The following is a 144,179-nucleotide window of genomic DNA, read 5'->3' as shown; positions in this document are numbered from 1 at the left end:
AGAATTTTGACGGTAAATTCTTTCCTTTTTCTTTAGACGTATAGCTTATTGCAACCTGAATTATTTTTAGAACGATAACAAATGTAAATTTATTTAAATTTTTTTTTGTCTTGGATAATATTACTTTTATTTCGTATAATAAAAATAATCTCATTTTTTAAAAATTCTTTTTGGTTAACTTAGGTGTTTTTTTATAAAAAAAAATATACTGGTTGGAGATAATTTTCTAAAACTCCTGTTTGGTATTTAACATTACTGACATCTATCTAACTGTCATATTATAATTGCATGTACAATAATCTGTAACATACAGTACAAATAAATACAGTTTTTATATGTTCAAAGTTTAAGAACACCTTAACCTCACCCCGTACACTCAAACCATTCAACAAAAAAGGCCAAAACAACCATACGATTTCCTTTAACAGCGTCCGCAAGTGGAAAATCGATACACAACCCGAACTCTCCCGAGCAAATCTTTTCCTGACGTGGTTCAAGAATCCTTGCACTTTTCCCGCGACATTATATAAGAGCTCCATATTAAAAGCTGTAAGAAAACTCTTTCAAGTTTCGAGTTTAGGCGGCAGACAGCGCTGTTTGTGAGTTGTACTAAAAATAAAAAGTGAGTGTCGGGGTCACTGGTGTATGACGTGATTATTTATTAAAGGTTTGAAGAAAATATTAATTCGATTTTATTACACACAAATAGGTATATATATATATATATATATATATATATATATATATATATATATATATATATATATATATATATATATATATATATATATATATATATATATATATATATATATATAATATAATAATTGTAGTGGAATATTCGCAATACGGTCTTTTAGTTGAAAATAAAACTCTTTGTATTTATTGCTCAATATTTCGTTAATTACTTATTAGTATTCTCAGGAGACAAAACTACAATGTAATTATAATTTTGAAGAAAACTTAAAAACTCTATTAAAAATTCATATGGCTTCATATAATAATGGTAATATATAATATGATTCTCTGATTCTATGACTCGCCTTCGAAAGCTCGGCGCAGTGATGATCGAAGTGGTTCAACTCGGAAGACTGTTGGGTTTAATATTAATTCTGGAAACTTTAAGTACACTGGAATTGCAGCTAATAAACATATTTTGTTATATACGCGTAAAAATAATATTTAAAGATTTCTAATAATGTAATTTTAAAGAAATACATCACAATTTGTTTTATTTAATTTGTATAAGTGATTATATATATATATATATATATATATATATATATATATATATATATATATATATATATATATATATATATATATATATATATATATATATATATATATATAGCCCCGTGTGGGGTATATTCTCCCATTGGGCGCGTCCCCGCGTGGCGGATAAGGGAATGGCTTTCAAATATGTGTGGTACCGGGGAAATGAAATACCCGGCGTGGACCAAAAACTAGCAAAACAGTAGCGTCTGATCCAGAGTGGACGGCTGATACAGAACTCACCAACCTGTCTGGCAAGCGATGTGTTTTAATGCTAAAAAACCCTCTTCAAGAAACATGTCGAATTATGAAACAAACGGAATAGGACCCCAGGTGGGTAGAGTTACTAACTCGGAATCCCACACCGGGCAACCGGTTTGCCTGAAGGATTCTGGGGAAGGCAAATATTCGATAAAAATAAATGTAGGAACGTATAACATCAAATCCATGACAGAAGACACTAAAATCCACGAACTAGAGGAAGAACAGACTAAAATACAGTGGGATATTATCGGCATATTCAAAGTAAGAAGAAAAGGAGAACAAAAAATACAGCTAAAATTAGGAAATTTGCTATACTATAAAGGTAATGAAGAAAACACCAACAATGGAGTAGGATTTATAATAAATAAAAAAGTGAACACATACAATCTACCAAGGGCATATCAGACAGAGTAGCATACACGACGCTTAAATTAAAAAGAACGTCCTTAAAAACCATACACGTATATGCTCCAACTAGTACCTACAGCGATGAAGATATTGAACATTTCTACGAAGACATAACAACAGCTATGGAAGAAAAGAAATCAAAATTAACGCTAATAATCGGGGACTTCAATGCCAAAATAGAAGAACAATTATATAAAAAAGAAGATAAAGTAGGACACCATGGATACGGCAAAAAAAGTGATAGAGGACACACATTGATAAATTACTTAAAGGAGAAGCAACTATATGCAATGAATACATTCTTTAAGAAAAAACTCCATAGAAAATGAATATGGATTAGTCCCATTGTAAAACTGAAAACGAAATTGATTATATTCTTTCAACGCAAAAATCCATGGTTAAAAACGTAACAGCACTAAATCGCTTCTCAACTGGTAGCGACCATAGACTAGTTCGAGCCAAGCTGATCATTGATAGTAGATTTGAAACAAGAAAGAAAATGAAAAATAATCACAAATTAGAGATGGAAAAATTAAAACAAGACAAATAGACGTACGAAGAGAGAATAAAGGAAATATTGTCGACCAAGGAAGATATAGAACACAAACAAATCGATGAAATAAACATGATATTGCCTAACTCTAGTGAAAGTGGGTAAAGAAATAGCACAGACAACAACAAAAAAAGAAAGTTTCATATCCCATTAAACAAAGATTCTTATGAACACAAGAAGAACATTACTAGAACAAGTGGACAGAAATAAAATGGAATAAAAAGAAATAAACAAAACTATTAGAAAAATATCAAGGAGTGTAAACGGAGAGTACAAGAAGAAAAGATACATAGAAACATACAAATTAATAGCATAACGAACAAAGAAATAGTGGAGACCAACAATATAAAAGAAAGTTTACAGATAACGCACGAATATTATACAAATCTTTATAAAACAGAACAGAAACCAACCCAAGAAATCCGTAATCAGTTACAACTGAAAACAAAAAACTCTGACCTACAGCCAGAAATTAGTAAAAATGAAATAAAAAAGGCACTCAAAGAAATAAAGAATAACAAATCTCCTGGGAAAGATGGAATAACTGTGGAAATGCTAAAAATGGGGGGAAAACTACAGTGGAAGTCCTTTATGTACTAATGAATAAAATGTTGAACACAAAACAAATACCCACCACATGGAACGAGGCAATAACACTATTACTATTTAAGAAAGGCGATAGAAAAGATCTGAAGAACTGTAGGTCCATAACCCTACTGAATGTAATGTACAAACTGTGAACTAAACTACTAACAAACAGATTAACAACTTAGTTAGATAATTACCAGTCAAGAGAGCAAGCCGGTTGTAGAAAAGGATTCAGTACAAGCGACCATCTGCTTACGATAAAAATATTAATTGAAAAGCCCAACGAATATCAAATCCCAATGTATATGGCATTTGTAGACTTTGAAAAAGCATTCGATAAGGTGGAACATTAGGCAGTAAAGAAGTCTTTACAAAATTGGAGAATAGACTGTAGATATATTGACTTAATTTCCAATATATATGATCAAGCAACAACATCCATCAAAATAGTTGACGGAGCCCATTAAGATACGGCGAGGAGTCAGACATGGTGACACTATATCACCCAAACTATTCAATCAAGCTTTGGAAGACGTTATGAGGAAATTACAATGGAAAAAACAGGGTATTAAGATAAATGGCCAATACTTTAATCACTTGAGATATGCAGACGACATTGTATTAATAACAGATAAAAGGGAAGAATTACAAAATATAATGAATGAATTAAATAGCGAATCAACAAAAATAGGTTGCTTTTAATTACAAATGAATTATAATAAAACGAAAATTATGACCAACCAACCAGAAGAATTAATAATTACAATTGCACAAACAACTATAGAACAAGTAAAAGAATATGTATATTTGGGACAACTAGTTAAATTAAATAAAGAAAATCAGACCGGAGAAATAAAAAGAAGGATACGGTTGGCTTGGGTATCCTTCGGAAAACTTTCCTATATACTAAAAAATAGAAAATACCCCCAATATTTAAAAACAAGAGTCTTCAACCAATGTATACTTCCTGTTTTTACTTACGGTTCTCAAACTTGGACGTTTACAAAGGAAAACATGGAAAACATAGCGAAGACCCAAAGAGCCATGGAAAGGCAAATGCTGAACATCAGGTTATCATACAAGAAAAGAAATACTTGGATCTGCAACAAAACCAAAGTAACCGATGTATTAGCGCAGATAGCAAAACTTGAGTGGAAGTTTGCTAGACATACCATAAGACAGAAAGACGACGGATGGAATAAGATGATTATACACTGTAGACCATATAGTTACAAACAAAAAAGAGGAAGGCCACAAATGAGATGGTCAGATGACTTGAAGAAACAAGGCCCGAAGTGGATACAAATTGCCTACAATAGAGAGACGTGGAAGAAGTTAGAGAAGGCCTATGTCCAAAATTGGACAGCAAGGGCTGTTAAGATAGATAGATAGATAGAATTATATAGCGTTTTTATAAAGCACACTTGTCCAGATCATACTTAAAGTACGACTGAAAAAAGGTAACATTTTGGCATAGATTGGTAATACTTATTTGACAGTTGCGTTGTTGACACTTTAGATTTGTTTATGTTATTTACTATTAAGTTATTTTGTTCTTTTTAGAATAAAATTAGTGTGATTTAATTTCTAAATGTCAAATAAGAAGTTAAATACTCGTTGTAAAGAGATGGTAGCTTCTTTGATTCAATATTTTGAATAGGAAGGTGTTAATAACGGCCCCATTCTACCATTGAATGCTGGTAGGGAAGAATGGGGCCGTAATGAATGTAATTGAAGAATGTAATGTATTTTTTCCATATTTATGTAGATGCTTAAAATAAACATTCTTCTTTTAGCGTGTAGCTGCAGATTTAAATTTACATATTTCAACTGTGATTTCTATCTCGCAGGCCGTAAAAACTAATACACCTCTAACATCGCCACCCAAAAAACGTACTAGGATTAAAAAGAATTAAATACAATTTACAGTATGTATGAACGAAGAAAGTATACTTTTCGTTAGATATCATAAAGTTTATTTATTTGTTTAACATGAAATCAAATATAATTCTTTTCAGAAGACTATGCAACTTTCACCTCTTTATGGATTTAATTGAAGTAAAAAGAACTGTTTAGTGGTTGTCGTATGTCACTCAGTATTGTACTGAAAGATATTGGTTTTATGGCAACTTAGATCTCTGACGTAGACAATGACGTGCATCGGAATTTATACTGTACCAACTGTATACATATATATTTTTCAGATATTATTACTTTCGTGATTATTTTTAAGAATTAAGTTTCTAGTCAGTTTGTTTACCGTAATTAATTAAATATGATTTGTTAATCAAATTTAAGCTTCTAGATTTCAAAATGTTATTTATTTAATTTAAGAAAATATCCTCTTGCAAATATCTATCGATACGTTCTTGTCTTCAGTAGCGATGACTGGGGAATTTTCTCTATTTTGCGGTTTCTTTGAAATTTTGAAAGTGTTTGAAGGCGTATTGGGTTCTCTCTATATCTTTGTGCATTTGATGTGCTTTTCAAAAGGGAGCATGGTAGAGAGACTAAAAGGTCGTAAGTATTAAAATTCTTGGAAGTGAAGAGAGTTTTCTAACGTTTCGTTTCCTCATTTGATAAAAAATGTAACAAGCATTTTTAATTTTGTTTTACTAAATTCGCTTATAAAATATATCACAGAAGAATATTTTTTTGAAAAAGCGGTGGCAAGTTATTGGCAGCTACTTACTTTCAATATTTAATCTAAATAATTTTTACTTAGTTTTTTAAGTTTTTTATTATCTAGATTGATCATATCATATGATCAGAACCAATATCGAATTAAAAGCACTCTACAATGACGCCGGTATTGTCCAAGAAATTAAATCACAGCGACTAAGATGGGCAGGCCACGTGCACAGACTGCATAACGAGAGACTTGTAAAACTGGTATGGGAGCAGATTCTCAGAGGCAAAAGACCACTCGGACGTCCCAGAATGCGATGGAGAGATAACATCCAAGCAGATCTTCGAAAAATGAACATTTCATTTGACCCTAGGTTGATAGAAGACCGAACAAATTGGAAAAAAGTTGTACAGTCAGTCAAGACCCACCCAGGGTTGTAGCTCTACGTGATGATCATGATGATAGATTTGTCATATACTTAAGAGCGAGTACCTACCAAATGCTTTTGTTGCTCGAATAAAAGTTCATCTCTTTTCCATGGTTTTTCAACTAAACAACAGGGAATTTATTTTTTTATTATAAAAAAAGTCGCATCCACCAAAAGCGACGAAACAAAATATAAATACATATCAAAAGTGAAAAAGTACAGATTATAGGAAATGTTTATAGATCTTAGATATTTAACTATATTATCATGAGAACAGCTTTGACAAAGAGCTTCTGCTAGAGAGTTCGAGATATTTTACCGATGTGTTTCTTGATCACATTTAATACAATCTATTAAAAAGTGTTGGATTGTTAATCGAACGTTACACTGACCTTCTTCTTCTTAAAGTGCCCTCTCCTCAATGGAGGTTGGCTACTACAATTTTAAACTCTTCTCTATCTTCAGCTGTTCTTATTAGCTGTTCAAAATTTAGCCCTGTCCATTGTCGGATGTTTCTGAGCCACGATAGTCTTTTCCTTCCTAGGCCTCTCTTTCCCTCGATTTTTCCTTTCACTATAAGTTGGGCATATTGGTACTTATTATTTCTCAGTATGTGGCCTAGGTATGATGTTTTTTTAACTTTTACTGTGTTAAAAAGTTCTCTTTCCTTGCCTATTCTATGCAGCACTTCTTCGTTTGAGGTATGCGAACATAGGTATACACGGACCACAATGAGTGAATAATTATTGTTTGTGAAAAGGTAAGAGTGCATTAACTTAGCATGTCCTAGACGTAAACGCTCAAATATAAATTGTTCATGACTAGACTTCGGCAAATATGCAAATAAAAATGTAGAAAATATGCGCATAAATATGCACGTGTTTACCCGAAAATATGCAAATATTTTACAACATATGCATACAAATAAATCAAAAAATCGTAAAATAGTAACAATTTTATTTAAAAAAAAGTGTACATAACTAAATATTTCCTACTATTCATTAAGATTTACATTTATTTTAAGTAACTACATCATTTTTAAGTATGAATAAACTTATTTAGAATTATGGTAACAATAAATGACCAAGTGGTGTTCAAAATTTTCTAACAAAAACTTGTGGCTTCTGTCTGAGTACATATATTTATATATGGAAAAACTTCGTTCAACATCAACTGATGTAACGGGAGCATTTTTCAAACTAACCAAAACATTTGGTTCTAAATTAATTGTTTCCGAAATATTTCCAGCTAGAACACTGACTACTTCAAAAAGAATATGGTAACCTTTATTTTTTTCCATAGTAGCTTCAAATTTTTTTAAAATATCTTTTCCAATATTACCTCTAACGTTCCGACAACATGACGCAAATTCTTTTATTAATGCTGTACTTTGGGACAATGACAGTTTTGGTGATTCTAACTGAGTAATTGTTTTTTGAACAAAACTAAAATTTAATTTTATAAATGAAAGTTCTTGTTGAAGTAAGTTACTCTGAAAAGTTTGTTTAGAATCCAAAAGAGATTGGGAACTTTCATCTGTTAACGTATCAATTATGTTCTTTATTTAACAAAATGATCTGCATAAAAATTAGCTGCTTCTAACCATGTTCCCCATCGCGTTAAAATAGGTTGTGGTGGAAGAGGAATGTTAGGTAGCATTTCTTTATAAAGTTAAATTCTTATAGGAGATTTAAGAAATACTTTTTTGACACTGGATATCATGGTATTTACAAGAGGAAACTTTTTTCGTATTTCCTCTGCAACTCTGTTTAATCCATTCGCTACACAAGTAACCTGTAATAAATCTGGGAAAAATATTTTTAAATTTTGTCCTGCTTTTACCATATAAGGAGCAGCATCCGATAAAATAAGCAGTAATTTATTAGATGGAATAGTTGTCGGAAGAAAAAAAGTTGCTAATGTTTCTTGTATAAAACGCGAAATTGTTAAAGCATTTGTTTTCTCAAGTTGCTGGCATGAAATAAGATGAGATTTTGGTAAGGTATCTTCTTTAAGAACACCAATCAATAAATGAGCAATATACTTTCCTGAGGAATCAGTGGTTTCGTCTACAGATATGTAAAAATAATTATCTGCAATTTCTTCCTTAATATTAATTAACACCGACGAGTATAGCCCGTTCACATTATTTCTTCTTAGAGACCGATCACTTGGAACATTAAGTTTGCAATATTTTTTTAGAAACGAACTAAAATTTACATTTGCTAATTTTGAAAGCGGTATGTTTGCAGACACTAATGCGCGACACAAGTCTTCATTAAAAGTTTCTTGCTCATCTAATTTTTTTGAAGTAGATTGGAAACATTTAGCCATTGAAGTTTGATGTTTTCCTCGTATTTTTCCTTTTTTTGCAATGTGTGAAGCAGTTCTCACATGTTGGTCTATCTGAAATTTCTTCTCACATGCTATCTATAAATAAAAATAAAAACCTTTATTTTAACCCAACCTTTAAAATATAAAAATATACAAGGTGTTTTTGGTTAATCAAATAACTGGTTTGGAAAAAAAACACTCGCTGAGTGTTTTAAATGCAGTATTAATCCACAAATTAGTTTTTGTTACTAACCATTAGTACATCATATAACTTATTTTAAAATTCAACAAAAGTTTTTTTTTTTGTTAATTCAATTACAATAAAAATAATTGTGTTTTAGAATAGCTGACTTCATAAAAAAAAGTAAAGGTGAAAAATTTTTCTAAATACACACCATTGTATTGTACCATGGACAATTTTTTCTCACTAAAGGAAGCTATTTTTCATTTAAAAACAACCTACGAGTACTAAATTTCAAGTATATACGTTTATTGTTTTTAAAGTTATTGTTGTTATTAACTAAAAGAATTTAATTTTTTTTAATTTTAACACCCTGTATCTCGAAAAGTAAATAAGTTTGACCCCTCATTAACTATATCGTTTTGTTCAATTTTTCGAGAAGTATCTACAGTCAAACGTTGTAAGTGTCATTTGGAAACACCCTGTATGTATGAAATATTAGATATTTAATAGAAAATATTAGATACTTACAATTTTGCCACAGACTGAACAGTAGATTTTTCCCATATCCATAGATAGCTCTTTATAAGGTTTAATCCAAGTTGAAGCACTGGTTGTTTTAGGCATTATAAAATCACAATCTTCCTTTTTGTTACGCACAACGAGTGTTTACGCTTTGAATATCAAAACAAAAATGATTTACAAATCTGAGCATCAAATTAGAAATGTTTAGGTACCTAATTCAATAAACTGGGAGATTTTGGAAAATCCCTAAATTAGGAACAAAACTATTAGCCGTTTACCTGCTGTTAAGATACAATAAATTGTATATAGATTTGGGGATTAGATCATAAAATGCAAATGAGCGAACCCTTAGCGATTATCCAATAACTGAATGCCTCAGTGACCGAGACTTTCTAAGAATGTTGGGGGCTATTTAAATTGATCTTCTTTGAAATTGTAAATGTTTTGTACCTGTAGAGATTACGTACTTAGATCATTTCTTGATTAAAATGACTACAAAATTTTATACAAGAATTGAAATAAATTGGTATGTTTAAAAATTTTCAAATACAGTATAAAAATCTGAACTTTTATGCACTTTATGCAAACTTTTATACAAATATGCCAAAATATGAAATATTTGCATAAAATATGCGCAATATGCAAAATATGCAATATGCATATTTGCCGAAGTCTATTCATGACTGTGAAGCAACGGAGGAGTCCACTGAGAAACATTATTTTTGATTTTATTCAGCTTAGCATTAGTTTGAGAGCACTTATTTCGTCACAAGCACAACACTTTATTTTTAAAATAAGCTTCCATCTCACCGGAAACACACTTGTCTATAGATTTATAGTAATTGCTTAAAATTGCCTATCGTACAGCCCTGTCACCTTCTTCGTTTCCCATTATTCCGACATGTGAGGGTACCCACAAAAATTAAACTCTTCTTCCATGTTGATAAGCCTCTGACAGCTGGTATTTTAGTAACTTTTCAAAAGAATGTTTTGGAAAAATATATGTTAATGAGTTAAGACAGCTAAGGGAATCTGTTATGATTAGGGCTTTTGTAAAGGTAAGGCCGTTAAAAAGTTTCACGGCACGGTATATAGCGTAGAGCTCAGCTGAATATGTGCTACATATTGGGGGTAGATCGAAAAGAAGATTGTTTTTCCAGGAAACGATTGATGCCCTCACTCCGTCTTCAGACCTAGATGCATCTGAGTAGATTTTATGGTGGTCGGGGTACCTTTCTGAGTAAAAATGTACCACAGAGATGTATCGCAGATTGGTAAATCGATTAGTCAAGGCTCGGGGTATTTAATATCCAAGGAGAAAACAGGCGGATAATTTGTGTTTAGATTTTGAAGTATGAATTTAATTCTTTCGTAATATTGTTTTTTGTATAACGAATATCATGGAATTTGTTAACATATTTGATTGTAAAAGTTTTTTGATATATTGGATTTAAAATATTACAAGAGACTGAGGTTGCTTCTAATATGTCCATGCCCTATGTGATAGGGCGGGGAACATGCGGCGGTGATGTAGTGGTGATTTTCCTAAAAGTGCATTAGTAGTGGAATAGGAATTTGCTTCATAATCTAGCTTAGAACGTATTAAAGATTTAAACAGAAGAAGTAAAGTGGATTGGTCTGAGCCGCAGTTTTTGTTACAGCAAGTTATTAATATGTTGAGCACATGTGAAAAAAATGGATAAGTGGTGATTTTCCTCGCACATTCACCAAAATTTAAACTGTCTAAATCTGGAAGTTCGTTCTCATCTAAATTTAGACTGATTTTAGGTATTTATCATTTGTCTTTTTTTCCTTACATGACGCATCAACCACGCAGGGTTAATAGCGTGTATGGATTGTGATACAGAGTTAGAACTTAGCAATAAAATATTAACCATAGCTACGTACACAGTAGCACAATATTGTTCAACTAATATACAATGTTACAATTATATAAATACAAAATTCCATATATCTTCAGATTAAGAATGATGGCAATCATTTTCTGGAATTCATCTTCTTTACCCATTATCTCAAAATTTTATTAGATGGACATACTACCATTTACCTCTACGGTATATATATATATATATATATATGTATATACTTTTTCAAATCTATAAAAAATACTTAGAATATTGGCCACAAATATTTAAACATTGTTTATATTGATTGTTATTAGACTAATATTGAATAATATCACATACTGTAAGATATTTTTCTTCAGAATGTTGTTAAATGCAATAAAGAATTCTTGTTAGTATCAGAACTCGTTTTAAAATACAACATCTTAACATACTTCAAATACTTCTGGTTTTCAACTTCAACATTAACTCAAAAACCGAAGAGCAGCAGTTTCCCAACGAAACAGCCATCATTAAAATTATATTCTCCGTCAAACGGCCAACGTATGCGTCAGCGAACATTATATCCACCCAACAAAATTTAATTATCATCTTCTGGAAATTAATTCCCGCTACAGAATATGTAAAATCAACGAAATAATATCTCAATAATTCTACAAGACGAAAACCAACGAATAAATAAAGCAGTGAGAGCAAACAAGGTCTAATTTTTAGTTTAAAATACAAAATTAAATCTAGGAAACATTAAGGATCCTTCACTAATATGAACTTTGATGACTCGTTAGACGCTGATATTATTGGGTTTTATATTTGTTGAAAAAAGTGGAACAGTAGACGGTTCTATTCTGTTCTCTGCCTAGCGAGAAGTTTCAACCATATTTGCTGTATTTTTAAATTTTAAATAATATTTTTAAAACTAAATAAAGTAATTATTAATTTTATATTTTATTAACAAGTGTTATTTTAATAAACAGATATTTCATATAAACAAAAAAAATAGTATTTAAGAATTACATAACACCGCGGTTAGTTATGAACCTTGGTATAGATTTTAATAAACACGTAATTTTATATATTATATATTATAGGCGACTACAATGCAAATATTGGGGAAGGTCGACGAGGTCAGACTGTAGGTCCTTATTGTCTAGGGCGACCTAACGATGGAGGACAGAGATTGTATGAATTTTGTAAAAAAAACGATATGATCATTGCAAACACCTGGTATAAACTACCCAAGCGACGACTATACACTTGGAAAGCCCTATTTGATTATGTCAATAACCCTGAGTCCTCAAGAAATCAAATAGACTATATACTTGTAAATGAGCGTTTCCGAAATGCCAATGTACTTGCATGCAATGTAGTGCAAAAACCAATGTACTTAACTTTGACGATATAAACATAAAACATAACATTAAAAAAGAATTTAACAATAGAATAAAAAACATCAGAGAACAACTATAAGATCCAGTATAACTATGGAGTTAATTTAAAAACCAAGTTAATAAAATCTCAACAAACAATGATTATAGAAATAACTTAATCAAGAAAAATAATTGGATGACATCTTGAAATTATTGGAACAACGTCGACTGATAAAATCTAATGAAATATAATATAGACACCTGCAGAGAAGAATAAAAAAGGAGATCAAATTAGCCTAATAAAAATGGATGAGAGAAAGGTGGGACGAAATGGAGGATGTAATATCTAAACACGACTTATTTAATGTGCACAAAAAAACTAAAAGAAATGAGTAACATATTTAAAAAACGAGTTCCCTCTGTACTCGTTGGCAATAATAACAAAAATATTGTAAATGAGCACGAAATAATTGTTTGAAGATGACAGGAATAATATTGCCGAATTCTACCAAAACTGTACTGACGGCCCAGAAATTATGAAATTTGAGGTAGAACACGCTTTAAATATTGCTAAAATTAGAAAAGCTTGTGGTCCATATAATACACCAACTGAGTTGCTGAAACTAATAGAGGATGATAACATAAAAGTAGTAGTAAGACTTTTTAATTCAATATAATAACACCGGAGTGATTCCCACAGATTGGCTCAAATCCATCTTTGTCAGAATACCTAAAAAACACAATGCGATTAGGCTCATTAATCTATACTTGCTCAGAGTATAGATTAATTAGCCTAATGAGCTACACTCTTAAAATTTTCCTAAGAATACTTCACAACAGAATTAGACACAAATGCGAAGAAGATCTCGAAGATACTTAATTTGGTTTTTAGAAATTCTATGAGAACCTGCGTCCTTTTTGCGCTTAACATCCTATTAAAAAAATGCCGTGACCAAAGAAAAGATGTATTTGTATGTTTCGTGGACTTCGAAAAGGCATTCGATAAAGTACAGCATTTAAAACTATTGCAAATACTGAAAAATATCGGAATAGATGGCAAGAATATTTGTGTCATTAAAAATTTATGCTGAAATCAAACTGCTATCGTAAAGCAGATAGACAGAGTCAGACAAGGTTGCATTTTGTCGCCAAAATTATTCAATGTTTACTCGGAGCAGTTATTTGAAAAGGCACTTGAGAAACAACCATATGGAATAAAAATCAACGGGAAACTACTTAATGTGATTAGATATGCAGATACAGTAATTATGTCAGATACTATTAAAGGTCTATAAATTCTGCTTGATCGTATTCACGAGGTAGGAGAGGAAATCGGCATTAAAATAAACTCAAACAAAACCAAATTTTTAGTGTTTAGTCGTGACCCACATCTACTACTTTTATGAAAATGAAGTCTTATTATTTATATTTCTTTGCAATAATAATCTCAGTTTAGACCTAAGACAAAGAATGGTTAAGTACTATGTTTGGTCCGTACTTTTGTATAGTGTAGAAGTGTGAACGCTATAGGTATCGGTCATAAACAAAATTGAAGCATTGGAAATGTGGGTTCATAGACGAATGCTGAAGATACCTTGGACAGCAAGGAAAAATAATAAAGAAGTAGTAATGAGCGTCAAGAAAGATAGAGAACTGCTAAAGACTGTTAAACATCGAAAAATGTCTTATCTGGGACATATAGTAAGGAGAAGTCGATATAAAATATTACAACTGATCCTTAAAGGCAAAATAGAGTACCGTAGAGGTGTAGGAAGACAACAAGTTTCTTGTTTCTCGTTGCGTTAATGGACTCTTCAAACTGTTTACAGCACCTCACTAAGACGCTTGTTTAGTAGAAATAGCCGGTATTTCGCGGCACTACTTCCGTGACGCTCGCCTCAGAACTTTTTACAAAACGAATTTTTAATTAAGTAAAAGAGATAGGGAGATCTTTAATCTAAATATGTGGGAGAGATGCAGTAAAGGAAAAATATTATTAATAAAACAATTATGTAGTCGTTGAATGAGCTTGTTTGTAAATAGCACTATTCCAGAAAAATCGCTTACTTCCTGAAAACGTGATTCTTTTTAGGGTCCATCCAAAACTTTTACGGAACATCTGCTCTACGATGATTTTTCCAAATCTAATAATCAGTTTCGTTTTTAGTTGTTAATTTCAGAAGGTGTTTATAAATTGATTTCATTTATAAATTGATCTTCTTCCGCTGATGAGTTTGCTACACCTGTTTTAAAAAGTTAAATTAGAGCTGCTTCATTGACTTTTTTTCATGTATATTTCTTTCATGAATATTGATACATCTTTCCATTGTACTCTGTGCTGGTTGTCCCAGGCATGTTTGCATATCTAGGATTTGTCGAAGTCTTTGCTCTTAGTAGATGTTTTATGTTTGTTTATCCTGACAATTAGTGGTCTTGCAGTTTCTCCCACTAGAAATTATTGTATTTGCATGGTATTTTACAGATGCAGTTTTTTGATTCGTTGGTTTTTTTTTGTTGGGTTTGGGTATGAAAAGGATAAATCTAAATGTGTTGTTTTGAATGTTCTTGTAATGTACTTATTTCCTATCCTTTTTAAATTTTTTTGATAAGACTGTTTCATATAGTATTGTCATCTTTAAGTCCCTTCTTGTTAGTGTTTCTGGATTGCTTATGGTGTTTTTTTAAACAATCGTGTGAAATTATTTAATTATCAATGATAATGTATAGTCATTTTTATTCAAAACTTTTGTTAGCAAGTTTTTTTTCTTCCTGAAATGCATTTTCGTTAGAGCAGGAGCTTTTTATGCATGTTTAGCTCTATCATATAATGATTTAATAATTTTATTTTTGATGTTTACGTTGTGGTTAAAGCGGTAATTTTAATTCTTCTTAATTGTCATTGTCCATTAGGAATTTATTCAATGCTTCTGGTCCGCCAGACCAAATGGAGAACAAACACATTATCTATATATCTTTCCACCATACTGTGGGTTGTTTGTACTGTTTGTGTGCAATATTTTGTTTGAAATCCTTCACGAAAATATCTGCCAATAATGGAGATAAGGATAAGCCCGTTGATCTAAACTTTTGTTGATAATAACAATTATCTAGTTAAAAATAAGTGTTATCTGAGTAACGTTAAGAAAATATGTGATAATTGTGATAGCATAAAAAACAAATCAAGAAGGAAATCTAAAAATTGCTTAATGTCGCAGTTTAGGACCAGCGACATATCCATTTGAAATTGTTTCGATCGATACCATTAGTGGTTTTGGAGGTTCTCACTCAACAAAAAAATATTTACACCTTTAAGTAGTCAATTCCTCAAGATACGCTTATATTTTGACATAGAAAACACAAAATTCTAACGACTTCATAGAAATAATTAAAAAGGTGACAAAAGATCACGAAATTAAAACTGTGTTGACTGATCAATATCGTAGCATAAATTCCAAAGAATTCAAAGATTTTCTACGGAACAATCAAATAAAAATGACATTCGCTGCTGTTGACGCAACATTTTAAAACGGTATCAATAAAAAGCTAAACCAAACATTGGTTAATAAAATAAGATGCAAAATAAATGAAAGTGATAAGAACTCTTTGGGTGATTGGTTATTTAACTTATTTATAGATGAACTGATGATGTGTGTAAATTAAAACAGGAAACGTCTTCAATAAAAGGATGAAATAGCTGTTATCCTCTCTGTTATTCTCTAACATTTGACGAAGAACCCTTCACTAGCATAGTAAACTATCCTATTATATAGCATAAAAATCTTATTTTGGATTCTACGAGTTGTTTGTTATCTATTCTTTCCTGGAGTCTAATGTCCAATATCAAAATGTACAATGACATTTCCGAATTCATATATAGAAGAAAATACTTGCTGTTTAAATTTAACTCTCAAGCAATGACCATAAAATGTTGTTTCGTTATAATTTTTTTTATAAATATTTTTTAAATTTAAGATAATACCACTACGCATATATTTAACTTATTTAAACGATCATTGAGCATTTAACTTATATAAATAGGTATATTTGGCAACTTTGTAATATTATATTTGAAATAAATAAAGTGATAAAGCGAATATGAAAGTTGCTGAAATTTTCTACCTGACTGCTAGCCCTAAAGTGAAAATGTCCGAGTGAGCGGCAGGCAACATTTTTTGAACTTTCCTTTTACAATTTTGGACCCGTTGTCTCCAGTTTTCAGCCGGGACCGCAGGCGGTCAATTTCAGCAAAAGTTTTCAAACATTATTTACTGAAAGGAATGAGAGAGGATGTACAGCAGTATCAGCCTCTTTCTATTTTTATCTCTGCGCGGAATAGCTGAAGCTCGTTTTGGCAGAACATTCTCCAAATTTAACGAAAATCATTCCAAGTATTTCTAAAACAATTTAGTTGTGAGTGTGCATATAATAAACAAAAGATGTAATTAGGGGTTTTAATTAAAATTATTTCTCATAAATAGTTTTACAAGAAACTTGAAAATGCTAAACTCACGGTTATGCTTATTAAAATGCTGTGGTCACTAATTTTTGACTGAAAATGCAATAAAATAAATCTATTTTTCTAAACACTTTAAATATGTATATAGCGTAACAATATGAAAATTAAAAAAAAAACAATCTAAAAGTATAAATTTTCTTTTTAGTGAATATTTTTAGCCTTAGATGTTTAAATTCCCTGTTTTTTAAAGTGGTCACTTTTCGTACAAAAAATGTTTGTTTTATTTAGTGTTAGTGAGTAACCTTCTCTGGCGTAAACATGACCAGACATGAACATTGTCGATAGAGTGTGGACGTGACTCACGACAATTCACGATTGCAGCGGTTTACGTTACCTTGCTAATCTCTGTTATTTTACTTATCGAACGCGGTTGCAATCTCACTAATATTTGAGGTTTGAACCTTGGCAGAGACTGTGATTTACCTCTACTCAACAAATTAGCTATCCAGGTTTTAAGTCTTTTTATCTTACTCTATATCAAAGAGCTTGTTTTCATTTGGCCGAAATGTATAAGAGCGACATCTATCTATCTATCTATACAGCCTTTGCTGTCCAATTTTGGACATAGGCCTCCTCTTCCTTCTTCCACGTCTCTCTATTAAAGGCAGTTTGTATCCACTTAGGGCCTGCGTGTTTCTTCAAGTCATCTGACCATCGCATTTGTGGCATTCCGCTTTTTCGTTTGTAACTATATGGTCTCCAGTGTATAATCATCTTATTCCACCTGTCGCCTTTCTGTCTTATGGTATGTCCAGCGAACTTCCACTTAAGTTTTGCCATCTGAGTTAATACGTCGGTCACTTTTGTTTTGCTGCGGATCCAAGTATTTCTTTTCTTGTCTGATAGCCTAATGTTCAGCATTTGCCTTTCCATGTTTTCCTTTATAAACGTCCAAGTTTGAGAACCGTAGGTGAGAACAGGTAGTATACATTGGTTAAAGACTCTAGTTTTTAAATATTGGGGGTATTTTCTATTTTTTAGTATATAGGAAAGTTTTCCGAAGGATACCCAAGCCAACCGTATCCTTCTCTTTATTTCTCCGGTCTGATTTTCTTTATTTAATTTAATTAGTTTTCCCAAATATACATATTCTTTTACTTGTTCTATAGTTGTGTGTGCAATTATAACTATTAATTCTTCTGGTTGGTTGGTCATAATTTTCGTTATATTATAATTCATTTGTAGACCTATTTTTGTTGATTCGCTATTTAATTCATCCATCATATTTTGAAATTCTTCCCTTTTATCTGTTATTAATACAATGTCGTCTGCATATCTTAAATGATTCAAGTATTGGCCATTTATGTTAATGCCCCGTTTTCACATTGTAATTTCCTCATAACGTCTTCCAAAGCTTGATTAAATAGTTTGGGTGATATAGTGTCACCCTGTCTGACTCTTTGCCGTATCTGAATGGGCTCCGTTTGTTCAACTATTTTGATGGATGTTGTTGCTTGATCATATATATTGGAAATTATGTCCGTATATCTATAGTCTATTCTCCCATTTTGTAAAGACTTCTTTACTGCTCAATGTTCCACCTTATCGAATGCTTTTTCAAAGTCTACAAATGCCATATACATCGGGATTTGATATTCATTGGCCTTTTCAATTAATATTTTTATCGTAAGCAGATGGTCGCTTGTACTAAATCCTTTTCTAAAACCGGCTTGCTCTCTTGACTAGTAATTAATTAACTTAGTTGTTAATCTGTTTGTTAGTAGTTTAGTTAACAGTTTGTACATTACATTCAGTAGCGTTATGGGCCTATAGTTTTTCAGATCTTTTCTATCGCCTTTCTTAAACAGTAATAGTGTTATTGCCTTGTTCCATGTGGTGGGTATTTGTTTTGTGTTCAATATTTTATTTATTGGTACATAAAGGACTTCCACTGTAGTTTTCTGGTTATAGGTCAGAGTTAACGTTCTTTATTTTCAGTTGTAACTGATTACGGATTTCTTGGGTTGGTTTTTGTTTTGTTTTATAGAGATTTGTATAATATTCGTGCGTTATCTTTAAAATTTCTTTTATATTGTTGGTCTCCACTCCTTCTTTGTTCTTTATGCTATTAATTTGTATGTTTCCTAGGTTCTGCTTTAAGCACTTCATGTTTCTATTGTTGTCAATTGTTTTCTCTATCTTTTCTTCCTGTACTCTCCGTTTACTCCTTGATATTTTTTCTAATAGTTTTGTTTATTTCTTTGTATTCCATTTTATTTCTGTCCCCTTGTTCTAGTAATGTTCTTCTTGTGTTCATAAGAATCTTTGTTTCCTGAGATATGAAACTTTCTTTTTTTGTTGTTGTCTGTGCTATTTCTTTACCCACTTTCATTAGAGTTTCAGTAAATATGATGTTTATTTCATCGATGTGGTTTTGTTCTATATCTTCCTTGGTCGGCAAGATTTCCTCTATTTTATTTCCTCTTCGTACGTCTGTTTTTCGTGTTTTATTTTTTCCATGTCTAATTTCTGATTATTTTCCATTTTATTCCTTGTTTCAAATCTACTATCAATGATCAGCTTGGCTCGGACTTGTCTATGGTCGCTACCAGTTGAGAAGCGATTTAGGGCTGTTACGTCTTTAACCATGGATTTTTGCGTTGAAAGAATATAATCAATTTCGTTTTTAGTTTTACCATTGGGACTAATCCATGTTCATTTTCTTTGGGGTTTTTTCTTAAAGAATGTATTTATTGCATATAGTTGCTTCTCCTCCAAGTAATTCATCAATGTGTGTCCTTTATCATTTCTTTTGCCGTATCCATGGTGTCCTACTTTGTCTTCTTCTTTATATAGTTGTTCTCCTATCTATAAGAGCGACATACTAGATTATAACTCAATAATTTTGAAAAATTATTATTTTTGAGTACTAACTACGATTTGGACTCAATACAGCTACGAATACCAAGATGGTAAAGCTGCTGAAACTGACAACGCACGTGCTGAACTCATAAAGCTATTTAACACCGACGCTACTCAACGACTCGCGAAGTTCCCCGCGCTGACAGCTAATAACGATCAATTTTCGACGACATTCTAACTAAACGTATATTGTCATTGGCGTCTGTACCATCAGTTGCATAGAATGCGATAAGGATATGAGTCTTGTGAATTCTAAATCTTGTGAATACCGGTCGGCTGGAGAGATGTATTAAAGAATATTCGCAGTAAACCATCACCATTCAAGGTAATAAACTGTGCGGATGAAGTTAACTTTTTGACATGGACCAAATATTTACCCCATCTTTAGGTGCCAAAATGTCCTACGGTAACTAGGCCTATCAGGATTCTAAAAATTGAAAATAACCACCCATGTTTTGTGTTACAAAAAGACCACTATTTTGACCTATATCTTACAGCCGTGGTAGTTCCCGCAAAAAATCAGGACAGGAAAATAAACAACAATCTTAGAAACATCGCTGCAAAAAATAGGAACACAGGCAATGTAGATAATAAATGGATGGAGATAGAAAAGGCCCTTATGACAGCTGGTGAAGGTTCCTTAGCTCCAAGCAAAATTAAGAAAAAGGAATGGATGACAAACGGAATTTTGCATCTCATGGAGGAAAAGCCAAGAAATAAAACCAACAAGACAAAATACAAAGAAGTGAACCGTGAAATTAAGAGAAAAATTAGAGAAGCCAAAGAGAACTGGGTTCTGGACAACTGCAAGGAAATAGAAGAATATGAAAGAAAGTACGATAGCTTTAACATGCATAAAAAGATCAAGGAAATGACAGGTAAAAAAGTGAAACAAGCATCCATAGTAAAGGACAAAAAAAGGTAAAATAATTACAGATTTAAATGAAAAACTGGCAAGATGGACAGAATACATTGAAGAACTTTTTGCAGACGAAAGACCAGAAATGGCAGTGGCAGAACTTACAGACGACACAACAGGGCCTGAAATCCTTAAAAGCGAGGTAGAATATGCTATAAGGAACACAAAAGGGGGTAAAGCTGGAGGACCAGATGAAATTCCTGTAGAATTGTTGAAACTAATAGACGACGACGCACTTGAAATAATGGTGAACCTCTTTAACACAATTTATAGAACAGGCATCATACCAAAGAAATGGCTCTCCTCTACTTTTGTCACAATCCCGAAGACGAATAACGCCAGAGAGTGTTTAGACCACAGAACTATAGCATTGATGAGTCACACACTAAAAGTATTTTTAAAAATAATTCACAAAAGAATATTTAATAAATTAGAAAAGGACATAAGCGCCACACAGTTTGGATTCAGAGGTGGACTGGGAACACGGGAAGCTTTGTTTGGTCTGAGTGTGTTAATGCAAAGATGTTTGGATGTAAACCAAGACCTCTACGTAGGTTTCATAGATTTTGAGAAGGCCTTTGATAAAGTCAAACACCAAAAGCTGTATGAAATCCTAAGAAGCAAAAACATCGACAGTCGCGACATTAACATCATATCCAGGTTGTACTGAGGACAAACAGCAAAAATCAAAGTTGATAATGAGTTAACCGAAGAAATTGAGATTCGTCGAGGTGTGCGTCAGGGTTGTGTGCTTTCTCCACTATTATTCAATATATATATATATATATATATATATATATATATATATATATATATATATATATATATATATATATATATAGCGAAACAATATGTCAGGAAGCGCTTCTAGAGCAAAACATTGGTATGAACATTAACGGAGAGTTAAGTAACAATATACGATACGCTGATGACACGCTAATAGTAACAGATAACCTAGCAAATTTACAGTTTTTGATGGAAAACATAAACACCCATACCAATAAGTATGGTCTAAAACTGAACATCAAAAAGACTAAATTCATGATTGTAACAAAGAAGCTATACACCAATGTGAATTTAACCATAAATAATCAGTAAGTTGAAAGGGTTACGTACTATAAATATTTAGGGGTTTGCTTCACTGATACTAATGACCAGAAAAGAGAAATCAAGAGGCGAATAGAGATAGAGAGACAATCGTTTGTCAAAATGAGAGTAGAAAGTACTCTCTGCTTAGACTCATAATTCAAGCAAAAATCTCGGGAAAGAGAAATGTGGGACGTAGGAGGATTTCCTGGTTGCGAAATCTAAGGAAGTGGTATGGGTGCAGTTCAATACAGTTGTTCAGAGCTGCAGCCAACAAAGTAAAGATTGCTGTGATGGTAGCCAACCTCCGGTAGAAGACGGTACTGCAAGAAGAAGAAGTTACGTGATTTATTGCACCTAACTCAATTCCTGACAATTCCTGAAGCGCATTTCTTTTAATAAAGACCAATTTCCCATGCTGGTACGACTGACAGTTAGTAGTGATGTGGAATTTGTCGACGATCCACCAATCGACATTTAACGCACAGAATAGATCAGAGTCCAGCTCCTTGATTACAAATTTGACAATCTTAAGCACATATATAATTAGCAAACTATTTTTCTTTTATTTGCGCATTAAAAAGTCTTATAGTAATGAATTAATAAATAAAAATGGTGTATTTAATTTTCCTGAACCAAAATAAACGACTTTGAACTTTAAAATTCGATTTGTACAAAATGAACAAAATGTGTCTCTGATCGTTCTTTCCCGTGGCCCTTCATTTTAGAATCATCTACTTTAAAATGTATAGTAGGTATATGTCTGAATTGTAAATAAGAATAAGCCAAATAAAATTAAATTACCAATTATTTTTTACCAAGTAACAAAAATAATCTTTGTTTAATTTATTGGTGTTTTCTATTTTGAGAACGATTTTTAAAGTGGAAATCGAAACGTCAAACAAACTTAATTTTAAAATAAAATTGTGGCTTATTCCCAACAAAAATAGTAAATTGCATTATGAAAATAGGTTGAGAAAGCTCCAAAATTTTATAGATTAGTAAGAAACAAACAAATACCGTCTATTATTATTATTTTTTACATCATATTTTTTATGCTTTCAAAGCGAAGACAACTTCCACAAGCAACTCTATGAAGTAAAAAATTCTCAGGCGCGAATGGGACCTTAAACTTCATCAGGTAAACTTGCGTAAAGGATATATATGTACACATAACCTTAAATTTCATTCTGTTAATCTTACTGTAGACTTATTAACTTCCTCTGGGGAATGCATGACTAACTTGTCATAAGTTCGGAGCTTGCTGCTCAAGGGGCCACTTTGCATAAGATATAACATTATGTTTACATACAACGTGAGCAAGAAATTGAGAATATATCTTATAGAGGAGGTTTACCCCTTTTAGGAGGGTCCTCGCGAAACTTTAATATGAAACAAGTATCCGGCGATTAGCAAACTCTAATAGAAACTAATTACCAAGTCACTTGTTTATTAATATTAGCTTGAATTGACGCCATTTGGTATAAATATCAGGTGTTATCAATTGTTTTCCAATTAGTGTTCTGATATTACCTAAATATAAGTCATCTTTTATTGATATTTATTTAATTATTACTGATACAGAACTTTGGTATTTACATTAACTTACTTTTCCTAAGTTTTTTAATTTAAACAACTTAATGTTTAAGTTCTTTTTAATGTTTAAGTTCTAAAAAGAACGATCAAAACTCTAAAGAACAAAAAAGCAGAAGGTCTCGGCGGAATACCAAATGAATTGATAAAAAACGGATCGGAAAAGTTATTCCGTATGATACATAAAATGTTTGAGAGAGCACTGAATGGAGAAGACTTACCGGCAGAATGGACCCAAGCATATATGACATCAATATACAAGAAAGGAAATAGAAAAAACTGCGAAAACTATCGGGGAATCAGCATTATATCGTCTATAGGCAGACTGTATGGAAAGACCATAAAGGAAAAATTAGAAATATATGTACAAGATAAAATCGGAGAAGACCAGGCAGGTTTCACAGCGGGGAAAGCATGCTTAGATCACATTTACACGGTCGAACAACTAATAGAAAAAAGAATGGCCAAAAATAGATCCGTCCATCTGGCTTTTGTTGATCTTAAGAAGGCATATGACTCAATACCTAGAACCAAGCTATGGGAAGTAATGGAAAACATCGAAGTTCCACGAAGATTAATAAACGCGGTAAAAGCACTCTACAAGAATAACGAAGTAGCTATCAAAACGGGCAATAGAATATGCAGTCCATTTAAGACGACAAAGGGACTACTACAGGGTTGCTCCACATCCCCCACCCTGTTCAAAATATTCCTGAAAAAAACCCTGAAACCATGGAAAAGAAAGTGCGAAGGAATGGGTATACCAGTAAGGAACGAATATCTATATACGCTAAGTTTTGCCGACGACCAAATAGTGATCGCACAAGACGAGGATGACCTCAGTTTTATGATGAGAAAACTGGAGCAGGAATTTACAATGAATGGGATGGAAATAAACCTAAAGAAAACTGAATACCTAACAACGGAGAATACAGAAATAAAACAGCTGGAAATAGACGAAGGTAAACAAATCAAAGGAACAGACAAGTATAAGTATTTAGGTTTCATAATATCAAACAAAGGAACAACGGAGGAAGATATAAAAAATAGACTAGGACAAACAAGAGACTGCATACGAAAATTGAACCCGGTACTATGGGATAAGAACATTAGCATGAAAACAAAGAAAAAAATATATAATACCATGACAAGAAGTATCCTCACTTATGGGTGTGAAAATTGGACAATAAATAAGAAAACCAAAAACAAAATGAGAGCAACAGAGATGGAATTTCTAAGGAGAAGCTGCAGAGTAACAAGAAGAGATAGGATAAATAACATGGAGATTAAGAGGAGAATGGGCATGAACTCCGACATAATAGACTACATCGAACAGAAGAGGTTAACCTGGTACGGACATGTCAGAAGAGCAGACCAAAATCGGTGGATAAATAGAATAACAGAGTGGAGCCCGATAGGAAGAAGAAAGAGAGGCAGACCCCGAAGATCTTTCAGAGATGAGGTGGACGAAGCAATGAGTAGAAGAAACATACAGGAAGGGGACTGGCTAAACAGGAAAAATTGGAGAAAACGGTTGAGTGAAGGAATACAGTGAAAACTGTGGAAATCCTTGTGTATATATATATATATATATATATATATATATATATATATATATATATATATATATATATATGTTTAAGTCTGCTTACGTCATTTCCTTTTTGAATTTCGTCTAAAACATGTAATTTTATTTAATTCAGTTTTATAAGTTTATCATAATTGTATATGTGTGAATATTCACGACTATCAGTGTTCAATCACAAATTAACCCCTTAATTTGTAATCTCACATTGTTCTTAACTTCTTAATCTATTATAGTTTTACCGTGTATAAGTGACATTCGAAGTATATATTATACTTCGTATAATATTTTAATAATTAGTTCATTTACCTACAACTAAATAAATTGCTGAATAATATATTTTCTAATCGAACTTCCTAAGTGTCGCAATTAAGGCGTAGATTAAATTGTAGTGTAAGCAAAGTTTGTTGGTATGGTATGATAGGAAGCATTAACCTCGATGCTTAGGTATGAAATATTTGTGAGATTATAAATTGCGGATTTGAGTTCATTTGAGTACAGTCAATCATAAGTAGTTACCTAACGAACATCATATTGTGTAATTACCAGTAGCTGTCAATAAATCAACACTTTTACTCCACAACTTCAATTTTATTAAACCTTTTATCGTCGACCGACAAGAAGCGGACAAAGGGGCATTTACAAACAGATTCGAACCTCAAATCCAAGTTCGAAACTTTCCAATCAGTTAATATAATAGTTCTTAAATCATTTTTAATTAGATGAAGTAAAAAATTCATTCTTGATAAATAGAACAAAAATTAAGTTTGTTATCTGTTTTGTATATATTTTCATTGTATTGCCATGTATATGACAACTGCCAGTGTCAGCTGTTAATACAGTGTAATAATTCTGCTAAAACAAATTTTAAATTCTACAAAAAATCGAGTAAGTCAGATGTGTCTCGAATATACTCCGAAATAGATTTTAAAAACCGCCCGAATTGTCCTAATAAAAAAATTAACGTCACCGGTTACCATCAACACAGACATCATTCCTCAATCATAATAAAACACCATCCGTTTTGTCTACCAATTTAGCTCCCAGCGTCAAGAATATTTGTGCTAACTCCCATCCAAAAGTCACGTCTTTGAGCTACATCACCATCGACTGTACTCCAGTAAAAAGAAAAAAGCACTACAAGATAAGAAAACAAAATTTTATACATATAAACCAACACAGGACAAAAGTTTTAGAGAACCCGTTCCATTCAAGAAACTTTAAATACATTAAAAACAACGTAAGAGATCTTGGCCATAAAGTTTGATATGGAATGACAAACAAAACAAGACAAAAAAAACCATTGTCAATGTTCTTTGTCGACGTAAAGGTCAAATAAAATAACACAAGACATATACACCAGCAAACTGTTCATGAATACAAGCGTAATCTTTAAACTGCAAAACCCTAGAAGAATAATACCACAATGTACGCAATGCCAAAGGAAAGAACATATAAAAAACTGGTGTCAAAGAAACTACAGATGTGTCAAATGTACAGAACGTCACCAAATATCGGAATGTCCAAAAAATCTAAAAGACTACGCATTCAAAGGCGTAAAATTTTTGGAAAATCGTCCTGCAAATTACAGAGGATGCAAAATACACAAAGACGTACAACAAAAGCTATGCATTAAACTGCAAGAGAAGAACACAGTAGGTACTTGAATTTGTATGTTTTATATAGTGGTTTAAATACTCAACAAAAATCGTAGAGTTAGACCATCCACTAGGATTGGCGCTCCCAACATTACCTATTGGAGACCCTTTCAGCATGTGTTCCTTAAAAAACACACGCGGAAATACGAATAAAGGAGGTACACAATTTTCCAATAGCATTGATACAACAAATTAGAGGCACATTTACACCTCTTTCAGCCAATGTGATGCTGATCTACTACATCAAACGCCTGTTTGAAATCGATATACAAGTTGTAAATAGGTATGTTATATTCAACACATTTTTCATGTATACCTCTTAACATATGTACTTGGTCTTTAGTTGACCTCTTTGGTCTGAAGCCACATTGGTATTCACCAATAATCTCCTCCGAAAACGATTCCAGGCGGCTGTATATAATTCCTGATAATTGTAGACGACATTTAAAACTGTTATGCCCCTATAATTTTTGCAGAGTCGTTTGTCTCCCCCTTTGTACATAGGAAGTATGATTCCTACTTTCCATCTTCTGGGATGACTTCTAGTGTCCATATGCGGTCGATTAGTTTATGGATACGCCTCCATAGCGCATGTCCACCATTCTTTATCAGTTCTGCAGTTATTCCATCTGTGCCAGGTGCTTTGTTATTTTTTAGATGTTTTATGACGTTTATCGTTTCTTCCAATGTTGGTTGCTCAACTACTTGTTCTGCTGTGTGGTGAATTATTTCTTCATCTTCGTTTTGTTCTTTTTCTGGGTTTAACAGCGCTTGAAAATGCTCCTTCCACCTTTTCATTATTTCCTCTTTCTGGTTGATAATTGCCCCATTTTTGTCCTTGCAAACTGTTGATCTTGTCATGTATCCTTGGGTGCATTGCTTGGTTTCCTTGTAAAATTTTCTAGTCTCTCTTCTGGTATTATAATTCTTTATATGCCCTTTTATCCTATATTTACATAATATAGGATAAAAATCGTTAGTTCAAAATAAAGGTTAACCTTTATAGAGCCATAGTTAAAAAAACATTGTAAGTAGAGTTACAATGTTATGCATATCACGTGTCGAAATAGTACCTATATCAATTAGCAGAAACTTCACAAAGTGGGCAGTGTTTCATTAATGGACACACTTCTGATTTTAAACATAAAATAAACTACGGAGAAAACATATTTTTGGATAGAATGATAAGAAATAGAAATACTTTTGACATTAACATCTTTATCTTTCTCGTATACAATTTATCTTTTTGGTCAAAAATTTAGGATAATGGTCTAATAATGACGTACTAGAACATCGTGTTTTTTTTCTTCTCGCATATCAAATAAAGTAATGAATATTATAGTGAACTAGTAAATTTTGTTTGACCTGGATAAGAGAACCGTTAATAAAAAACAAAGAAACAAAGGCAGTGAAAAATATAGTAATTAAACATTCCAAAAATATTGAAAATATACCCTGCAGAAACATTTTCAAAACAAAAATAGCAATGCCAAGGCTCCACACGACCCTTATCCAATAATAAAATATTCCAAAACTGTTTTATTCAGTGTTCATCGAACGCACGTGGTCCCATCCCCTCACAGGGAATATGTATATGCCCCTGCTACGTATATATTCAAACCCGACGAGGCAGTATATTAGGTTTAATCGACATTTGGATGGCCATTATAGCCTACTAATTAGCGGTGGCAGGTGTACCGTATGGCGACCATGAGGGGCTGTAAAACTTCACTGACCCATCCCCCAATTACATTATTGTTTGCCATATCTAACACTGAGGCGGATCGTTAAGCCTGCAATTTTGTTTTGTTATATATTTTATAATACACCTGTAAATTGCATATTCTCTCTATGTACAAGAACTGTTTTATGTTGTACAAAAATATCTCATATTCCTTTATATATTATTTGCTTTTGAATTAAATATCTTTAACCATTTTGCCCATGTTGTTCCTGGAAAGGTCTAACACCGTTGGTATATCTTGTTCTTCTGAAACAAAGAAAAATCACTTGGTGCTAATTCTGGACTAAAAAGGGCTGTATCCTTTAGTAACCCAAACTATACTTAAAATTAGTAAACCTTTGAGCAAAATTACAGCTACAGATCTAGTCTTCCAAAAGTAAATCAATTTTTGTTGTTTTTATCCTTCGTTTGCCCTAATTTTGCTTAACTTTATTTTTATATAATGTCCGGTTTATAGCGTTCTGTGCCTTTCAGTTTCCAGTCTCTATTGACGTTTATTGGCTCATTCTCCTGGCACTGGATGGTCTGGTATTCTCTGTACATGTCCGTACCAAATAAGCTGTTTTTGCTGTATTTATTCTATGATGGTGGTTGTTATGTCCTTATATATATAATAACGGATTTATTACGGCTGTCGCCGCTTCTCCGCCCCCAATTTCCATCTTTTTCTGTCATATGCAGTTGCCTCTTCTAAGTCTCTTGCCGCCATTGCTTCATCAATATCGTTGCGCCAACTTCTCCGTGGTCGTCCTCTCTTTCTTCTTTCAGGAGGGATCCATTCCAGTACTCTCCTAGGCCATCTGTACTCTGGCATTCTTTTAACATGTCCGAACCAGATTAATTGTTTTCTTTGTATGTCATTATTGATATTTCTCTCCATTTTCTGTTATGTCCATGCTTTATCTTATTGTTTCAGTTGTTACGTGCATTATTCTGGATATACCTGCTCATCTGCGCCAAAAATCTATTTCCACAACAAGTGGTTTTGTTTTCGTTATCTTAGTGAGTTTCCAGGTTTTGCATCTATAAAGTACAACGCTTTTAAAAATGCTGTTATCTTCTTCTTCTTCTTCTGGTTCTTATCCGTTTCGGATGTTGGAAATCATATTGGCAATCATGACCTTGCTCGCTGCGGCTCGAAACAGCTCCGTTTAGGTTTTCTTAAACCATGTTCTTAAATTCAGCAGCCATGATATTCTCCTTCTACCGGGTCCTCGCTTACCTTTGACTTTACCTTGTAATATAGACTGCAGCAGGGAGTAACAGTGCTGATTTCTCATAACGTGTCCCAGATATTGTAATTTTATGCATTTGATCGTAAACACAACGTCTGGTTCCTTCTTCATTTTTTCTAGAACTTCCTAGTTCGTGATCCTTGCTGTCCATGATATTCTCAGCATTCTTCTATAAAGCCACATCTCAAATGCTTCAAGTTTTTTAATAGTGGTGTCTGTAAGCGTCCATGCCTTCGCCCCGTACAACAACACAGAGAAAACATAGCATCTCAAATGTCTCATTTTTGTATCTAGGGATATGTTGTGACTTATATCGTATATAAGCGTATATAAGATTATTTCGTCGTTTAGTGGTATACAAATTCCAAAAAATGATCTCCTCCATTTCTTCAGTGACTCACTTAGGTAGATTTTGAAGAGTGTTGGAGATAGACTACAACCTTGCCTTAATCTCTTACGTACTTTAAAATTCTCGAAGAGTTGGTTGCTAATCTTTATTGTTGATCCAGGATCGTTGTAAAATCGTTGTATTGCATTCACAAAAAATGTAATACATAGTATTACATGAGAGTTGCAGTACTTGCCGTAGTCTAAATATGGGTATTATATTCTAAGCTTTAGTCAAGTCCTCAACTAATAGATGGGTTGGTATATTTCTAAGTATTTTATTCATTTAGTTGGGTTAAATTGTAGATGTGTAGATGCAAGATCGTCCAAATTAAAACCCTACTTGCTGTTTTAGCCCAAGTGATTTATATTCGTTTGAGATGCAGCGGTAGTTTATGGATCGGTGTAATCCATCCTTTTGTTCAGCTTTTAAGTATATTATCTCTATCTAGGTATCTCTTAAAAGTTTTGTCAGCATATTAAGAAGCGTTGGTATTGCATTTTTTAAAACTTTATCAAGAATTCCTTCTGGTCCATAGGTTTGTTTGTTTTTCATATTTTTAATGAGTTTGGTAGTTAGGTCGTCTCGGATAATTGTTTCTGGTTCATGGATTTGGTATTTTCTGGGTGCTTGTTGGATATATTCAGGTCTGGACTATCGTAGTTCTTGAATCTCCCTTCTTAGATTTCGTATGAATTTCCAAGCCTCCGACATAGAGATGACTACACTTTTTTTAATTTTCATTCTTATGTTTAGTTAACTGTATTGTTAAATACCCAAATATTCTTCTTCTTAGGGTGCCTGTCCGTTCCGAACGTTGGCGATTATCCTGGCTATGATGACTTTGTTGGTTGCTATACGAAATAGCTGTGTTGAGGTCTTTCTATACCATGCTCTTAGGTTAGCAAGCCAGGATATTCTTCTTCGTCCTGGGCCACTTTTTCCTTAAATTTTACCTTGCAAAATGCATTGAAGTAGCTCGTATCTGCCTTAATTTCTCATTATATGTACCAAGTACTGCAGCTTACGGCCCTTCACGATGTTGACCAAATCCGCGGTTGTGTTCATCCTCCGCAGTACTTCTTCATTGGCGACTTTGTCTGTCCATGGTATCTTCATGACCATAGCTTAAAAGCCTGAAGTTTTGATAGAAAATATTAATTGTTTTAATTTTAGTTAATGACAACTGCCAGTTTTTTATCCCCTCACCTATTAATTCAAGTTTTTTGTTCAGATGTTTATTTGAAATTTCTGATATTTTATCAAACTATTCATTTTGAAAATACTATTCTACCCCTGTTACTAAATTTCTGAATAATTTAATGTTGTTTTCTTTTTGGTTGCTGTACAAAAATGTTTAATCTATCATCTAAAATCTATTTGAAGATCTATGATTTTGTATTGACATTTTCTATAAATATGTAGCAGTCTACCAATTTTAAATATTTGAATTATTTATTAGAAAGAAATAAGATATGAAGAATAAACACAAGCAATAAGTAGACGATAAGAAGGAAAAGTCAGCGAAGCGAGTAAAATTTATTCCGAAATTACGAAGTTGATAGGAAAAAAAGGAAAAACTGATAGCTGTAACTCATGAGAGAAGAATTTATATTATTTTATAGTCCTTAAAGCTGCGTTTGACTCGGTGAGCTGAACAGTAATGTGAAATACTATACAGAAGCTAAGACTATCGAGAAAATAATAACATGTAGAAGTAAGTACAGAATATTGGTGGAAAAAGACATACTATGGAAGACAGTAGAGCACGAGAAATAAGAATGCACAAGGAGATATATCTTTACAGTACTATTATATGAAGTAGAAGCCTGGACTATACGAGGCAATGCTTAAACGTTTAAAAGCCTTTGAGATGTATGGATATAGATTGTAACGATACTTGTTTGGATGGGAAGTGGGGGATTAAAAAAAAATCCAGGTGCAAGACCTTGCAAACCAGCGCTCAGGTGTTTTAAAGGACAAAACGGCAAGCTGTGGGACGTTGGTTTATAGACCTGGGATGGGGAGAAAAAAATGGGGAATTGACACTGAAAGAAAGGGAAGAAAGAAAGGGCGCTACCTAGTCCTTTGTCGAGAGACAAGGAAAACTCTACACTTGACCTTTGAGAAGATTGGATTCAAAAATATTAAAAAATGACATCCTAAACCTTTCTAAAAAAAAAACAAAATCATATATAGTCAAAAAGAAGCAGAAACCAACATACTTACCTTTTATTGTCGCTCTACATTCCTGTCAGATTTACCTTCTTATCTTATATACTAAAACGCTAAGCCCTTTTCTTGTCCACCACTTTACTCAAAAACCATATTAGATAATTAAAATATTTTTTCGGAATATTATTAGTATTACGTATGAGATTGTCAAGATATACTTTTGGTACAAAAATTCACTTCTGGTTTTGAGATGACCGGTAGTTAAAATTTACTTTAAGTTTTAGACCTCACAATGTATATATGGATCGAAAGGTCTCGTCGAGACGGATCTAAATATGTACTTTCGGTTGCGATCCGACACCGGAAGTGACCCGAAACGCGCATAAAACGTCAAGATAGAGCAAATCTGACACCGGATTTGTGTTCATGTCGACATTTGATGAACTAAAAATTGCATTCCGGTTTTGAGGTCGACTTCCATAATCACTTTTTTTTTTACTTGCATTATTATTAATGAATGTTATGTATATTCTTGCTTATATTGTTTGTATTGATCTCTTAATTTTTCTCGCAAAATAAAAATTTCATTTAAAAAACTCGATGTCGAGTTGGTCCGCTAGTTAGTTACTAAAAGAAAACAAAATTTTGAGAGGGGGTATTAAACAAATAATTGCTACAAATTAACAATTTTTATTTTTTAAAAGTTCAGCCAGGTAAAAGTATTATAGAATGTCAAAGCAAGCCAAGTAAACATAAATCAAACTTGGCAAATACCAAGAAACAATAAATGGAAATGGAAAAAAAATTAGATGGAATAACTTTAAAACTGGGTAAAGCTGAAAGGTGAATTTAAACAGCAAAATTTGGCAAACGTACTTTAACATTTACTATAATTATAGCATACATTTTATAACTTTTTTACTCGCATCTAATAAGCTTCTTACAACTCTCGTTATGTAATATACTGAAACGTATCAGTGACAATTTGTTGACAATCTTTAAGCGACAGTACATTTACAGATCTTTTAAATTTCCTGAAGAAAGCCATCTTTTGCTGTTTCTTCTCTTCGCTTGCACTAATTTTGTTTACTTTTATTTTTAAGGATACCAACTATGAGTTTGTTTAAAATATAACTGCTTTACACCTCAAATTTGTTTAGATGATCAAATTTGTTTAAAAAAATAAAACAACTATTTCCTTAATATTATTTACTTATATATTATCGTTGTTATGTTACATATTTCAACAAAAATATTATACTTATATAATAACAATAAATAATCATTCTTTACATATTAGATCTAATTAAAGCATATGGTACACTGCCCAAAAAAGTACAGTCACTGCATAATTCGCCCTATTTTTATTTTGAATCTAAAATTTGCATAAAAACTATAGTCTGAGCTGTGCGTAATATTTTTTACTATATTTGTTTTACACCATGAACAGGCTATTTGAATTTTAATAATCACTAATCTTGTTAATCACTACAAACCTAAAATTGTTTTCATCGCCCAAAATAAATTTCCAACTAATTCTACATACATTTTTTTAAAACACTTTAAAAAAAATGTAACATGAATTGCTGCAATATGAATCAAAGAAAGGACCTAAACTAAAGGGTGATGCAGTTCCTTTTCTTCATCTACCACAATCAAAAAGCTTATCTATAAATCAACATAAAAGGCAGGAAAGGTTTTCCAAAAGGGAGTCAAAGAGGATTGTGGAATAGATAATTACCCAATCTAGGTAAACATTATTTTATTCTACATCTTTTGGTAGAAACAATTTATGTATTATGACATAAAAGTAATATCTTAACATTTATTTTTTAGTTTTACAGCTGGAGAACCAGGTGTGGACTCAGTGTGTCAAGAAATCAAAAGTGATTTACCTGAAACTATAAAATCAGTCGGGTATGAAAAATGTTCCATAATATGCTATGATCAGTCGTCTGAATGAAAACATAATAGTCTCAATTTTATGCAATGTGTAGATATAGTAGATTAAAAATGTGATTTTTGTTTTTAGAATAAATACAAATTATGGAACCTGCACATTCTTGAACTTTAAAAGTTACGTGTCTAAAACAAAGCCTTACTTCAGTTGGTTAATAAATTAACAGAAATAAAGTCAGGAGTAGGTTAGATATTTACCAAAAAGACAGATAAAAAGACTGCAAAGGCCCAAAGTTAGGGAAAAATTATTTACCAAGACTAATTGACTTATCGGAGAACATTGAATGTGACTACAAAATAATACATCAGTTCTTTCGATCTCGAATGTATTTCAGAATTAAGAAATTAAACCTAAAACTTAAAAAAGATATAAGAAATAAAAGAAAATTAATAAAAATTGTAACTTAAAACCTTGTGTTTGATTTGGATTCTGATTTTAGTGAAGATAATTAATGATCAATTATTTTCTTCAGTTTACGTGCAACTAGACAAACTCTTTTTTCCTCCTCGACACTGGCGCCAAATAAGACAATACGACGATTATAAAGCGAAAAACACAAAAAACTCACAAATTTATTTTACAGATTTATTTTTTTTCACTGTATTATTTATTATTTTTTTTATTCAAAATAATAAAGCACCTATATTTCAATAAACTCGAAATAGTTTAATAGAAACTCTATTAATCTATTAAATTGACTTTTTATTGCCAATTAAACATTAATTGTTTTCCGATTGCTAACGTTCTTAAGGGGAATATTTAAAATCACTTTCATTGTGACGTAATGCGCGAACTCGTCCCAATTTCGTGCTCGGGAGTATTATACCTGTTATTCTTTGTACCATGAACTAACCTCAGTGTTGAACAGATATTTCACGTTGTACAAGATAGGGAAGCGTTTAAAGAAGTGAAGTAGCACAAAAAGAAAAAGTACATAATTTTGCAGAAATAAATAGTCGAAGAATACATCGTTGCAAAGGCAATTAGGAGACATTTCAAATGAGGGGTCCCGTGACCTTAGTTTGTATGCAAAAAAATCTTCAATTAGGTCATTTCACTAATACTAATTACGTAATAACAAAAAACTCACAAATAACTCACATATAAAGCAAAACAAAACTCACATATAAAGCAATTGATGGGTATTCAAAAATTAAAATTGACGTATTTTAAGATTTTTTTAAATATTCTGTTGCTGAAGTAATAAATTTATTCTATAGATTTGCATCATACTTTATATTAAGTATAATTTTAAGAATTTTTGCGTCGTTTTTAATGCGATATCAAAGAATGTTTATCTTTTCTTTCTCCCCTTCCTTTTACCCTAACAGGGTGTAAGAATGTTTATCAAACCATTAAATAAATCAAAATATGATTTATTACCGATTATTTAGTAATTTTTGCATTATTTTGATATTTATATATTCGATTTATTCCAATTATATATGCAATTTATTTTCTTGCATTTCTCTTTGTTGATGTTTGTTTAGAAGGTGAGATTTTTGTGGAAATATCACTGAGAAAGTTATTCTACACTCAGTACCATCTTATCACCATCTAACATATTTTCTACATTTAAAAAAACTCTTACTGATTCCTCCTGTATGTTTGGATTTTTACTGTTCTTACTTTTAAAAGTTCAATTCATGAAAGTGTTTTAAATAAACTTTGTAGACTTTTATACAATTTTAGATTCTAATAAGAAGCAAGAAGATATTTATCGTGTTTTATCGTGACCATAATTTTTTGAACTAGATTGTTATATACAATTTCGCATAAAAAAAACATCTTTCTAGGTACTTGAGATTTAAATAAGATTAGATTGCACGCATTTAATCACTTTAAGTCACATTTTCAGAGTTCATTCTGAAACTTTTTTTTATAAAACTAAAGATTGCACTGAATTTAGTTATAAACATGGGAAACATTGCTACCAGATGCACATAAAACAAAATATTATACAAAGCGTTGATTGATATGTTTGATCAAAAACGTATTTTAATAATTTAAGATTCAGGGCAATTTAAGGTTTAAAGAAAACAGGCTCAAAGAAGGTGTTGCCTTACTAATACACCAAAACTACCAGAATCACACCAAGAGTGCTAATATATAATTATCAGAAAGGATTGTAATAGCAAAGATAAAAATGAAAAAGGAAGAAAACTGAACATCATCGAAGTAGACAAGATAAGTATATAACAAGCCTGAAAAATACCAAGCCTGGAACAACATGAGAAACATTACATTGAAACAAGTAGTAGATGAAGTCAGAGGGAAGATGATAATATTGGAGGATATTAACGCTCGAATAGGTAATCAAGTAACACCCGGAATTATTAAAAAAATGAGAATGTTAAAAACAAAAATAAAGTACTAGTGATAAACTTGAATAAATATTTTAGTCAGACAAATAAAAAGAGACCACTGGCAGACCCCTCAAAACAGATGGAACATGACTCTAATCTTAATAGTTGCAAATAATTGCAGATATATTTTTATTTGTTTTTTAATACCTCATTTTAAGTTTATTTGAAATGCGATTGGTATTCTATTCTACATAGGCTTTCCCTGATTTTTTCTTTTGCGACTTTCATGTTGTCAGCGTCATTACTTTCTTTTTTTTCTGCTTCTGTAGGTCTATTACTGTCAGTGTAATGTTTTTATATTTAAGCAATGAATAAGTTATTAAGTGTTCTATTTTTATTTTGTTTAGTTTTTTATATTCATTAATCAGTTTTTTCTACCTGTACGGATTTTTTTTTTCGCTAAACATAGCTAGGGTTTTATGTCTTTGGTAAAGAGTGTGCAGTAGTCTATTTTTATGCTTATTATCTTAGAACTGAAGTAGAATCCGGGTAACGGGTAATATTCTTTTAAAGTTCTTAGTAAAGGAGAGACTACTTAAGGGCTTGTGCCCCTACGCCAGCTACTGTTTTTCTCCTAAGCTCTCCTCTAGGAGAAAACTGCTTCCAATCATGTGCTCTATCTAATCCTCAATGAGTTCGAACTCAAGAGAGCTCAAGATTGTTTGAACAAATAACTTTGTTAGAACGAAAAAAAAAAGAAGTAAAAAGAAGAAAACGAAGCAGATCAATGACCAGATTCTGCGATAATATTAAAATAACAGACAAAGAATCATAACTCCGAGACACATAGAAGCAAAAGTAGAAGGGGAATGGACAAATTTAAGAAGATGGAAACACTCAACAAAGAATAAAGTAGATGTAAGTAGTTTATGTAGAAAGTGTTGCTGATGGTTTAAACTAGCAATATACTTATATGCACCTGGTGAATATTTTCCCTGCAATAGTATCAATTTTTTGTTTAATTATAAGTGAGGTATTTCTACAAACTCAAATTAGGATTTTTATAATAGTTTTTACCTAAAAATCATTATTTTTGTAATTGGTATTACATGAAACACTGAATTTTAAGAGCGTTGTCTAACGAATATCAATACTTACCACATAGATCGGTGAAAGATACATTGGGGTAGTTTTATGAGAAAGCCAATATTAAGGTAGAATTTACTATTTTTAGTGGTATTTACCCACAATTATATTTTAAAATAAGTTACTTTTTACGTTTCGAAGTCCACTTTGGAACGATTTTTGAAGTAGAAATCGAAACTTCAAAATAAACTTATTTTAAATTAAAATTGTGGCTAAATCTTAGTAAAAATAGTAAATTGTGTTACGGTGTCACAAGAAAAGCCGAATCAAAATAGGAATAGAGTTGCTACATTTTCCGACCAATAACATTTAAAATAAATAAACCAAAGATAATAATACATTTAAGGAGCAATTGATATACGAAAGTCCATCTATGGCCCTCTAAATCCAACTCCCTACAATAAATGGAACAACACTATCAATATCGGAAGATGTTAATTATCTAGAAACATTATCCTAGAAAGAAAACTTATGAATAATGAGCATCTGGCATATATTACCACTAAAGCAATAAGGTCTCTGTGAACGTGCCGTAGACTTTGTAGCTGTACTTTTTACTTTTTCGTGTCCGCATCAAAATATATAACGTTTTTTGCCCATTAACGGGCGAAGCCAGTGGCATTATTGAGATATGCTACAATTCTTTGAGGTTGCATCTACCAGGGCATAGTCTGCACTTTAGTAGATGTTCCATGTTCTGAAAATCATCGCATTCGCATAGTGCATCGATTCTACTTCACCTGATTTTATTTGTCTTTAAAAACATCTCTTTTTGTTCTGTTTATTGACTTCCATGTTCTTCAGTCGCATGAAAAAGATGAAAAACAACAAAGCGCCAGTAGAAGATGGAGTCGTAATAGAAGCTATAAAGATGGGCGGACGTGCCCTTCTCAACCATAAAAATGTTGTTTAACTTTTGTTTAACAGATTGTTGCATACCAAAAACATGGAACAATGCAGTAAGAATTTTACTACACAAGAAAGGAAACAAGGCGCACCTAGAAAACTATAGACAAATCAGCCTATTGAACCACATCTAAAAATGTTTACCCGAATAATTACGACCAGACTAGAGAAAAAGTTAGATTTCTACCAGCCCCGAGAACAAGCTGGCTTCCGCTCAAAATTCGGAACAAACGATCACCTATAAATAGTAAAAAACTTAATAGGAAAGTCGCTAGAATATAACAGACCACTGGTACTTTTCGTAGACTTTCACAAAGCCTTCGACACTGTGGTGGCATTAGACAGCATTATAACTGCTCTGAACAATAGTAGAATAGATTACCGGCTCACAAAGTTAGTACAAACATTATACCAAAACGCCACAATGCGTGTAAAACTACATGACACCACCAGAAAAATTCTTATCAAGCGAGCTGTGAGACAGGGCGTCACTCTCTCACCTAAATTATTTATAACGGTCCTCGAATACGCCTTTAAAATGCTAAAGTGGGAAATATATATATATATATATATATATATATATATATATATATATATATATATATATATATATATATATATAATGGCTATACACCCCAGTGTGGGGTTAAACCGCAAATGCTTTCTAGATCCGATTTCTTAAGTGGATCAGAATTTTTTGTTTATCTTATCTTCTTAACAATATCTCTCCATCTTTTCCTGTCTCTAGTTCTTCCTCTCCATTCTCTGACTCCTGCCCTTTGGAGGTCTTCTTCAACTTCTTGCAGCCACTTTGATCTCGGTCTTCCCCTTCTCTTTTTTCCTCCTGGATTCCATTCTATCATTGCGTACGACACTGCCTCATCGCCCGCTCGCCAAATGTGACCTAACCATCTAACTCTGCATTGCTTTATTTTAGTTACGATGTCTTCCTTAAGTTCTTCCTTAATTTCTGCATTTGTTCTGCTTCTATATTCATTTTGCTCTGTTCTGATTGGTCCTAGTATGGTTCTCATAATCTTTCTCTCTGCTATTCTTAAGTCTTCTTCATCTTTTTTAACCATCCTCATTGTTTCTCCTGCATATAATAATATTGGCCTAATTATGGTGTTATAAATGCTCATCTTACTTTTTTTAGTCAGTGTTTTGCTTTTAAGTAATGTTTTGTTTGCAAAATAAGCTTTATTCGCTGCTAATATTTTTTCTTTTATTTCGGATTTCCTTTCTCCGGATTTACTTATTGTAACTCCTAGGTATTTGAAGTATTCTACTTCTTCAAACTCAGAACTTCCTATTTTGATTTTTTCTTTCATTGGTTTTTTCCCTAATCTTAATATTTTTGTCTTTTCTTGATTTAATCTTAGCCCCATTACCTCCTCTTATTTCTTTTAGCATTTCTTTCATTATTTTTCTGTTCTTTGTAATAATAGCAATATCGTCTGCATATGCAATTATTTGACCACCTCTTGTTCTGAGATTTCCTTTATTTATATTTCGTAGTACATATTCTAATGCTAGATTAAATAGCGTTGTTGATAAGGCATCTCCTTGTTTCATCCCTTTATTTATAATAAATTCCTCTGTCTCTCCTCTTTGTGTCTTTATGCTTATTTTTGTAGTTCTCATTGTCATTTCTATTAATTTTCTGAGTTTGGGTGGAATTTTTAATTTTTTGAGTGCTATCATTAATCCGTTCCTTTAATTGAATCAAATGCCTGTTTGAAGTCTATGAAAACATTTCCAATTCTAATTTATACTCGTTTGCTTTTTCCATTATTTGTTTTATTGTGTGTATTGCATCTATTGTAGATCTTCCTTCTGTGAATCCACATTGGTACTGTTCTACTGTCTTCTTTGTGACCTTTGATAACCTCTTTTTGATTATTGATGTCAATATTTTATATGTTGTATTTAGTAACGTTATTCCTCTATAATTTTCACAGATTTGTTGGTCTCCCTTTTTATGTATTGTTATGATCTGCCCTACCTCCCAGTCCCCTGGCATTTTCTCTTCTTTCCATATATTTTTCAATAGTGCCAGTATTTTTCCTCTTAGTTCCCTTCCCCCGTGGGGAAAGTGGGAAAATGGAGGAATAAAAATAGATGGAGAAATGCTCAATCATCTGCGTTTTGTCGACGACATAGTACTTATTACCGAAGATCTGGGTGAAGTACAACAAATGGTACAAGAATTAGAAAATGTATCTTCAACAATAGGTCTAAAACTGAACATCAGTAAGACCAAATTTATGACAAATTTATTTCCCAACGAACACCTAATCATCCAAAATCAAGTGGTAGAATTTACAGAAAAGTACATATCTTGGTCATGAAATCAGAATAGGCAAGGACAACCAGACCTGCGCATTTCAACGACGAATAACACTTGCTTGGGCGGCGTATGGTTTACTAAGAGACATCCTTACGAGCAACATCCCGATAGCCATGAAACGAAAGACATTTGACCAATGCGTTCTTTCTATTATGACATACGGAGCAGAAGACGCATGTAAAGATCAATTCTCGGCGGGACAAAAAAAGACAAAATAAGGAATCAAGACTTAAGGAAAAGAACAGCCAAGCTGAAATGGAATTGGGCAGGTCACATAGCGAGACTGAAAGACACAAGATGGACCAGAAAACTAATTGACTGGCGCCAAGAGAAGACAAACGCAGCAGAGGACGACCACCAACACGCTGGATGGACGACATTAGACGAATATCCAAGAAATGGCAACAAGAAGTACAGAACCGTGAAGAGTGGCGAAAAATCGGAGAGACCTATGTCCAGCAGTGGACAGAAGAGGTTGCATGATGTTCTTCAGTCCATGTTCCACCAGGATTATCTTCGCGTATTGGTTAGTCAGGTGACTCTAGTGGGATTGTCGCTAGAATGCCTTTCCTTGATCTTAATCTAAACTGTTCGTGTAGTGGTACCTCATATACCAGGTGTCTATCGTCAAATGCTTGTTTGAATATTTCGATGTGTTTTTCTGCCTTTCGTCGTGTTTGTGGAGGGGCGAAGCACTCGGCTCTATAGAGGTGAGACAAAAAAGGTGTAGATTTCATGCACCCGGTAATTATTCGGCACGTTTCGTCATCTACAAGGCTACATCTACTGGTTATGTACGTACAGATCTGCTCCACCTTGGGCGTGCATATGTATTTCTCTGCTGATTAACACAGGACGTGTGTTGTTGTTTTGAAAACTGTAGGGTTTGCGCCCCATCGACTAACTGCGAGTTTTCTAAGAATATTATTCTTGGACGCGATTTTTTTGTCTTATTTTTAACAATGTTGTTTATTTGTAAGTGTTCTATACCGTACATTATTCTTCTTTGTGTACCTTGATTGTGTTTAAGCGTTGGCTATCGTCATATTATTAAGCTGATGCAATGCTTCTCAATTGTCAGTTAGATGAAACAATTCCTCGACCGTTAGGCCTGTCCATTGTCTAAAGTTACGCAGCCAGGACAGATGTTTTCTTCCGATTCTGCATTTTACTTTGATTTTTTCCTGAATGATCAACCAGCGTTAGCGATATTTAGTTCTTCTGATTATATATGAAGTATTAGATCTTTCTCATTTTATTGATGTTGATCGATGTTCGCTCGTTGTGTATGGTTTCCAGAACACTTTCTTAAATTTAATTTTTTTTATTTTTATTGTCCAGGCTTTATATCCATAGAATAAAGCGGAGCAAACGTAGCACATCAATACTCTTAGACATGACAGACTTCTACTTCACAATATAGAACGACAGTTTTTAATAAAGTTTTTTATGCAAGTTCTATTCTGGTTGAAATTTTCTCGTCACTTTAAATCCTGTAGTCAATCTAGCTACCCAGATATCTAAACTATTTCACCCTTTCCAGAATTTTTATCTTACTTTAGTACTGAGTCTTAGATAATAATTTTTCCGACCACCACCTATTGTATTTTCTTTGCGTTGATCGTTAAGCCTTTTTCAATGCATTTGTTGTTTACAGCGTTCAACAGGGTTTGAAGGTCTTCTAGACTCTTTGCCATTATGGTGGTATCATCTTTGTATTATCTCATGTCAATATTAATTTCACCACCGATTTTAACACCTAGACAAGAAATATTTAACGCTATCTCAAAAACTGATTCGGTGTAGGCATTAAACAACATCGGTGACAACACGTCGCTGTCTGACGCCACACTTGTACAAATTTTAGCTAAAACCTCTTAATCCACGTGTCATACGTGTCCAGACCATTTAAGTATTCAGTTCTACTCCGAGATATTTTGGACGGAATGAGTATTTCAGGGTCATTCCCTCTACGTACTTTTAGCTGGCTCTTGTTCTTGTGTCTGACATAAAAGGCGCAAATTTTAGTTTTCTTTGGGTTGAGTTTTAGGGGGTTTTGGTCATAGAATTCGAACATGGTGTACAGTGGGGCTTCTAGATTAGTCTTTACCTATAGTAGGTCTTGTCTTAAATAGCTATGGCCAGATCATCTACATATAGAAATTGGTATGAGTTTGTCATTGGTACAAATATTAAACAGCATTGGTGCAAGGACACTCACTTGTGGCATGCCATTTTTTTGGTTTCTGCAACTGCTCTTTTTACCACTTAAGATGAAGAAGATCCTTCCGTTCTGCAGTAAAGATGCGATTAGCTTTGTTAGAATAATATCTCTAGTGGTTTAGAAGATCTTTGATAATAGGTATTCTGTTTGATAACGGTGCAACGATACATCCATAATTCGTTTTTACTCGTAGCCAATCTCTATGTAGTTAGTGAGTGCGGGATTAGATTCTGTTTGATAGTCTTTTCAACGCGTTTTATTATCATTTCTTCCAATAGCTTAAATAACGATATTGGTCTGTAACTGCTTGGTTTTGCTAAATCTTTCTCAGGTAATTACTTAGGATTTCCGACAGGAATTTGGTACCTTCTTGGTTCTCACACAGGTGATGAATAGCTGCAATATCCATAATTTAGTACGGGGTATAAAGTGCTTAATCTGTTCCGTGCATATGTTGTCTACAGCAGCAGTCTTTCTATTTTTTAACTGAATTAGACTTTGTTTAGTTACTTTAGGGTAAACGGTGTATTAAGAGTCAACTTTCGCCAACGGTTGGACTTTTGCTTTCTTTCAAATTTTTCTATTTCTCAATAATTCTTGTGCTACTTGATTGGCCCTTACGTTTAAGATGCATTTAACTTGGGACTTTGTAAAAAAATATGGGGTCTGAAATATATCAAGATTTATCAATCGTATGCAACGGTCATCAACACTATAGTTATTTCTTCTGCTTTGGTTTGATAAAACAAATGTTTTTCTTTAAAAATGTACAACTTCTGAACTAAATAATGGATGCAGGATCGATAAAACATCTTTCAGGTCAGAATGTATAAACTTCCTTGACTAATTTTCTCTAAATTATTCGTAATGGCAAACATTTTTATTTAAATACGAAAAATTATAAGGAAATTTTTTGATCATATTTAGATTGATGTAAACATGGATCTTTAATATCCACTGTGGTCATTCCGAGGCCTAAAATGTATTACTGGTTGTTATTGGAGTAGATAAAATTACTCTCAAGCAACTTTATGAAGGTACTACGTAGACCGACAAAAAGCTTCTATGTGAATATTGACATTATCAAAATAATTATCGACAGTCTAAAAGTTCAGTCTTTCAAGAAAACATATTTACTATAACATAACTAGTAGGGTCTCCATACAACGGCGTCTCCGTTTTGTCCAGGACCTCTCTGTGAACCATTGCTGCTCAAACCCCTGTTGTGGCCGTCGTCTTGGCGCGCCGCTGCTGCTGCACAGGTTCCGTTGTTGCTAAGAAGCAAATCTGTAGTACCGTTAACCATTTGCCGCTGATTACTGGTTGATAGATGGTCCATTACACTTTGGAGATCGTTGTGTTGGGCGTGAGTTGTGTGCGTGTGTAAAGAGTGAAAGTTATGAGACTGATTAGCTGCTGAATATAACTGAGAGTACAATAAACCAGGTAAAACGGGATAGATAGAGTTATTACAGTTGCTAGTCGAGTACGAGCTCTGTGACATATTTTGGTGTAGGAAATTGGAACTGTTGTTTACGTGGTTTACCCCTAAAGTACTTTGGGTATTCAGAAGATCATCTTGGACGGGACTTTCGGCTGCACTCGAGTTGTCTGATAAAGATCTAGGACCTGATAAAGTGAAGTCAGTGTGGTTACTTGAATACCGAGGTACCAGAAGGGAAGATGTATGTGACGACGTGTGTGAATGATTTGTGTGGTTTTGTGCTGACACTAAACCAAGATGCTGGTCTAGATCTGTGGTTGAAGCTTCCGGTATTACTGAAACAAACAGATAGATTTAGTAAAAATGCATAATAACAATTTAAAAAATCTTAAAACGAGACTAATAAAACTTAAATGAATGGAGAAGTTTTAAAACGATTTATTGCTCAAATTGTTTTATGTTAAAAGAAAGTTTTTAAATGAAAAACCAAATGAGAATATAAACAAATCTTACTTATAAGATACATTTTGTTATTTTTAAGAGATGTCAGACCTTTGAAATAACGCAGATAATATTCATACTTGGTATGGATAGGTAATTCTGTGAGGTAAGCAGCACCTAGTAGAAGATGTTGAAGAATAGATGCTGATTATCAGATGACCAGGTTATATCATTATTAGCCTTCTTACGACATGTGCCTATTTTATAGATTTCTGTACGTCAAGAATAAAACAGGAATAAATTAACACAAAAACTCCACCACAATCGGTTTCTAGCCTAAATAACAAAGAAAGTAGTTGAAAATACAGACTTTAGATCTTGGAATGCCCACTAATCTGATGGGTGAGTATTACAAATAAAAAAAACGCCTCAAAGTATAGAATTTTTATTAGCATATAATCACCAAATTCTATCTCAAAATGAAAAGGGGGAAGGCCAGTCTCCAGTGACTAAGAACCAGATCCTCTCGACTAAGGGCAAAATACTTTATATAATTCTTCCTGGTCCAAAAGGATTGGAGGTTATGGACTTGGTCCTTCTTTCCATTACATGAAAAAAATATTTTATTGCAAGAAATTTAAAAAAAAGAAGAAAAAATAGACAAACCTAACTGAAAACATTCAGGTAATAGAAAAGATTAATGAATGGAACTTGGAATGATCAAGGTATTTGGATTAAATTAGATCGAGTGTTAAAAACAAATATTTCTCACATAAACAACAAAGAAAAAAAGACAGACGCGTTTAAATATTTTGATCTATAGTAGAATAGGAAGATATAGAAGAGTAGAAGTGGATGTAAGTATACTGTTAAAGAAAAGAAAAAGTCGACCAATAATGAGCTGGTGAGTTAAGAACTTAACAACACATTAAAAACAGTAAGGAATTTACTAGCTAAGTATCAGTAACATTATCAACATCATTCTATTTACGCTTGTCCACTGCTGGATATAGATCTCCCTTATAATTTTCCATCTGTTTCGATTTTGAGCCTCTTGCATTAATTTCTATAGCAACGTTTCAGATCGTCAGTCTAACGTATTGGTGGCCGACCTCTGCTTTGGTGGTAGGCATCATCTATTGGTTTCCATTCCAGTATCTGCTTTGTCCATCTGTTGTTTGTCATTTAAGCCACGTGACCTGCCAGTTCCACTTCAGTGTTGCTATTCTCTCTACGGTATCAGCTACTCCTAATCTTTGTCGTAGCACACGGATATTTTGCACTGTTTTCCTTTTTATGATCAACGTTTCCGCTCCGTAAGTCAACACTGGCAAAATACACTGAATAAAGGTTTATCTTTTAACACATATTGGTATGTCCAAGAGACTGTCCAAAGCAGTTAAGACGAAGAAGCTTAACGGTTTAGTTATCTTTTCCTGTGCGAATCTCGAGACCTAGGTATTTATAGGCCATTACCTGTTTTATGGATCTTGTTCCTACGCAAATATTTTCGATGACTCTAAGATTTGTCATTATCTTATATTTAATTGAATAATAAGATAAGTAACTCTGGTACATACACGTTTTATTGTAATTATGTTTGGTACGTATTTTTTATGGATTAAAAAACCAACTTTTCCGACAGATGGCTTTTCGCTTCCTCTAAAATTAAACATATATCCAGACTTACGTCTTATTTGATCTTCTCCTCGAGCCTTACTTATATCGACTATATCCCATTTGATCTGTTTAAGTTCTTTATATAGTTCTATCATTAATGCTTCTATTGATATGTTGTACGTTGTAGTTGCATTTGTCGTTTGGTATAGTGGCCTGATCTTTTCCGGTAATTCTTAGCACTCTCTGCTCCAACTCTGTTCTGACCGCCACCTTAGTCAGGGAAATTTACACCGCCGGAGACTGAGGGCCGTACACTTGATGATTCCATCATAAAAGGAAATTTGGCCTTGAAATGCCGCGCTGGCCAAGCGTGTTATCGAGTTTTAGAGTGTATACTAGAAGGAAATATAGTGACCCGTTTGCCCTCGGAAACCGTATAGCCATTCAGGGTCGGAAAATACAAGGGTTAGCCAAGAGAGGCTGATAGGAAAGATTAAAGACATTTTACTGAAGACAAGTTAAAAAGTGTAAAATGTGAAGGTTCTTATAATCTGCCAGGTGCGTTTCATAAGGGTATGAGTATTGATACACTTTGTATTCCCGCTCATACCTCAGAGTGTTGACTAGAGGTTGTATGGCTCATTCAGCATGCCATAGCATGGAGGAAAGGATGCACGTCATTTTTACATACCCCCACTCCATGACCTAACCCATTACGCCCACTCCATGGAATGAGACCTTGCTACCACTTCATTGCCTGACCCCCCACTGAACAGAGACAAACCAGTCATAAGAACAAGAATTCGGAAGGTGTCTCATACAGATTTAAGTTGTAAATACATGAATGTGCAAAAGAAAAATAATTATTTATACTCACATGAACTAACTGCAGAACTTGTGGTAAAGGCATCTTGTGTGGACGACTGATCGGGTGTACTTCCAGAAAAACCAAGGGCGGGAGTGTTGAACTGAGACGTTGGAGCAGCACAGGAACCTAAAGCTCCGGGTGTAAAGTAGGAGGAGTATGCACCCGCCGTACTGTAGCCCCAATGGGAGTTTGTACTACTTAAACCAAACTGAGGCATATCTGAAACAAAAAAAATGTTTTTGAAACCATATATCTATAGTATTTCTGCTTTTATTAGATATTTCGTTAAGAATAAAAAACCACAAATTATAAAATAAACTTTTTATTTGAAGTTCTGATTTTCAACATTTTTCTAATTTATTCAGATAAAAGTTTTAAGTCTCTTTTACTAAAATCTATATCCGATATATAATTTCGCGTTAGAAACGTATTTTGCATAGTTCAAAAAACAATTTGTTGTGATAAACCGAACGTCCCGTTCGTTTTTGTAAAATATTTCCGGCAGGACGGTTAGACAACACGTTTCCAAAAGATAAAACTGGTGGAGTCCGATAATCCAGTGCTTTGCGTTTAATCCAAACCAATTTTAGGATTCCCTCTGTTGTCATTTTGTTGATCGGAGTGTACTATGTCAATGTGGCTAAAACAGTTGATGAGCATATCGACCAGGTCGCCCGCAGGTTTCACTCTTGTGCATCATGAGTGGTTCATAGCCGTTACTAGAGCTATTTTTTGTTTTGACATTTTTGATTTTAGAATAGGGAAGTATAGTCCAAGCAACCTGTAGAAAAATAATTCGTTCATTCAAAATTTGTATATCTTTTGTACCTACTATTTTTATTTATTCATCATTTTATTTAAGAATATTTTATTGTCTTTACTTTAAATTTTATTGAGCACATTTATTTATTTTATTTATTTTAATTTTTTTTAACAGTAAACGAGTATTCATCTGCACAAAACTGTCCAAAAATCGAACAGTAATAAAAAAACTTGCAGAAGAGTAAAGACTTCTGGTGTATGATGGTATATTTTATTAAAAATATTTAGGATTTATCCAAAAGGATTATTAATTTTCAAAACGTTTTTGGTCTGATCGAACCATCATCAGTGAAACATTTTAAAAGTAGTTGAAACTAGCTACGAAAATAGGTTTGAAAACCTTTTTATTACATGACAATCATGGTTCATTGTAATAAAATAATGACACAAGGTCGATGTTATAGGATATCACATAAAGGGAACATACATCTTTCCTGCTCGAAAGAAGGACGACTTTGTCCAACCGGAACCTTTATATGAAATCATATAACATCGACCTTATGTCATTATACAGGGTGTTTCAAAAAGGTATGCCATAAATTAAATCACGCATTCCGGGGAAAAAATAAATTGATTGAATCCAACTTACTTAAGTACAAAAGTGTACACAAAAAAAGTTACAGCCCTTTGAAATTACAAATTAAAAATTGTTTTTTTGCATTATCTCCTAAACTGCTTGACATTTTGTAATAAAAATGGACACGTTAGTTTCTTGTTCTGAAAGCATTTTTCATACAAAAGAAACAACAAAATCTAAGGGCACAGAAAAATTTTAAGGGGGTGTGCAGCCCTAAATCCCCCCAAACTTTTAAGTACGTTCAAATAAAATGCATTTTGTGGCATCATTAGTTTAACACATTATTTTTAAAATTTTTTGTCTCACATTACTTTTTCAAAAAACAGTTTTTATTGAGTTACGGCCCTTTTCATTAACCTTTAGAAAATGGCTTAAATGAATTTAAAAGTACAAAAAATATCTATAACTATAATAAATATGATATTATAATAAATGTTCAAAATGACCCCCATTTTCTTCAATGCACATTCGGCGTCGTTTTAATAAGGAAAACAGAATGCGCTGAAAAATCATATTTTTCTAACCAAATTGATTTGCAGCCTTAATTATTCTAACCCTCAATTATTGTTCGTCCTCTATTGTTACAGAATACACTTTCTCTTTCATAAACCCCCAAAAGCAAAAGTCCATGGGGTTGAGACCTGGACTTCTGGGTGGCCAAGAAATAGGTGCGTCACGACCCCTTTTAATATACAGGCAGGATACTGCGTGCAAAAGGTATTCCCGGACTTTATTACTGTAATGCCGTGAAGCGCCATCTTGTAGAAACCACATATTTTGCCTTATTGCAATATTCACTTCTTCCAAATACTCTTGTAAATCGTTTGCCATACTCTGCAAATAATAATCACCATTTAAATTGTTGGAAAGAAATACTGAGCCTATTAGATTGTTATCCACAATTCCTGCCCAAACAACTTTGAAAGTCCTTTGGTGATGAGTCGTTTTTTTGGCGTGAGGATTTTCGTCTTCCCAAATGTGCTCGTTATGGTGGTTTGTTATTCCCTTTCTACTGAAGGTAGCCTCGTCGGTAGACAAAATATTTCGAATAAAATTACCATTTCGAGTGTTTTTAGTTAACAACCAATCGCAAAATCCAATCCTATTAGGATAATATTCAACCAATAACTCTTGAACCGTTGTTAAGTGATAGGATTTAAACAGCTGATCCTTCAAACACCTCCAAACCCTTACGCGAGGAACATTTAGTAGAGCAGCTATTACCCTTGTACTTATTCCAGGGACTTCTTCAATGATTTCTAAAATGTCTTCATCAGTTGCATCTATTATTGGACGACCGCTATTGCCAGCAACTTGTGGTTGGAATGTACCCGTTTCCCGTAAACGACGATCAATGGTCAAAAATAATCGTCTATCGGGTGTAGTTCGATTGGGGTATTTTACTGCATAACGCCTTGCGGCTGCTGCAATATTTCCTTGACATTCACCTACGATATTCTCGATAGTTTATTAAAATCATAATTTAATCTGATCCAACTTACCCAAAGTTAAACGCACATCTGCCATTTTCTGAAATGTATAGGCCATTGTAATATTAAGATTTTTAATATTAATCTTATTCACACAATAAATGATAGCTTCAAATTATTGACAATTATTGATGGAACTGTTTGTAATTATTGTATCCGTAGATACTTTACTTTACAAGCAATTAGAGTAATTCTTGTACAGAATATGTTTAAAAGCTTGATACATCCAGGGCCTTAATTAGTCTTTATTTGTTCTGTACCATCTTGGATGTACTGTTACTGTTTTTTTATTGTTAATATTTGTTGGTGGCTGTTGTTGTGATTTGCTGTTGGCAATTATTTTTATTTTCTGTTGTTGGTTATTATTATATTTGACGCCGAATTTTTACCGTAAAATGGATGAAATTGTTCAATGAAAAGTGGAAAAGTTCTGAAAATTTTAGAGAAGCAGATACTAATGAATATTATTAATTATCATCGTAATTAGTATAACAACGATTCTGTATCAAGTGTAATTAGGAAAGTGTCAGAAATGAGTGGTGTTTGCGAAAATACTCTGTTTCGCATACGACAGAAATATTCATCACCTGCTGGATTACAATCTTCAAAGAGCAGGCCCAAGAAGCGAAATAAAAAAAAATAAAAATATAAACGTCAATAAACGTATTTTAACCTTAAAAAAAAACAAGTACGATGAAGGTGTCAGGGGCCAAATTTGTAGAATAGTTCATCAATTTTTTCGTGACAACATACCACCAACAATAAACACCATATCAGCTGTTGTAAATGTCGAAGAAACTTTGTCCAACTTTTCACAGGCCACGCTACATCGCTTGCTGAGTGATATACATTTTGTGTTTATAAAACGTGTATCAATTTTGATTGACAAACCAGAAATCATCTCGTGGCGTCATCGTTATTTACGCGCAATTCGTAAATACCGTTCAGAATGCTTCATGTGTAAATATCGGACACAGTGTGAAAAACGAATGGGTTGATAAACAATTACATCTCATCGCGATGCTTTTGTTCGTGGTCTGACAATAGGATTAAAGGCTCCAACAGCTCGTGGTGCACGGTTCGTTTTATCGTACGCAGAATCTACCAGTGGATTTGTTGATGGAGCAGAGCTCACGTTTTTGGCAAAGAGAAATACTCAGGAATACCACGACGAAATGGATGGACCGACCTTCGAAGATTGGTTCGAAAATAACGTAATGCTAAATTTGCCAGAAAAAACTGTTGTGGTAATGGACAATGCCTCCTATCACAGCAGAAAATCAGAACAAATTCCCAACAGTTCAACACTAAAAATAGATACTCAAGAATTGCTTCTGTCAAAGTTATCATCATTTTGGCTTTACAACCCTGTGTGGGTCCTAGCCTCCTCAAGAATTTTTTTCCAGTCGTCCCTATCCATCGCCTTCCTCCGCTAAGCACGTATTTCCATATTTCTCATATCTTGATCTATGTTATCTAGGAATCTTGTTCTGGGTCTTCCTCTTCTTCTTTGACCAATAGGTCTATCAATGAGCGTTTTTCTAGCTGGGTCGGTTTGCTCCATCCGCATTACATGGCCTACCCACCTCAGACGTCCTATCTTAATGTGTTTTACGATATCTGGTTCCTGGTATATTCTATAGAGTTCGAAGTTGTATCGTCTTCTCCAGACACCATTTTCATTTACCGCTCCATAGATTCGCCTTAGTATTTTTCTTTAGAAATATCCTAACATATTTTCATTGCTTTTTGTTAAAGTCCAGGTTTCTGAACCATATGTTAGGACTGGGCGTATTATTGTTTTGTAGAGTTTGACTTTTGTATTTCTTGATATAACTGTAAATTTAAAAAGAAGATTAAGCCCAAAATAGCATCTTCTGCCATCTTCTGTCAAAGTACCTATTTTTTAAAGAAGACTACCTAAAATGCGAGATATTTGATGTAGTCATGGCCTTTAAATCAAAATATGACAGGTACATAGTAGAAGATATTGCCAAAAAGCATAATGTGAAGATTCTGAGGCTCCCACCCTATCACTGTGAACTCAATCCCATCGAAATGGTTTGGAGTGAAGTGAAACGGTATATAGCTGGACACAACGCGAATTTGAAAGAAGATGAAATGTAAAATTTCATTACAGCAGCCCACCAAGTCATTACGCCAGAGAAGTGGAAAAACTACGTAAACCAAATAATAGCAACAGACAAAAATATGTGGGAAATTGACAATTTGTTGGATGATATCGAACCAGATATTATAAATATAAATAACGGAGATAGTGATGACAGTGACGATAATAATGATGATGATGATAGTGAAGCAGAAATTAAATGTGACAGCGATTGACAGAAAAAGGAACTAAATATAATGGTGTACAATTACGATTACTTACACACGAAATTAAATACAATAACTTCTTTAATTTTCAACTTATTTATTAGTTTTATTTTCGGATATTTCTACGTTTTGTTACTGCCAACATATACAGTGCGGTTTTTAAAAGTCCTTCCCCTATTAACTTTTAAACGGAACAATACATAAATAAAATGTTTCTTTAAATTTTAGTTTTATTTTATTCGATTTTATTTAAATCTGCAAACAAATGGTTTGTATCGCTAGCACATACTGTAGAATTAAAAACAAACTGCTTGTGTTACATAAATAAAAGGCATTTCTTAATTTCTAATTTAATTTTAATTTAACCCAAGTATGTTGTAGCACATATTATTAATGTTTGAGAACCACTGAGAGAAGGAAGTCAGGCAGGGTCGTTAGTGGAGATTAGTACTTAAGCTACCCTCAACACAAAAGATGGATTAGGCTAAGTAGTAAGAAGTGACATTTATTTTAATACAGTTTTGCAAAGAAGTATGGCATCGATGTTGTGCATTTACCCTGTACAGACTAGTCACATTGAGACAATCTATAGTGTATGTGTGATCATTCTCAGAGATGCAAACGTTATATGGGGTACGCTATTTTGATACAATAATAAATTTCTTAACAATTATTATTCAGAAAACTCTAGAAATTAAGTTAGAAGATCAATAATGTTTCTTAGTTTATATGTTTGGAAACATTTCCCTTGTCAACTATAACCAATCACAAAGCTTATTGTAATAATAGGTAATTACACACTTTCCTTTACAAAATGTTTACTTACATTTCTCTAATTATTTCATTATCTTTATCTAGGTGTCTGGCAATTTAGGGAACATGAAAAAGGACAAAGTTTAATTACATTACTTATAACAATTCCTGTTATAAGTAGATTATATTTATTTTAAGACACAATTTTCAAAATATATTTCTACACGAAATGTTAAATGAGTTAAAAGTGTTTATCCTGACGTTGGTTCATTAAATTGATATATGTAATTTTAATGGCAGGATTCAGGCGTAAACGTTCAACCATTAACCAGATCTTTACACTACGACAGATCCTCGAAAAAGCGCAAGAGTTTAACATAGATATGTATCATATTTTTTTCCGATTTTAAAGCGGCATATGACAGTGTCTTTAGACCAAGTCTTTACAACGCTATGAATGAGTTAGTAATTCCAAAAAAAACTCATATGTTTGATAAAAGTGATAATAGCGAAGATGCTATCAGCAGTAAAAATTCAAAACGACTCCCATTTCAAATACATAGGTTAGGGTTAAGGCAGGGAGATGCACTGGCGTGTCAGCTTTTTAATGTCGCCTTAGAAAAAATTGTACGAGACGCTAATTTAGATAGCAGGGGAACAATATTTAATAGATCAGTCCAAATTCTAGCATATGCAGACGACGTGGACATTATAACAATAACTAGGGCGAAAACTGCGGAAATCCTAACCGAGCTAGTAGCAGCAGCAGAACAAATGGGGTTACAGATAAATCAAAATAAAACCAAATTCATGGCGACTAACACAAACACAAGAGCTGGAAATGTTGACACAAATTTAATCATCAATGACCAAAACTTCGAAGCAGTCAAAGAGTTCATATATCTAGGGACATCGGTTAACCCCAATAATAACACATCTGAGGAAATAAAAAGGCGAATAATAATTGCAAATAGGTGTTATCATGGTCTATCAAAGTACTTAGCTAACAAACGTCTGTCTCAAAAAACTCGTATAAGGCTGTATAGAACACTGATAGTCATATATCTAGGGACATCGGTTAACCCCAATAATAACACATCTGAGGAAATAAAAAGGCGAATAATAATTGCAAATAGGTGTTATCATGGTCTATCAAAGTACTTAGCTAACAAACGTCTGTCTCAAAAAACTCGTATAAGGCTGTATAGAACACTGATAGTCCCCGTTCTCACATATGGATCAGAGGCATGGACGCTAACGAAAACAGATGAATCCGCTCTATTCATTTTTGAAAGAAAGGTGCTACGCAAGATATTCGGAGCGGTCTGTGAGAACGGAATATGGAGGCGTAGATACAACTTTGAACTGCAGAATATCTACAAGTATACGTTTGGTGGTAAAGATATTACCACTATAATTAAGCGAAATCGCCTGCAGTGGGCAGGACATGTATCCCGGGCCCCTGAGTCAAACATGATAAAAAAGATTCTAACAGCGCAACCCGTGGGAATGAGAAGACGGGGTAGACCAAAGCTGAGGTGGATGGACGGGGTAACACAAGATGCCGAGAAGATCGGAGTCGGCAAATGGAAAATGCAAGCGAGGGACAGAATAGAATGGCGTAGAAAGCTTGAGAAGGTCGAGGCCCTCTAAGGGCTGTAGCACCAAGATGATGATGAATTTTAATGGCAGCAGTAATAAGAACTGGTTTCCACATTAACAAAAATAAACAAAATAATTTAATTTTGACACGAACTATACCGTTACAAATATTTGTAGTTACGAACTGTCAATGTTACGAAGTATCGCCGAAACGAATTCTCCATTATCAACTGTCGTGTTATGACATGACACGATATATAATATTGGATTTGTAAGAAAGTTGCTCTATTTTAAAAATATAAAAGCGAATTTTTCGAATTTTAGAAATTGATGAATTGATAACTAGTGATATATATTAGCCAGTTAAAAAGAAAGAAGAACAATTAATTTGGCACCAATTTATGCGAGAATGGGTGAACATTGTATAAAATGTAAAATATACGTTCAACACCAAGAGAATAATTATAAAATACAAGAAAAAGGTGAGTGGCTGGAACGATTTAGGCTAGTAGGCTTAAAAAGACGTTGATGACTTGGAGAAGAAGACATAGACAAGATGTGTATGTGGATGATTGTTCCATGGTCAAAACATATGTCATTTATAAAGCCGATTCCGCGTAAGGATACAAATAATGCAAAGTTTTGTAATTAACCATTTTGCATCAAAACGGACTGCAAAAAATTCAACAAAAAAAGTGTACACATGATTATTTAATGAGGTTACGCCACTGGCGCATTCATCACATCGTTTTTTACAAAACCCATCCGACCTATGTTACGTCCACATGTTATTGAATCCATTTCAGGCCACAAAAACGAATTAATTGCTTTTTACTTTACTCTAGAACGTTTTGTTTTGTTTTGTTGGCGGCGAACTTCGACGCGGCGGCGGCAGCGGCATTCAAATGCAAATTATTATTGTTTAGTTACTGCAATCCTTTGTAATTGAGTGGTATATATCTATTTAATTCGGATGAGGAATTGAGCCGCCTAGTTTTGTACCAGAAAATACTGATATGACGAAACTCGAAATACGACTACGAAAAATGCATCTTTGTTTGCTTCAAAAGCTGTGTTTCCAAAATATAGTCATAATGGTATAATAAGGATAATACATATTTTCAAGGGGTCTAATCTACACACATCAAAAATATCTAAGGAGTACCAATGTTATTCTTCTATTTTCAATAAAAACTTTAAACTCTTTTTTATACATATCAGTCGATTTGAAAACTTGTTCTCCATAAATCAAGGTATGCCATGAAAATTAATCTGTCAATTGCTCTCTTTTATTAAGGCAAACGTGACAGCGCCTCAAATTCGTACGATCAATTGCTTCAAATTATAAAAAAGTGCTTCAAATATTAAAGATACTCTGTATTTACTTTAAAATTTTGCTACAAGATTGTTAAACGCAACAATAGTTATGAAGCGTCTTCATTTAACATATGTTGTGGTAAGTGTTGTGATTTGTAACCTCAGAGTCTTCTATTATTATTGCCACAAATTGGTCGCATTGTTCCTGTAGTGATCTTTTCCAAGTTAACATGCTCCTTTTCTAACTTGGCAAAAGACGACCAATAATTAGAAATACGTATATACAATCTGTCGTTTGCATGATCTGTCATTCCAGTCATTTCAGCTGTTTTAGCCGTTCATCGTTTTATCATACATTTGAGTGATCAACCGCTCCGTCCGTAGAGCATAATAATAAATGCTTCCAATAAATTCAAACACGGAATCTTGTTGACACGTTACAATGTTGCAAATTTCTACATATAATTAAAAAGATAAAAATAGTCATAAATAATAAAAGTACGTATATTCCATTTCTTCTTCTTCTTACGATGCCTATCCGTTCCGGATGTTGGCGATCAACATGGTTATCCTAACTTTGCTTGCTGCTATTCTAAATAGTCCGGTTGTCGATATATTAAACCCCTTTCTCAGGTTTTGAAGCCAAGATATTCTTCTTCTCCCTGATCCTCTCTTTTCAAATACCTTGCCCTGAAGAATGAGTTGCAACAAGCCGTATCTCTGTTCATTCCTCATAACATGGCCAAGATATTCTAGTTTGCGCTCTTTGATGGTGTTAATAATCTCGCATTCCTTGCCTATTCTACGTAGGACCTCAACATTAGTCACACGATCCAGGTCCAGGCCTCTACTCCGTATAATAACGTAGAAAATACATAGCATCTAATGAGAGAGATTTTGGTAGCAAGTGGTAAATCGTGACTTCTGAAAAGAGACTTCATCATTGTTTTGTATAAAACTTAATGAGGTCGCTGGTTAAATGATATTCGATAAATAATTATAACGAAAAAATGAAATAATTTGTTGGTAAATCAATTAGTGAAAAATAGCAAATATAACTGTCAATAAATTAGGAGAATAACTGGTCTTACTCATTATTGTTGTGTGTACAGAGAATATAGACTTACCCTTTGAAATATTGATGTCGTAGCAAAGGAAATCTCGTTGGTACTGCGTCGTGGCGTCGGCCGACGCTCGATGGCGAGAACCTATCACGCACTAGGTCCGTCTCGATCGCTGTCTGTTGATGAAGTGTCTTGAGTTGAGACTTAAGACGGTCAGAAACCACCCTCCTAACCGTTGCGTGTGGTCTGTATACCAAGAGGGTACACCAATAAATCACTCTATTGCGTTGCGATAATTGTTCTGGTAATACGAACCGTACATTTGTTTCTATATTGGCGACACAAAAGAAGTCAAATTCTTCGTACTTCAAACACAATACATGAGACAACCAGTTTAGCAATTTTACGAAATAACCGGAAACAATATGTCTTACCAAAGTCGTTAGAATAGCATTGAATTAGATAACATTACAGAACCGTAACAGAAATATTAATAGTAAAAATATGAAAAGAAATAGTACATACTTTCCCAAACAATCATTATGAACGCCGATCTCGCTTTTCCTATGTGTTGTTTTATTTCACTGGAGTGATCCCATTGGCTGTTAATGTTGGTACCAAGGTATGTGTAGCTGTCCACTCTGTCAATTGGATGTTGGTTAAACAAAAGTTGTGTATTTAATATTTCGCGCTTACTGACTACCATGTACTTTGTTTTCTTCGTATTAAGATCAAGTTCGTGTTCTCTACTTATATCTGATATACGCGACATTATTCTTTGCAAACCGTCCAGACTATCTGCAAAAACTACTGCGTCGTCCGCATATCTAATGTTGTTTAGACGTATTCCGTTGACTAATAGGCCTTCTTGTAGTTCGCCTAGCGCTTGCTCGAAGATATATTCAGAGTATATATTAAATAACACCGGGGACAGAATGCATCCTTGCCTCACTCCTCTATCTATGGAGACTGCCTCTGTCAATTGGTCATCCACTTTATTATTGGCTGTTTGGTTGTAATATAAATTATAGATGATTCTTAAGTCCCTATCATCTAACCCCACTTCTTTCGAGATGTTTATAAGTTTATCATGCTTTACTCTATCAAATGCCTTTTTGTAGTCGATAAAACAAGTATACACATCACAGTTAACATCCCTGCATCTTTGCATAAGCACTTGGACAGCGAATAGAGCCTCTCGGGTGCCTAAGGAATCCAAACTGCGTCCATGATACTTGTTCTTTGCATTTTTTATATATTCTGCCGTGTATCACTTTCAAGAACGTTTTAAGTAAGTGGCTCATTAGGCTAATTGTTCTGTAGTCTTCGCATGTCTTGGCATTTACTTTTTTTGGTATGGTCACGAAGGTCGACTTTAACCAGCTTTGGGGTATTTTTCCAGTTACGTATATGTTGTTGAATACAGTAGTTATCCATTTTATTCCCTGTTCATCCATAAGTTTTAGGAATTCTGCACAGAACTCGTCAGGCCCTACCGCTTTACCATCTTTAGTTCTTTTAATAGCTGACGTGACTTCTTCAATGGTAATCGGGGGTCCTGTTTGGCACTCAGTGCCTTCAAAGGTATTCTGCCTTTCATCTGCAAAAGTTACTTCCGCATAGTTCTTCCAAGTGTCTAGTTTTTCTTCCACAGTTAACAGTGGTTTGCCTTGGATATCTGCCAAACACCCAACTCTTCTAGGTTTGTATAAGCCTGCGGCTTCTTTAACTTTTTTGTGCATATTAAATGAATCGTGTTTATGATGCAATTGTTGTATTTCCGCACACTGTTTTCTTAAATGTGTATCCTTAGCTATTCTAATAGCTTTTTTGATCTTTTTATCGATTCTTTTGTATTCCATTATTCCATTTAAATTCCATTAAATCTAAAGTTAGTTGGAAATTTAGTAATTTATAAATGACTATAAAATGTTAAAAACAAATATTAAAACCTTTGTTCTATTATTTTAATCGACGCGGTTTCATTTTGTTGCATTTTGTTGCGAGCGAATAATTTTTTACTTTTAAGTTATAATTTATATTGGTTATGAGCACGCGTGCTTTGTTGTATAGTAACTTACAGCCAGTCAAAATTTGACCATTGTAGTAAAAAATTATTTCCCAAAGTTACTAGACATTTGGGCTGAATTTACTGAAAAGAGTATATTTATATTATGAAAAGATTCCGATAACTCACGAAATCTTTTCATTGGCAGGGTATTTATAAATTGGTTATTTTATTTATAATTTCTAGAGGAATAAAAAATAGCTGTGTTTTCACCCAACAACCGTGGCAAATATAATGACCCGAACATTGCCTTTTCCCTCAGACAGGAATACAGTTCTTGGAATTCTAATAGAAATAGATTTCCAACTAGAACTCAACTGTACAGAAAACCTTGTATACCGAACTGACGCTATTTTCTTATTAATTAAATCCAAACTCTCCATATATCGTAAATTTATGCGCAAACAGATTAGAGAGAATATTTAGCATTGCTGTTTGTATATCTGAGAGTTGAGATAGAGAACATACTTTACATTCAAATCAGTACGTTCGAGAATGAATGGCTTTTGTTTTCATTTAGAGATGTGTATCCCTTGGGGAAAATAAAAGGGTATTTCTAAATTAGATGTATTGGATAGCAGAAGAGAAGTGTTTTGTGTTTATATTTTCGTCCTTGTTGTTTTTGTGCAACAAAAACATTGAAATTTTAATAAGATCAAATCATAAATTGGTTTTAATTTTTTTGTTTATTTCAAACTATATATTCTATTTTTTTCTCTTTATTCTTTATTGTCATAGGTTTTTTGGCTGTAAATGTAAAATTCTCTAAAAATCGTTTCTATGATCTATTCATTAATTTTAGTTTTCTTACATTTTACTAATAACTGCGCAGCATACGTTGGGGATATTGTCAATAAACGATAAACAACTTATAAATTTAGTTACTATTATTTTTTAAATTAAATATATTTCATAGTTATTAACCAAAAATATTATTCTCTCTAAAAAATATATTAAAAAGAATAATTATACATAAAAAGTCAAATTTAGTTTTGCCCTAATAAACATTGTGTTCTGGTTATGGTTATGGATATGGTAGAAAAAGACAGGCTCCATTTGTGACCCCTTCAGACATTTAGATCTCCTAAGATGAGTTCATTGTATTACCCTATAATACGGATTAGGCCCAAAAGGACGTAGTCTTTGACGTTTCTGAAGCACAGGCTGCTTCGTCTATCTTGCATATCTGCTATTATCATCAGAGCTTTAAATCTGAGCTCTTCCTGCCGTTTCGAGCATCTAAGTCTTTAATAAACATCTAAGGGTAACTCCCTCATCTGGCTAGGTTGCAGAAAGGCCTTACCCAGGCTCTGCCACCTCTGATAGACCAGTACAGGCACTTCCAGAGGACATGTGGTAATTACAGACATTACAAAGACGGTACCGTGAGCCATCCGCCAATCCAAGCAGATGAAGATGCCGTCTGAGTGTACAGTGTACAGAGTAAGCAAACTGATCCCCAAATAGCATCTTTTAGGGTCTAGAAGGAGAAGCTGGGATCTTATGCTTTTGACTGATGTCAAAACCAGCATATTCACATTCTCACCTAGAGACTGAAAGGGAGCGAAACCCTTAACAGATGAGCACATCTTTGTATACGATGCTACTTTTTTTGCCATCCGAGAGTCCCCAGTCGAGAAAGTCTAATCGTAGCTAGGACAGTATTATTATCCTTGCCCTCTAGGAAGTGAGCGTCCAAGAGAGTCCTTGGGGCCTTCTTGTCAGTAGAAGATGATCTTTCACTGGGAAGACGCACCTGACTTAGCTGCAGTGGACCGTGTTCTAGCTGTCTCAGTAGGTCTTTGACTTCTTAATCAGAAACTTGTATTCCATCTAGGCTTCCTTAAAGGAGTCCCAATGAGCAGGCCGACATTGTGCCCTAATAAGTCGTATATCCATAATTGGTAGAAATCAAGGGCTTGACTTCTACATGGCATACTATCTATTCAATTTTCAAAAGAGATCCTTGAACAATTTTTCCCCATAACTATGGTAACAGTTCTTGAACTTGCTCAAGGATTTGCGTAACTTCACCAACGTGTAGGATCTACCAAAGTGTACTCACCTGTACCGATAAAAATTAACGGCATAGTTTCTAATAGTTGTTATTATATATTGTAGTATTAATTAATTTGTGATTTATGCTGGGTCAAATGACCTTTGAAAATGTTTCATGGGTTTGTAGTCTATAAGACAGGGCTCGATAAATGATTGCGACTGAATAACATAAATCAAGATATTACTAAAGATATTACTAAAAATCATGCAATAAGACTCTGAACATGGAATAGGAGAATCATACAAAAAAAAATATAAATTTGTCAAAAGGAAATTAAAAGGGAAGTCAGAAACTGACTTATATTTATATGAAGTTCAGTAGACTTTACGGAAGCCTGAAGGATAAAAAAAATAATGATAGGTTAGTAAACAAATGTATATTAAGACAAACATTTAAATGTACAACGCCTATAAAAACAACTTAAGCAATATATGGACCTAAAGAAGATACAAAAGCATTCAAAAAGTTACTTTTTGGGAATAACTATCTCTAATAATGGAACCACCCAAGCAAAAACATTAAGAGTGGAGTACGTTCTGGAAAACTAAGAAGGGATGTTGGTCCGAATGAAAAATTTTATCTCCTTTCTTGTGTAATCTAGTCATAATTGGGCTATTGGGCTAATTGATAGTTAGACTTAGGAACGACAGGCATCATGTCTTAAGCTATGCGAATGACCTGATCATCTTAGACTGACAAATTTAAGGGCACTGTCAGAGATAAATTGCAACAAGCTCTTTCTATAGTTACAGAATGGACTTCAAATGTAAGGCTTACCACTAGCACCCAGAAGTCCAAAATTATAAAATTTACTAGAAGGAGGAAATTAAAGCAAAAATTAGGTATTTTAAGCCTAAAAAGTGCCCATCTAAATCTGGTTGGTAAAGTAAAGTATCTTGAGGTAACATTAGACTGAAGGCTTACTTAAAATCAGCAGATACAACGAATAACCAAGAGAGAAGTGACCACGTGAATGATGGCCAGACAATACTAATTTATAATATGGTGTTAACATCAACAGATACATATAAATCAGTGATAGGGTGGCAAAAAAGCAGTAAATAACTGCGATTCTCAAACTAAGCAAGGATTGCTTGCCTCGGAATCACAGAGGCTATGAGAAATACACCAACAGCAGCTATGGAGGCCATACTGATCCTCCCTTTTTAACATATAATTAATTATAAGGAAGACGAGAATATGACATTATAGACTATAATATAACCTAAGCAATACATCGGTTAGATCAGGACATATTAACATGATAAATAAAATTAGGGATACCGAATAGATGATGATTTCTGGCCATGTAATACCCAGAAATAAGCCTAAAGTACCTCTCCAGATAGACATTTGCACACAAAAGAGATGGAACAGAAAAACTACTAGACCCAGACTGCAGTGTTATACTTGGTACTATCTCTGGTCTAATTCTATTCCACTAGGAGAATGTATCACTGTATTTCAGAAAGATATTTTGGTGTATTGGATGGACATGCGCTAATAGGACTGAAGTATTGCGCATATCTTGCATGCCTACGATGCATTAGATCGCAGGCGGAAAACACTTTTTGCAGACTAACAAGTGACTCCAAAAATATATAGAGCTGTATAAGCTGGTACAGGGTTCCAGAATCCTGGAATAGGTATTATAAAGGAATGGAATATGTACAATAAGCCAACTAGTTTCAGTTTACCCGATTTATAACAGAGGGGTTCCAGGAAAAAAATTAGACCGTTACCAGGAAACAAAATGTCTCGTACTTCCCTTATTTTGAAGGCATATTTTGCTTAAATGGGCACCTACCACGAAAAGTAAGTAGCTGCTCATCGACGATGGTCAAATTTTTGAGTATGTACCAATCTTGCAATGTAAATAACCATAATTCAAAAAGAATTATAATCGGTGATAATTTATCTAAATCTGGATTTCGTATTCTGGCGTTATCATTATCCAACCGTAGACATTGGCAAATTGTGGTAAATCTGTTTCTGCTCATAGTTTTATTGAATATTGGGCATCCGTCTTCTATATTTACTTCGGTCATATAATGAGAGGACCTAAATATCGCTTACTCCGGTTAATCATTCAGGGCAAAATCAAAGGAAAACGTTGGGTCGGAAGAAAACAACTGCCCTGGCTGCGTAACATTAGATAATGGACAGGTCGAACGGTCAAGGAACTGTTTCATCTAGCTGCCGACCGAGAATCATTTCATCAGCTTGTCAATATGACGATAGCCAACGCTTGAATACAAGCACGGCACACAAAGAAGAAGAAGTCTTCTATATTATACTAATTCGTAATTCCTTCGTTACATGATTTGTAAACTCCTGCTAATATCAACAAGCCAATAAAAGGTAGTAAATCCATAGGATTCATATTAGTCCATCGAACTACGTGGTTAACAATATTATTTTTTATTTTATATGGCAAAAATTACTGTGAATTGTGTCAACGTTTTGTTTAGTATCTCTTGAAGTACTCTTTGTTGATGCAAGGCATTTCCTTATGCTTGGCGACCCGTTCTTTCTGTTTGTGACTCAAAGTATCATTTTTCAGTACAAGTTGTTGGTCGTCATTATTACTAGATGTAGATTCTGCGTCAGATGGATTTTCAAAATATTTTTCGCACTTTCGCCACCTAAATGAACCGAACTTCTTTCAGCCATAATTACTAAACGAATCAGCAAACGTAAGTACGAATTGTCCAAACGCAGAACTTTCAATACTATAGATAGAATTAAAAGAAGCACTGGACAGGCAAAAAGAAGTAGGAAAGTAAGTAATTCCCAGTAAAAAAAAACACCTGTTTTTCTATGACTCACGCGCAAATCGGGAAAGATCTTACTAGCAGAGAATACGCTACAGAACACTTCACTCTTAAGAAGCATTTAAGCATTAACAAAATATCAACATAAACAACAGAAATGGAAAATACATGCCAAAATGGAATATAATATTTTGGGATACTGATACCACCATGGTATTACGTGTGACTTTAAAATCTTCTAGCAAAATTATCATCATCATCAATGGCGCTACAACTGTTCGTGAGTCTTCGCCGCGTTTACTATTGCCTTCCATGTTTGTCGGTCCTGTGCCAGTAATTCCCATTGTCGCACTCCCATTTTCTCTAGATCTTCTTTGACTGCATCTTTCCACCTTTTTCTAGGCCGCCCTACACACCTTCTTCCCTCTGGCCTTTCCCAGAACACATTGTTAATAAGGCGATTGACGTTATTGCGTATCACATGCCCTGCCCATGTGAGTCTATTGGCCTTTATATATCTGACTAGATTTTCTTTTCCGAATAGAGACTCTAGCTCGTTATTGTATCTGCCCCTCCATTCGTTTGTCACGCTGTCTCTGCAAGGGCCATATATCATTCGAAGATAGCAAAATTATGCAAGCTACAAATAATCATCGATAGTCATCGATTCGGGAATATTCTTTATTATTTGCACATTTTTGTTACTTCCATATTTCAAAAATTTTTTATGTGACAGTTTAGGTTTGTTTTTTTTTTGGTTAGAGATTTTTTTATCTTAAATTTTTAATTTTAATTCTTCTGCTAATACTTACATATGTATATTACTTTAGCCAATATGGTTAAGTTAATTTTAAGTTTACATTATTATATCTTTTATTGTATTTTTTATACGGACTTCAAACTTTATGTAAAGTGGTCAATAAACGTTCTATCTATCTATCTATCTATCTAATGTGGTACAGCTGAACATAAAAAACAACATATTAGGCAAACCCACAATCCTCGTTTTGTAGTGATGTAGCCCGAAAGTTTTTTTTTTATTAAGTACCTTTTTTTAAGCATTTTTAAATAAAATTTTTATATTAGAAAAATTCAAATTTTTTTACAATTTTAAGTAAAATAATTTCAGGAGAAAAACACTTTCAAGTTACGCATGGGGTCTTCAGTGGCCCAGTGGTATTATAAGAGTTAATACTATCTCATTAACTAAAGAGGATAAACAATAAATGTACTTACTGTTGCAGTTACCTATTGGCGGCATTCTAAATCCTGACAAAGGATCAGAGGCAGCAAACGGGAACGGCCTCTGGCCAAAGGCAAAGTGAAATTGTTGTTGTTGTCCTAGAAGAGAGAGCACTATATTAGACTAATTTACTGTCCATATTTACTAAAAATAGAAAAAAAACATTTTTAGTTTATAATTCGTCACATATAAGAAATTAATGTATGTTTAGTGAGTCATAATTGTCTTCCTTTTGTTTAATTTTAAACAGTTCGTTTATACAAATTACACGCTTAATATAACGATCAAAACCAACTTCTTTCTTTCGTCTTTTCCGCCTAAAGAAGTCCCTTTGTTGCTCGTTATATCACCATGCTGTTTATTTGAAAGTTGTGATCGTATAAAGTAGTATAAAAGGTTAACAATTTGTCGGGGAAACCTTTGAAACGGATACTTATAAAGTTGAAAGCCCAAAAACCGGCTGGCACCGCGACGGTATGACGTCACCCACCGCCGAGCCGCGTCTCAAAAGAAATTATGATTTACAAACGACTCGAGCGCCAGATGGATTTTTTTTTTTCTAAACAATTTTTCGGTCATTAAAATATTCCGGTTGTGGATGGAATTTCCTATTAGAATTGATGTGGGCGGTGGTGGTGGTGTCGGAAAATATTGTATTTTTTGCACTGGATTGCTATTATATTATAATTTGATTCAAACTTTTTTACCCAATATAATCATAAAATAATACAATACATAATAATATAATGTCAGTTGTTACATAGGACAGAAATTTAGTAAATATTTTATAATAATGCATAAAGAAATTTATAAATCAAAACGATAAAACACAGAAAATCATTGCAATTCGTCTCGGACTTTATTTATCAACATTTTTTATCAGATAAAAATAGTTATTTAAGTTATAAATATACAATGGGACTGGGCATGTTTTAAATTTAGATTTTTATAGATGTATGCAATTTTCTTTCCAATACAGATTGGTAAAAGCTATATAATTTAGAAGTAGCAGAGTCAGGACGATTCTCAAAAGGAGTTGTGGTATAGTTACTTATTTTAAGTCATAAAAACTCCAAACTATGCCAGGTTTTTCCATTATACGCTAGATGTGAGTATACTAATGCATCATAAGCTGTTCTGTAGTAAATGCATTTTTAATTGAAAAAGAGCGTAGTAGCCATTTTGAATATTGCGGATCATTGAAATATTATCATCCCTTGTTATATTAATCTCTAAAATATTATCAAGCATTGATTAATTCATTATGGTTAACAAAACAATTATAGTAGACTTATTTAACTCAGTATACAAAACAGGACACATACCGAAACAATGGTTACTATCTACCTTCTGTGCTATCCCTAAAAATACAAACGCTAAATATTGCAGTGAATACAGAACAATATCAATAAGTCACATTCTCAAATTATTCCTGAAAATAATACATGGTCGTATAAATAAAAAACTGGAAGAAGGAATAGATGATAGTTAGTTTGGGTTCAGAAACGGACTAGGAACCAGAGAAGCGTTATTTGCTTTTAATGTGTTACATCAAAGATGCATGGATATGAATGTTGATGTGCATGTTTGTTACGTTGATTTTGAAAAAACATTTGACAAAATAAAAGACGAAAAATTAGTACAAATTCTAAAGACAAAAAACATAGACCATAGGGACTTACTAATAATAACAAACCTCTACTGGAATCAAAGAGCACAAATCGTAATAGATAACGAACCCAGTCCAGAAATTGAAATCAGGAGAGGAGTTAGGCAGGGATGTATTATATCTCCATTACTATTTAATGTATATAATGAATAGATAGTCTCCATTACTATCTCAAAGTAAAGGAATAATAATTAACGGAAGATGTATTAACAACATAAGATATGCAGATGACACCGTGATTATGGCAAGCTCTGCTGAACAACTTCCATTACTGCTAAACAAAACAGTTTTTATTCTATGAGATTTGCTAAATATGTCCTAGCATCATTAATAGAGCAAAGTTAATAGTTTAAATATTTAGCCTCAGGGATAAATAAATTAAATAACTTTTAAACTATTTGACCGATCGGGGAGAAATTTCGCACAAGTTTAAAAGACGGTGATTCCTCGATGTTCAAATGTATTAATAACATTTTATTTTGTTAATAAAAAAATTAATCAAATTTATAAATTAGTGCAAAAAACTGTTTTTTGCAAATATCTCTTTTACTTTTTCATCTATTCGTCATCTAGTAACTCCCATTACAAGCTTCAGATATCTGCGAAAAATTTTTAGACCTTTTTTTTTAACCAAATTGGGCTAAATTATTTATGAACTTTGATCAGATAAAAGGTATATATCGAGCACAGTTTAATTTAATCTTGCCCAAGTACTTTCGATCCCTAGATCATCTTCAGGGGCATCTGAAATAAGCCAAGAAACGTTTTTTTATAACCAAAGAAATTGATTAACTTCGATAAAAACTCGAAGTTTATGGTTGAAAAAATGTTTTTATGTGATTAACGTTTATAGACTTACTTCGTCAATTGTGGCCTATCCGGCAAGAACAAGATGTCATAAACATATAAATGTACATTACACTACACTGCAAATGGACAAACAAACACTTTAAAATTATTTAAGAAAGGCTACATTACATTTAGGAAATGTTGAGGTGACATGTGATAAATGACAACTTGGATGAGCAGTCACAATCATAGATATGTGATCTGCACCTTTTACAATTCTATGAAACTAAGTATTGACCAAAAGTCCAACTGACACTACTATAGGAGGTCACTGATGAAATATAAAATTATATAGAATATTTTTTAAGTAGATTGAATAATCCAGGTCTCACACTCAAACATGTCTGTAATAATTAAGGTGTTAGTTTGAGAGCAACTGAAATCGACGAAAAGTAAGAATGCAAGAAGCGGACTAAACAATATATTAGACAGTGGGTGGTTGACCACAATAAAATGGTCTACCAAGCACTATCTGTAATGTAGAAAGGAAGAGATCTGACTATGTAATTAAAATAATAATAATTGAAAATCAAAATGAAAAACAAAGTATATAAATGGGGTGTAATCCAAGTAGTTCAGTTGAACCCACAGTCAATGGTATAACTATAAAATTACTTTGGATGTGCTCAGTGCAGGAAGTCTAAACAGTCGAGCTGGGTCCCCTAGGAGGTGAAGCTGTAATAAAGTTTTTAAAAATAGGTTTAAATTTAGTACAATTTAAATTGAGTTTGGTCTTTTCAAATGTTCTGAAACTCTAGTGGATAACTTTCTAATGGTTCTACCTACATAAGAGGCATCACAATCATCACATTTTAATTTGTAAATACCACTTTTGTCAAGTGTGTTCATCCTATCTTTGGTGTTGATTAAGAAGGAACCTAAGGTGTTGTGTGACTTGAAGGAAATTTTGATGTTATCGATTGTAGAAGTAAAAAGTTTAGATATTTTATTGGAAATGCTGCTAATGTAGGTGAAGGAGAAATATCTGGTGTTATTTGAAGCAGTAGGTTGAAGAAAACATTGTGACGAATATGCAAGCTTTTCTGCAATTTTTAGTTTAGCTCTATTTAGAAGCTTATAGATAATGTTAGGATCATAACCATTATTGAAAGCAATTTGTTTAAGAGTATTAAGTTCTGAATTAAAATTATCATTAGAAAGTGGAAATTTGAGTAACTTATGAATGTAACTGTTGAAAGCAGCCATTTTATGTTGGGTTGGATGATTAGATGTATCATGTATAACATGATCTGTTTGGGTAGGTTTTCTGTAAATATTGTACTCTAAAGAATCTTTATTACGGGAAATAGTCATATCCAAGAAGTTCAACTTTTTATCAGATTCTGGTTCCAGAGTAAAAGAGATGTTGGGATGGAGGTTATTAAGATCATCCAGAATCTGTAAAGCATCATCTTGGGTTCCCTGTATGAGAGCTATACAATCATCAACATACCTTGAACAAAAAACTATTTTGTTGTTGTTGTTAACAAACTTCTGTTCTAAGCTGTCTAAGAAAATGTCTGCCAGAAAAGGTGATAGTGGAGATCCCATTGCTAAACCTGTTGGTTGTTTATATATTTTTTAATTGAATTGAAAGAAGTCCTGATCCAGACAGAATTTAAGTATAGTTAAGATAGCATCTTTGTCTTTTGCCGATATGTTGCAATTGTCTAGAAGATTGTGTACTAAAGGTAATGTTTCATCTCTTGGTACAGAAGTAAACAGATTGGAAACATCAAAAGAAACTAAACTTTTTTTTTTTTTTTAAATTATTTATGTTGTTAGTCCGTCATTATTTATTTCATTGTGTTTCTAATTTTTTATAAATATTTTTCCATACATTATTTAACTATTAAAATGGCCGGTAAAATGGCATTACGAGACTAAGGGATTTACCGGTTGAAAACAATTTCCATCTTTATTTATACGCCTATTTTCAAGCATTCTTGGGCATAAGAACTCACTCCGGTTAGTCAGGGCAATAAATTACTCAAAGGAGGATCTCTCTTCGTTATTATTCACCCTGAATCTATTATTGTTTTGTCTACGATCTGGAACTTTGTTTTACAGGAATCCTGATTAAGTGGAAACAATTAAAAGTTTTTTGTTCTAATCAACTGTTGTCAAATTAGTCAAAGTAAAGAAAAGTTTTTTAGTAACTTGTTTTATTACTGTATGTTTTTTACGGTATGTTTTTTACTGTAATTTGGTATACAGTGATGAGTGTCTTACCACCTGGCTTTTTAACGTAAGAGATAGAAAACACAGTTACCTTGTAAAATAAAAAGAGATGAAACTCGTAGAGGTGAGAAATAATCGATAGAAACCTACAGTCTGTCCCAAACCCTTCTTTCAGTGCGTCACTAATTTTGACGTCATATAGGATTTTAAGAATGTCGAGAATTATTGCATGGCATTTTAGTTAAATCTGACAGTTGAAGGATCGTAATTGGCTAAATGTGAAAATGTTATTTTTTGAAAATGTGGAGTAAAAACTTTAAGAATTCATTTTTTTTTAATTTACATATTAGAGGACCCGTCCTGTATAAAATTTTTTATTGTGCATTGTACTGGTACGGCAGTTTGTCATAATTCCTATTCTATACACTCCAAGGAAAGTGCTTAATTAGCTAAGATTTATTTATGTATTTATTATTATTTATTACAAACACTATGGGTAAAATGTATAGTATTTAAACTACTAATGTGAATATTTTTTAGAATAATTTAAAACTTATTTCACGAACGGCAGAAACTGGTAATAAAGTTGTCCCAGCCTCTTTTTCTAATTGAAAATAATTTAATAATTTTAATATTACTCTTTGTTCATTCTCGGTATATCTCGGCATATTTAAAATATTTTTATGACAATAAATACAAAATTAAATTTTCACTGTAAAATGTCTAAAAATACTATCCTGGAATGACAATTATCATTTTATCAGTTGACATTGTCAAAGTACTGTCACTATCGAGACCATCTGCGTCAAATTTCATAGCGCATATGCGCATCATTGATTGGATATCTATTTAGCGTATTCTAAACTCCGACCAATTATATATCCGTAAGTAGAATTCGCTTTAATATACAAATACCCGTGAACGAAATATAATTTTCTAAGTTCTATGTATAACAATCACAGACTCACGTTTTTTTCTGTCACTTCTAGCTTAATGCGTTAGAGAGAATTCGATAAACTGTGACGCACTGAAAGAAGGGTTTGGGATGAACTATATAATTTACATTACATTACATTACCACTATCGATAGTCTCACACCTTTAGAGGTTTGCTTCGAGCTAAATCACCTCGGTCATAATTATTATGTGTAACGTCGTATGTGTGACGTATTTCCATTTTTTAATGTCGCATAAAGTAAAAACTGATTGACCACAATAAAGCAAAAATGTGAAAAAAATAATTTAATTAATAATGATTATTTAATCTAAAGTTTTAAATTATTAACCAAGAATGATTTCTACTATGATTTGAACAGCAGTAGAACAATAACCCAAACTGTCACTAAATAATTATAAAAGTCTGGTGAATGAGAGTTCAAGGCACGATGTTCTCATCCAGGCGCTCAAGGTTCAAATCCAACATGGAGGTTTTACTTTTTTAAAAATTAAAATTTGAAATTATGCAGATATTATATCGTTTTGCTTTAAATCACTAAACATTTATTTCAGTCTTTATTAGAAGTGTTTATAGTAAAACATGAAAATCTTATTGAAAAAACAATGTCGTACTTTCGAAAATAAAGTAAAAATTCTTCATTCAAACATAAAAGAACGTTCTAAATAAATGTACTTACAAAAAATGTTTAAATAGGTAGAAATTCTATAAAAATATTCTAAATAAACGTATTTTATTCTAATGAAATGTATTTACAAAAAATGTTCGAATAATCCTGAATTAGCAGCAGAATAATAACCCAATCTATTATAAAAGTTTCGTCTAACATTAGTTAATGTTTCTGGACTAATACCTCTCATTGAGTCAAAGATCTTTTCTCTTAATTCTTGGAGAGAATTAGGCCTATCTTCTTTAATTCCATATAGTTTGGACTTGATATATCCCCACATAAAAAAATCACAAGGTGCAAGATCAGGTGATCTTGCAGGCCAAAAAATATCTCCGTGACCACTAATCAATCGATTAGGAAAAGTCGCACTGAGATATTCACTGGCGATGCGAGAATTATGTGCAGGACAACCATCGTGTTGAAACCATATTGAATCGAAAGGTATTGGTAAATTACGAAGGGCTGGGACAATTTGATTTTGCAGGAGTTCCAAGTATTTCCGCCCAGTCAACATACCGTTTATAAAAAATGGACCAATGACATGATTCCCTATTATGCCTCCCCAAACATTTATTTTTCGAGGACGCTGGGTACGAGCGACATAAATCTGACGAGGATTTCCTCGAAACCAATACCAAGCATTCATTGAATTGTGACGGCCATGCAATGAAAACATACATTCATCGGTGAACAAAACGTTCTCTAAAAAATGTTCATCTTGATGTGACATTTCCATTGCAGTTTGACAAAATTCTAAACGTCTATATTAATCCCCAGGGAATTGTTCGTTGGATTTATAAAGTTTATAGGGACGGTATCCATGTCTTTTCAAAATTTTACCTACTCGAAATCTTGAAATTCCATATTGTTCTCCGAGACGAGATGTTGATTGGGTAGGATTTTGCTCAATACTTGCACAAATCAAAGTGTTCCTTAGTTCCAAATCTGGATTTACCTCCTTTCGTCTACGAACTCCTCTTGGAGAGAACACTGATCCATAAGTAAAAAAAATTACGGATAATAGACTGAATTGTTGATCGTGCTGGAGCCGGCCTATTTGGAAATATATTTATAAATTGTTGTCTAATCATGTTGTCTGATAATCCACTCACATGTCAGATAACAATTTGCACTTTTTCCTCGACCGTTAAAACCATTTTTACGAATTGTTTTTTCAATAAAAAGTTTTTGTTTACATTCTGAAGACTGTAAAACTTGAATTCACAACTGAAGACTGTAAAACTGGAATTGAATTTGAATTATTTTGTATTTCTATTTTATAACATTGGAATAAGAATAAATCGTAAATAACGAGTTTTTCGAAAACTTGTTACCTAATATGTATCATGTTTTTTATTATTTTTTGATTGAATAAAACAAAAATTTTATCCTTGGTGTGAATTAAACCCCCACCTTCTTGTCAATAGACCACGTCTCTAACTATTACACCAATTCCACATACAATAATTGTTTTCAGACAGAACATACCTACCTTCAGTTTAGTCAAATATTTCAGTTGAGTTATTTTTATTATTAACTAACTTAAAGATTTACAATTTAAAATCGCTACTAATTAATGTTTTTTACTATAATATATCTTAATTTATTCAATGATTTATTCTAACATCAGAAATTATTAAAATAAAATATTTTCGAAGTCATCCGTATAATTATGACTGAAGTCAAATAGCCACGTCTAAAACTAGTTTATCTCGTACTATCTCACAACTTAATCTATGTTCTATCCTATCCGCTATTTTGCCGGGTGGTAAGACACTCATCACTGTATACGAAAAAGAGCTCTTAAAATAGTTTGAGATAACACTTTAACATGATTCTAGATATGTGTGTAGTTGTGTAATATTATTCTTAAATTATTGTTATTTTATTAATATTGATAACTTTCTTTTAATGAGTTCTTGTTTCATTGTAGGTAACCAAATCTTACAAAAGACCATATAATATTGACCACAGATTGACAATAAATGGTAACGTAATAGAACAAGTAGAAAAATATTACTACTTGGGAACTTTGATTAATGAAACTAATGATGATACTTCAAAAATAAACAGGCGAGTAGAGATTGCCAAATCAGCACTTATATGAATGAAACCACTCCTAACGTGCCGAAATCTTAATTTGGAAATCAAAATTCTCGTCACTGGATGTTATATATTTTCAATATTATATATGGAGCTAAGATTTGGACATTAAAAAATGTAATTTAAAAGGAGTCGAATCTTTCAAACTCTGGTTATACCACAGATTATTAAAAATATCTTGGACTAATAGAATTACAAATAAAAAAAGTACTGCAGAGAGTTGTTAAAGACACAGACTTGATCACCACTATACAATTAACAAAACTGAAATACCTAGGCCACTTGATGAGGGGACTAAAATAAGAAGTTTTGAGACTTACAATACAGGGAAAGATTCAAGGAAGAAGGTCTGTTGGCCGAAGGCAGACATTAATTGATTAGTTTGGAGCAGTAAGTTCAAAATAAAAATAGCCGTTATGGTAGCCAACCTCCCTAGGAAGCCGACACTCTAATCTTGATTCCACCTTGACCTTATCTAATACTTCTCTGAATATAGATTCAGAATATAGGTTAAATAATAGCGGTGATAAGACGCAACCCTGTCGCACTTGTCGTCGGATTCGTATGTCTTCGGATGTTGTGTGCTAATTTAAATTTGTGCCGGTTGGTGCCAACATAGTTCTAAGAAAATTCGAAAGTCTTGTTCGTCAATTTCAGTTGTTCTTAGATTTTGATTATCTCTTGATGGTTAACGCAGTTAAATATTTTTTGATAATCAGTAAAACATGCATATAAACCCACACTTTTTATAAATTCCTATATGGATGATTCTGAGACAAGTTTTAAGGACATAAAACATGCTTAATATTCAATAGTCTTCTACTTCTGGCTGTGGACTTCCATGAAAAAATATCACTTTTGATGGTTCTAAGTTTCGAACTAGAGTCATTCCACTCCCGATTCCACGCACTCAACACCTTATTTTTGAAATAAACTTTTAGATCGCCTGCGATACTCGGTCACTCTGTTTCTGATGTGTCACTGATGATAGCGTTACGCGCACTAGTATCTGCTTCTTTATTCCCTTCTATGCCTATATGAGATGGTATCCATATGAAGTGGACTCTTCTGAAATTTTCTTGAGCTTTCATTAATTCGGCCCTGATAATTTTCTCAATGGGGTGTTTAGGGTATGCATTTTGCATAGCTTTGACTGTGCTGAGAGAGTCAGAAAAGACTAGACAACAAGGAATGTTTTTAATTAATGTTGGCTTAACTGAGATGTGTCACTTTCCACTTCCGATGCCTTACTCTTAATATAATTATAGATTTTTTTGCTTATGGACGTGAATTTACGTTTTATTGATCTTTCCGTTAAACGGGGATAAACTTGACTGAGAATATGGGCCAAAGCTGGTAGGTCTGTGGTATATTCTTGAATTGTGGCTATAGGATCTGTTGACCTCGTGATATTCATAAGGAGCATGTTAAGTTGATTAACGTTTAGAGGGAAAGGTAGAGGGTAATTTTCTATGAAGTTTTTAGCAGGGTCAAGTAAGAGAGACAATGAGCATTCAGAAGTGCTTGCTGAACTAATTTTAGCTTTTTTAGATTTTACTTAGACTTTAGGTGGTGGAAAAATGTTACATTCTCTTGAAGATAGATCTGCTTCAGGTGAAATAATTTCATCAAAGATTCTTTTTGGTTGATTAATTATGTGACTGTCCTTGTTTGATGCATCTACTTTGTTCGGTATCTCCGGGATATTGGAAATAGACATTTGTTTATACTGAGAAAAGTTTGTGTCATTGGATGCTTGCAAGGATATATTTGTTGCGCTGGATACCGATGCTTCATTGTTTTGGTTGGGGTTTAGTTGAGCTAGTGGTTCGGAGCACTGTGAAGCGATGTGTCCTGGCTTCTTGCATCTAAAGCAAACTAAACTGTCTTGAGAAATGAATATTCTATATGTCGTGTTGTCTCTCCTAAAGTGGTATGGACATGTAAGAAGAACTAGCGACAGCAGATGGATAAAGAGAATAACCGAGCAACATATTTCCAATTTATTTCTGCTATTTTTTTAATGTCATTAACCCATCTCATCTGTGGTTTTCCTCTTGGTCGTTTACTTTCGTAAGGTGTCCAATGTTGTATTGTAGTATTCCAACGTTGGTCTTTTTGTCTAGCAGTGTGGCCCGCGAAGCTCCATTTAAGTTTGGCAATTTTTGTTGCTATGTGCTCGACTTTTGTTTTGGATCTCACCCAGTCGTTCCTCTTTTTATCTGACAGTCGTATACCTAACATTGCCCTTTCCATTGTTCTTTCTGTTGTGGCTAGTTTATTCATGTTTGCCTTGGTTAGGGTCCAGGTTTGACATCCATATGTCATGATAGGAAGGATGCATTGGTTGAACACTTTGCTCCTCAAGTATTGGGGTATTTTGCGGTTCTTAAGTATCCAACTAAGTTTTCCAAACCCTGTTCATACTAGTCTTGCTCTTCTAGTAATTTCCGCACTTTGGTTCTCTTTGTCAAGTCTCAGGATTTGGCCTAGGTAGATATATTCTGGGATTTGCTCTATCTCACTGCCATTTATAGTTATACGTTTGTGGTCATATGTGTTTGTCATCATTTTATACAATTATTATTGTAATACACAAACAATTATTATTTTATTTTACACAAAAAGTGGAAATAATAATTTTTGTTCAAAATTAGCTCAGTTAAATTTCTTATTTAAAACATGTTTTTTTACGGTGTACAAAATCTTGGCAAACAGATTTGTCCGTTTTTCCCCTCAATAGGGGGATTAATTGAAAGCCGGAAAGTAAGGTAAACTTTTTAAATATTTTTGGGGGCCCAAAATTGACATTCTCAGCAAAATTCAGCTTCTTCCTATGATTATTAGAGTTTCAGTGTCATTTTCGTCTCTGATGACTGGAGTGTTAAAAAAATTTCAAGAGAAACAAACTAAATAGCATTCAATTTTTTATACAGCCTACAATTAAATACTTTAATTATTAATCTGTGTATTGGTGTGTTCTTTATTTAACTATTTTTTAATACTTGATTACATTTCGACTCTCAAAACTTTCATAATTAATGTGGTAGAATATAATAATACTTCTATATAAAATCTAAGTAACAAAATACTTGAGGCACTGACATAAAACCAATATTTTAAACGATTTTCTGAGATAGCCCCTTGACGCTAAAACTATAATAATTTCTCCACAATGTGCAACAGTATCAAAAGCATCAGGCATCAGCATACGAAGCAACGCAAAGTTTCTCTCAAGTTGCTTGCTATCTGCCGGTTACGAGTCTTGTGGTTTTCCTAATGCCTCAACTAAAGCATCTTCCTAAAGTTCTATGATTTATTTTATACTTGTTTCTAATAATTCATCTGAAATTTAGCGAGCGTTGCTTGCTCTTTCGCGTTCTGCTTAATTTGCGTCTATTTTCCGATAATAATATCAGTTCAGAAAGTTTAGTAAAATTTCTATACTATTTTCCTGACATATTTTGTTAAACATTTTTTGTTTTTTATAAATTGTGTAGTATTGTCTAGAACTTTTCAATAGAAACACTGTAGTTTTTTTATTAAATTTCTTTCAACTTTGGGTTTAAAAGAAATCCTAATAAATAATTTCATTTTTTGCTTCTCACTCTTCAATCCTGGCCCCCGGAGGGAGATTTGTGGTTATCATTATTATTTTTTGCTTAAAGACAATCAAAACTATTCATGTCCTTAATATTTCTTCACAGCTTTAAATCGCTTGACCTAAATCGCTTTCAAATTTGTCTCACGTTTTGTAGCTATTATTTTCTTAGTCTAAATCGTTCCTGTAGCCTTCTTTTCTCTTTTTATTGCTAAACCCTAAAGTTAACAATTATTTTTAGATCTTGACGAACTACCTTCCACCACCAGTTCGTAGATCCTTTGAAGAAAGATCCTTTTCTTAACTTGAAGAAAGTACAAATCCGGCTTTGTCATACAGTAAGTTACAGGAGCCAAGTTAATAACTAGTTTTTCCAAAAGTCTTCTTTATTTTAATTTGTGTTTCTTTGGTCAATATTATTTAATTGCTTCTTCTTCACAAGAATCGATGTACTATTGTAGCAAAAAACTGGGGTGTGTAGGAGGAGAGAGGTATAAGAAGAGTGGTCTATATATATGGGATAAAATAGATAACAATTAAGTAAAGAAGTATTAAAAAAAAATATTGAACGGAATGTGGCTAGGCTAGCAATGTAGGCAAGAGAATGACAACTAGAAACTCAAGGATCGATACGGCCAATTTGCATGCCTTTTAAAGACAGTAAATCAGGAAAATATGTATGATGGATAGAAAAGAAGATATGAAAAATAAATAGATATAATGAAAATTAACAAAGAAAACAAATTGAGGGCGCCAGAAGAGGGATAATACTCTAAAAAGAGTAACGGTCACTCTTCCAGGTATCGTATACTGCTAATATTAATTAAAGTTGATGTAATAAACAAAAATGCTGTAAATGTAAAAAGGTAAGGAAATATTAATAAAAAATTATATGCAAAACAAATTCAAGTTTATTAAATATAACTTCTTAGATTTTGACAATCTCTAAGTTACCAAAAAGTATATGAAATTTCACAATATAATATTTTAAAAGAAATGTTGAAAACAACTATAATAAAAAGTTGAACAATACACAGAATAACTCTGATATAGAGTGTACAACCTACATCTAGGTTAAAAAATAACCTTAAACAAAATAATGCTAACGTTGGAAGAACGTATAGCCAAGTAAATATATCATACTAACCTACAATATGACCAACAATATTGTTAAACACCTCTAAATTCAAATATAAACCAAGTAATATATAAATGGGAACAAGCCAAGTTAAACAATTAAAACGGTCTATTATCCTGAAGGGATAATAACCAGAGTTAATAACGCAAGATGAAATATAAAAAAAATTAGTTAAGTAAACAAATAATGAAATAATGAAAGTTAATAATGAAAGAAATGGTTAATACAAAAAAACAATGGAAGATAATATCTGGGTAGAATTTGAGCTCAAACTTACCGATACCTTACACGAAGGGGAGTTATATTAATTAATATATATACACATATATGTTATAAAAAAAAACCTATAACTGGTGAAACAAGATATATATATATATATATATATATATATATATATATATATATATATATATATATATATATAGTTCTGAAACAAAAACCAACTGTCCTCCTAGGTGAAACAGTTGTCTGGAAGGATACTCCCGAATGGCTTCGGTGTCCCCGAAGCGAAGTACTCCTTGAGGTCCGAAATTAGCACGGAGCTGGTGCTAATTGGCTCAGTTCCGATGGTTACTGTCCTGCCCTACCTCTAGGTGCAGGCTGGAGAAAAAATGAGGGTGGAGTAGACAATACCCCCTGGCTTGTCCCAATGACCCTGATTCTTATAGAGTTGAAGTGATACTCTCCCTCGGATGTTCTGAGGGAAGTTTATAATTCCATGGGAGGTGGCTGAAAACAATTCCCCGTTACTTCTAGTCTCAACATTGATAAAAAGAAATCAAAGAAGAAGTGAGGAAAGTTTCTTTCAGCATAAGAAACCGGAGCAAAAAGATAATTATAGTAAATAAAAAAACCCATCCAATCGGATGTAGCGTGACCTTGCTTCACATAGAGTAAAAATATAATGGCCTTGAACAAAATACTATATTAAAATATGAAATAATGAATCTGAATAATAGATATTCATTAAAATATCTGTGGAAATTGTAATAGATGTTAGAGATTTACGGAAAATTCAGAATTTTAATCAGATTCATGCCAGAATGATTGTAAGCGGCCATACTATGCTTGAATTCGTGACCCAAGGTCATTCTGAATACCTTAAGGATGTGGGATGTGGGAACAAAAAGCTAGTTTTTATAATATAAAAAAAATAGTTACCAGATAGCTAATCAATTCCGTGCTAGAAATTTCACTTCAGCCTCCCGAGTTTCCGAAAACACCGTCAATTAAATGGTTACGGTTATACTTAAAACATTTAACTTTTGAAGTGAAGGAAATTCTATGCATTAATTGTATTTTCTTTCGCTAACTACCACCTTTGTACCACTTCAAACTCTCGATCAAAAGTCAATTGTAATTCACAGTTTGTTAACCAAGTTAACCAAGAGATAGTTTCCACTCCCCCTAATCTCCTGTCATCTCTCTGGTTCGCAATGGTACCAAATTAGATCAGAGTGACGACTTAAATTATTAAAAATACACACTTAATGGGCAAATGAATACTTAAAGTTAGGCAACCCATACTACATCTCTGAAATTATTTTAATATAAATTGTAGTGAAAATAACGACTGTTACACTATGAACGTTAAATTGTTTATTTTGATGTTTTTTGCTTATTTATTTGAGATGAGATCCCATTGACGCACTTGTTTGATTTCCTGCGCCAGAGTACAGCCCTATCTGAACAGTCAGCATAAGCTTCCGAATCTACCTCAATGTCTTGCAGCCACTATCGGAAGATAGATCTACATACTCATCTACCTGTTCACTTCTCCTGCATTTCTTTTTCGTTTCAGTAAGCATTGTTATTTGGCGGCGTGTGAGTTCATCTATAACCTCCTTCTGTTTAATACGCAATCGCTTAATATTCCAGATGCCATGTTCAAAGTCCAGTTTGCCAAGTCGTCTTCAGTACGTCCATCCGGTATAATCTTTACTAGGAATTTTAGCATATAACTTTTTTTATGAGAACATGTGTGCTGGCTCTAAGTCTTAATCCCCAACTTGGAGGACCAGGGATTCTTCTGTTAGAGTTACCATTATCTTAGCTGATTTCTTTCAATTTTATGGTACCGGAAACTCGCCATCGCCCTCTCCCTTTATCTACATAGCGTACACCCATTGCAATCCACGAATGTAGGAGTAGGATTTGCTGGGACGTTCTGTTAAAAGAACCAAGGGCATTTTTTTAGAGTTTTAGCACAGCAAAGAACTCGGAAACCTTCAGTGGCGGATACAAGGGGGTCATGACCCCCCTTCCAAACAAAATTAAATATTAATCAAATAATCCTAAAAAAATAATTTAAAACCCATCAACCATATAAGCAGGAAGTCAAGAGTTGAAATGATTCAAACTCATTTATTCTAAGGGTAAGTGAAGAATTATACGGAAGCCTTTTTATATTGCTCTTTAAAAAAATCAACAATTCTGAATACCTCGGCTAACGCTACCCCGACTTCAGAGTTACGCGATTTTCAAATTTTGTCAATTCGTCATTTGAGTACCAGAGAATCGTCCAATTATCGATGAGATAGAATTACCGCCCACACATTATTGCTCATTCATGTACATGACATGACGCACGAATTCAGCACATTTTTATTTTGTATTAGGTATTTCTTATCTTCAGTATTGTTTACGAAATGGTTGTTTGTAATTTGAATATGTATGTTGTATAATTGTTGAGACTGTGTGCTACATTTTATAGTTTATCTATAATAAATATCAAAGTGAATATTGTTTGCATTAGATGGTCCAAACTTTCCTTTGATTTAATAGTCTTGTACACTTGATTTTGCTGTCATCGAGTATATGGGTTTAAATTATTTTTTTTGTTTAAGTTTAAGACCCCTTAATGTTTTAAATATCTATTAATGAACTAAAGTATCCGACATCATGGAAAAGATAGCGACATTGAGATGGCAATGGGTAGCACATGTAGCAAGACAAGACACCAACAGATGGTCTCATAAAGTGACATTCTGGAGACCTCGAGAAACAAAAAGAAGCGTGGGAAGACCCAAAAAGAGATGGATAGACGATGAACAGCTGTAGCTGGAAAGCAATGGATGAGAATTGCAAAAGATAGGGAAGCGTGGAAACAATTGGAGGAGGCCTATGTCCAACAATGGATGAATGAAGGCTGAAGAAGAAGAAGAATGTTTTAAATAATTATTGAGAAAATGGTTCGCTTACATGAGGCACAAATAATATCAATCGTAAAGGTGCAAAAATACAAATCCTCTATCAAAATCACCCTCAAGACCCCCCCACCCCGACAAAAAAATTTCTGGGGCAGCCACTGAAAGGTGCAAAAATCAAAATCACCTCAAACCCCACATGACCCCCCTCCCCCCAACAAAAAATTCTGTATCCGCCACTAGCAACCTTTGCTATCTGTAAGGTGTTACGGTGTTACTACCCTGTTACGGTGTTCCTTTCGCCTTTGTCATAATCATTTCCTTAAATAAATAAATTCAGTTCGTTTCGCCTGTTGGGTAGGCAATCCAACACACGTCTATCTATATGCGTGTTTAGCTATAAATCAGAATTTCCAATAGTGTATCGGAAACCAATAATTATTTACTGGACAACTCAATATGCTGTGAAGAAGATGCAGATTATATGCTTAGAAAGCTCAAAGATGAATACGAAAAATGGGGGATGAGTATGAATATGTCTAAAACAGAATATATGCGAATAGGCAATGAAGACGAAGACCCGGATTTGGAAATTAGACAAATGAAAAGGTGCTACGAATACAAATATTTGGGAAGTATTATCTGCAGTAAAGGAACAACGGAACGAGATATAGACTATAGAGTGCAACAAGGCAGGAAGAGTGTTCAAATTCTGAATTCGATACTTTGGTCCAACAAAGCTACTATGAGAACTAAAATGACTATCTACAAAGTAATTGTAGAGCCCATTCTTACATATGGAGCAGAATGTTGGCAAATGACAGTAAAAGGAAAGAAAAAAGTTGACACGGTTGAAATGGACTACCTAAGAAGAGCTTGCCGTATGTCAAGAGTAGAACGTATACCTAATTCTGAAATTAGAAGAAAAACAGATAGAGTACATACAACTTCTGAAAGAATAGAAACTAGACAGTTAATATGGTATGGACACGTACAGAGGATGGACGACAACAGATGGCCAAAAAGAGCTATGGAATACAATCCAAGTAATAGAAGGAAACGAGGAAGACCAGCCAAGTCTTGGATACAAGGTGTTATGGAAACCATGAAAGATAGAGCCATTGATGAAGACACCTGGAGAGATAGAAAAAGATGGCGATCGAAATGCGGGAAGCGGCAGAAGCTGTAGGATCCCCGCTTATATATATATATACAACTCAATATGTCGAGACTTGACATCTGATCGATTTTAATTCTAACCTTCCTTGTTTCATTCCAGATCCAGAGTCGAAAGAATAAAGACCAAAGTAATCCTTTTTACCCAATAAAGGAAGAAGAAGAAGAAGAAAGATCAAAGTTTAGGTTCTTCTTCTTCTTTTTCTTTTTCTTCTTCTTCTTCTTCCACTTTAGAATCAGTTCTACTTGTTCATTGGCGGATTAATACTTTCCATAATAATTATCACTCCAACTTTTGCGAGTTCATCCCATACTTCTTCTGCCGATTGGTGACTATCTCTTGCTATTTTGACGTATGTCATTATTGGTCTTACACTCACACTGTCTTTATAAATTCTTTACTTCATCTTAGAGTTAATATGTTTGTTTAGCAATATAGTGTTATTAAGGCATCCTGCCAGTCTATTTGTTTTTTGTACTTAATCTCTCACTTCTTTGTCTAGGTCTCATAGCTAGAAATTGTAATTCCCAGGTATTTTATTTCCATTACTTTTTCAATACTGGTGCCATCAATTTCTATTTTACATCTGGTTGGTTCTTTGCTGACTACTATTGTTCTTTTATAGTATTCTTTTGCTCTTATGTTAAATCTGTGGACCAGTCTTTAAAGACTCTCTTCATCTTGGGCTATCAATATTGCGTCCTCTGCCGAACAGAGTATTTTTATTTCTTTGTTTCCCATTATCTATCCTCTTACTTTGTTTTGATGATTTCATCCACGATCAAATTAAAGAGCGTGGGGCTCAATAAATCCCATTGTCTTATTACGCTGCCTATTTCTATAGGTTCTGTAAGTTGTCCATCTACTCTGACTTTCATTTTGTTGTTTTGGTAGATATTATCGATAGTTTTTATAATATTAACTTTTCTATTATACAGAAGATGGATTATATCTTTGAGACTTACCCTGTCAAATGCTTTCTTTAGGTCAATCAGACACAGAAATGCTGCTCTATTATACTCTAGCGATTTCTCAGAAATTTGCTTTATAACGGATATTGCATCTGTACACGATCTTCCACTACGAAAACCCTGTTGTTCATCTGCTAAACTTATCCTCTGATTTATTAGCACTTGTAAAATTTTAGTTGTAAGTTTTAACGTAGTATTTAACAAGTTTATACCTCTGTAGTTTTCTGGCTGTTTTTTATATCCTTTTTTGAATAGTAGAATTAGTTCGCTCGTTTTCCATTCTTCCGGTATTTTATTGTGTTTTATAATTTTATAATTAATGTTGTTTATTGTTCTCTCATTGCTGCGGCACAATATTTCAGTAATTCGTTTGGTATCCCGTCTTTAAATGCTGCTTTTCTGTTCTTCAGGTTTTCAAGTGTTTTCCGAACTTCCTGTACATTTATATTAAGTTCGGCATTTGTGGTAGTTTCGGGTGTTTCCGGTTCTAGCGTCGTTTGTTTTTCCTCTGCATGAAGCTTTTTTAGGTAGTCAATAACGTATCCTTTTGTATGTGTTTTGGTTCTATTAGTTCCTTAACCTCCGTTCTTTGATCTCTTATGAAGCGCCATAAGAGATCCTTCACTTCGGAATAAAACCATGGAGTTCTTCGCCTTGGAAATGATTTATTTTTATTTATATTTCTTTCACCAAGAACTTCCTTGGTCAAGTTTAGGTTGTGTCGGCAAAATTAGGGAATTGAAGTGTCAGAATTAAGTTTTTATTTAAGTTTATGGTGATTTTTGTATTGAGGAAATCCTTATTATTTAAGCTGCTCAAGAAACTATTTTAAGTTATTTTGGGAAGGAAAAAAATTTGGGACTGATTTTCCTTTTATAAGTTTCGTCACTTGTAAAATTCTTTAATCTCACTAATATTCTTCCTATTTTAAAATAAATTTATATATTATTTAACTTTCATCTAAAATATCACAAGTTTCTCAAGGTTAACTTGACATTCAGTAAACTGTCACTTTTTTTTGAGACTCCATTTTCTGTCTAAGCTGACTTTAATTAATCGTCAAACAATTCCGTATTCCTTTTTTCTCTTTTACTACTGTTATTTCTCTTGCATTACTTCTATTATTATATTTTTCTTCCCTTTTCTTGCTTTTTTTTATTGTCTGGATTTTTTTTGGAAGAAACTGTATTGAAATATGTGTTTATGGAGAAATAAAAAACATTTTGCAAGAAAAGTTTGGTAAGACCAACACTTTAAAAATATTCGTAGCTAAAATAGTTGTGTGTAATGTGTGTGTAACAACAAAACTCATGAAAATATGCCTAACTATTTCTTTCAAATTTAATAAGTTTAAAAACACTAAAATATGTATTAATTTTTCATTAATAATCTAATGAAACAGACAATGTTCTACATAATAAATCAAATTAAATATTTCAAATACATAGCAATAAAAAATACTAGTTAAAAATATATCGCACTCGCATATTAATTAAGTATCCTTTAACGGTCAGAATGGCGTACTAGTAACATAGGATATATCAGAAGACAGTTGGAAATATTCGAAAGGGTTTAAATTTCGAACAAGAGAAGTAGATGAGCTAGTTTTAATTAATTAATTAACCAATTCAATCCATTAATCCCCTTCGAGAGTGCTTTTCTTGCAAATTTAGGGAAATTGCCATCTGATGAATATTCACTTCATTTTAACGCTCTTGATTTTTTGTCCCTTTTTATATACCAGACTATTCTTGGAGTGGTCAAATAAAAGTCCAAGTTTTTGCCAATTTCACACCTTTGTTTATTATAGTCTTTTCAGAATGTATTACGTCTAAAAGTAAATGAAAGTTATATAATATTGATGTGTAAATTTAACTTAATAGATCTATGGCCTCATATAATAGCATTATATAATGTAATTTTTCATGCCAGAACGTTTACCGAAATTGATAAAAATATTATAACATTATTATATTTTTGACTTTTTTTTAATACAGTTTTCTATGTTGTTGCAAGCCTTAAATTATCTCTTTAGTTTAGACTGTTGGGATTTGTTTCTATTTCTATGAATTCTCTGATTTTACGTTTTCCCTTAATTTGAATGTTAGCTAGCGTCGTAGTTTGGTTCAGGTTCATTGTATGTCCTGTGTTTGAGACATGTTGTGCAAGGGGCGACGTTTTTTCTCTCCTTTCGATGGCATTTCAATGTTCTTGTCGTCTAACGATGATTCTTCGGTTGGTCTGTCCGATGTACGATTCGTCACAGTCCTCACATGAAATCTTAAGCCATAGCAATTGATAAAGCCAAAAGTTCCAGTGTAGTCTTATTAACAATTAATCTGCATAGATCGCATAAAATGTACCCTTGGACCCTTTTTGGTCCATATAAAACTTTTTACCACAAAACTGTAGAAGACTGGATGTTAAGTAATTCTAATAAACTAATAAGTATTTATGATGTTGCTGGAATTGCAGGAAAAGATTATCTACAAGCATTTACACCAAAAAATATTGTAAAAGTTTTGAGGAAGAAATTTTGTGGCCAGTTAACACCAATATTTTTACAGAAGAAGAATATCTGCAATCGTATGTCAAAAATCGACCGGAGACAACAATGGTTGATAAATCTACTTCATATAGTGCTCCTGGTGACCTAACTTTCAATTCTTTGACTTTAATCCCAGATAAACATTTATCTACCCCGTCTACTTCTGTTTCTATTCCTATTCCGCCCACTTCTTTTCAACCTGACGATCCAACTTCAGAATCTTTAGCTGCACTATAGAGTGAATATACGCCACCTGTCAGCAATCTGCCTCTTAATATATTTGTAGATACTATAGCTACGTTTCCAAAAGTTCCAGCTAGAAAAGATTTACAAGACAGAAGGATGCGTAAGAAAGGAAAAACTAGAATTTTAACCAGTACATCAAAGAAACTTGGTTTTTTGTCGGAGCTGCTAAACAGAAAGAAAAAATTAACACTAAGAAAAAAAGTACCTACGGAAAAAGTAAATAAGAAGCCGATTAAACGTCCTTTTAATTCTTCATCTGATAGTGAAGATGACGATCAAATATCCTTCTGTGATACGTTTGATCAAATGAATTCTGATAATATGGTTTCATATCAGTTTCAATCAGAAATAGATCTTCACATAGTAGTAAAAGACTCTATTTTGGTTACATTCTTCTATAAAAAGTTAGTTAAATATTACATAGCTACAGTGCTGGAAATGATTGATAACAAGACTAGTTATTTTGTAAAATTTTATAAGAAAACGCAACAAAACTTTTATTTTATAGAAGAAAAAAAAGAAGAAGAAGAACTATATGCAGATTTTCAAGATATAGGTAGTGCTTAAATTACTACTGCCTTAAATCGTGGGAGAATCAAAACGGTTTATCTCTCATATTAAATTCAACATATCTTTTAACAATTATAATATATTTTAATTATACTCATTTAACAACATATAACACATATATTTGTAATTCATTTTTATACGTCCACAGGTACAACCTCCAGTACAACAGTACCAAGATAACATAAGGTATTACAGGTTTTAAATACCCTATATCGGTAGAAAACCGTGCATGTCCGCGCGTAAACAGCTGAAACACTGAATGTCCACTTAGAAGCGCCAAATGTAATTGGCATCCTTGTCTCTCAAACGGTCGTGTCAGTGTAGTAAATACATCGTTATTACCACGTGCATGGGCAGGTTATACGAAGTCATGAAAAAAATGAAGCTTTAGTCACATGAGTTTGGTGAATTCTGCAAATGCAAACGCTTGAAGTGTTGTCACACAGTAAATGAAATGAATAGACAAAGAATTTTAAATCATTTTAATTCATCGATATCTCATAATGAACAAAATGCGTATTTGTATTCTCTTATATCATTAGTAAACGTACAGAGGCGGCGATCTAGGGCCAAAAATATACATAATGCAAGATATCATGATGCTGCCTATATGTACAGGGTCAGAGTTCAGCCAAGGTCAACTGCTGATGCTGAAGATGAGAAAGATCATTACAAAGGTACAAGTTTGTGCCAAGTTTCTTCGTGCAGTTCATGGAATTACATGGGCAAAACTTAAAAAGTGGACGTACTGAAATAACCAAATTAAAAGGACTTAGAGAGTTCCATCTTCGTAGGGCTCAAGCGCTTTATGACAGGAAAAAGGAAAGCAAAAGAAAGTCACAAATAGAAAAAAATTATGAAGCTATAGCTATGTACTTCCAAAAAAATGTTTCCTTGCCGAATATCTCCACCAATGATGTATATTACCGCCGACAGCTCTCGATTTACTCTTTCAACATCCATGTGTTATCAAACGCTGATTCTTATTTTTATACATATCCACAGTTTATTGCTAAAAAGGGATCTGATGAAGTGTGTTCGTTTCTTTTCTATTTTATTATACATCATTTGTCTCCAATTGTTCAACATCTACACATTTTCTGTGACGAAGCAGGAGGTCAAAATAAAAACTATTAAGGTAAGGTAAGGTAAGGTTTATTCATTACATGGTATCAGTAGTAAAACGTCTTCAATCCATTACAATAACATATCCCGTTAGAGGCCATTCGTACCTTGAGTGCGATAAAAATATGGGCCTTATTAACCGTAAAAAAAGAATGGAAGCGCCTGCTGATTCGGAGAAAAATATTATAGCTTCTCGCACAAAGCCTGCCCCATTTAATGTAATTTCAGTATCTCAGTGTTTCATCAAGGGATGTACTGAATTTTTTATTGATAGATATGTCAAAAAAACAACTTTTGCTATGCAAAAAATTAAAGAGGTGATGTGTGTTAATACTCATGTTCGCACTGTATTTCGAGATTCATATAATGGTAGCAATCTTGAGGACCCCATCCGTTCTTCCGTTCAAGCTAAAAAGTCGCATAAATTATGACCTTCGGAATTTGAACTACCCATTCGATCATACTTCAACTTTATTGCTGTTAACGAAGACAAGTTCAAAGACATAATGTTTTTGTCAAAGTTTTGCGAATTCGAACAAGCAAAAGAAATGTACATGAGGATAAGTCATGAAATGAAGGTAAAAAGAAAACAAGAAAGGATCTGTGAATAATTCAAATCTTGAGGAAGTGCAGCCGAAAGAGGAATGAAGAAACGTTTGGCTCAGAAAAGAAACGCACCTGGACTTTCATGATTTTCTTCCATAAAATATTGACACTGACTGATATTTTCCTATTTTTAACAAAAACTATTTGTTTCATTGGTTTAGTTTTAAGTACCAGTTTTTAGTAGTAAATGTTAATATTAAATGTTTTGGAACATAATATATTAGGCACATATTTTAGTTTTTACACGGTATTTAACGGTAAAATTTATTTTTTTCAATAAAATATTTTGTGTCATGGTTTTCTCCGGACAACCTTCAAATAAACCTTTTATAAAAGATTTTTTAATAAAATTTTTCTTTTTAATACGTGTCACGTTGTTATATTAATTTTTATATTTTGTTTATATTATTAAATGGATACAATCAATTTTTAAATCAAACTCATGCAACTATTTAAATCCGTTTTTTTATTGGATATTTTATTCTGTTTATGTTATTTATTGACAAAGACATTTTTATTTGAGTCACCGCTTCCCTAAATTAGAGGTAGGTATGCAGATAATTATTTTATTTCACATATTAAACCTATAAAATGTATAGCTACGTGTGTCCATCCAAATTGACATTTCCATTTCTGCCCATAGTGATTTTCTGCCAGTAGCAGGAACATACCATCAACCCTTTTCCGGATTAATAAACAAAATTAAAATTACATTGGTGCGAAACAATCAGGCATGTAAAATAATTACGACGACATGGGGGAGGACAACATAACTGTACAGCAGGAAAACACTCCTGCCAGAAATGTAATTATTTCCTGCGAGTATATATTAATTAATGTCTGTAGCAGTTGGCGACAGCAGGAGGTGGCAGGAACTAGCAGGACTATCGGGAGAATAGAGCCGAAGTACAGTAGGAATATACTTCGACATGTGGACACTTTCCTGCTGACATGTATTAGATTAGGGTGAGAATCTCAACACTTGCAGGAACGTAAAGGTTTTACTGCTTTTCCTGTGAGTGTCGTCAACACTTAGAGTTTAGGAAGCGGGTGTTAAGCTTAAAATTAGAGCTTTTTGTAACTTTTTCGGTTCAGTGTAGGATCGCTTTATTTACAACCGTAAAGATTTCGTTCTAAGCCAACCAAAAAGTATAAAGAATACGTTTATAGAAGAAAAGTATATTTTATATTATTTTTATTTAAATTTATACCAAAAGAGTAGTTTTTAGGGCCTTGGAATATTTCATGTATCTAGCAAGTTATTTTTTAGTAATAGAATAGAATAGAATTAAAATAGAATACAAATAATAGTTAATAACAATTGAGAGCAAAAAATGAAGAGCCATAAAATAATCGTCGTAAAAAGGTCTTTGATGTCGATGATGATGGTGTTTGGCAAGGAAACTAGTCTATTTGCCACAGATTTTTAAATGATTTATGTTATATTCAGTTGGTATATATACATACGAGTTCGTATATTCATTTCTGATTCAGTGACAGTAGGTGGGTTATGTTTACTGGAAGTTGCACATTACTTTTAACCAGGTTTTCATATAATAAAGCTAGGAGTGCTTTATTTTTTATACATTGAAAGAGGATGTGATTAATACCACACTGGGAAATATTATCTTCTTCTTCTTCATGTGCCGAGCTCGATTATCGAGCGTTGGCTATCAAATTGGCTATATTAATTTTGTTAACTGCAGCTCGGGAAAGAGATGGAGAGGTAAACCGATCTCTCAGGTTTCTAAGCCATGACGTTATTCTTCGACCTGGCCCTCTTCTTCCGTCTACCTTGCCTTGTATTATTAAATGAGTATATTATATCTCTCTGGGTGGCGCATAACATGGCCAAAATATTTAAGTTTGCGATTTTTAACTGTTTTCACGACTTCCGTAACTTTTCCCATCCGATGCAAAACAGCTTCGTTACGAACTCTATCCACCCAACTTATTCGTAGGATTCTCCGATACACCCAGATTTCAAAGGCTTCCAGTTTCTTGAGAAATGTATCGAGAAATGAGTGTATTGAGAAATATTATCGTATGAGCACTTTTCTGATTCTATAATGTTTAATCTAGTCAGGTGAGCAGGAATAGCACCGTGAATAGTTTTTTTCTATTGGTAGTTGCTGCTGATCGTTTGAATATGTTATAATGGAGTATGTGTGGTAATTCTGTTAGAGATGGTAACGTAGGATGAATTTTGTGATATTGATTGTTTGATGTATTCGATAATATTTTCCATCTGCCTTTTCAGTTAAAATTTATTTTTTAATTATTAAATTTAATTAGATCTGTTACTGTATAAATATATTTCTTTATACCAGAATGAGTAGAATCCTTAGAAACATTGTCTACTATTTCATTACCTTTTATCCTGGTGTGACTTTTTGCCCAAATAAATGTTACATCTTTGTTTTTCACTTTTTGTTTAATGTCATATATTAGCTCACATGTCTTAATGTTTATCTCAGTACTATTAAGTCCGCTAAAAACTGACTTAGAGTCTGAGATGATCATAGCATGTTGCCAATATTCGTGCTTTAGCCAACCCAAAACTTTCGTCATAGCTACTGGTTCTTTAGTGTAAAAAGAACAATGTGAAGGAACTTTTATTTTAAATGATTTGGCATTGGAAGGAATTTACACTGCAGACCCAACCTTCCCATTGTTCAGTTTAGAGCCATCAGCATCTGTGTAAATTATTTTATGTGTAGTTTTATTAGTATATTTACTCAATATGGAGTTCAACAACGTGTTATTTATTTTATCTGAATCTGACTCTTTCGGAAATATAATATTTGGTTTTTTGAAGATCCTATTAAATTCAAATTTATAGAGTGGTATAACAAAATGTGTTGATAATGTAACCGGTAAATCATTGGTTTCCTGAAAGTCATCCGCTAATGGTGGAGAATTTTTCATTTTCCAGTAATTCTTAACCCTAGTACCACAACATGGGGTCGCCCGCGAACCTGCAGTTTCATTTTTCTTAAGCACGCTTGCGCGCAATTAAGACACTAGGCTAAAATTCCACGTAGCTTCAGTTCTTGTTTGTAAGTTCTGGTGTGTGTACGTATTTTTTGACCTGACTTTCGTTTTCGCGGATAATGTGTATTGCCTGCTGATGCGTATAACATACACTCGTAATCTAAAATTGATCGCACGTAGGTCCTGTAAAACATCAATCCAACTTTGGGATCAGCACTCCATCTCCAGCAAGTGACACATTTAAGGAGATTAATGCCTTTTTCACATCTTTTTTTTTACATATTGGACATGTTTGGAACTGGGTTATTTGGAGTGGAAGTGGAAATTGAAACGTCAATAAACGTATTTTAACCTTTAATTGTGGCTTATTCCCATTTAAATAATAATTAGACCTTACCTGTTTAATCTTGTTCTGGATATTCTGACAGAGAAGGTAAGGAACGAGGATCCTGGTGGAAGAGCGCAAAGGAATATTGGAGCAGAAAATTAAAAGGGCAGAGGATCTATTCAAGAGCGACAACTTAATTAGCAGGCCAAAAACGGAGTATATGTGGTTGGGAGGAGCGAGAATGGTTGGGGACAATAAATTGCTTGGAGAAAAAATATGACTAGTAGGACAATTTAATTACCTAGGCTCGAACATAACGGAAAATGGGAACACTGGATTAAGAAAGTGTTACAGGCTTAGAGGATACATGCTGGGTGATTTAACGGAAAACGAATGAGCTGAGTACTCTGTGATCAAAAAATCGGGGAAGGGCAAAAACGAAATATATACAAAAGTGTGGTGAGGCCTGCGTTGGTGCTCGATGGTAAAGTCTAGCCTATAAAGAGAATTTTAATTAAAAAGATAGAGGTAGCTGAAAGAACCGGGGTAGCTACAATTTTAACAAAAGATTAGAAGGATAGAGCTGTTAGTTGATGGAAAGAGAGGTAGATGAAAACACAGGGAGAAGATGGAAAGACTGTATGGAAGAGGACTTGAGAGAGAAAGGTTTAGTTGAAGAAGAGACCATTGACAGAAATGAGTGGCGATGTAGGATGAGCGATCCCTGAAAAGGACAAAGCTGACGAAGAAGAAGAAGAGTTTGTTCTTGTTGAAGAGTTGTTGAAAATGATCGTCAATTAGTGTTTTTTACGGGTTATTTACTTTTAAACGCTATAACGTTATTCATTATGAAAAAATTTCGATAGTAATAGCGGGATTAAAACAGAAATGTTTTCTACAAGAACCGATTTATAGAACAAAAATAATAAAACTAATATAAATATATTATGTCTTAAATAGACATATTAGTACACTTATAAAGTTACTTCAAGTATTTACGGATTTTAGCTAGTACATGTATGGGCCTATCATAATTTAATAATGAAGATAATAAAATGATCTTACTCACTTGTTTTCGACCTTGGTTCTCTCGGTCCATCCACCGTTACTTTGATAGCTTTGTTATACGTAGCAACTTGGGGCGGACTCGAAGACACCATTATTGTTAACGTAAAGCTTTTTCCTGAAAAATTAAAAAAATTATATAATCGTTTTTCGAACATACATGAAATTTATAGAAAAATATGCCATTAATAATAACTACAAACAAAATAAATATTTGGTCATTGAAAAATAGTAATTTTTTGTGAAATATGAGCTTTGTGGAAAGCGTTAAACACTTATACTAATATATGGATGAGTTTGGCTTTCATTTGATATATAAATATCTAACTTTCGTATGTTTTTCTCGTTCTTAGACACACCTTATTGCAAATACCAAAGTTGACCGTCTATTTTCGTTATTATTAAATAATTTGTTATTTAAAAATATCTTTAATAGCTCATTCGATGTTTTGATCAACGCAGAGAAAAAAAGTTGAAGTTGTGAATAGAGTTGTCCGAGTTTATACTATGGTGAGTACTTGGGCAAATCAAAGGGTCATATTGTGAACCACGTATGGTTGAAAGAGGGTTAGCCACCGAATCCGTCGCCGTTGGAGCAGTTAGCACTTGGATGTGGAATTCCACGCCACAGCCACCCCCAAAACGACCGCTAATGCCGGAGCTAGCGGCGGCACGCATTAACCTCCCAGAGGCGGCTACACAGTGACGGGCATACAACGATTTCGTAAGGAATAGTTACATAGTGATAGTTCATACTGATATAAAGGAAAATTTTTATATAATGCACACAGTAATCTACAACTACAATAGTAAGTATAAACAAAATGTAACAATATGTAACAAACAAAATGTGCAAAAGATTAAACGTCATTTTTTACTTATAAATAATATAAGATTTAAATACTAAAGGTGAAAACCAGTAAATTATAAGAAAAAGTGATACAATTTTACTAAAAAGCATAGAAAATCCTATAAAATGGGAGTTTAAAATAATTTTTGTTGTTGCTTTTTAATTATTACAAAAATTACTTTAAAAGTCTATTTTTTTTAATTGCAAACAAAGCAGTTGTTTTATACCTATATCAACGAGTGTCATGGCAAAATAGTTTGTTCCCTGTTCTAATAATGAATATGTATGAATAATTTTCTTTTCCGTAGTTCAGGAAATCGTTAATTTGTCTTTTTTAAAGTAAGACGATTATTTCACACCTTAACTGCCAAAAAAATTTAAATCAAAACAATAAAAGAATTGTTAAAAAACTATAAATACAAATATTAAGTCAACTTTTAATCATCATCATTCAATCTTCGCTTATCCACTGCTGGACATAGATCTCCCCCATAATTTTCCATCGAATTCGATCTTGTGCCTCTTGCATCAAATTCCTATGACAACGTTTTAGATCGTCAGTCCAACGTGTTGGTGGACGACCTCTGCTTCGGTAGGCATCATCTCTTGGTCTCCATTCCAGTATCCGCTTTGTCCATCTATTATCTGTCATTAGAGCTACGTGACCTGCCCAGTTCCATTTCAGTGTTGCTACTCTCTCTACTGCATCAGCCACTCCTGTTCTTTGTCACACACGGATCTTTTGAACTGTTCTCCTTGTCATGGTCAACGTTTCCGCGCCGGAAGTTAATACTGGCAAAACACACTGATTAAACGTTTTCTTTTAAGGCATATTGGTATATCAGACGATTTGAAAATATGGTTCAGCTTGCCGAAGGCTGCGTAAGTCAGTCTTATACGACGAAGAAGCTCAACGGTTTGGTTATCTTTTCCTATGCGAATCTCATGACCTAGGTATTTATAGGCCATTACCTGGTCTATGGATCTTGTTCCTACGCATATATCTTCGCTGACTACAAGATTTGTCATCATCTGTATACTTTCAATAAAGTTTTTTAAAATGGTTTTCACAATACCTGGTATTTTAATGCTCCAATTCTGCTACAAAGAAATATTATACGAAATTGTTACATTTTATGACTATTCAGAAACCTTTGAAACTTTGCAGATAATTCATGGGGTCCATTGCTTATCCCGTGCCATATTTTTTTAATGGTACCACATTTTAAGGAGGAAAATGAGGATGTCAAAGGTGACGAGTGTCCCAGGCGGACTGTTGGTTAAGTATTGGGACCGCTGCTAAGCATGTGTAGATTAATAAAGAAACTTTGATACAAATAATGCATGAGAAACTAAACATCTGAAAAGATTGAACTAATCTTGTGCTCAGACTCATAATGACAGAAAAGCATCGTAAAGACATTTGCTCTGATACTCTGGAATGTATAAAAATTAGACTCAAACTCCTTGTTAAAGGTCACTGGTTACAAAATATAGATTTTTTAAGATAACTCTGAAAAGAATCGAACATTTATGCAATAAAAACACCTAACTCTCCAAAAGCAAAAAAGCAAGAATAAACAAGTCCAATTTCGGGGCAATGTGGATTGTTTTTTTTTTTCATGTATGAGGTTAAGTTCACACAAAATTGGTATCAAGGTCAGACAGGTAATTAATAGTAGTATTAAAGAGGTTTTAGAAAGACCCCGAGAAAAAAATTCGAAAAAAAAAGGTACAAAATATGAAAAGAAAACTTCTAAATCATTCATTACGAGAATTTGCCGGCAGACAACGTCTACTCTATCCAAAAATTAAGTCACAGTCATAGTCACCATCCCCTCTATTTGCCAGATATAGCCCTCTGCGACTTCTACCTGTTTCCAAAAATTAAATCCTGTTTAAAAGGAAACCGCCACGTGTCATTAGACGACGTAAAACAAAAATTGATGCAGCTACGTCGAAAGATGACCCACAGCACTGCTTCGAATAGTGAAAGGTTGTAGGTATATAAAATAATATTATATTGAAGGGAAAAAATAAAAAATTATAAAAAATGGCTAATTAAATATGTTTTACGAATAGTCTTCGAACTTAGTTGTCAGATCTAGTATGGAAGGTCCGCGGTCAACAAACTTATACAAAAGTTTATACAAAATCTCAGCCAAAACTTAAGACAAAATCTAAAAATATAATATACAGAATGTTAAAATTTCCAATTCAAAAATGGATAACCAAAGTTCACAGAAAAGAAAAATAAACACCTTCAACTTCATGTAAATGAGGTGGTATTTCGAGGCCAAAAGCAGTTTCCAGAAAAAATTAAGAAATTAGCCACACCTTACGAATGTTTTCTTAATTTTCTTGACGACACAATGGTTGATCATCTAGTGAAGCAAACAAACTTGTACGCTCAAAATGATATACAAACAACAGCTTCCAGTCCGACGATATTCGAAAATTTTTTGCCATTCTTCTATATATGTCTGTTTATCGTTATCCAAATGTCCGATCATATTGGGGAAAACACTCTTTTGAGCCAATTCGACAGACTATGCCTTTGATTTGGTTTGAATCCATACGCCGGTACCTTCACTATAATGACAACTCAGTAGCTGTGGAAAGGGGTAACCCTGGATACGGTTCTCTGCATAAAGGCTCGTCCGTTAGTAAAACATTTCAATGACAGGTTTCTATCAGCCCCTATGCCTTCTAGGTTGTGCGTAGATGAACAAATGTGCGCTACAAAGATCACTGGAAGTGACCAAATTTCGTAAATCACATTTTATACTATGACAATTTCTATACGTCTTTGGGCGTGCTTACCTATCTCCGAAGTAGAGGAATATACAGCTTGGGAATAGTGAGAAGGAACAGAATACCCAATTGCAAATTATCGACCGACGCAGATTTGCAACAAAAGAAAGTTGTTTGTGGCTATTCAGAAGAATTTGTTGGTAACGCATGTGCTATAGATATTACTATATATGTATATCTGTTTTGTGGAACGACACAAAATATGTGCGACTTATGTTGGCGTAAAACCATTTGCATCCAAAAATGATAGCGTACAGTCCCGAAAAATTAGACGGTGGGACAGAAAAAAATAGTTCACGATGAAATCTATTGCCCATAGATCATCAAAGAATATAAATGGCACATGGGACGTGTTGATTTGATGGATGGACTGTTAGGTCGGTATCGCATTCATATGAAGACCAGAAAATAGAATAACCGTATTTTTTACCACCTCATAGATGTGGCGGTGATCAACGCTTACCTACTGTATCACAGGATTCATAAAAAAAAATTAAGTTGCCAGTGTTCAGAACACAAGTAGCTGAATCCCTCTGCTTGCGTGGCATGGCTCCAGTCAAACAACCTGTTGGCTGACCTTCCAGTTGTTCACCTAAAACCACTGCAAGAGCAACAAAGAGAGCATATTTTCCGACGGAGGACATCAGTTACGATCAAATAGGCCACTGGTGTGTATTTCGGGATCGTACTGGTAAAAAACAGTGCAAATTTCCAAAATGTACATCCGAAACCGAAGCATATTGTATAAAATGCAATTTATCTTTATGTAATTCAACCAACAAACATGTTTTTACGATTTTCATAATAAACAATAATTTCAATATGTTTTATTTGCTTAGTTTTATAATTAAAAAAAATTAAATGCTGTTACCTTAATGCGTGGTTACTGCACAAGCCCGCCTCAAGGCGGATGTCTGTTTTTTTCTTTTTAGAGGTATACCTGGCAGTAATATCAATTTTTGCCTCAGTATATTTGTGTTCGTAAGTGCAAAATCTAACTTTCCTGAATTTTTTAGCTCGAAGAAAAGTTGATGCATTAGACGGTTAATGCCAAGTAAGACAACCATGAATTGTTGAAAACTTGAACTATTACTTATAACTTGCACTTATATACTTGAACTATTACTCACTTAACTTGTTTATTAAACATATTCGCAGAATTTTTTATAATAAGTTTTTTTTAAACGATTTCTAGAGTGGAAATCGAAATGTCAAACAGTTAAAAATGTAATTTTCATTACAATCAATTGTGGCTTAACCCCATGTAAACATAATAAATAACTTAGACGTAGACATGTCACAAGAAAACAGTTTCAGAACCTTTCTTCTTTTTCTTGTGCCACTCCTATCGGAGATTGGAAATCATCAAGGCTATCCTGACCTTGTTTACAGCTGACCTAAAGAGTTCATTAGTGGTACAGCCAAACCACTCTCTCAAATTACGCAGCCATGACATTCTTCTACGCGCTAGATTCCGTTTTCCTTCTATTTTTCCTTGCATTATATTTTGAAGTAATGCGTATTTATGTCCTCTCATCACGTGACCCAAATATTCGAGTTTTCTTCGTTTGATCGTTGACAAAATTTCTGGGTCTTTTCCTATCCTTCGCATTACTTCAAAATTTGTAACTATTTCAACCCAACTTATCTTCAGCATTCGACGGTATCACCACATCCCGAAACTTTCAATATTTTTTATATTGTTCTGCTTGAGAGTCCAGGCCTCTACATTGTATAATAGCGTGTTAAATACGTAGCCCCTTAGCATTCTTAATCGGAAGGGGATGCTTATATCTCTGTTGCAGAAGAATTTCCTCATCTTTATGAAAGTGGCCCTGGCAATTTCGAGACGTCGTTTAATTTCATTGTTTTGGTCTCCAGTTTCGTTTATTGAAGTACCCAAGTATTTGTAACTTGATACTTTTTCAATTTGAATGCCGTTTATACTAATATGTGCTGGTTGTGTCATGTTTTTACTGAAGACCATATACTTAGTTTTTTTGATATTGATACTTATGCCATAATTGTTGCAGGCAATATTTGTATTTGTAAGTAATCGTTGTAATTCTTCTACTGTTCTTGCAACTACTCGCAACCTCTCAATTGATTACGATTCCTTCGTTTGCTTGCAAAAGGGTTTCCTGGCAGATGCTTCCAGAACCGTTACAAAATTATAAATAAGTTAAATTCGTAAATCAGCTTCAGTTATATCAAGAGAAAATTTTCTAATCTCAAACTCGATTAATGTTACAGAAAAGTCTATTGTATTGCCTACGTGCAACACCCTACGTAATTATCATCTATTAGAAATAGTACAAAATGAAACTATTTATTTTTTTAAACATCTCTATAGTTTAAATAGCGTTTAAAAAGTTTCTAACTTTTATTTTAAAATTTAACTCCGAAATAAATCTTTTATATCAAACGAAACATTGCCAGCTCGTGTCACAATAAAAAATAAGTGCCTTTGTCACGTTCGATGTGCATTATCCTGTAGCGAAGTGTCAAAGCGTTGCGTGTCTGTAGCAGGAGATAGACATAATAGGCCCGGTGTACCGCATGAGTGTCTGTGTGGACTTAAAGCAGCAAACACGCCATTTACGACCGTACCTTGCACAGGCTGTCTCCGTCGCCTTCAAATATAACTGGAGCTCGATTCTAGTTAGCGATTCAGACACTTATTTAGTTTTTATAGGAAATTACCGACACTGGGAAATTTAATCCATACAAAAATGTTTTCAAACATCTTTAAGAGGTTGTCTTCTTTGGTCGCTCATTATCTGATTACCATTTTGTTACCTTTAAAAATCTTTCTGAAACTCATTCTTGTAATCTCTAAATTTAAGAATTTAAGTTCATAACAATCATTGGTTAATATTTATGTCGTTCATAAAGCATATATATATATATATATATATATATATATATATATATATATATATATATATTGTTATGCTATGTAAAATTAAAAATAATATTGGTTTGCTATTAATATATTTCAAATTATAAAACATAATAATTCAAAATATTTCAACTGATAAACTATGAAAGATATTTCAAAGAAATGAAAGTCCATTATCTTTGGATTACCTGTAGTAAACAAAATTTAAGATATGCATAAATTATTTTCTTTGTAAAATATATTTGAGTGAACGTAGTGAATTGAACAATACGACCGGGTTTTCCAAATGGACTTGTACAGTGAATAAAGACAATAGGGTAGAATTTAGAAATTATATTTCTCCGTTAGTTTTTAAGAATTTGTAGAAACGATTAACATGTTAATAGTTTTTATAGCTTTGATTGGCAAAGAGTGAAAAAAAGTGAGAGAGATAGATGAATGAGAGTTTAGCTAGATTTTAGAGGAAAAAAAGATCATCAGTTGTTTTCCAAGGGTGCAATGCGAACAGTCGTAGTTCTTTGGCGGTTTCCAAATGATAGTAAGCATTAGAAGTGAATGTTTGTGAGTTTTCGTGGACTAAGTGTATCCTGACGCAAGCTGATCCAGTAAAATATTTTAAGTCATACTTTTCTACTTATATATTCCAAGAGTCACTGTTCAGGCCGGAACGAGAGATTTAGTTTATCGAGAGGAGAAGAAGCTAGCGTTTTTTTTTAACGATACGTGCATCTGAAGGAGATCATTGAAGACGAGAGGCTCGCAATAATTTGTTGTAAGATTGCTGATTACCTAGGGAACTGCTAAGAATAGATAGTGTAGGCTACAAGGAACAAGGATTTGGACAACTCATCATCAGAGAGATAGTTTTTTTTTAACATTCGTCAGTTTTTCTTTATGAATAAAGTTTTTTTTTAATTGCTTCAGAAAAGATAGAAACATTTATCAGGAGATATAGAACAACAATTTTGATTTGAAATTTTAATTTATATAGTGTATAACATTAAATTTTGAAGGTTCACGTACGTAGAACAAAATTTTGATAATCCTTATATGAGATATTTTTTGGTTTAAGATATTTGAGTGTGAATTTTATTTCAATATATAATTTTGTATCATATATGACTATTATTCCGATATTCCTTAGACCTTACCTATCATATGTAAAGCATAGATATTGAAGCACGAATATAACCCTGAGATAAGAGAATTAGAGTGTGATAAAACCATAATTGCATCATTTAAATAAGTTTAATTAATTAATTAATTAGCTAATTAATTGCTTGGCGCACCTCTGACTTTTAATATCACATTAATATATATATATATATATATATATATACATATATATATATATATATATATATATATATATATATATATATATATATATATATATATATATAAGAAATACAGAATATTAGTGAGAAGGTTGGCCGAGATGTTAGAGACACACTTTTTTGACTTTTTGTCGAGCTTTCGGAATGGTTTTATTCCTTTTTCAATACATAGTCGTTGAGAATATTTAAAATAAAGTTTGACACTCAACATTAAAAACACAAATTTAAAATATAATATTGGACAATACATTCTAAAAATTTTGGTCAGGATAGTAAAACTTAGTTTATTTCATGGCATATTTTGATGGTATGTTTTAACTCTAATTTAGAGTCATTTTGTGGACTTTCTCAACTTGGACTCCGTTTAATTGAAGCTTTGCATCGGAATGTGGGTCACGACTAAACACTAAAAATTTGGTTTTGTTTGAGTTTATTTTTATGCCCATTTCCTCTCCTACCTCGTGAATACGATCAAGCAGAATTTGGAGACCTTCAATATTATCTGAAAGAATTACTGTATCGTCTGCATATATAATCACATTAAGTAGTTCCCCGTGGATTTTTATTCCATATGGTTGTCTCTCAAGTGCCTTTTTAAATCTCAACCTTGTCTACTCCTCGTTGTATGGAGATTTGATCGGTGTAGTTATCTCCAATTTTTACGATAGCAGTTTGATTCTAGTACAAATTTTTAATGACACGAATATCCTTGTCATCTATTCCGATATTTTTCAGTATTTACATTTATTTTACATACTGTACTATACCGAATGCCTTTTCGAAGTCCACGAAACATTTGGTCACGGCATTTTTGTAATAGAACGTTAAGCGCAGAAAGTGCCTCCCTGGTTCCCATAGCATTTCTAAAACCAAATTGGGTATCTTCGAGATCATCTTCGCATTTGCGTCTAATTCTGTTGTGAAGTATTCTTAGGAAAATTTTAAGAGTGTGGCTCATTAGGCTAATTAATCGATATTCTGAGCATTTTCGCTTCGGTGTTATATATACACTCGCAATCATAAAATCCGGGTCACCTTAAAAATTTAAAGTTTCTTGAATATTTTTGCATCTGGTGCAGTAATAACCTTTTTTTAGAAAAGGTAAAGGAAAGAAAAAAAAAACGGTTTTTTTATTGTTTTTATTGATGAAGCAGAAAACAAACCAAATTGTTGAAACAGACTTAAGAAAAAAAAAAATGAAAAATGCGCAACGTGGTAAAACATCAGTGGAATTTCAATGCCTAATATCGTGTATTGCCTCCTCTTGCTCTAATAACCTCTTGCAGACGACGGGGCATATTCTCAATTTTTCTCCGGATTACATGTTGAGGTATGTTATTCCACTCTCTCACTAACAGATCCTTAAGCTCCTGTGCGTTGTTAGGAGGAGGTGTATGGGTTTGAATACGTTTTTTCAAATCGTCCCAGAGATGTTTGATGGGATTCAGGTCCGGAGACCTAGCTGGCCAGGGTAACCTCGTAATTCTAACCTCGTCCAAGTATTGCATACTGATCCTGGCAACGTGCGGTCGCGCGTTGTCCTGCATAAAAACGGCGTCTTCTCCAAGCCCTGCCATGGTGGGCATAACATGTTCTTCCAGAATCTCCGCTATGTTCCTTCGAGTAGTTAAGAACCCATTTTCGATGAAGGGTAATTCTGTGCGGAAGTCGGAAGATACACCTCCCCAAGCCATGACCGAGCCTCCACCAAATGGCATTATTGGAGCAATGCACTCTTGTGAAAATCGTTCACCGGTTCTCCTCCAAACTCTTACACGTCCATTGGATCCAGTTAGGCAGAAACGGGATTCATCTGAGTATAACAATTTGCCCCAATCATTAATTCCCCAATGTGCGTACTGTCGAGCAAAAGCTAGTCGTGCAACTCGATGCGCCCGGCCAAGTGGCGGTCCTGTAGCCATTACCCGAGAAGATAGTCCAGAAGAACGATGTCTTTTCCTGACTGTTACAACGCTAACATTGCAATTTCGTACTTCCTGTTAGCAAACTCGTCTCCTGAAAGCGTTGAAGCACTCGTTGAACCGTAGAAAGGCTTACGCCAACAGTTCTTGCGACTTGCCGTTGAGTGTGACCGTCTTTCACAAACGCAACAATGCATGCCATTTTAACAAGAGTCAAGGCATTTTTGGCAAAAAATAAACAATAATAAACACTAATAATGGCACTAATAAACATTAATGGCGGCAATAATAACGTTTGTTTGTTGCGTTTGAACAGAAAGTCGAAGCACAAATGAGATTTAAAACAAGCGGCAGTTACAGGTACCGTTCATTTTGGGAAGTGTACAGTTTTCCGCGCAATCGGCATTATTGGAATTCTTTGTTACAAAGGAAACCGCTAAGCTGACAACAATTCTCAGAAACATGCATTAGTTTGTATTAGTGTTATTATTATTTACGATAAAGCTTGTTAAAAATGAAATAACGGCGATTTTCAAGGTGACCTGGATTTTATGATCGCGAGTGTATTAAATTAAAAAGTCCTACTACTACTTTTATGTTATCATCCTCTATTAGTTTCAGCAACTAAGTTGGTGTATTATCTGGACCATAAGCTTTTCTAATTTTAGCATTATTTATAGCGTGTTCTACCTCGCATTTCATAATTTCCGGGCCGTCAGTTTTGGTAGAATTCGTCAATATTATTCCTATCATCTTCAAACAACTCTGATATATACAGCTCTCATCATCCACATTCACAAATTAATTCAGTCAATAATACCATTGTCTGCAGATCAATACATCTTTGTGATGATGCAAGTAGTCCCGCTGAGCCATTTAGTTAAAAATAAACCCATATGCAAAAATGGTTATCGCTAAAATCACAACAATCGAATCATCCACATACATCAATCTCAATCTCAACCCAAAACTCAGACCCCCATCATACGAAAGCTTTTCTTCCTTACATTATAGGTGTCACTGACAAAATCAACAAAATTTTAGAAATAAAGACAATATTTAGCCCCCAATAAAAACTTTTATCTATTTTCCGAATAATAAAAGACAACGTTCCAAATGAACAACACGGAGTTCGGTATAAGTCGTACTATTTGAAAAAAAAAGACAATAGTACGAAGCCTATATTTTCACCTTACGCCTCCATAAGAGGCTGGTTGAAAAAAATTAAGAGGTGGTGGAAAACTTAAAAGGGTCATTCTTAGGTCTGCTTGCCATTATGCTAAATTCAGTACTGAATTTAGTACTAAAAATATTGTATCTACAAATTAGATGCGCGCGCCGATTCAGTACTAAAAATTAGAGCATGTTCTAATTTCTTGTACTAAAAATAATGAATTATTATTATTTATTTGTAAAAAGTTTTTTATGCCAAAGGGTCTTTTATTAATAATTCTTCATTCAACATATTTAATATTCCTTTGCCTAACTCTCTAACTCTCTTCTCTCGATCCATTTTTTCTCCATATACTCTTTTTTAAGAAGTATATGATTTTTTTCTTTATTGCTAGTATCATTATTACAATTAAAGACGCTGCACATAATTGTAGCTTCTTTTTCTCAGTTATTATTTACCTGTATATTTTGTTTACTCTAATCATAAAACAAACTTCATTGTTAGAACGCATGCCTACAGGCTAATTAAAATTAAGTGTAGTTGCAAACACAAACACACATTTTCATACTAAATTGACTCCGCAACTAACCAATATTTTTAGTACTGAAATCAGTACTGAAATTAGCATGATGGCAAGCAGACCTTAGTTTTGTTCATTTGGTCTACTTCTGTTGCCTTTTTATTCTTTGGTTAATTTCATATGAACTGTGTTCTTTTAAGTCCTCTTCTATATTACAGCTAAGAATGTAATACAGGTTCTCCTAGTGTTGACAAATGGCGTCACAACTGATTCTTTATTTGATCTGTTTTAAGATATCAATATATCTAAATTAATAATGATAATAATATTGTAAAATGAAGTTATTCTTTTTTCATTATTGTTGCGGTAAGTTTTCAATCACTCCACTACCATATTAAGTATCTAATATTGTTTGTGATAGCAGCGTTGTCCTAAAAATTATATTCTATAAAATAGTTTAACATCGACACATTTTAGCTTAAAAAAAAAACGATTTTTTTGTTGTAATTAATCCAAATTTATATGATCCTCATTTTACACCTGTTAAAATCTTTTTAGTCTATTGTGATTACGCAATGAATTGTCAGCACATTCAATTTTATATACGATAATATTTATATCCAATCTCGAATTCTGAGAATACACCATTAGCAGATGATTATTTAGAAGCATCAGCATCAGCAATTCGATCTCCTAACATCTCCTACGTTGTTAATTACACATTGCTGATCTTCTTGAGTGCTGCCTGGAAAATCTTAATCTCACGGTTCTAACCCTTCGCCTTTGAATGATTAATGTGGGATTTACACAAAATTTACCATTAAAGGAATTAGAAGATATCAATACTTAGTTTCGGTGGATCGGATTAAGACTAAGGTTATTATAACTTTTCATATATTCCGCTTGTAGTTGATATATATCGTGGAAACTCGTGATTAGTGTTGTGTGTATCTACTAAGTTTCGTCTATATGTTTAAATTGATCGGAAAGTTCTATACTACCCATCTATAAAACGTATATATAGGGTGCGAAAATCTTTAAACATTACAGAGAAAATAGATCAGACACAGTAAACATTATATTGTGCAAATACAATTTCGGCGTTTTCAATTATGTTTTCTTAAAAATGTGAATGTTGATTATACAATAGGGTGGAGCGCTGTTATATGGAGGGCTATGGGACAGTATTCGAAAAGTTCATTGTCATTTTTTTATATTTTGAAAGTTATAAAAAAAAATATTTTTTCATGCGCGGGGTGCGGTATTAATCCGGTCCTAGGATATGAAACGAAAACTTCATTAACACTTCTTGCTATCTCCATCAGAATAACTGCCCCGGTGCTACTGAAATCGATATATTTTGAATTTCGGGCCAGCTCCCTACCTAACGGAGATACCAACCAGTTATTACCTGTCACAGAAGTCGACCTTTACTCTCCCACTCTATTTCAATTCTAAGTAGGTATTCTAGTAGAAACATCTTTTGTATTCACTATTCAGTACTGTTTCGATAATTGGTTGGTTTAGTATCGTTTTCTATAGCATCAATCTCAATCGTCAAAGTTTAGTGTTGCGACAAATTTTGTGTGAATTCAGTTACTATAATTAGATTACAACTATGGCATTACTCCGGAGTGAAGTAACTTGTCCAATATTTGGTTCTGGTAGTGAGCTCCCTAAAAAATGTGTTACCTACGTATAAAGATATGATGAAGCTGTTTATATTCGTATCTCAAAGCTATAAAAAAACAGTATAACAACTGTGTGCGGAAAACCAGTGAAATTGTGACGGAAAGAGTAGAGGAGATGTGGCGCAGAGCTTCAATACCAATCGTAGAACACAAAACAATATTAGCCAGAGTTATAGCTTACCACGATAAGTATAGAACAATATTGAAACCATATAAAGGCAGGAAGGACGAAGTTGGTTACAAAGAGAAGCTGTTTAAGTTTGGTGAGGATAGCAAGAAATTGTTTGATATTGCTACTTGCAAATGTTTAGAGTTTACAGATTGCAGCTGTCTTAGAAACCGAAAAATTTCAATACTAGAACGAAATTTCTTAATCGACCAACGAACTAACCGTAAAATGATTATTGGTAGTTTAAATCGTGAAGCGACAAAAAAAATGAGGTGAATTTACATAGATTACACCAACAAAAGCAACGTGAAGAACAAAGAGCCTTGCAAATAACTGTGGAATCCATTCCTAGTACTTACAAATCACCTAAAACTTCAAAGATACGACTGAATGTTCAACAGTCAGATACATTAAAGAAAAACAGTGACATTGATGACTTCCAATCGCAATCAATTATTTCCACTTCTTCACTCACTATGACTGATAGTCACGTCACATTTACAGTTGTTGCCAGAACATTAGATCGTTATGGGGTTTCAGATCGTGCTGGAGCTGCAATAATTTCTGCAGCTTTCCAAGACATTGGTCTCATTACTGAAAACGATTCATGACTGGTTATAGACAGAAGTAGAGTTTGACGAGCTCGTTCTAAAGCTAGAGCTACATTGACAGGTGAACCTACAATTTTGTAAAATAATGGCTATTGGTTGTGATGGGACTGCCGTGAACACAGGAATCAAAGGTGGCGTTATTCGTTTATTAGAAATCAAGTTTCAAAGTCCCCTCCAATGGCTTTATGCCAACTACACGCTAATGAACTGCCATTACGTCACCTTTTTCAACATTTCTATGGCACTACAAGTGGACCAAAAGGTTTCACTGGTCCCATTGGCAAGGCAGTTACTAACTGTGAAGTGTTACCAGTTGTTCCGGTAGATGCAATTAAATGTGCGTTACCCGATATTACCAAATCAACACAAGAGTTAAGCACCGATCAACTGTATCTTCTACAAATATGTCAGTATATCAATAGTGGACATTGTGATGAAAACTTTGCAAAAAAAAATCCTGGTAAACTAGTTTACTCTAGATGGTTGACAATGGCGAACCGGATATTGAGATTATATGCTTCAAGTGAAACTCCGTCAGAAAACCTAATTATACTTAGCACATTTATTTTAACGATCTATGCTCCTATGTGGTTCAAGATCAACACTGAGCCAATGTGTATTTTTGGTGCCAAACATTTATATGCTACGATAAAACTGTCGCGCTATTTGCCCAACAATTTAAAGAATATTATTGACCCAGTCATACAGAGAAATGCATTCTTTGGACATTCAGAGAATTTACTACTAGGAATGTTAGCCGACAACAGACAGTACGTCAGAGAACTTGCACTCCGCAGAATATTGAAGATCAGAGAGACATCACACCTCGGATCCTTGCGTATTTTCCAAGTACCTAGGTACTTTAAATATGGATGCTCATAATTATACCTCCACTAACGAAGAGTATCAGTACCGAAATAATATCTCAGGCCATCATAGAGCCACAGCTTGTCGAAAATGAAATCCTGAAGAATATTAGAAAAATTCCGTGTCACATACAATCCACTGAAAGGTGTGTCAAATTAGTTACAGAAGCAAGTGCTGCCGTCTGTGGACCACAGAGGAGAGATGGATTTATTAAAAATAAGCTGAAATTATGCCGTTTGATTCCTAAATTTGACAGTAAGAAAGACTATCATTTATAATGATTTTTTATGTTATTCTTGAATTTGTAAGAATATTTTTTTTATTTTGTATTAACTATTTTTTCTTTTTTTCTTCGTATTATTTATAATCCTAATAGCTCAAATAAATGAATAAAAAACATTATCGTTGACTCTTCCGAAATGAAAATTTTTTTACAAAATTCCAAAATTTCAATCATTTTTTCACCACTTTGCAGACTGAAAATACGAAAAAATGTCATTTAAGTTTTTCATTCGAAAATGGAAGACGCATCAATTCCGCACCCCGCAAAAATGAAATTCGAAAAAATAAATTTGAGCTCCACCCTATTATACAATGCTAAATGCAGAATATTTAATAGTTCTACCTATATTTATGGATCTATATAGTCTTAATTATGACGTTCACTCCCAGCTGTTCCTCAATTTTTTAAAGGGTGTTCTTCTTCGTCTGGTGACTTAAATTCCTGCTATTCGGGCCATACTCCGTTTCAAAATTATTAATAACTAGCTGACCCTGCAGACTTTGCAATAGATAAAAATAGCTAAACTTTTGTATACAATAAACTTAAAAAAAAAACAATAGGAATTCGTAATTAATGAACAAAAAATGCTCGATATGAATGAGTTTTTATTATTATTTTCAACTAATTATACATGCTGTTTAAAGTAATAAACTTTAGTTAAAAGTACCAAAACAAAGTTAGAAGTGTAGCAGTTATAATCTGAAACTTACTTATCTTATAATGAATATAACAACTTTATTTACAGCAACTTTATAACAACACTGTCAATCAAGTTTTATTGTATTTTCAATTACATAGGAATCATAAGGTTGCACGATCAATTGTACTTACAAAATAAAGTTAACAAAACCATTTAATATAAACTGGCTATACCATAGGTTGTATTTTGAAAGTCGTTTACAATACAAATTAATATAATATCTTTATCTACATTAAATACAACACACATAAAATAATAGGTGATTAAGTTTAATTGTGATTAATGGATAGGACGGAAGAAACTCTCTTGGTTGAGGAATTTGCGGCAGTGGACAGGTTTGACAGCGGACCTGTTGCTACACGTAGCGCAAGACCGAGATCAGTATAACAATATTATAAGCATGATAGTCGCCGACGTTCCGTAGGGATATGGCACTCTAAGAAGAAGAAGAAGTTTAATTATTGTAATGTTGCTTATAAGAGTTTACATATGTTTTAAAGCATCTACTTAATGTTGCTTAAAAATAGTCACGTCACAACAATTTATTATTTAGAAAACAAAATTTGCCTTTGGACTATCACAAGGAACTGTTAACAGAACAAAGACCACAATTCATTGGAAAAGAAAACAGGCGAAGGCGAAGCAGATCCACACAACAAGAAATATAAATAACAGATAGGGACATGAGAACTCGAAATATTGTTCTGAAGCTATTTTCTTGTGGCATTTTAAATTAATTACTATTTAAATGGGAATAAGCCACAATTAAAGGTTAAAATACGTTTATTGACGTTTCAATTTCCACTTCGGAAATCGTTCTCAAAATACAAACATTAGTAAATTTCCGAAGTGGAAACTAAAACATCAATAAACGTATTTTAACCTTTAATTGTGGCTTATTCCCATTTAAATAGTAATTAATGAGAACTCGAAGTTTCGTACTCTAAACATTCTCAAGTCTTCCTCCACCTGATCCTTAAATCGTGCTCTGGGTCTGCCTCTCCTTCTCACTCCATCTATTCTTTGGTTATAAATATGTTTCGGCGGCTCAATCTCATTCATTCTCTCTATGTGACCTAACCACCGTAGCCGGTTTATTTTGATGGGCCTAATAATATGAGGTTTGTTATACAGGGGGTAAAGTTCGAAATTATAGCGTCTTCGCCCTAATCCGCCCTCCTGTACTCCTCCATAGATATGCCGGAGGATTTTACGTTCAAAGCATCTTAAACGTTCTTCATCGCTCTTTGCCATCGTTCATGTTTCCGACACCTAGGTGAGGATGGGTTTGATAAGAGTTCTGTATATCATTAGTTTCGTTCTTTTTGTAACTAGGCTTGTGGTTAAAATTTTTTTTTAATCCATAATAGGCTCTATTTGCCAGATATATTTGTCTGTGAATTTCTGCACTTACTGAATTATTCTGATTAATTTGTGAGCCCAGGGCGTGTTTTTTAAGTAAGTACCGTTTTGGAATTAAAAAAAGACGTGCAAAGATATGGCAATAATTTTATTTTTATATGAAAGCCTGTACCTTAATCTACTTTTCTACATAATTTCCGTGAACATTGAGCCACTTGTCATAACGTGGCACCAGTTTTTGAATACCCTCCTGATAAAATTCTGCCGCCTGACTTGTTAACCACTGCATCACAAATGTTTTGACTTCGTTATCGTCTTGAAGACGCTGACCGCCCAGGTGTTTCTTCAAGTGCTGGAACAAATGGTAGTCGCTGGGCGCCAGATCAGGGCTGTATGGGGGATGATCTAGAGTTTCCCATTTAAATGATTTGATGAGATCTTTGGTCTGATTAGCCACATGTGGACTGGCATTGCCATGCAGCAAAACGATACCCTTACTCAACTTGCCACGTCTTTTGTTCTGGATTGCACGACACAGATTTTTCAATGTCTCACAATAAGACTCTGCATTGATTGTCTCATTACGAGGCAGAAACTCCACTAGCAATACTCCTTTTCTGTCCCAAAAAACTGTGCACATGATTTTCCGGGCAGAAATTGTTTGCTTAAACTTCACTCTTTTGGGTGATGATGAATGTCGCCATTCCATGGATTGTTGTTTCGATTCTGGTGTGACGTAGGCCACCCACGTTTCGTCACCAGTAACAATTTGGTCTAAAAAATCTTCACCTTCACTGTGGTACCGCTCAAGGAAAGTCAATGCACTGCCTAAACGTTGGGTTTTGTGCAAATCCGTCAACATTTTTGGAACCCAACGTGAACACAATTTGCGGTAATTCAAGTTCTCGGTAACAATGAGATACAAAACACTACGAGAATACTGAGAAAAGCAGTCGGACAATGATGAAATTGTAAAGCATCTGTTTTCTCTCACCTTTTCGTCCACTTTCTGCACCAAATGTTCATTAACGACCGAAGGACGCCCACTCCGTTCTTCATCATGCACATTTGTGCGGCCATCTTTAAATGCTCTCACCCATTTCCTTACCATTCCATCACTCATAATGTTTTGTCGGTAAACTTTAACGATCTCACGATGAATATCGATCGGTTTTACGCCTTTAGCACTAAGAAATCGTATAACAGCCCGTACTTCACAATCAGCGTGACTCACGATTGTTGGAGGCATCTTAAACACTGGAGTATACAATGAAGAATCAGACTGTAATGGCGTCAGTGCGTAGACAAGAGATGTAGGTAACCAGCGCTCATGCGCGGAACGCCGACCGTAGCGCTGCGGCGGCGGAATCGCAAACTCGTATATAAACTCTCTTACTCCTTCGAAAGTATATGTTCCGATCGTTAGATCTTCAGGTTGTGCTGTTTGTATATAATTTGATACTTTCATATACTCCGTCTTACTAGTGTTAACTTCTAGTCCCATTCTTTTTGTTGCTGCTTCAAGCGCCTTGAATGATTCGACCACGTCCGCCTTTCTTCTTGCAATAATGTCGACGTCATCGGCGTACGCTAATAATTGTACGCTGCGATTAATAATAGTTCCTCTGGTTGTTATTCCAGATTCTCTTATCGCTTTCTCTAGTGCAATATTGAATAGAAGGCATGATAGGCTGTCTCCTTGTCTAAGTCCTATCTGAGACTGGAGTATTCTGGAAACTCCATTCTGCACTCTAACTTTACACTCGACTCTTGAGAAGGTCGCTGTCACCAATTTTACTAAGTGTACTGGTATGCTGAATTCTATCATGGCCTTGTACAGTGCGTTTCTTTCAACACAATCATAGGTACATCTAAAATCAACAAACAGTAGCAATGCCATACTCATATGTTTTTTTCAGGGCTTGCCTTAGAAGGAATATTTGATCGGTCGTTGATCTTTCTTTACGAAACCCACACTGATATTTACCTATTATGTCTTCACAATATCCCGATAGTCGGTCGTAAAGAATGTATGCCAATATTTTGTACTTTACGTTTAGGAGGGTTATTCCTCGGTAGTTATCACAAGTGTTATAATACCCGTATATTTTACGGCAATCTGGCGCTCTAGATAACTTATCAGTTAAAGCCAGTGCTGCAATGTTTGGTTTAACCAAGTCAAGTCTTCAATTTTTTTGAAAGATTTTTTGTCTTTGCGAGAATTGTATATATTGGCAAAAGTTACATAAACTGACGGGTGAGGCCTGTCAGTCCATTTAGCGGTATATCTCGAATCTATATATATTTTTCAAAATATATGTATATTTCAGTATACATGCAGATTCTTAACCTTGAAAGGTACCCAGAATATCGCACAATTTTAGCAAATAGTTGTAAAGTTTATGCAAAAAAAGAGTTTTGCTTGGACTGATAGGCCTCATCGGTGCAATGGAGGGTTAATAAGTTTTTTGGAAACGATTAATCAAACAATGATCACATCAGTTATAACAATTTTAACTTTTAAAATGCTTTTTGCAGAAATTAATAGAAGATTATATATTTTAATAACAATGGGTTTAAATAGCGTATTTGTTTTGTATTATTTGTATTGTTGATCTTTCAACAATCTAACATGAAACAATTTTTTAACAGAACATTTTAGATTAGAAATAAAATTGGTCAAAATTGTAATAACAACTGACAATTTTGATTCAAAAAACCATTTCAGAAATAAATAAACGAAACACATTGTTAAACCTGTAGCATGTTTTATTTAAAGTCTGATTTTAAAATCCTGTCGTGATAGTCGCAAATTCAGAATTTTTTCATGCGATATGTGGAGATCAGACGAGATAACCGCTCGAGCTTTTTTTCATTGGCGCTTAATGAGATTGTGGATTCCATTAGCTATGTAGGTGAGCTTTTGGTGAAAAATGCACACTACTTGATGTATTTAACCCTCGCTATTAGGGTTTGTGTTTCACCTCAAACACACCGCGCTCGTTGTAGGGTTGGCTTCATCAATCGATTTTTTTTAACTAGCATTTTGGCTCGGTTATTTTAACTCTCTATTTATTAATATTTGAAATCTCTCTGTGGATTTTGGCATCTGTTTGTATAATTTGCATAAAAAATATAATTACTACAGTTTTAAATTGTTTGTAAAGAACGCTACAAAAAAATATTATACTGGTATTGGAAATATTAAATGCTGTATGTGTCTGTATATACTTCTCAAACAGGGCTGGGTGAGAATAAAAGGAAAGCTTTTTATGACTAATTAGGAGACATACTGAGTGATATTCTATCAGAGAAAAAAATTATAATAGGAGGTGATTTTAATGCACATTTCTGCTAATTCAAGACAGTATATAAAGTAATCCAAAGACTAGGCTTTGGAATTAGAAATGAAGCTGGATATGATATGCTTAAACTAGCAACGGCATTAGATATGGAGATTGTTAACACATTCTATCAATAAAAAGAAACTTATCTTATTACGTACATTGGACAAAATCACTCTTAAATAGATTCTTTTATGACAAGAAAAAAAGATGAATGAATGTAAGAACTGCAAGGTAATAATTAGTGAGACAGTAAGCCAACAATATAAGTTGCTTGTACTGAACATCCAGGTAAAAAGCGAAACTAAACCAAAATATCGAAGAGCACCACAAAAAATCAAATGGTGGATATTAAAAGATAAGAAAGGAGGTCTATTCAGCTATTCAGAATAGTAGCAAAAATATCTTGGAACATGAAAGGAAGTCCAAATATAGTTTGGAGGAAAATGGTCAGTATCACTAGAGATACTTTTATTGAAAATCATCAGGAACGGAATTTCGGAATAAAGCGACCTAGTGGTGGTCTAACGAAGTTCAAAAAACAATAAAAGAGGAGAGAAAGTTGTATAAAAGGTGGCAAGAAAATAGGTCGGCCACAGATCTTTAGAAATATACGATGGCAAGAAAGGAAGCGAAAGTATTAGCAGCAAAAGCTTAAGCAGAAGCGTATACAAATATATACGACCAATTGATACCAGGGTAGGAGAAACAAAGATAAATAAAATAGATAAACATGGAGCCAATAAAGCAAAAGATTTTAATCAGATTGGATGTATTCGAAATGAAAATAATAAAATACTAATTAACAACAATTAACTCTACGACGGGCCGAGCTGCGTGTCTTTTGGAATACATGAATGCACTGCTGGAAGCACAGTACTTTTCTGAGCCTTGGAGGACATCGAGGTTGACACTCTCCCCAAAGCTGCGGAAACGTATCGCCCCATCCGCCTCTATCCGTGCATCGTTAAGCTGTATGAAAGAATGATGCGAGGACGTATCAATGATATGATTGATAGGTCCGGTGGTCTATCTCGGAGGCAATTTAATTTTTGCAAAGAAAAACGCACGATTATTGCAATCGTGATGCGCAACAGATGAACACCACTAGCGATCCTGCTGTTATTTAATGTTAGAAATGCATATAATATACTGTAGTGGAATAAGGTAATGATGGCAATGGAGAAGAAAGAATGTCCTGGTTATCTGATGAATGAGGTGGCAGAGTATCTGTCCAAGAGAAGAAATATGGTGAAGAGTGGCACGTGGACACGATGCTATGGAACTCAGTATATGACTGGGTTCTGAACTGTGAATATGGAAAGGATCCAAATCCCTTCACATTCGCGGATGACCTAGCTGTTCTGGCAGAGGAGCGGAATCAACCAGATCTTAAATATCGGGTTTGGAACAAAGGCGGCGACCTGAAAAAATAAATGAAATAGCACGGACTAAAACTTGAGGCAGAGAAAACCAAAGTCATCATTCTGTAGAAGAAAAGAAACAGGTCAAGTGTGAAACTACAATGTGTGGGGGTGTGTATAACACTCATGAAACACGAAAAGAACCTGGAAGTGACATTGCACTGAATCTAAAATGAGGATAACACGTGCGATAGGTGACACGAAAGGTTGCGAATAATGCGGATGTGTTGAGGAGGGTGATGCCCAACATAGAGAAAACGAAATTAGAAAGGAGCCTTATACGGTGCAGTCGATCGTCCTCTACGTAGCATCAATCTAGAGTTGGGTGGTAGAGATAACGGCCTAGAGTAGGCTCATAACACGAGTAAACCGAACAATTCTGCTGAAAATAGCATGCGCCTGCAGGACTTTACCTGCGGTACTCGTGTGGACTATTACTGGACGTGTTCCGCTACATGTGTTGGCACCTTATTATGGCCAAGAAAAGACAGGAAAGAGAAAGGTGAATTGAAAGATGGCAAAAAAATGGAACAACATGAAGGATGTGGCACAGTGACAAAGATGCTAATCCCAAATATAAGAGATGGGGGGAATGTGGTCGCTGGCGACTGGATTATCTCCCAACGCATGTGCTCATAGGACACAGGTGTTTTAGGGCCTACTTATCTTGGTTCAGAAAGGCCAATATGGATGAATGCCTATACTGCGGACACGTAAACACTGTGACAAATACGATGTTAGGGTGCAGCAGATGGATACTAGAAAGGAACATAATCAAAAGAGAGACAGGTGTACATTTTGTTACAGTGAGAGAAATGATAAAAAGAATTATTGAAAATAGCAGGTTGGACTAGTGTACACAACTATATATGTGTAGTGATCAAAAAAAGGCGTTTAAAAGTACCTCGGGAATAATTATCGCCGGGAGTACGAAGATCAAATCCTGTACTAAGGTCAGTCAGGCGGCGTTTTGGTTTGAAATTTCTTTTGAAGATTCCAGACCACTCTGTAAAGACGAAAAAGGAAAAAAAGTAATACGAAAAAAGATATAGATGAATGAATCTCAATAGTAAGCGAAATAGAAGGGTCGGTTTTAGTGACACTTCTTAGAAAATTTAGTTTCTCATTATCTGAGTGCGCAGAGATCCTTTGTAAATGAATTAAAAATGTGTGCAGTCCATTCTTTGTTTTAGAATCCATTTTTCCTAAGAGCCTGTATTTGTAACCTATTAACTACCTTTATAGAGGTTGTTGCAATAAACTCTCAATAAAAATCTATTTTTATTACATCCTTCTTAAATATTCCCTACTATTAAACGTACGGTCACAGCAAATATGATATTATAACACTTTTGGAATACTTTATAGATTCCATATAGCAGTTCTCATTTCAGGTGTGCGGTTTGCTTAAATTGGCTACTATATATTGACGTGAAACCACTGTAATTAGCTGACTATATTCCCAACATTGATCCGCAAAATGCAATGAAGCTCCCACACAAAATGGCGATGATATCAAAAGTGTAGCGTGCAATACCAGCTCAAATGTAATTACCTCAATACATCACTTTCGGACACAGAGTGTGTATCGTTTGATTTTTCAGCCAATAGAGATAAAAAAATTGCAAAAATTAATGAGAAATCTATTCTTTTCAAGTGAATATTCATTAAAAATGGTAAAACACTTAACCATAAGCTATAACCTATCGTTTTGATGTCTGGTTCATAAATTATTTTTACCTTGCGTTTTTTTTTAAATAATAATTTATGATCACAATTTGATTTTTCGTCTATAAGTTTTTTCCCTTATTTTTTACATAAATAATATTTATATCATTTTTTTATATCAAGAATATCTTTATTTTCCCGTTTTTTAAATTAAAATTGATAAATACTTTGCGGAGATATTTGCAAAAAAGCAGTTTTTTGCACTTATTTATAAATTTTAATAATTTTTTTATTAACAAAATAAAATATTATTGACATAATACATTGGAACATCGAGGAATTACCGTATTTGTGCCAAATTTCCCCCCGATCGGTCAAATAGTTTAAAAGTTATTTAATTTATTTATCCCTGAGGCTAAATATTTAAACTATTGAACTTGCTCCATTAATGATGCTAGATACATTTACCATATTTCATAGGATTCTTTAAGACTGAAAGTATCTCAAAAGTTCAATGCATATTGCGTTTTCATCGAAATTATTTACAAAATAATCGTTTGAAAAAGGGGTATGTTTTTTCACTTATAAACAATTGTAATAACTTCTATATTTTTCAAGCTGCAGACTTATACGTACAACCAATGGATAGCTGGTAAAAAAACTCACATTTAAAAAAACACCTTCTATGACCAATAGAAACGAAGTTAGGGATTATTTAAAAAAAAATCGTATCTCCATTGTTTATAAACATTAAGAAGTAAAATTTGCACAAATTTTGAATGAAAATCTAAACTTTATATTGAAACTTATAGCTATAAAATTCATTCAATTTTTCGAAACTTACAGCCCTTCGAAACGTAGGTACTTTCGAAAGATCGACGTAGGAAAGTGGAGGGAATAACTGTTTCAGCTCCGTTTTCTCTTTTCGAGATCGGATCTCCAAATTGAAATACGTAGGAAAAATTTACATTATCTTGGCTGACATTGCAGCTTAAAGCCTCCTTTTTTTAATCTTGGGTAGCTCATCGAAATATGAATAACTACATAGTTTTCACTGGCCGGAAAATATGGGAAACCTCGGAAAAATTGAGTCCATTTAAAATTCCCCGTAAAAACTTACTTTTTTTTTAAATTTGGATGGAAAAGTCTGTCGCAGTAATAATAATAAAATAATTTTCACACCCAAAATCAACATATATTTTTTTTCATTTTATAACAATGATGTAATAATACTTATATATTGTATAAATTAAATTTCAGGTAATTAAAGGTCAACCGTCGGCTGACCTTCAGTTCATCTAAAATTGAATTATTTGTTCTGTGGTGGGTCCACGTAAAATAAAAATATAGTGACAGGCAAAAAGGTTGTAACAGAAGTGACAGACATAACGGCACTGACCAAAGAGGATATTGTAAGTGGAATATAGGACTAGCTATAATAGAAGTTTGTAAATATTTGGAATAACAGCACAAATGGTTAATGAGGATGTATAGAAACTATATCAGCAGATTTACCAAACCATTTAAACAAATATGAAAAAGAGATCGAATACCAAAAGTTTACACTAGAGTAAGAATATGCAAAAAACAAAAAAAAAACAAAAAAAAAAACAAAAAAAAAACAAAATGGATGGTGGTCGGAAAAATTAATATCGAAGACTCAGTGCTAAGATTAGATAACAAAATCCTGGAAAGGGTGAAACACTTTAGATATCTGGGTAGCTGGATTGACTACAGGGTTGAAAGTGACGAGGAAATTTCGACCAGAATAGAACTCGCACGGAAAAACTTTATTAACTGGCGTTCTGTATTATGCAGTAGAAGTCTGTCGTTGACCACACGTCTAAGAGTATTGAAGTGCTACGTCTGGTCCACTTTGTTCTATGGATGTGAAACCTGGACAACAAAAATAAAAAATCTCAACAAATTAGAAGCGTTTGAGTTATGGTGTTACCGTCGCATGCTCAGAATCCCGTGGACAGCACACATATCTAACGAACACGTGCTAGAGACCGTACACAAAGAGCGAGAATTGATCAACATCATCAAAATAAGAAAGGCCCAATACTTCGGTCATATAATGAGAGGACCTAAATATCGCTTACTCCGGTTAATCATTCAGGGCAAAATCGAAGGAAAACGTTAGGTCGGAAAAAAACAACTGTCCTGGCTGCGTAACATTAGACAATGGACAGGTCGAGGAACTGTTTCATCTAGCTGCCGACCGAAAATCATTTCATCAGCTTGTCAATATGACGATAGCCAACGCTTGAATACAAGCACGTCACACAAAGAAGAAGAAGAAGAATATGCACTGTACATAAGAAATGGAGTAAAAAAATGATAGAATAGACCTGCTAGATATACGCTACAAAATAATAGACTAATTTATGAGAAGTAGTATAAATGAATATGTTAAAAACTTGTTAAAAATATTTACTCTTTTCCGTTATAAATACTTATATATTTCTCGCTTAGAGTTCTTAAAACTACTATTGCAAAAGAAAGAAAAAAGTATTGTGTTTTATCCATCCATTGGCGGCAGACGAACACAGTGGACTGCAATATCTGGCAGACCGACACATTATTGCCAGTTATTTTGGCTAAATTCTATGCCCGATGTTTGTTTTGGGATTCGAAAAATCTCTTTGTAACTATTTTGTTTGATCTAGTTTTAAATCTCTATAATTTTATAATTTCGAATCTGTTTTTTAATTACCTAAACATTAGATACATTATAGCAGATAAAAAAGACGGGCATTTTGTAAAAACAGTAGATTTTATTATAAAAAAAAAGATTCCGGAAATCCATAAAACAAGCTTTGGAGCTTATGTCTTTAGAAAATTAATTAGCAACGATGGACGTAATAACTCAAAAATTCTGGAAAGAATACAAAGAAATCTTAAAGTGTGTCACACAATAAGTCTGGATGAGGCCTACATTTGATCCAATAGTCCAAACAAAATCTGCAAAAGATGTGAGAAATAGAGGAATATTTATTTAATGACCAACATTTTTACTCTTTTTCTACTAATTCTAATATTATATTGAAGTAACTAGAAAATATCCAGCATGCAGTCTTTTATCCGGACCAAATGATGTATACAGCTGCTGAATTGGCTACACCATCTCAAAAAATAAAGAACTCCCTTAGAACAAGATACCTGTATACATAAACGGCCATGTAGTATACAAAAGAAAAGTAAGACGCATAGAGAACAGTTACAATCCAATAGATTAAAATAATTATAACAGGGCAGGAATGGCACTTTTAAATAATTCATCAACAGCATTTCATAACACTACTCATAAGGCAAAATGATAGAAGTTTAGGCAACAATTTTTGCTAAACATCTGTAACTCAAAGTTTAAAACTTCTTAAACACTCTCTGTGAAATGATGTGTGTCTTTGCCGCGTTTACTATTGCCTTTCATGTTTATTGGTCCTATGCCACTATTTCCCATTGCCACCTTCCATTTTTTCCAGTTCCTCTCTGACTGTATCTTTCCACCTTTTTCTAGGCCATCCTAAAGATCTTTTCCCATCTGGTCTTTCCCAAAATATATTGTTTCTAAGCCGATTGCCATTGAATCCTTTCTGATATTAATTAAATATTTTACTTCTAATGATGTAAAACGAGAACTATCTAGAGACAACACTCACAAAGCACCCTAACTTTTTGTATCCATGGAATTTTTACCATCCGTCTTTATATATACATCTTAGGGGCATCTATTTTTTTTTCTGTTTTAGAGTCCATTGTTCAACTTTCACGGCCATACAGCAAAATAGAGAAAACGTAACTCATGATCATTCGGATTTTGAGCCTTAGACTGAGGTCTGACCTTGTATAAAGTTTTTCATGTTTATGAGTATTTTCCTCACTTGTTTGATTCTCGATAGGGTTTCTTTTTTTGTGTTACATCTGAATTGAAAATAACATCAATATAAAAATACTGACTTTGAATTTATTCCTCCACAAAATCCAAATGACCCTAAGATATCTGTTATTATAGGTGGCCTCAATAGTCACAGGGGGATATGCACAGAATGACAGAAATAAACAGTTGTCTTAAATTTTTAAATTGGGCTGAAAATTATCAATCATGACAATAAGCTACCCCCATCCTTTAACAATAAAATATGGCAACGTCGATATAACATAGAACTTCCATTTGTGAGTCGTAACATAGCCTAAAAGTAACAAATCAATATGTGCATCGATCACAGAAAATAAAATATTTAAGACATAATTTTGAAAAAAGCAGACTGACCTAGTTTTACAAAGCTGCTAGACTAAAAAGTTCAAAATCTAGCTAGTGTCAAAGGAATACGAATTCTTTGTAAAATCTATTAAAATATGTTTTAAGCGATTAGCGATTTACCACAGTTAACCTCAGAAAATGCAATTCAACTAGAGAAATATTCAGCAATCTCTTGGAAAAAGCCTGAGCCTTTTTTCAAAAAAAAACAAATAATCTCTCAGGTCACAGAAACCAAAAGAAAACGATAGATAATATTAATAAAGGATCTGGACATGGGAAAAATATCTAAAAAGCCTGGTCACTATTGAGGCATTTGGCCTGCGACCCCAGAAAAACCACTAGACATGCCAACGTTAAACCTAACCAGATCACGCACAAACTGCTTAAATGTCGGAAAATCATGAGCTCAGCAAATTTTTGGAAAGACAAAATTTAATGATAGCCAGAAAAGAAGACTAAGCAACTATCAAGACCCCTTAGATTTGATAGGGCGAAGAAAGAAAATATAGGAAGAGAAATGAAAGTTGGTCTAGACAGAGTAGATACAATGGAAGCCAAAAGACTAAACTGGTACGGACACCTGCAAAAAATACCTGAAAATAGATGACCAAAAACGAGAGCAAAATGGACTCAGCTCACTAGAAGAAAACTAGGTAGAACAAGACGCTTCTTGCGAGATGTCGAAGATGCAATGACCGCCAAAAATTTAAAAACTGAAGATTGCTTCCTCAGAAAACTCTGGATCTGAGAAACGGCGACAGCAATATAAGACTATTGTATTATATATACATTTTATTTATTTATTTATTGTGCTGTTTAATATTTAAATATACTGTTTATAGGTCTACTTTAAAATGTATAATGCATCTGACATGAATAAATAAAAAACATGATTAAACTCATTTGGTATCTAGTGTACTTATAAAGTTCTTGTGCAAGTCTATATAATATATAATATACTTCATAATTTTCCAAACCTTCCCGTTATCTTCTTTTGCCACAAACATATTCAACTTTAATCAAAATATGTTACTTATTAAACCAACTATTTTAATTTCGCAAGAGCACTGCTGCGAAAATATTTTACAGCAAGAATATTGGAAGCAAAATCGACCACGTAATCGAGATTATTAAGAAAATTAACACTTAAAATTCCAGAAAGATTTTCATGAACCAGGGATGATATTTCAGGAATTTATGACTATATCGATGGTGGAAGCAAGTGAGATACATATATAAATGTAAATAATTTGTTAAATAATATTCAACATTTTCTAAATTGAATTGAGTAAAATCAATCAAATTATCATATGACTGAATTGGGATTTGTGTAGCCAAATTGTGTAAAATTGTGGATTATTCTAAGTAAAAATCAATAGTTAACAAAAAAGAGCATAATTTGTAATATACTAAGTAACATAGAAATCCGAACACCCAGTTTAAATGATTTTATTTCAATAAAATTTGGTGTAATTTATTTATCTTACTGAAAAAAACAAGTGATAAAGTTTTTAGCCTTATCAGGTGGAGATTCCGGTTTTTATACTTTTTGTTTTTAAATTCACTAACAATCTAAAAATGAATATTTCAGCCGCAGTAAAGATCCAAATTTGGCGGATTGTGGTTCTTGACATTCTTTACGATTGGTTACGATGCCTAGAGTACGGATACCTGTACGATTTCGACAACTTAGTGAGTTTGATAGGGACCGTATAGTGGGACTTTCTTTTCGGGAAGTTGCAGTTAGAGTGCAAAAAAGTGTAGACACCGTGGTTAGGTGTTGTCAGGCATGGCTTCAAGAAGACCGTACGCAAAGAGCAAGGGACACTGGACGCCGCCGTAGAACAACATACCGTGAAGATCGTCGCCTAAGATTATTGGCCTTAAGAGACCGTTTCTCCACTACCAGCTCCATTGCAAATGAATGGTTTTCAGAACACGGAAGACCTATTGGCATGCGAAGTGTTTACCGACGAATGAGAAGTTTTGGCCTGTTTTCATACCGACCACACTGGATCCTCCCTTTAACTCCAGAACACCGCGGTAATCGCCTTCAGTGGTGCAGAGAACGGTCACTCTGGAATCAAGAATGGAACAGTATTGTCTTTAGTGACGAGTCTCGATTTTGTTTAGGCATGCACGATGGTCGAGCGAGGGTTAGAAGGCGACGTGGTGAAAGGAGGAATCCACAGTATTTTGTTGAAAGACATGTTCATCACACTGTTGGAGTTATGGTTTGGGGTGCTATAGCTTATGGTTCCAGGTCACCTTTAATCTTCATTAGAGATAACATCTTGACTATCTTGACACCCTGGCAAATCCAACTTTCCAACAAGATAATGCCCGACCACATGTTGCAAGAGTCACAATAGACTTCTTTTAACATAATGATGTTACATTGTTAGCATGGCCACCAAGATCTCCCGACTTATACCCAATTGAGCACGTGTGGGATATGATGGGTAGGAGATTGCTCAATTCGCAACGTCCTCCTCAGACTCTACAAGCACTTCGGGAGGAGTTGGTGGTTGCCTGGAATGAGATACCACAAGAGGACATTGACCACCTAATCAGAAGCATGCCTAGGCGCGTTGGAGAATGCGTAACACATCGTGCTGCATCCACACATTATTAAAGGTAAAAGGGCTTTAAAGCAATGCTATCATTTTGAAATTTTAATCATTTACTTATTATGCTTTATTAAGTACTTATACAAATTTTATTAAAATAAAATCATTTAAACTGGGTGTTCGGATTTCTATGTCACTTAGTATAGTTGTGAATAGTTTCTCTTCGTTTGTGAGTAACTATTTCTAAAATAAGTTGACCAGATTTGGAAGTCTAAAGTAAGTAAACACGATAATGAGATATTTCAAAAAAAAACCTCAAAAAAGATCAGACACGTTATGGCAAAAATACAGATAGGTAGAATACAAAATATACTAACAGTTTGATTGGTAATAAGAATATCACATGAAGTAGGTAGTAAAAAAGCAATGCAGTTTCCCAAAAACTAATAAAAATCTATGGTTAGGAAATAAATATATTCATCCAGATGACAAGTACTTTAAGTATATTTACAAAAAAAGACGAATTCCTAGAATAGCGAAAAGAAAATTACTAAGCGACAATACTTAAAAAAGAGATCTAAAAGAAGGTTAACAATAGACGACATGTTTACTGAACTGCATCTTCTACTTGTTGATATAAAAAGAAGCATACGATAGTTAAATGAGCTAAATAAGGCTGTCACACAATGGCCACTTAAAAAATAGGATAGATATACATCTACTAAAGGGATTATAACCACAGACGTAAGAGTTCTGATAGACGAAAATGTGCTCATCTCCGTGAAGAACTTTTTTCCGGTCTCCGAAAGAGTGATATTCCCTCAGTTGCTTGAAAAAGTTAATATAAATATTATACAAGCCTACGCTCCCACAGTAGACAAGTCATAAAAAGAACTAGAGCAAGTTTGTCAACAGCTAGACGAAGCCTTAAAAATGACTAAAGAGTCACGACATAAACATCTTATTAGAAAATTTAAACGTGAAAGTTGGAGAAGAAGCAGTAAATCACGTATAAAAAAAATTATCTTGATACTAGAAATTACAGAGGAGATAGATTGATACGGTACTGCTAAGAAAAAAATTATTCACAACAAATACTTGGTAGAAATTACCTCCCAGGAAGCTTTACACATATAGATCGCTTTAAAATAGACATCAGGGCATTATAATGAACCGAATAGATTGCGTGACAATTAATAAAAGATACAGGAATGTCATTACTAAAGTATGTGCATTACCTAAAGCAGACATACAATTCAACCAAAATTCCTTAGGTGCAAATATTAAACTGAACCAGCCAAAAGAAAAAACCAGAAGGTATCATTAAACATTAGAAAACTGAAAAGGTTTATCCACACACTTCAGCAACAGCTAGGAGGTTCCCTGTTTTTTTTTTTTCCTGTTTTGTTTTTCAGAAAAACCTGGTTCAATTAGCGCGTGGAAGACTCTCATCGTATTTCTTATACCTTTAACTTATAGCATATTTTCCTCTTATCTTTGCCATTGATCCAGCTGTCTTTCTGTCTTTATTTTCTTCTTGACCACTGCGCGAATATAGTTGTGTACACTAGTCCAAACTGCTTTATTTTCAGTCAGGTAACCCTGCTGTTACATAACTCATACTTTCCATTCAGTTTCTTTCTAATATCCACATGTTGCACTCAAACATCGTATATGTCACAGTGAAAACCTGTATTAGGAAATAATCCAGTATTTGTGACCGTAGCTCAAACAATTTCTTAGGTTCCGGATCTGCTTCGGATCTTAGGTCCACTGAGTCACATTCTTCTTCTTCTTTTTGTGTCTTCTCTTGGCCATAATAAGGCCTAAGTCTCTTCTCGTATATAGTTATTTATTTTCCACTACCAACACATGTAATAAAACACATCCAGTGATGATCAGGCAAGGCTGTCGTAGACACTCTAGATGACTACACTTTGCACCGAAGTTGAAAACCTATCTAAACTCGGAGACAGCTTCAATATTCACAAGAAAGTTCACTCTCTAGAAAAAAAGTCGCTGATATACATAATGACCGAGAGAAACTAATAATTGGCCCTCGCAATATATTTAATTTGTTAATCGATCACAGAACACAAAGGCCCTACAACTGGAGGACCATTTGAATGACACAAGTATTTTATTAACTAAAATTGTATGTATATTAAACTATTAAAAAGTAAAAAAGATTCAGGACCAGATAATGTGACATATCACAACATATGTTTCCGCATAAAATATATGCGACAACAATTAAGTTACTTAATGAAAACAATCTGAGCATAATTTTGGAGCTCTTTAACGATATCTACGACCCAAGCCAGATTCCAACAGATTGGCTTCGACCTATATTTATCGCCCTACACAAAACATCAAGTGCAAAATGATGCAAGAACCACTGACTAATAAGCCAAATGTAAAAAACAAAAAGTTATTTACGCTTAGTGTAGCGCGAAAAAGATGCACCAATGTCGTATTAAACCAGATTCTAAATTTTTTTAACCAGAATGTTATTCTTCTTTCTGGACCTGGCTTTTCAAATATTTTTGCTTGTAGAATGGCTTGTAGAAGCGCTTATCTAGATTCATTTTGCATAATGTGTCTAAAGTACTATGGCTTTTAAGATTTGATGGTGGCTCTCAGTTCTTCTTCTTCATTCTTGTGAGGACCTTCTCATTTTTGACTTGGTCAGTCCACAGGATCTTAAGTATTCTCCGAGATAGTCACTTCTCAAATGTTTCCAATCTTCTGCACGTTCATTCGTTTAAGGTTCACGATTTTACACCATAAAAAAAGACAAAAAAGGCATAGCATCGCAGCATTCTTACTTTTATGCCAAAAGAGAGGTTGTGATAATTAAAGAAGGCTCTCATCTGGTTGAAGGTGGATCAAAGTTTTCTGACTTATCTTATCCACTGATTGTTGGTCCATTGATTACATTTTTCTGATTATTATACCATGTTGACGCCTATTAAAGATTGAGCAGTTCCGTATGGGTTTCGTATTATTAGCTGTGTTAGGAAAATTTGAACTCTAAGGTTGACGATCTGGAAATTTTAAATATAATTGACGTCACTTTATATAAATTGTGACGTGTACGCATTTTTATATGAAAAATACTATACATTGATGTACTCCAACCTGAGGTTGTTAGGTTGTATAACCAAAAAAGCCCAACAAGCTTTCAGCACCCTCAACCCTGTTTGGAGATCTGGCGAGTATACTACAGGGACAAAGATCTGAATATACTGATCAAATGTCATGTCTGTTCTACTCTACTGATGTGAAACCTGGAAAGTGACAAACACCCTCACAGACAAACTGCAGGTCTTTGTTAACAAATGTCTACGAAGAATTGTTAGTATATTCTGGCCTAACACCATCAGAAACGAAGATCTGCTACACCTGACCGAACAAAAGAGGGTACAAAATGAAATTAAGTCCAGAAAGTGGGGTTGGATCGGTCACACACACACCGAAAAAATAGTTCCAGTATAGCAAAGACTGCCCTAGAGTGGAATCCCCAAGGGAAAAAAAAGAGGTCGCCCAGTACAAACTTGGAGAAGATCCATCATGGACGAGATAAGAGGCCAAGGAAAGTCTTGGAATGAGGTGGAGGCCTTAGCGCAAAATAGAACCCGATGGCGCGTTTTCACTGAAGCTCTATGCTCCACTTAGGAGTTCAAGAACCTTATATATATATATATATATATATATATATATATATATATATATATATATATATATATATATATATATATATATATATATATATACCCAAAGTAACTGTGTATTTGTAGAAGGAGGAAATTCAGTAGATCAACAATCAAAAGTGCTATAGTGAATTTTATATTTTAAAAATCTTCAAAAAAATAATAGAAACAGGCTGGTAAGTTTCAGATTTTTATTTTTGAGAGGAATATGTTTCAACTGTATAAGCTGCATCAAAACCATAACCAGAAAAATTTGTGCCATATTTCCCAGTTACAACTTACGCTCCAGAGAAAAAATCAGAACCAAAAAAATATCAAAAAAAGTGGAATATAAACCACTTCTCGTGTTAAAATTGCTCCAACTGATGCAGTCGCTATATAATGCCAACAATAAAATTGAAAGGAACACATAGACCAATAACCGAATGAACTAATGAAGTGATCTGGGTAGTAGATAGATAAACAATATTACAACCAAAATAAAAGACAAGAATAATAATTTCTGGGAGAATGATATGTTCACTTCTTCTTCTTGGCTTGGCGATCATATTGGCAATAACAACTTTGTTTGCTGCGGCTCTAAATAAATTAGCAGTGGTCTCTTGATACCATTCTCGGAGATTTCGGAGCCTCCCCTTCCGGCGATCTTACCCTGTATTATGAGGTGTAGAAGGTTATACCTCTCTGGATGTCTCATTACATGACCGAAATATTGTAACTTTCGAATTTTTATCGTTTTTGTTGCTTCTGTGCTCTTTTTTATTGGCTGTAAAACTATTTCATTTCTCATTCGATCAACCCAACTTATCCGCAATACTTGTCGATAACTCCACATCTCAAAGGCCTCTAATTTTTTCATTAATGTCTTTGTAAGGGTCCAGCTCTCCATTCCATACAGCAATGTAGAGAATATGTAGCAGCGTAATAAGGAGTCTTCTTCTTCTTCCTATGCCGTCCCCATTAACGGAGGTTGGCGACCACATTTTTAAAAGCTTCTCTGTCTTTTGCAACGTGGAATAATTCGTCTACAGTCATGTTTGTCTGTATTAAGGAGTAGATATTAAAAAGTAAAGGCTATAGAATACATCCTTGCCTCACTCCACGTCGTATTTCCACTGCTTCCGTCGTGTTCTGTCCAATTCGTATGTTTGCACATTGATGTCAATACAAATTTTTGATAATATGTAGATCTACGTTGACTTAGAGAGATGAAAAAATAAACAATGGAGATAAAAGGAAAAGGGTGAGTTGAATATATGTAGGTATAAGGTTTCCTAATATTTTTAGAAAAAAATTAAACAGTTTTTGTTACAGAATATTAGAATGGTCATAAGAATTATGCAAAACAATATGAAGTATTGAAAAAGTTAAACACAAAAAACAAAATATAATTTCAGGGAGAGCTTAAAGAACAAATGGGTTAAGAATGTCAGAAAAATATAAATGGGCAGTGTAATGAGGTAACGTATCAGGGACAACAATATAATATATATATTTGTTTAGAATATAGAAGAACAATAAAATAGTGCCTTCGTTTTGCATCTAGCCGTGTACTGTATAGTAGTTAAATATATGTTTAAAGGTGTTATTTTATAACTATCAGTTATTTTAAAGGCCTTTTTATCCGCCTGACAAATTGTTAAAAAAAAATAAATTGAGAAAGCTAAATTTGTTGTGCTTCAAAAAAAAAAACAATTATCCTCGGCCCCAATTTCCAAACATTCGAGAGAGAAAATTGTGCATTCTCTTTGAAATCCCAGAAAACCGAAACATAAACAGAATTACCGAATAAAAAGCAAATGTTTTTCAACGATAATCCCCAACCAAACTTTATTTTTAAATTAAATGATATCAGAGTTTGCAGCTGGAGACTGATAGAAATGAAAAGGGTTAGACAAACAGTTTATTTTATGGGAGATTAACTTTTATATTCTGTTGACAGTTTTCCGGAACCCTGTGGCCGCTCTACCGCATCATATTCCCGCCTTTTTAGTCATGCGTGCAGAGGAGAGGAGTTTTCCTTGAGATTTTCGCTGGGTTTTCTTATTTATCCCGACGTTAAAATCTCCAAGATTAAGACGGAAATTGAAGTTTCCATACTAGGAATTGTTGAGTAATAGAAGACGATATAAAATTACTAAATTTTTATACAGAATTTTGGTATACAGTGAGGAATGATCTACAGAAAATACTCCTCATAAAAACTATATTCATTGAAAAATAATCTGCAAAATTACTTTTATTCAGCTTTGATCATTTACAAAATTAACAAAATTTTTTAAAGTTTTTTACAGTTAATATCATACAAAATTCCTACTACAGTACACTGTATGTGTACATGCGTGAAGGTAACATATAGACCTTTTGTATTGTAATTACTCTTCTGTAATCAGAACATTTCTAGTGGTACGTTCTGGTTTATACATACATTATTTATTGACATATCATTGCTTTTTCTTTAAATGATTTTTAAAAGCTTATTTTTACGCCATCTATCGTTAGTTTAGTTTGCTCGAAGTTTGTATCTAGTAATTTATCTACTACGTCAGTCAATAGTGCCTTCTATTTTTCTTCCTCTTTTATTTTTTTCTGTAGCATTGCCTTCTCTAAACTTTTAGCACGGGTAATGCAAACAAAAAAGTTACTGTCCTTGTTGGAAAAACTGATATGTTTATTCCTTTGGCTGCTGAAGATATTGGATGCATTTTTCTTCAACTTCATCCAAGTCCAATCAAGTCTTCATGTGATACTCTGATGTTACCGAATGATTTAAGGAAGAAACCTACTAAACCAGAAAATGATCAAAAACCATTGGCACTGCAAGATAAGGACCAACCACAAAATAGTAATTGATCTATTACAGCTACACTACATTTATTCTTGTCCTTTTTAAGGTGTAGTTTACTTCCAACGTGATCATTATTATTATTTGGATCTTGCTTATTACTGCTCTGAGGAGCTCCATTTCTTTAAAGACATCCAACTCTAAAACGCAACGTTTTCTTTTAATTTTCTTTTATAATAACTTTAGCACCTGGTGTTGGGATCCACTGATTTTGTTTAAGTATAAGATATTGGAATTTTCTCGTATTTTTATTTCATGAACTAGCTATGTTATTTCATGACTGTTAGCTGCGTTAGGTTAGGATACCTGCTTTAGAATACAATATACGATGACGGTGACGACATAACTGCCTACCTATCATTTGAATGTTGAGATTTACATTTGGAGTTTTACTGCCAATGACTTGTTCCGTACGTGCAATAGTTTCAATTCTTGATTTTTATTCGATTAAAAAGTATACCTTTTGACACCCAATATGAGGAACTGCTGAGTATCAAGCAGTGGAGGATCTAGACATTTGCCTTGGGAAGGGAACTTTCAACTTGATTTCCAATGAAACACCAACCAAAAGACATAAAAAATAAAAACCCAAACTACACAAAAGACATAAATAATAGGTTTTCTTTCATTTTGGACCGTCTCGAGAGGAGTAATTTCCCTATTTGCCCCATCCGCCAGTGGTATTAAGTTCGCAGAACAACATTGAATAGATGTAGAAATATAATTGAGCGAATGAAGCTATTTATGTATACATTTTTACGAAATCTTATGGACAAAACAATCAGTCATCTTGATGACGGTGAAAATAACGGGATTACACGTACTCAATAAAATAAACCAATAATTCCACGGAACTGATAAAGGGACACTCTGCAGAAACGCTAAAATTACCTAGATATTAATTGCGGATTGTACTTTAAAGGAAATAACAAATCATGTAGCAAAAATAGGTAGAAGACGTCGAAATTGAAATTGTTGACAGCTTCATATACCTTGGACATACGTTAAAACTTAGCAGAGACAATCAAACTGCTGAGCTGCTAAGAAGAATAACACTGGGATGAGCAGTATATGGAAGACTGCGTGATATTTTTAAAGGTGATATACCTATCAGTTTAAAAAGAAGAGCCTTTAATCAATATGTCCTGCCTGATCTTACATATAGCGCAGAGACACTTACCCTAACAAGGACATCTACACGAAGTGACGCAACGTAGAATGGAAAGATCATTGTTAGGAATAACGTTGCGAGATAGGGTAAGAAACGAAGAAATCCGTAGAAAAAGTGGTGTAGAAGACATTATAAAACACATAGCCAAAATTAAATGGAGGTGGGCAGGACACGTTGCTAGAATGAAGGATAATGGGTGGACCAAAAAAATCTTGGAGTGGAGACCGAGAGCGGATAGACGAAACCCGGAAAGACCACTTACAAGATGGACTGACGACAAAAAGAGGATTTGTATCAACCGGATTGCAGCAGCGCAAGATAGATCTAAATGGAGGTTTTTCGAGGAGGCCTATGTTCAGCAGTGGACGACTATGGGCTGATGATGATGATGATGTAGCAAAAATATAATATAATAAATATTTAAAGCGATCCATAAACCTAGCAACTCTTTTCCTGAATTGCTGACAAGACTATATCACAATAAATTTATGTAAGTTAATATAAACCTTTTATTCTGAGTGCAATTTTAAAATGGATTGTTTGTTTCTGTTGGATTTTCACTATCTAATAGATTGATATATTCACCAAAAACCTTTAAATTTCACTTAAATTACTCCGAGTAATGAGTTTTTTGAATATGTAATAATATGATAAAGATCAGAATGAGAATTAAAAATTAAATAAAAAATAACTAGAGAAGACAGTAAAATAATCCAGAACAACTGAAAGACAAAATAGAAGTGAAGAAGGAAGTAAAAACAAACAACAATCTATAATCTATAATTATAATCCAAATCATGGAAGAAATAAAATCCCTAACAAGTGGAATAATAGTTTAGAACTGCTGTGTCATATGATATTTTTTTACAATTAGCTGATTGGATATTAAATTGATGACCAAAGAAAGACCACAGATCATAATATTTTTAAGATACATATCCCATGTATCTTAAGAAGCTTGCAAAGGCAAGATGAATGAAAACAAAACTAGAAAAATACCAGTGAAATACATAAAGTAGTCTTTGTCTATAATACCCAAAAGTGGATAGAACATTGGATAAAATAATTCTCAAATAGACTTTTTCTTGACAAGAAAAGACTTGTATGAATATATGTCTTCTTATAAAGCAAAATAAAACCGAAAATCAAAAGTGGTGGATGTTAACATTTATTAGAGAAGGTTTATTCAGTGCAAAAATAATAAAAAATGAACTGAAACAAAAAAAAAAATTATGAAATTTGGAGAAATATAGCCGGTATTATTAGAGATCCTTCTATTATACATACCTAAAGACCTCAGGTAAGAAGGTGGTACTGGTCAAACTAAAAGAAGAAGCTGTATTACGTATTATACAGTTAAAATTTAAAAACACGAAGTCGCCAAAAAGAAAGCAAAACTAGCAAAGCCAAAATAGAAGCTTGTAAAGATCTACATGACACACCAGGAATCTTCGTAAAACGAAGATGAACAAAGTAGTAAAATATAGGGTGAAGAAGAAAAAATATTTTAATCAGATTATATTTATCTAATACGAAAAGAAGGAAAACAAAGACCAGAAAGGCGAAGGATTTCCTGGCTGAAAAATCTATGTACGTGGTTCAACACGACAACCACAAAACTTTTCAGAGCAGCAGTTTAAAAAATACAGATTGCCATGATGATCGCAAACATCCGAAATGGATAGGCACTACAAGAAGAAGAAGAAGACATAAAACTGGTTGAATTTACAAAGGCAGTAACAGCAATGGTCAACAAAATTACAAACAAGTAAGTGCTCAACCACTTAAAAAAATACAGAGAGGTAAACCAATTGGTAAACAAATTGTAAATAGTTGCGAAGAATTTAAACATCTTATTAATAGGATTAGCACAACGTGTGATGAATATGGACTAAAGCTAAATACCACAAAGACAAAGGTAATGGTTGTCAGTAGAATGCCAATACAACCAGAAGTGATAACAGCTTATGGGGAACAACTAAAAATCACTTATCTTGGTTGTAATTTAAATGAGAATAGGGGTATGAGCTAAGAAATTAGAATACTTATAGAAAAGACCAGAGCTCTGCATTTTTGAAGATGAAGAAAATAATGCAGAAACAATATTACTTTGAGACTGAAAATAAGAATAATGATGATATGTATTTTCTATTCTCTTATAAGGTATCGAAGGTTTATCTTTAACAAATATACTTTTGAGAAAACTGACAGTCTTTAAAATCTGGTTGTATCGGAGAATTCTGCAAACTGGTTGTTTTACAACAATAAAAAAAGTTACGAAAGTGGTTAGACCAGTCAAAACTCGCTAACTAGAATATTTTGCCCATGTTATACGTCATCCAGAGAGATACAATATACTTCATTTAATAATACAAAGCTAGATAGATGGAATAACAGGACCAAGTCGAAGACGAACGTCCCGGATTAAAAACCCGAAAGAATAGTTTAACAGATCTTCTCCATCCCTTTTCCGAGCTGCCGTCAACAAAAAATTTGATAACCAACGCACAATATTCGAGCAGGACACAAGAATAAGAAGAAACCGATTAGACCAGCTGACATTCCTGGGAAAAAGTGGACAGCTTTAGCAGAGACAGAAACAGGTTTGTTGGCCAACAGGTTCGTTTAATAGACTTATGGGGGAAGTATATTTTTGCAAAAACGAAGGAAATGTTTGACAATGCACGAACTATAGAGCCACCAAAATACTTATTTGCGCCAATAAAATGTAGAAAGAGAGTTATTGATAGACATACGCGTAAAGAAACCGAAATATATGAAAATTAGTTTGGCTTTAACAAGGCAGATTAACTTAATTTAATCCTTAGGAAATGAAGAAATATCTAAAGAAAAGCTCGGAAATCTAAAATAATATATTATGAAAGTGATGCAGATAGTAAAAAATAAAACATAAAACTGAAGATCTATAAGACTGGAAAATTTTTGATTGCTTAATGAATTTTAATATTTTAAACTACAAAAAAATAGTCTTGAAGACTAAAATGAGCTGCCAATATATAACAAACACAAATATGTAAGAAAACTTGGAAATCGCCATAGTAAAGCTTCAAACTGGAACCATATTATCGTTATTATATTATATCATAAAATCAAATCAAAGCACAACACTATGCTTTGTTAAATAAGAAATAAAACGTAGATGTTTTAATAAAAGTAATGATCTCTTACCTCGTCCACTTCTTCCCACAAACCTAAGATCATTAAACTTCGCAACTTGATTCTTCATAACAGCCGTACAGTTTCTCAACTCCGCACAATAATTCTCGTCATTACCGGCTTTCACAGTCACCACAGTCCCATCCCCAATGTCCCCCAAAGCAACCACTTTGAATGCCACAGGAAGAGTCTTGTTGGACCTCCAATGAGGCGGTAAAACGGTACAAACAAACAGCGGACTTCCCGTTCGAATCAGTTCTCCGGGATGTTCACTCAAAAAGTCGTTTAATGTTCTTTCGGCGAGAATATCACTGGTCATTTTCGTATAAGTGTCCTGTATCAAGCTGGTTGTTCCCTCTGGAGTGGAGGTGGTACCCCCAGTACCGGAAGGAGTGTTAGTTAGATGCATTGTTGAAGACGGATTCCAATCACCGATCATCAGCAAACAGTAAATGGTGTTGTCGATTTCATGCTTTTGTCGTTTAACTAAATTTTCAATAAATCAACAGAATATAAGGTATTTATCACAAAAGAAACACAAATTGCGTTTTCCTAATTTACATAACAATCGTTAACAATAGTTTTCATAAATAAGTAAACAAAAACGTCGTACATATTTTAACTTAACAGGAAGAACTTCCAAAGTGTGAAACTTTTTTTATATGAGAAATTTTTTTATTTTAACACTATCTTGAAGTTTTGTAAACTGTTTAAAGTTTTGGTGCATTTCTTTTACAAGTTATTTATGACGTTTTATAAAATTGATACTGTAAACACTTTTTAATTCACCGATTTCAAAAGTTTAAATGATTTTACAGAAAATCTTGTTTGATGTTGTTGAGTTGATATTTATCGCGGAACACTAGTTGAAGTTGAAAATATTTTGCACAATAGCGTCGAGTTTTGAAATTCCACATGTCGGTCAAAAAATGCATGCCACACGCTTCTCGTCGGTGGTTGCCTAGCAACACATGTCAACACTTTTTCTGAATGAAAACTTTTTATAGGGGTGGGGAATCATTGGAATAACGCACACACATATTAGTACAGCAAGTCGATCAGGTGTGAGCAGGTTTTTTAAATTCCATTTCCGCGCGCGAAAAAGGGGGGTGGGTGGTAGTTATCGAGGCACTTTTTTGCGGCGTATCTATTCTATCGAAAAGTATATATTATTGGGATTGCTGGTTACCGCTGCTGCCGACATTTAAACCAAAACTAAAGATTTAGCCGGTATGTTGTTGATTAACTAACAAAAACGGCGTGCATCATACGTTTATTTCCAAAAATAACCAGCTATAAGTGGTTAGAGGAAGACAAGTAGCAGGAATGTTGTCTACTAAAGCAGTAGCTACAGCGCGTTTGATAACCCTTTACTTATCAGGGGAGAGTCGTACACCCACTAAATGAGAGCGAGAGAGACGGCGGACGGCTAGATTAAAACAGAAGCTAACATAAAGGGTACACGTCTGATAGAGAGGAGATAGAGTGTAAGAGAGACCCATCTTGTTTGCGGTCAGAAGCGGGCCGGGCCTAGAGCCCGAAAGAGAAGGAAATACGATGGAAACTTGAATATAGAGCGAGAGAGAATTTCGAAGCGGTTTTTTGGCCACAGATCGCTAGACGCAGGCGTCACGTATGGAGTGAGATGGTGTACTTTGAACGGATTGTCATATGTTTTGTATTTGGCAACGGGTTGCCGTGATGTGGCTATTATACTAACGGGATACACCGCTACATCCTTTACGCGGTAACACAGGATAAAACGCAAGGATTTAGAGGTTTATTTTGTTCTCTGGCAAAAGTTTGTTTTGTAATTCTTGTGTATACTCTTCAGATTTTCTGGCGCGATAACGAGAATGTGTTTATTATCTCTATGATAGAATGTGGATTGATAGGTAAATGGAAATTTCAGAAACTTCTCTTTGTTTATTCTTCAGATTAACTTTATCTATATTTTAATAAAAAATATGTATAAGAAAATAATTTAGTGTGTCAGTTTTTTAATATCTTAAGAAAATATTTTTTTGTAAATCCTCTTTAAAGATTGTTCGACAGTTTTACGGGATCTTTTTGGGAATTAGGCCACATAATTTATTCATTTAATTTAATTTTTTTGGATTTCAAAACTCACTCACCAAACTAAGTAATATACAAGTGTTAGTCACTAAAAACTTTTGATAATAATTATTCAATGTTCTATTAGAGAAGACACTATTAAAAATTTATTTTCTCTTATTTTTCTTCTTGTCTAAGGCTTTTTGCTGCGTTGTATTTTGGGAAAATATTCTCATATAACAATCTTATTTTTATATATTTATTGCTACTCTGTTTACACTTTTAGTTATCCAGTTCTACTTGTTTTTTGTTATTTTTTTGGAATCATGTCATGTTTGGTCTTGCTTGGTGTTATTTATTGAATATTTAGACATCTAATTATTTTATTTCTCACTTTGTCTATTGATACAATACTTTTGACTTTAAATATTTTATTTCAGCCGCTTATATTACATCACAGATACACTACCTATCGGTCTGTAGATGGAATTAAAATGGCTAGTTTTGCCTTCTGGGATATTTCCATTTTATTTTTGAATGAATCATGAGATATAATACACTTTTGGTATTTTTATTCTATTGTTTATTTCTCTTTTTTGACTACCCCGATGGTCTGCTTTAAGTCCTGAGTATTTGGACAATTCTGCTTGTTCTATATCCGTACCATTTATCTTTATGTGTATTCTTTATTTCTGTCTGGATACTATAATTATATATGGACCGATGACTCTTGGTAGAGTATAAGTCGCTCAATATTCCTTAAGCTCTTTTAATCCATTTAATGCATTGGATTAGTCCACATATATTCTTAAGGCAATTTTTTTGAATAAGTATGTGTTTTGGCTTTGTCTACTATCTTTTTCCACTTTCTCCGGCCCTGAGTCCTTTCTCTCCTTTTTGCAATTTCCATCTTTGATATATCTCCTAGTAGTAGGTATTTCCATCTTATTTTTGGTCTTTTTTTTTGGTCTGTTTATTAATGGTTTCCAGATTGCTATTTTCCTAATTAGTGCGTCCTCTTTTCTTCATGGTATGTGTCCAAGCCATCTCAGTCTTTGCGCTTTAATATCTTTTGCTATGTCTTTACCTTCGATTACTTCTTATTTCATGATTCATTAGTCTTATTCTCATTGTTTTGCCTTTATTAGGTCGTGTATCATAATTTTTCTTTCAATTCTTTTTAGTTTTTTTTTTATCTTTTTACGCAAGACCCATTACTTCGGCTCCGTATGCTTTCGCCGATTTAATTGCTGCTCTATATATTTTTGTCTTTGTTCTTCTTCTTCTCATTGCGCCGTCTCCTTTCGAAGGTTGGCGATCCAAATGGCAATTGTAGTTTTGGAAACTGCTGCGCGAAAGATCTCTGTGGATGAGCGGTCGAACCATCTCCTCAGGTCTTTCAGCCACGAGTTCTGGCGTCTTCCTACTGATCTTTTGCCCTGTACTTTTCCTTCCAGTATAACTTGAAGTAATTCATATCTTTCGCCTCTCAACACATGACCCAAGTATTGCATTTTTATCTTTAGGTAGTCGGTGATATTTCTAATACACCCCGTTTTCCGCTTTAATTCTTTCGCCTATTTTTGTACTCCTTCCATTTTCTCCGTCCACTAATACCCCCAAGTATTTAAAGTAATTGTCCGTCTGGACTTTATTTTCATCTATTATTTCTGTTGGTCTGTTTACATAGTCTCTTGTGCTTATTGGGTATTTTGTTTTATTCTAATTAATTATTAGTCCTCTGTTCTTTGCTTCTCTTATCTTAGGACTGTTTCTTTTAGTTTTTGTTTGTCATGCGCTATCAATGCTAGACAGTCCGCGTATCCTATAATTTGTGTTGAACTCTGAATAATTGTTCTTTTATGCAGCTCTGTGTCTCTGGTTACTTTTTCTAGTATGATATTGAATGGCGCCATTAAAAGACTACCTCTTTATCTTACGCCACGTTCTATATTAATGTCGTTTGTATCTCCTTCGCTTGTTTTAACTCTTGCTGATGAGTCCTTCATTGTCATCCTAGTCAGTCTTATTAACTTTGCTGGTATTTTAATCCTTTTTAGTTAGTTTAATAACTGTTGTCTGTATATGCTGTCGAAAGCCTGTTGGAAGTCGATAAACAATATGTGTAGTTTTATGTCATGTTCGTAGCTTTTTTTGATGGTTTGCGTTAGTACGTGTATTGCATCTATAGTTGATTTTCCTTTTCTAAATCAATGTTAATACTGTCTCCTATATTTCTTTCAATGTAACAATTTAGTCTGTTTCTTATGATTGTGGCCAGGATCTTGTACGTTATGTTAAGTTACATAATAGCTCTATAGTTGTTGCATTTAGTTGGATTCAACTTCTTAGAAATTAGTGTGATGTCTCCGTTTTTTCATTCTGCAGGCATATTTTCGTTCTTTTAAATTTTAATCATTGGTTTATACATTCGTTTTAGCAGCTCCTCTCCTTCGTGTATGACTAGTTCCTTGTTAATTAATTTCATCCGTAGTTTTGTTAAGTTTAAGTTTCTTTACGGCATTTATTAATTACCAAAAGGTAGGTGCGTCTTCTTTTGCAGCTCTATTATTTTTTTTATCGTTTATTTTTACGGTCATTTTTTGGTACAATGTATATTGTTGTTTTATATATTTGAATATTTGAACAGTCCCTTGTTGTCCTTATTATTTATTTCTAATTGTTGGGTTTGTTCAGAGATCCATCTCTTTTTCTTTCTTCTGCAGAGTTTCTTGGCTTTTTGCTTTTCTGTTCGTTATTGATTTAGTTGTTCCTACCTTCCGTTCTCTAATCACTTATTTCTCGAGAGGTTTTTAAGGTGTGTGGGGTCCTATTATTTGTTCTGCAGTTTCTATTATGCCGAATTTTATGTTTTTCCATTCCTTTTCTATACCTTTGTTATTTCTTTTTAGATTCTGTCATTCTGTTTCATGTTTAATTTTGCTATTAGTAGTACGTGACTTTGCTATTAGTCCGCGTTTGCTCCTAAATAAGATCTCACGTCTTGTACTATTTGTCTATACTTTTTTGAAATTAATACATCTTGTGTGCTCTTATGTGCTTATGTTTTGTACTGACTATATATGTGTGTTTGTTGCAGATGCTAGGTTGAAGATTCTTTCCCCATTATGCCAGTGTACTCGACAAAGTGATTCTAAAAAAGTCACACTTACCGCCTAAATATTTCGTGTTGGTATCATGTTATCTCATGGGCTATGACGCGGATGACGTGCAACGCTAAGTAAAGTAGATGAAGTATATATATATATATATATATATATATATATATATATATATATATATATATATATATATATATATATATAATGTAAGGGCATATACAGTGTGGAAACCACTTATGGAATAAAATTGTTTGTGTCCTTATTACAGAAAATAATAAAAAACTCTGGGACAAGTTAACTTTTAAATTTTAATGTGCGCTTTTTAAACATAAATTTAAATATACATGGTAATCCACGAAAGTCTGGCATAGTCCATAATCCGTATTTTTAATGAAACACCCTGTATATTTTTATGTTTTTAAAAGATTCTTAACAACCTGATTTCAACGAACTATATCATGTATGGTCTATAATGAATAATACAAGGTAAAATTTTGAAATTAATAATTTATCATGTGTTATGGTATTATATGGAATTATTTTAACTTAGCTAAATACAGTCGACACACTTCTACTCTAAGTGTCAGTATATTGGGGAAAATTTCTGTTTAGTAACCGTGTTAACATTTTTTGTCATGAATAGGTAAAAACTATCTAGATAGTCTGCTAATTAAACTAAATCGATAAATAATGCGGATTGTTATCAATCAATTGTTGGTGTGTTGACATTTTACATTCCTAATTAAAAGCCAATTTCTTACAAAAATAAAAATGAAATATTTAACTGAGACCCACCGAATTGAGATTGGTGATTGATGATCGGTTACGGGGAGAATTGTAGAAGTCAAGTTGAAATAGTAAACTTATTTAATCAAAGGTATCCTCAGTTGCCTAATATTGCACAAGGTACTGTGTCTAAAATGTATGCACAATTCAGAGAACTTGGACATGGCAAACCATTAAAAAGAAAACCGAACTTCATTAAAGATGAGGTGAAAGTGGATATGTTGTTAAGTGTCGCAGAGAATCCAACGTCAAATTCACATAAAATTGCACGTCAAAATAATGTAAGTCACACAACTGTCCTAAGGTGTCTCCATGAAGAAAAACTTAATTAATATAAATTGACTGTTGTGCAAGATCTAACAGAAGACAATCCAGCTCGTAGAATGGATTTCTGCGAAAGAATGATGGATAAAATTGAGACAAATGAAATAGCTCTTGGCACAATTCTTTTTTCTGATGAATCAATATTTACATTGAACGGAGAGGTAAACCGACAAAACTGTAGATATTGGTCAGCAGAGAATCCTCATTGGATGCGTGAGACACACACTCAGTATCCTCAAAAGTTAAATGTTTGGGCAGGTATTATAGGAGATCATATTATTGGTTCTATATTTTTAGATGGTAATTTGACAGCGGAAAAATATTTAAGCATGCTAAGAGACGATGTTCTTCCTCAGCTGGCCTTCTTCAATAAATGGATTGGACGAAGGGATACTATTGAGTGGCCAGCTAGGTCGCCAGATATTACGCCTTTGGATTATTTTCTGTGGGTTATCTCAAGAACAAAGTATGTGCAACACAACCAACTAGCATTGAAGACCTCAAAGAAAAGATAACTACAGGAATACGGAATATTTCACCTCAAACTTTAAACAAAGTTCGGGACGAGTTTTATAGGAGACTGTGCTATTGGCAACAATAAGGTGGAGAACGTTTTGAGCATTTATTTTTAGGTAATCCAATCAATTATGTACTTCGGGTATTCTATGAATTAATTGTCTTGAAGAAAATTATACTTAATTTCAAAATTTCGCCTTATATTATTCATAATAGACCCTACACGATATAGTTCGTTGAGATCAGATTGTTAAGGAGCTTTTACATTAACAAAACATAAAAATATACAGGATGTTTAATTTAAAATACACATTATGGACTATGCCAGACTTGCGTGGATCGCCCTGTACATTCAATATTATGTTTAAAAAGCGCACAATCAAATTTAAAAGTTAACGTGTCCCAGAGTTTTTTTATTATTTTCTATAATAAGGACACAAACAATTTTATTCCATAAATGGTTTCCACACTATATATATACATATAAATAAAAAAAGCTGCTTTCCTTTTAATATCACTTTTATTTTTTCTTCTGTGCCTAGTTATAAAGGCTTAATGAAAGTTTTTTTCTAATTAATTTTTTTTGTTAGGTTGTGCGTAGTAAATAAAAAACATAATCTTAAATATTGTTTGACCTGCCCTGGTACATCACAAATATTTGTTTTATATCAACAAAATAGCATTGATTCGAGGGCAGATTTCGGAATATGTGACCACCAAGAAGATGTTATGTTTGTTCAGACTGTAATGATTGTTTATAGAGTCAAGTAGCTCTACACAAAATAAAACACACGTGTAACGTGTAAGCTTCCGTTTATATATTAGTTATGGGTCTTCGGCAGGCTTCCGCTTGTCTGTTTTGATGTTAGTGGGAAAAACGATGTGTGGTCCATGGGCCAACACTGGTCGTCTGGTTAGAGGATCATTTTGAAATAGGTATCGCGGTGTTGGCGGTATCTGAGGAGAGTTTAAATATGCAAAAACAATTTTAAAGGTGTTCGAGTAGGTATTTTGGTTTTGAAAATAGTATTAAAAATGTTTATACTAAAAACATATCTGATATTTCTAAACAATCATTTACTGTAATAATGATTTTGAGAATAGAAAGAAAATTATTTGGGGTGGATTCAATTATTTGTTTTTATTATATTTATAACAAAATTATCAGTTTTACCTATTTTAGTGATCTCTATTTTTAAATGTGATTAAAATAAAATAAAAATAAATCTTTTCTTTGTTTTTGTATTTTATATGCAAATACTAATACTAGTACTAATAGCCGACACGTGGAATGCACTGAATACGATGATTGAGGAGCTACATATAGAATCCCTAAAAAAAAGGCCTGAAAATGAATTTCAGCAAAACTAAACTAATGTCAAACAAAGACGACAAACCTATGATAAACATCGAAGGGACAGAGATGGAACACGTAGATGAATATACATATCTGGGTCAAAATGTCAAGGTAAGCAAAGAAAATCAGACTACCGAAATAAGCAGACGTGTAAAAATGGAATGGGCAGCATTCGGAAGACTCTCATACGTACTTAAAAATAAAAATATACCTCAAAGACTACGAACCAAAGTGTTTATTTCCTGTATCCTACCTGTACTTACATATGAAGCTTAAACCTGGACATTCACTAAAATAAACATGGAGAAGATCAGAAAAACTCAGAGAGCTATCGAACGACAGATGCTGAGTATCTCACTCAAAGACCATGAAACCAATGAAAACATTCGTAATAGAACAAAAGTAAAAGATGCTGTCGAACTGGCAGCTAAACTGAAATGGAAATGGGCTGGACATAACGAACGTCTTACGGATGGACGATGGAATAAAGAAATCGGGAATTGGCGGCCATATGAAGCCAAAAGACCACGAGGAAGACCGCAAATGCGATGGAGACACGATATTAAAAGAACTGCAGAGCCAATGTGGAAACGTCTTACAAATAACAGGTATATATAAATATATTCGGCAATCCGAATAGAAAAAAGGACTTAAAAAATGCAAGAAGAGGAAGGTCTAATAGTATTGACTAAATTTTTTTAATTTTGTGATGCTTGTGAAAAATCTTGTAATAATAGTATTATTATGTATATATGAATGAGACAACAGCTAAAAACTTTACATTAAACATTAGTAAATTTACTAATGTGGAAATTGAAACGTCAATTTTTTATTTATTTATTTATTTAGCGTATGGACTTTCACAGTACGGTAAATATACAAATACAAAAATATATACATATATATTAAATATATTATTTAAACACTAAAGATAGAATGAATGACACTAAATATTAATGTCCAATTTACATAGCCATTCAATTGCTTCTGGGGAACATTCCGTACATCAGGCACGATTCAAGCAGTCTGAAACACAATGGCTTATGGTCTGTCTAGATTGTCCGCAATCGCACTGTGGACTTTCTGCACGACCCCACCTGAACAGCGAATCAGCACATTTACCATATCCGGTACGTATACGATTAAGCC

The 144,179-nt window shown here is 33.6% G+C and overlaps 1 protein-coding gene across 2 annotated transcripts; it reads right to left on the bottom strand.

The window, feature by feature from the left end:
* Window positions 1-44,037: 44,037 nt before the first annotated feature.
* RunxA (RUNX family transcription factor Runt related A) lies at window positions 44,038-135,474 on the bottom strand. Of its 2 annotated transcripts, none has more exons than XM_072538511.1 (5): window positions 134,883-135,474; window positions 93,494-93,607; window positions 65,542-65,661; window positions 47,452-47,661; window positions 44,038-44,848 (listed from the first exon to the last, which is right to left on the bottom strand). In XM_072538511.1, the coding sequence occupies exons 1-5, from the start codon at window positions 135,307-135,309 to the stop codon at window positions 44,217-44,219; spliced, it is 1,503 nt and encodes a 500-aa protein (XP_072394612.1). In that variant the 5' UTR covers window positions 135,310-135,474; the 3' UTR covers window positions 44,038-44,216. The 2 variants fall into 2 exon arrangements, with proteins under 2 accessions (XP_072394612.1, XP_072394613.1); XM_072538512.1 differs by having other exon boundaries at window positions 65,542-65,646.
* Between the last annotated feature and the right edge of the window lie 8,705 nt (window positions 135,475-144,179).

The sequence above is a fragment of the Diabrotica undecimpunctata genome, chromosome 7 (assembly GCF_040954645.1).
Source record: "Diabrotica undecimpunctata isolate CICGRU chromosome 7, icDiaUnde3, whole genome shotgun sequence".
Taxonomy (NCBI): Eukaryota; Metazoa; Arthropoda; class Insecta; order Coleoptera; family Chrysomelidae; genus Diabrotica; species Diabrotica undecimpunctata.
The sequence above is the reverse complement of the archived record's forward strand: the minus strand, read 5'-3'. Positions and strand labels throughout refer to the sequence as shown.

Excerpts from the sequence above, each read along its gene's own strand:
- RunxA (XM_072538511.1), bottom strand. The coding sequence starts at position 135,309 with ATGATCGGTGATTGGAATCCGTCTTCAACAATGCATCTAACTAACACT. Across the intron at positions 93,608-134,882 it reads TGTGGGAAGAAGTGGACGAG|GAAAAAGCTTTACGTTAACA; the intron begins GTAAGAGATCAT and ends TTAATTTTTCAG. Across the intron at positions 44,849-47,451 it reads AAGTTCTGCAGTTAGTTCAT|TAATACCGGAAGCTTCAACC; the intron begins GTGAGTATAAAT and ends TGTTTGTTTCAG.